Source organism: Sparus aurata, chromosome 1 (genome assembly GCF_900880675.1).
Source record: "Sparus aurata chromosome 1, fSpaAur1.1, whole genome shotgun sequence".
NCBI classification, from domain to species: Eukaryota; Metazoa; Chordata; class Actinopteri; order Spariformes; family Sparidae; genus Sparus; species Sparus aurata.
This window is the reverse complement of record NC_044187.1, coordinates 27,750,142-27,893,253: the sequence shown is the minus strand read 5'-3', so window position 1 is coordinate 27,893,253 and position 143,112 is coordinate 27,750,142. Positions and strand designations below refer to the sequence as shown.

The 143,112-nt window shown below is 40.5% G+C and overlaps 7 protein-coding genes and 1 long non-coding RNA gene across 12 annotated transcripts in view; 7 read left to right on the top strand and 1 right to left on the bottom strand.

The window, feature by feature from the left end:
- Positions 1-1,013: 1,013 nt before the first annotated feature.
- LOC115582863 (complement C3-like) lies at positions 1,014-32,141 on the top strand. The gene is made up of 42 exons (XM_030419093.1): positions 1,014-1,128; positions 5,195-5,390; positions 5,554-5,716; positions 5,921-6,015; positions 6,845-6,933; positions 8,770-8,852; positions 8,950-9,037; positions 9,205-9,307; positions 9,471-9,591; positions 9,841-9,956; positions 11,120-11,266; positions 11,978-12,077; positions 12,207-12,295; positions 12,410-12,601; positions 12,718-12,873; positions 15,487-15,613; positions 16,813-16,848; positions 17,253-17,376; positions 17,463-17,551; positions 17,792-17,931; positions 19,060-19,272; positions 19,585-19,648; positions 19,738-19,827; positions 20,391-20,597; positions 20,728-20,803; positions 20,937-21,096; positions 21,188-21,283; positions 21,622-21,772; positions 21,884-21,969; positions 23,126-23,203; positions 23,322-23,477; positions 23,720-23,782; positions 24,639-24,720; positions 24,886-24,934; positions 25,281-25,371; positions 25,723-25,812; positions 26,187-26,289; positions 26,480-26,569; positions 29,269-29,361; positions 29,475-29,558; positions 31,377-31,518; positions 31,903-32,141. The coding sequence occupies exons 1-42, from the start codon at positions 1,043-1,045 to the stop codon at positions 32,039-32,041; spliced, it is 4,743 nt and encodes a 1,580-aa protein (XP_030274953.1). The 5' UTR covers positions 1,014-1,042; the 3' UTR covers positions 32,042-32,141.
- A 2,658-nt stretch (positions 32,142-34,799) lies between these two features.
- On the top strand, positions 34,800-59,877 carry LOC115582832 (complement C3-like). 2 transcript variants are annotated; one of them, XM_030419055.1, is made up of 43 exons: positions 34,800-34,944; positions 36,384-36,582; positions 36,781-36,943; positions 37,083-37,171; positions 37,972-38,060; positions 38,405-38,487; positions 38,578-38,665; positions 38,863-38,965; positions 39,112-39,232; positions 39,340-39,455; positions 42,323-42,469; positions 42,858-42,957; positions 43,049-43,143; positions 43,276-43,467; positions 43,586-43,741; positions 44,312-44,441; positions 46,948-47,022; positions 47,454-47,651; positions 47,760-47,877; positions 47,947-48,035; positions 48,160-48,299; positions 48,515-48,727; positions 48,955-49,018; positions 49,118-49,207; positions 50,555-50,758; positions 51,028-51,103; positions 51,208-51,367; positions 51,534-51,629; positions 52,054-52,204; positions 52,376-52,461; positions 53,807-53,884; positions 54,252-54,407; positions 54,542-54,604; positions 56,546-56,627; positions 56,762-56,810; positions 57,430-57,520; positions 57,604-57,693; positions 57,796-57,913; positions 58,055-58,144; positions 58,787-58,879; positions 58,974-59,057; positions 59,441-59,579; positions 59,703-59,877. In XM_030419055.1, exons 1-43 carry the CDS (start codon positions 34,850-34,852, stop codon positions 59,842-59,844), a joined length of 5,001 nt encoding a protein of 1,666 aa, XP_030274915.1. In that variant the 5' UTR covers positions 34,800-34,849; the 3' UTR covers positions 59,845-59,877. The 2 variants fall into 2 exon arrangements, with proteins under 2 accessions (XP_030274915.1, XP_030274921.1); XM_030419061.1 differs by lacking the exons at positions 34,800-34,944; positions 36,384-36,582; positions 36,781-36,943; ... (2 more) ...; positions 38,405-38,487; positions 38,578-38,665 and adding an exon at positions 38,685-38,703.
- Positions 59,878-62,423: 2,546 nt separating this feature from the next.
- On the bottom strand, positions 62,424-92,255 carry LOC115591460 (complement C3-like). Its single transcript, XM_030433511.1, has 44 exons — positions 92,179-92,255; positions 90,470-90,662; positions 90,194-90,356; positions 87,218-87,312; positions 87,017-87,105; positions 86,195-86,277; positions 86,014-86,101; positions 85,285-85,387; positions 85,049-85,169; positions 84,624-84,739; positions 84,222-84,368; positions 83,404-83,494; positions 83,171-83,265; positions 82,842-83,027; positions 82,516-82,671; positions 81,149-81,278; positions 79,387-79,455; positions 78,903-79,097; positions 78,679-78,796; positions 75,543-75,628; positions 75,306-75,445; positions 73,952-74,164; positions 73,740-73,803; positions 73,548-73,637; positions 73,200-73,406; positions 72,981-73,056; positions 72,678-72,834; positions 72,433-72,528; positions 71,896-72,046; positions 71,524-71,609; positions 70,381-70,458; positions 70,039-70,194; positions 69,281-69,343; positions 68,245-68,326; positions 67,921-67,969; positions 66,732-66,822; positions 65,982-66,071; positions 64,699-64,816; positions 64,406-64,492; positions 63,657-63,749; positions 63,494-63,577; positions 63,356-63,394; positions 63,026-63,170; positions 62,424-62,888 (listed from the first exon to the last, which is right to left on the bottom strand). The coding sequence occupies exons 1-44, from the start codon at positions 92,253-92,255 to the stop codon at positions 62,744-62,746; spliced, it is 5,001 nt and encodes a 1,666-aa protein (XP_030289371.1). The 3' UTR covers positions 62,424-62,743.
- Positions 89,408-91,382, top strand: LOC115591468 (uncharacterized). The gene is made up of 3 exons (XR_003985967.1): positions 89,408-89,459; positions 90,140-90,305; positions 90,589-91,382. It is a non-coding gene; the product is annotated as an uncharacterized LOC115591468 (long non-coding RNA).
- A 7,500-nt stretch (positions 92,256-99,755) lies between the features above and the next one.
- Positions 99,756-104,606, top strand: LOC115584592 (histone chaperone asf1b-B-like). Its single transcript, XM_030422163.1, has 4 exons — positions 99,756-100,126; positions 101,670-101,785; positions 101,982-102,158; positions 103,538-104,606. The coding sequence occupies exons 1-4, from the start codon at positions 100,018-100,020 to the stop codon at positions 103,733-103,735; spliced, it is 600 nt and encodes a 199-aa protein (XP_030278023.1). The 5' UTR covers positions 99,756-100,017; the 3' UTR covers positions 103,736-104,606.
- Positions 104,607-106,426: 1,820 nt separating this feature from the next.
- prkacab (protein kinase, cAMP-dependent, catalytic, alpha, genome duplicate b) lies at positions 106,427-128,073 on the top strand. The gene is made up of 11 exons (XM_030412043.1): positions 106,427-107,114; positions 109,944-110,005; positions 112,004-112,132; positions 113,663-113,761; positions 117,565-117,647; positions 117,881-118,007; positions 119,865-119,960; positions 120,526-120,648; positions 122,279-122,338; positions 122,436-122,540; positions 123,149-128,073. The coding sequence occupies exons 1-11, from the start codon at positions 107,069-107,071 to the stop codon at positions 123,272-123,274; spliced, it is 1,056 nt and encodes a 351-aa protein (XP_030267903.1). The 5' UTR covers positions 106,427-107,068; the 3' UTR covers positions 123,275-128,073.
- A 57-nt stretch (positions 128,074-128,130) lies between these two features.
- samd1b (sterile alpha motif domain containing 1b) lies at positions 128,131-140,212 on the top strand. Its single transcript, XM_030412030.1, has 7 exons — positions 128,131-129,876; positions 130,914-131,172; positions 132,979-133,121; positions 134,057-134,099; positions 134,227-134,344; positions 136,775-136,889; positions 137,015-140,212. Exons 1-7 carry the CDS (start codon positions 128,692-128,694, stop codon positions 137,156-137,158), a joined length of 2,007 nt encoding a protein of 668 aa, XP_030267890.1. The 5' UTR covers positions 128,131-128,691; the 3' UTR covers positions 137,159-140,212.
- A 107-nt stretch (positions 140,213-140,319) lies between these two features.
- LOC115578804 (transitional endoplasmic reticulum ATPase) overlaps positions 140,320-143,112 on the top strand; it is a 10,018-nt gene continuing 7,225 nt past the window's right edge. Inside the window, exons 1-5 of one of the 4 annotated variants that reach the window (XM_030411997.1) lie at positions 140,320-140,565; positions 141,311-141,422; positions 141,512-141,684; positions 142,396-142,538; positions 142,749-142,879. In XM_030411997.1, the coding sequence (XP_030267857.1) occupies positions 141,632-141,684; positions 142,396-142,538; positions 142,749-142,879 (327 nt within the window). In that variant the 5' untranslated portion in view covers positions 140,320-140,565; positions 141,311-141,422; positions 141,512-141,631. Of the gene's footprint in view, positions 140,566-140,594; positions 140,988-141,310; positions 141,423-141,511; positions 141,685-142,395; positions 142,539-142,748; positions 142,880-143,112 lie in introns of those variants that run through there. The other 3 variants (XM_030411993.1, XM_030412005.1, XM_030412014.1) reach the window with 3 other exon arrangements.

Genomic DNA, 143,112 nt, shown 5'->3' with positions numbered 1-143,112 from the left:
GTCCCCTTCAATCTTAACCTTTGAGTGTGTAACATCCCACTAATTTGTGCATATGGCATTTCCTGTTTTATTTTGAAAGTCGTACATCCCCTGCTGTTTCAGTTCCTCCACTTATGTGCTTCCTGCCTCCATCATTTTCCAAACCTGCTTCCAACTTACCTGCCTCTGATCTGACATTCTTCCTAAAGTTTGTTAGAATGGTTTCTGGCTTCACTTTTGTTTTTGCCAACACCCTTCCTGGATTTGTTTGCCTTGTTGAATTAACCTCCTATGACCGCCTGTTTCTTCAGTAAAGACTTTGCCCTTTGAACATTTTGCCCAATACTTTAAAACATTCATTACTGTGAATAATAAAAGAGCTGCAAAAGACACAGTGTTAAACTGAAATTATTCAAATGTAACTGTTTCAATCTCATTGTATTATATGAAGTATTTTTCAATATTATTCAGATTATTGTATAAAGATCTTTGCTAATTCAATAAGAGGTTAAAGTTTATTAGAGCAACGTCATGTAGAAATTGGCATTTTGTGTATTTTGGTGCCCCCTGCAGTAACTGCAAACAAAACTTGTTACATCATTATATTGTGTGTTGAAAATCCAGGATATAAAGACCTAATTTACAACAATAGAATATGAACGTTTATACCACAATCATGTTCACATTTTAAACATTCCTCTGTAAACTGCCTATAAAAGCCAAAATATTTCTCAAATAGTTGTTACCTCGTAAATTACGCCAAATTTACCAGAACGTCATGCTCAAACAATTGTTGTCATGTTTCTGGCAGATGAGACTTTGGAACGTATTTCTGCCTGAAATAAAAACTGGATTCTACATTTAAAGCACATTAGGAAGAGGATCTGCGGATACTCAGAAATGAACAGGAATTAACAGCTTAAGCAAACACAGTTCCAATGCAGACAGGTGCACAAGATTATTGTTTACCTACCTTATCTATGAAGAACTAATGGTGCAGGAGGAGGGAGGTCGTTGCATAAAGGACAGTGCTGCTCAGCGAGAGTCTACATTGACAGCAGATATGGGATCAAGCCGTAGGACGTGTGTGACCAATCTGTGGCTGCTGGCCTTTCTGGCCTTTTTCTCTCTGACTGATGGATCTCCATTGTGAGTAGGCCTGCCTCACCTACAGAGACCCTGAATTTCTGTTCAAAATTTTGTGAGGTTAAAGGAGCTATGAGGTTGTTAGCCCTGATATGTAACATTGCAATTTGTTCTTGGTTGCTTTGACAAAATTATGTAAGTTTAGTACACTTATTTTCCCCAAAATGGTGCTTTTCTTGTCGTTTTCATACAGATATTATATGTTTAATCTTCCAGTGACCCAATCATTTATCACTGTATGTTAGTCTTGGTGACCAAAATAGGTTAGACTGTTTATCTAATTAATAATGTAAAAATAGTTTAGTTGTTTTTTTCTGTATACCATAAATAATGAATTTGCAGGCTTACTATGAAGGTAGATTTGTGTCTTTATTATTCAATCAAAAAAAAGTTTGCTTCAATCAAAATATATATTTTCAATAAAAAAAAACCCTCACTTCAATCAAAAAAAACCTTTTCAATCAAAGAAAAAAAGTGTTTGAATGCAAAAATATAGTTGAGACTCAAAAAAATGCATTTGAACACTGTTTTTCTTTGATTGAAAATGTTTTCTATGATAGAAGTAAAGGTTTTTTTGTTTGAAGCAACTTTTTTGATTGAAGTAATACTGTTTTGTGTTTGGGCCATATTATGGATAGGACATTTGTGTCTTTATAATTCAATCGAAAAAGAAGTTGCTTCAAACAAAAAAAAAATATTTTCCATAAAAAAATCAATTCAATAAAAAAAAACAATGTTTCAATCATAGAAAAAAAGTTTTTGAATGCAAAAAAATTTTTTGAGACTCAAAAAATTGCATTTGAACACCTTTTTTTTATTATTAAAAATGTTTTCTTTGTTTTAATCCGCCCCTAAAAAAAAAAAAAAAAAAAATATCACTTGAAGTGTTGTTGTTTTTTACTGAAAATATTTTTTTCGATCTGAAGTGAATTTTTTTTTTTTTTAAATTAAGTGAAAAAAGTTTTGAAGTCTTTTTTTTTTTTTTTTTGGATTGAATTACTTTGACACAAACATCCCACAGTGGGCGGGTGCTTCCCCATCGATCAGACATGTTTGAGTGACAAGTGTCTACACCAACGAAGTCTTTCTGACAAGCAAGTCATGGCCGCCAGCAAGCCAGGGAGCAGTGGTGGAGTTGTTGATAACTACAGCATTAAAATGATTGGTGTCATGTTATTAGCCTACTCTGTTTGATATTTCAATTAAACATAAAGCTTGCTAACTTAGTTCACGTTGACTAATTTGTGTGATGGTGTTAGATATCTAACGCTGTCATATTGTCAGGCAGGCTAGCTGATAACGTTAGCCGATGGCCCTGCACACTGAATGACCTAAGTACAGAGGCTTGCTATGTGCTAGTGCTATGTTATGTTATAATAAGTAACGTCATTAGTGGTCAAACAACAGTCCACAGGCCAACTGTTGCCCTCAGCGCTGCCTGTTTAGCAGCAATCTTCTTACACAGCCCAGTGGACGGCGTTAGATATCTAACACCATCACACAAATTAGTCAACAATTTGTTTATTTTTGCATTTGAACAGTTTTTTCTTTGATTGAAAATATTTTTTTCAATTGATTGAAGTGATTGAATAATTAAGACACAAATGTACTACCCATAATATGGCCCAAACACAAAAAAGATTACTTAAAACAAAGAAAACATTTTTAATAATAAAAAAAAGTGTTCAAATGCAATTTTTTGAGTCTCAAATATTTTTTTTGCATTCAAAAACTTTTTTTCTATGATTGAAAAATTGTTTTTTTTTTATTGAAGTGATTTTTTTATGGAAAATATTTTTTTTTTGTTTGAAGCAAATTCTTTTTTGATTGAATTATAAAGACACAAATGTCCTACCCATAATATGGCCCAAACACAAAACAGCATTACTTAAATCAAAAAAGTTGCTTCAAACAAAAAACCTTTACTTCTATCAAAGAAAACATTTTCAATCAAAGAAAAACAGTGTTCAAATGCATTTTTTTGAGTCTCAACTATATTTTTGCATTCAAACACTTTTTTTCTTTGATTGAAAAGGTTTTTTTTGATTGAAGTGAAGGTTTTTTTTATTGAAAATATATATTTGATTGAAGCAAACTTTTTTTTGATTGAATAATAAAGACACAAATCTACCTTCATAGCATACTTGCCAACCTTGAGACCTCAGAAATAGGGAGGAAATTGAAACCAAAGTGGGGTTGAAGGGGTCCAACCCCCAATAAAGTGTGAGATTCAAGGATTCAAGGCAGGTATATGCAGGATTTCCTGCGTGCTGGCAGAATTTCAAAAAATTAAAATAACAAAATGACCAGTGAAATGTAACAGTACTTTTATCAAATTCACTAGCAAGGACCACACCGTCAACGAGATGCGTTTAAGGATTTTATTAGTAACAAAGGAAAACGAAGTGTCGAAGATCTTGGTTCTTTTGAGTTCTTCGAGTGCGTTGTGGGGATTCTTGTAGAGAAAGAAGAAACAGGCAGAGAGAAATGGGTTGGGGGGAGGGGCGCAGAATACGAGAGCGAAGCAGAGGAGAGGGTCAGGTGGTTATTTATAGAAATGCGGAAGTTGGCGCTGTTGAGGTGTGGTCCTGCTCCTGAAACTTCGCCAATTAAGCTTCAATAATTGTATCTACTTTGAATTTTCAGAAAACATATTTGAAAACTTCAATGAGTCAGATTTTTTATAGCCTTTTTTATAGTTCCTGCCCTTATGTGTTTCCTTCTTCCCTTTATTTTCCACACCTGCTTCCAAATACTTGGAGGGATCGCTTCATAAGGCTGCGTTCATGCAGCAAGCAAATCAGAGTTGTCAGAATGTCAGCACTGTTATTTGCAAGTGATCAGATCGGAGTTTGGGGTCAAGACTTGACCATCATATCTGCATGGGCTGCTATGAGCACAGCCGGCCCAAGCCTTTTGGTGGCCCTAAGCAGAACTTGATTTGGGGCCCCCCTCCCACAACCGCAGAGTCACCTGTGCTTGATGATTATTGACACAAATGTCACACTATAATGTTACATTATAAATTGTATTAATACAGTGACAGATTATGAACTACTGGCAGACACAGCAGTTGTAGGCAGGTATATTGATCATGAAATCAGAATCAACTTGTCTTAAATTATTCATTAATTCATTTATGTCACTTCTTTAATGTATTTGATATGTAAAAAAAAGAAAAAAAAATATATATATTTTTTTTAATTATTCTTAGCCGCTTAGTTTGCTTATGCCTTGGGGCGGCTCTGGCTATGGGAACGATGTAGGCGCCAGTGACTCCATGTACTGGTGACGCAGTTTTTCAAAATGGGCACATGATCAATCATCTCACTCTCCAAACAGTCACTAGTCAAGTCTTGGAGTAGACAGTTTATGGATTTGACGTTGCTGCTGTATGCCACGCTGTGACACAAAAGACCCTTTGAAATCCGATACGAGCGGCCAGGACTGAGTCATATCTGTAGAAATCAGATGTGAATTGCATTTCAAACTATCTGCAAATGTGGTTAACCCTTACCCTTGCTTTGCAAAAATGCATTTCACATGGTATTTTGTTGTCCAGACTACCTGAAAAATCAATATGGATGATCTAGATGTGGCAGAAAACTGATTTGGGCTTGTAGTCTGAATACAGCAGATGTCTCATTCCTAACCAACAGTGAAAAGTCGAGGCAAGTTTAAAGTTTTAAGAGGGGCAAACCCAAGAAAGGATTGGAAACCACTTCTTTATCACGAAACGTCATTATTTTGTGCTTGATTCTTATGCCATTGATGCATCTAACAAGAAATAATGTGTTCTTTCATCAAATCCTATCATATTGCTATTTCTGACAGTTCAGCACTTTGGCCAACTGTTGTTGTTTTTTAACATGATTTATGAATACCTTTTCATTAGATTGGAAATTCTTAAAGGGATAGTTCAACGTTTTTGAGAATTGGCCCATTGCCATGATCCCTAGGGATCATGGCAATGGGCCAATTCTCAAAAATGTTGAACTATCCCTTTAACAGTATGTGGCGTCCTCTGCACAATGACTACACCTATTCTCCATCTTTCTCTGCTCTACAGGCAGGTGATGTCTGCCCCCAACTTGTTGAGGGTAGGAACAACAGAAAACATCTTTGTGGAGTGTCAAGATTACACAGGAGGAAACATTCTGGTCGAAATCATTGTGATGAACCATCCAACCAAAGCCAAAAGGCTGGCATCCACAACTGTGACCCTTGCTAGTGAAAACAGCTTCCAGCAGCTTGCACAAATAATGGTGAATGAAATGCTGTTACTGTATTTTTTGATATGTTATGTGCTTGTAATGTGTAAGCTGGCCTACTTTGCTACTGTATCATGACCATAAATTAAAGATTTAGAATACTGAATGCTGCATTCTGCTCCTCATGCTCTGCTTTTGCCTCTGCATGGTGTTTCAGATCCCAACTGGTGACTTCAGTAAAGATCCCAGCATCAAGCAGTACGTGTACCTGCAGGCTCGGTTCCCTGACCGACTGCTGGAGAAAGTCGTCATGGTGTCCTTCCAGTCCGGGTACATCTTCATCCAGACTGACAAGACCCTCTACACCCCCAAGAGCACAGGTGAGTTCAATGTATCTATATTAGTAAGCAAATATATTACAATAGAAAATATATATCACACTATTTATTTATCTTTTCAAATTAAACAATCAAACACAGTATAAGATACTTTAAAATGAACCATTATGTTGACACAAATAATGAAGTGAGGTCAGGAAGTAAACAGTCTCACCAGCAAAATGAAGCTTTTTCTCTCTATGTCAGTTCTTTACAGGATGTTTGCAGTTACACCCCTCATGGAGCCTGTAGAGAGGGACGAGGAAACCAAATCGGATGCTTCTATTGCCATTGAGATTGTGGTATTGTGTTTTATCTTTAATAAGAACAAGAACAGACAGGCAGAAAGCCTGTTAATGAGAGGACACAGTGCTTAATAGTGGGTCACTTGCTGACAAATAACCAGAAAAACAGAAACACATCTGGCACACCTTGTGTCACTGTTAGCTTTGGTGTGTATATTCAGTAACACATGTCCTCCCACTCACTATAATAATAAATGCATGCCTCCTTCTAGTGGTTGAGTTGCACATTTAACGCAGCTGATGTCCACACTGAAATTTCACTGTGACTCTGATGTGCATCCAGAGGTAGTATCAGAGGCGCAGCATTGGCGAACCGTACCTATGTAAACGGATAAGCCGGTGGCACGGAGTGGGGGCATGTCAGTCTGATGGTGTTGACAGTCTGACAGCTAGCCAGATCCTTCACTCAACCAAAAAAGGAGAAATGTCCCACAAAGCAACGTTACAGGACCAAACAACAGTAATGTACTAACTGTAACTGTCTTTGGCAACTTTTGTGAGGAAAAAAATATCGTTGTTATACGTGGAGAAGCGTCTGTCCTCCTGTCTCTCCTCCTGTCTGTCCAACCGACTCTTTGTCACATCTTCGCTTTTGGATCTGTAGCGCCGGCTTGCTGTGTGATTTACACAGTTTATGCCGGAGCTGCTCTGTTCTGGACGGTGGAGAATTGGCAACCTCCACTGTGGAGATAATGTGGCATCTCTGTGTGAAAAGGGCTACTGACTAGACTCATGGATTGCAGACAAAATAAAAGCATTGCTTTGCAAAATTAATTTCTAAACTGGCACACGTCACTGTTAGATACAATATTGTTTGTTTTTTTAGACCCCTGAAGGCATCATCTTACCACGTGATCCAGTCCATCTAAATTCGGGGATCTACTCAGGAGATTACAGACTTGGTGAAATTGTCAGGTGAGTAGCCTGCTGTGTTGAATTGGCATTTTAACATGAATAACAGCTGAATTGAATTCAAACTAGAGACCATCTTGTGGTGGGATCTCAACAGCCACGACCAATGTCAACATTTTCTGACCCATGAGTACTCATTATAATCTGGGTCAGCCCAGATGCATCTTCAGACTCAGCCTCAGAGTCCCCTACTTCAAAAATATCAACAACCTGCTCAGCCCACGCACATTTTTAACTTTAATTCATTTTGACTTGATTTGTCATTACACCTTTGAGGTAAACAGACACCATGTCATTGACAAAATTCTGCCCACAGAAAGACAGACATATGAACATCTGACAAAATACTAACAGCTTCTGTAATAGTCCTTGCGATGATGACACACAGCTGGCGCTAATAAATGTAGAGCAGGGGTCTCAAACTCAATTTACCTGGGGGCCACCGGAGGCAGAGTCTGGGTGAGGCTGGGCCGCATCAGGTATTCCACAAAAAATAGCTTTGTTCAAAATCTTCCAATCTTCTCAAACGTCATTATTAATGGTTCTTTAACTTGACTGTGTTCTTCTCAACATGAATGGTTCCTCTGAACATCAATGGAATTTTCATGTTCCATTCATGTCCTTTGAATCAATTTACTAAAAAGATTTGTTCAAAGGACGATAGAAAATACAAAACGATGTGCATTCTCTCATTGAAACAAATACACTGCCTTTTGCGTATATATATATATATATATATATATATATATATATATATAAATGCCATAAAGGAGCAAGCTTTGAGCAGTAAAATTTTCCTCTGGGGGGAGAGTTGCTCTTCCCGTGAATATGTATATCTAATAAACCTTTATCAAAAACACGTACACGTGTCTTCTCCCTGTTTGAGTAAACATGCATCACATAGAGGAACTATGGAACCCTTTTAAACAAAAAAGAATTATGGGACTTGAGCTCACATTCACTGAGGGAAAAAAAACAGCGTGGTAGTCAATCCACTTTACCAATCAGATCACACAGGTGAGTCACGGTATCACCTATTTCACTCCTCACAGCAGACACACAGCCACCTCTTGGTCGCGGAAGAAGGCCAGATAAACTTGTGACCGCAGTGTCTGTTCACCGCGTTCACCTGTTCACAGCAACTTTGATACAGCGACTGAGGGTTAGACACGTTTAATCAAACAGGAGCCCAAACATGTATCAGGTATGTTTTGCACAGAGAAAACCTGAACAAAGAGGCATATCAGAAGACAGCTATGTCTTCTCTTTCCATTTACGGCGACCACAGACGCATTTGGCTGACGGTCGCCAGTTAACATAGTCCCATGTTAATCCGAAACACCGGTCAATGGCCTGCCCCAGGAGCTATGTACCAAACTATGATTGGTAGGTTCGTTCAGCTCCAGCTCGCGCAACAAAGGGACTTTACACACACACACAATGCAGCAAAGTGCCATTCACATAAAACTTGCGGGTCGCACTAACATTAAACATTCATATCAAAGTGGGGCCACAAAATATCGTTGGCCCATGATCTAGAGCATCTCTTTTCAGATTAACTGAAATGATCAGGCTTACAATAAATGTACAACTATTCTATCTATTGTACAGTTTGCTGGCCAACCTGACGATATCAACCCCTTCTACTAGACTTTACTGTTGCTGTAGTTATTGCGTTCTGTGGGACAGTATAAACAACTGCTTTCAAGCTCATTCGCGTACGATTTCAATAACTTCATGAAATCTGATTCACGTTTCCTTCAGTCTCAAAATGTTATGAATATTTGAATGACTTACTTGACTATTGGAATGTGTGTTCCCATGTGTGTCTGCGTTTAGTCCCGGACTGTGGAAGGTGGTGGCCAAGTTCCAAGACAACCCACAGCAGAGCTACTCTGCAGAGTTTGAAGTCAAAGAATATGGTCAGTCTCTCATTACCTGTATGGTTTTTTCAAACCTTGTATATTCACATACGTTTTACTTTATTGGACATGCAATAAACTATTTTCACATTTTCAGTACTGCCCCGTTTTAAGGTGAACCTGACGCCTGTGAGACCCTTCTTCTACGTGGACAGTCCAGACTTCACCGTCAACATCAGAGCTATGTATGTGAGATCAGGTTTGACTGGTGGACTGACTGGAGGAGAAAACAGAGGATGTTATTCAGAGTTGTAGGGTTAGAGGTAGGGTTAGGGATGTGATGTAGTCTGTTGTGTTTTTTATTGTCCTGTTTTACTTCGTTGTCAGCTATCAAATGTCCTTGGGGTTTCAGGTATCTACCTGGGGAAGAAGTGGATGGGATGGCGTTCGTGGTATTTGGGGTTATGCAAGAGGGTCTAAAAAGGAGCTTTCCAGGTTCTCTTCAGAGAGTGCAGGTGTGTCCGTCAGTCTGCTCCTTGATCAAGTTTGACTTTTCTGTTTCTTGTTCTTTCCTGTGTAAACACAAACTAAAATGATGACGAGAACGAACCTCGAATTTGTCACTGGTGTGGCCTCATCAATGAAATACATTAATGATTGCTACATTCATTCTATTAGATTGCGAGAGGTGTTGGACTAGTCTCACTGAGGAGAGAGCACATCACACAGACCTTCCCAAACATCCTCGACCTGGTGGGGAGCTCCATATATGTAGCCGTCAGTGTGCTGACAGAGAGCGGTAAGAAGCATGCATGCATTATTTTACTGCTTCTTATTCAATGATTCAAGGCCTTGTTCCCCATCTTTGCTGACTTTTTCTGGGTGGACGGATATAAAAGTTACAGGTTTTATTTTTAGGGCATAGAGCAGAGGGGAATGTATTAAATAGTTTGTTTTGCTTGTGCTTTTTATCTTGACGTTGAACAAAAGGACTTGCTTTTTTTTTTTTTGATACATGGTTGATGTTTTGTTTTTTTTATCACAACAGGTGGTGAGATGGTGGAGGAGGAGTTAAGAGGTATCCAGATTGTCACATCACCGTACACCATCCACTTCAAGAAAACACCCAAGTACTTCAAACCAGGAATGGTCTTCGATGTAGCGGTAAAGTGCTTGACAGAATTTATATTGATGTACAATGACAACAAGGTTAGAAAACAAAGTTGTCCGTTTCCTCAGTCTCTAACAGAAAAAAAAACCCATCACTGATTATTATCTCAGTGATTGCTTCATTGCTGCCCAGCTACTGCAGTCTGCAGATGATAACAACATTTCCATGGTCGTATGAGATTGCATGAAGTCAAAATCGCTTTTATGTAGTTTTATCGCAGATGTCTTTCTCCGTATCTCACATATAGTATACTGCAGTAACAAGCCCAACAGTGGGGGGAAAAGCCATTTGTAGGTATTTAAATGCTAAATAGAAGTTTGTAACTTCCTGAAAGATTATTTATAATGTTGATGAGTCATCCTGCACTGGGGGGCTGGCAGTATTTTTTGTCTGACAGATTACTATACAAAAACACAACTTTATCACTTTATTAAGTGATTTGGGTGAAACAGGGTCTTTTCATGGAGAATTACTTTCCGGTTTTCCCCCTGCTGCCCCAAAGCTGCCCTGCCTTGAGCAACTCTGGACAGATAGCATCACTTGTTGCTAGAGAAACTGCTAACAAACTTACTAAGTACCAAGGTTATTTACGGAATTTCCTGGGAGAGGGACATCATGTTTTTGTTATTAAAGTAACTACTGCTAAATGTAGTTACCTACCATTGGCTCAGTAAGTGGTCCTTGCTGACTTATCCCCGGGTTGCCAGGATCCAAATCTGGCAAGAAAACCACCATGGTGCTATATTTACTATGGTCAAACTGGTGCCTATCTGGGAGGCTGAATCATTCCATCCCAGTTCGGTGATGTTTGCTGGTAGCTGTCGGCTGGGGCAGAGCCAGTGTCAGAGGCTCTTTGTTTAGTGGGTAGGCTGTGTTGTGACATACATTCCACGCTTTTAGCAGCTGCTTGTTCTTACAAAACTCATAACTATGCTGAAGGACTGAGTTGTAAGAAAGTTGATTTGTGAGTCTCAATCCTAACTTGTCAATACTGACGCTTTGGGAATATATACTAGGTCAGGTCGGCTTCCATCTCAAAGCGTCAGTTTTTGACAGGGAGGTCATGAGACTCAAAATCAAACTTTCAATCTGTTTTATAAGACAGATTTAATTTGATGCTTTCTGATTGTTCAGCTATTTGTGTCTCTGATGGCAGGTTGAAGTTGTGAATCCTGATGAAACTCCTGCACAAGGTGTTGCAGTGGTGGTTGATCCAGGCCAGGTGACGGGTGTCACTGAAGCCAATGGAATGGCAAGGATTACCATCAATACAGTGGAAACCAGTGGACAGCTACAGATTACAGTATGTCTTTACAATGGTTTGATTTTCATTTAAACTTTTGCATTACAGCAACTTTTTGGCAGATGAATGCTAAGTATGGGCATAGAATACTGCCATAAAACGCGTGCGCGCATTGAGACTCGCGCGCGCAAATAAAACACAGCCCTGAATGCCTGAATGACATGTATTGTGATTTGGTGTCTTGACTTGAATGTTTGCAAAATGTCACACAGAGCAATGAACTTCAGTATGTTTGTCTGAGTGCTGTCTTTTCTTTCCTCCATCGTTGACATTAATCTGATAAAATGCTGATCATTTTTTGTTTGTTGCACACAGACATTTTTTATTTTGGTAAAACTGTTTTGTTCATATTCTTGATCTAGGCTACTTCTTTCTGCCTAAAAATTATAAACGTAATATAAATTAAAAAAAAAAAAACCTTCAATAGCCCTACATGCTTGAGCATGCATACAGGAAAAATCTAAGCTACCACCCACTAAAGAAAATCATTCGCGCGAGCAGGGGGAAAGTTTTCCGAGTGAGGAGAGGAAAGTATTACGAGCGGACTCTGCGCACGCTCAAGCTGTTTTTCTCCTGGCAGGCCACAATATTGCTCCAGGGGGCAGAGATGCAGGATAAAAAATTGCTCCCCTTTTGTTGATTACATTGGGAAAGCCTTTATAACCTTTTATACCTCGTGTGTATATATTTACTGTGTACATTTATTTGCAGGCAAAGACCAGTGATCCTCATATTACACTTGAAAGGCAAGCATCGGCCACCATGACAGCTCTCCCACATGCTACTAAAAGCAACAAATACATGCACATAGGTGAGGAACAACCTGAAATCATAGCAGATGGTAATGTCAGTGGTGATGGTTTAGGCAGTGCTGCCTAACTACGATGCATAACAGCCCCCTAAATTTCCAGAAACTAATTGTGGTATGTTTTTATTACAGGTGTGAATACAGCTGAAGTCACATTAGGAGAAAACCTTAAAGTCATCTTCATGCTTACCAATCATGAACAAATGGACATCACATACCTAGTGAGAGTTGTTTTGCACCCATAAATTTGTGCACATGCTTAAGTGTTTGTGTTGCTTTCAGCACTTGTTGTACCGATGTGACATAAGTGCTGATCTATGAATCTGTGTCCACAGATCCTGAGCAGAGGTCAACTGGTAAAAAAAGGACGATATCACGCAAGAGGCCAAGTAATGATTTCCCTGGTAATTCCCATTACCAAAGAAATGCTGCCATCGTTCCGCATCATAGCCTTCTACCATACAGATGACAATGAAGTGGTATCAGACTCTGTTTGGGTGGATGTCAAGGACTCCTGCATGGGCTCGGTGAGACACATGACACTAGGTGGCCCAACAATAAACCCTCGCAGGAACTGATAAATACATTGTAGGGTATATTTGTTATGCATAAATAACATTAACGCTCGTTCTCCCTTATTTAGTTGAAGTTGGAATCATCCAGACCTGCTCCATCCTATGAACCTCGCAAGATGTTTCGTCTGAAGGTCACAGGAGACCCAGCGGCCACAGTGGGACTGGTGGCAGTTGATAAAGGCGCCTATGACCTCAACAATAAGCACGGCCTCACTCAGAAAAAGGCAATTTCCTTTCTTTTAAAATTTTTAATAGAATGTTCAGTGTTAGCCTTCAGTGTTATTGAGATTGAGGTGACAGTGTGGTTTGTTTAACAGCTCCATGGAGACTTTTTGTGTAGAACTAGCATGTTCTCCCTTTGTATTTTTCTCCAGGTTGTTTACCTGTAGCAAAAATAGTGAGTACCCAAATGCAAGACACTCAGAACAGGGCAATGAATTGAAAGCCCTTTTTTTGATTAAAATAAAGCTGCAAAGCAAAAGTCCAAATCAAGGTTTGGACTTTGACCGAAGACGAGAGAGAGAGAGGGAGAGAGAGAAAGAATTGATATGTTTAAAATGTGAAAATCACAGACTTTGAACAATATTATGGTAAGGGAATGACATCTGCGCGGAATAACATCAATGTAAAAGTAAAATGGGAGCTAGAAGTAAATTTGATAGTTGAATAGTAATTGATAATTGAAGGCAGGACCTGGGAGGTCATCTGTATGGATATTCACAAAAGCATCAACACTATTCTATGGAAAGAATTTGATTGGACGAAAAAATTTCATTTTTCAGGACTCCACTGGTACTTTAAACATTTTATAAAGATTTAGTATCTCCACTTTGTTGGAGGAATTGTGGGATGACTGGAGGTCATTCACATGTATTACAGAAATATTGTCAGGAAAAAAAAGTGAAGTAACGCAATTACAATTACTGAAATGTAAATGAGTTTGTTACTCGCGTTACTCTCTTTTGTGAAAAATGAACGCTTGCAGACAAGAAGAGAGTGTTACCATTCCTGTTCGGCTCCCGAACTGTGGTCGGGAAGCACATGGGAGATGATTTCCTCCTGGGACGAAGTTTGTGTTTACCTTTGGGGTGAACTCCCCTTCACGTGTTATGTTGGTCCGGAAATACTACCAGGGAGCTTTGCTGTATCTTGAGGAGCCGTAGCCTTTATTCCACAGTGACACTGCAGCCTATACTGTGCATTACGTCTACTACTGTTACCTCCTTCGCTTTCCTTCCTCTCCCATTCATTCACTGTCCGCACTTATGCGCAATACCTCTCGCTCGCTCGCCCACTCACACCTTACACACACACCTCACGCACGCCCTATTCCTGAAAGGGGCTACGCCACTCTAACAACAACAGATAGGCCTACTATGGCTGCTTGTGATCTAACGTTGCAGGACCTTATGGTGGCGCAATGATACATCAATCGAATCAATCAATCAGCATTAAAGCAAAACTCTCGCCAAAATGCAATTCCCGAGTCAAACCTTTGTGTGAACGCATAATTACGACGTGGCACTTTTAAGATTTACCGTATTTTCGTTTTCAGGTCCCATTTTCAATGGGAGTGCTACATTAACTTTTACAATAGCTATTTTTAAAACACTAAGAAGGCTCGACACAACATGAAACTTTGCTCGTAGTATCACCAGGGTCTCTACACATGAACATGAGCATTGAGAACATTGTTTCTGTACACAGAATTTACTAAAAAGGAAGTTTTTGAACAACTCACATTAGCAGTGGCTTGTTCCGCTAGCCACCGTCCTGCCAGTGGAGAAGTATTGATTTCAAAATGTGACGTAACATGGACAAGAATTAAGGTTGACCGCTCCTAAAGCTTATTTCCATATAAATGCACGGATAATTTGTTGTTTTGTCGTTAGCGAAAAACAATATTGACCTTGAAAAAGGAGCCTCATATAAGAAACGATATTCAAAAGCCTGAAAAGTCGCATGACATATCGCATTGATGCTATCGTAAAAGTGCCCGTTGCATTCCCACTGAAAATTAGTTGACTATCTCACGCGTGCAAGCATAGAATGAGCTTTCTCTCCTGGAAGTATGGATATTACTTTTTGCTCGTTGAAATTAAAGACAAAAATGTGGTGGTGAGTTGTCAATTATGTGCAAGTGTAAAGAACCTATCCACATCAAAGAGTAGCAGTTCAAATCTTATGAAGTACCTGCTGAAGCAACACGCTTTGACAAAACTAGTCTCTTCAAGTGAGTGGTTAGAGCACATGCCCTAAACGCAGCCGACCCCGGTTTGTTTCCGGCCGGAGGTCCTTTGCTGCATGTCACATCCCCCTCTCTGTCCCGTGTTTCCTCTCTGTCTACTGCTAATAAAGGTGTCTATGCCAGAAAAAAATCCTTAAAAAAAAAAAAAAAGGCATAGGTGTGATTGGCATTGGACAAAAAAGCAGGAAAATATACGGCGCACCTACCATGATACGGCGACTAGTAACTGTAACTAATTGCTAATTTTCAGTAACTTGCCCATCACTGCTTGTACTGGGAGGACCTCCAGAAAATGTCTCAGGAAAAGATCAGAAGTATATATTGAGTATAGTCTTTCATTGCTAAAAAAAAATTCTAACAGTAAACTGGATGTACGCACCTTCGCCAACAAGAATCCAGTGGACTCAGACTGAAGTCTATATAATGGAGTACATGACAGCAAAACTGCAAATGAAATTGGAAATTTTTCTACAAAGATGAGCTGGTTATATTGTATCTAAAGACCTAAGCTTTCAACAAGATTGTCTTGACAATGGTAAATAGATTGAAAAGCCCTTTGTCAAGGGATGTTCTACAATGTTCCTTTCAGGTGTGGGACATTGTAGAGAAATCCGACACAGGCTGCACACCAGGTGGAGGGAAGGACAGCATGAGTGTGTTCTACGATGCTGGGCTGTTGTTTGAGTCCACTGCCTCTGGGACTCCCTACAGACAAGGTGACACTACACTTTACACACTAGATGTGCTTTAATCAGCGGCCATATTTACGTATTTGAATTATTTTTCAGTTACATTTTCAGACTAAATAAACAAAAATACAGGTTAAAGACACCATACTGTACTGGCAAATAATGTTCATGTGTGCATTTGTCCTAAGGAACTGTACTTTAAAAATATAGTGCTTTGTTAGAAATATTTCACAATTCAGAATAAAGTTGTTCGACAGATAGAGTTAAAGTAAAGAATGTTGGATATACAGACATCACGTGGGTGCAAAACAACCAGGAAAACGGTCTAATAAAATGGTCAGGTCAGACCAACAGTTTGAATGTGCATGTCGGAAAATAAAAAGTCTGCTTGTAAAGAGATACACTTGCAGCATATCTCAGGTCATCAAGCAGCACAGTAGTGAAATGCACCTTCACCTGGTTTATTGTGCTTTTAGATCTAGTCACATGCAGGAGACATGCTTAATAATCTGAGGAATGTGATTGGGCTGTAGGCAGAAAGGCATGTCATATAGATATTTATTAAAATTAATTGCTGATCATGATGCTGGATGTTAATCATTATGTGAACCTATTTCCTCAGTTTACCTTACACCTTACTTCACTATGGTATAAACGGCATCAAGTCTTTCAGACAGGGCAGCAAATACCTTGAGTTGAGTGCATTTTTTTTCAATGTAGTCAGCTGTTTTCACATTTCATGCAGTCTGGGCGACCTTTCTCCAGCTTTTTGCTGGACTTTCCCAGAATAAGAAACAGTGGACTTGGCAATTTGCACCCGGTCTTGGATCTGTTTGACAACATTATGATGTATTCATAGTGTCTTATGAGAGTGGTACTGACTGTATGTTCATACATCTGCCTCCCCCGGCCATTCTTGGCACACAGTCACAGGGCACAGTTTTTTTCCAGTTAGTTCTTGTTTTTAAGACTAAGACTGCCCAACCTGCAAATCATAGCAAAACAGCCTATGGACACAGGGGCCTTATTGTGTCTACTATTGGTCGACTCTGGGGGAAGAAAAAACACACCAAAAGTGTGTGTTTTATGATGAATACAACATGATAAAGTGCCCTTCCAGTACTCTTTCTTTGTGCTAGTGCCCTTTTAATTTTTTTCACCCCTGCCCCTCTAATCGACAAATGACCCCTCCCCTGTTAAAGCCTTTATCTGTTTTACATTTCCAGAGTTGAGGTGTCAAGCCCCCAGCAGGAAGAAACGAGGTAAACATCATTGCTTAAATGACCAAATATATTCTTTAACATATTCCCTAAACTTCTGTGTGACATTTCTTGACCTCCAAAATGTTTCTTGGTTATCAGACTTGTATATATATGCCTGTGTTATTGTATGTGGAAGCTATCGTGTCATGTGATTTTTTTTTTCTGTACAAACAGAAAACATTAACACGTTTAAATGAAAACAGGTACATCAGCTCTCAGCTGTTGTGACTGAGTTCTGGTCAGACTGTTTAAACTTGATTCTTTTGCTCAAACCATTTATTGACAGCAAATAGTTGTTACTTGTGTTGGCAGTCTTGCCGTCATCTGCAAATGTCAGGAAAATATGTTGAACTTTTTTTAATCTTCTTAAAATCGTAATTGTAACCTTTTTAATGGAATTGTAGCTGAGGAGGATGATGACAACAGTTACATGGACAGCAGTGAAATTGTCTCTCGTACCAGTTTCCCTGAAAGTTGGCTGTGGTCAGATATCAAACTGCCTGCTTGCCCTCGACAAACACCAAATTGGTGAGTCAAGAGAAATATACAAAAACAAAATACACAGATAACCTTCTGTTTGCCTCTCAAAGTGTTGACATGTTTCCTTATTTCAGTGACACCACATCATATGTGAAAACTGTCCCTCTGAAAGACTCAATCACAACCTGGCAGTTTATTGGCATTAGCCTGTCCAGAACTCACAGTAAGGGATTCTGATTCTCTGCACGACTTGACCTGTTCTTTCTTTGTCTTTACATTGGTGAGGTTATAAGGGCGTATAAGGAACACAATACACAAATTTGTCAGGTTCTGTGGAGGATTCTCCTCTTTGTGCATTACAAACACTTGTTACATTGTTTTTCGACCTCACTTCTCCATTCAACCTTTCTCTTTCCTTCTTTCTTTTCATTTTGTTTAATTTCATGTTTATTTTGACTTGAAGGTATCTGTGTGGCTGAACCGTTAGAGGTCATTGTGAGAAAGGAGTTCTTCATTGATCTCAAACTGCCATACCCTGCTGTCCGCGGAGAGCAGCTGGAAATTAAGGCTATCCTCCATAACTACAGCCCAGATCCTATCACTGTGAGTCTGAGCTGTTCAACTCTTGTGTTTAAGGACAGATGGCAGGGTTTACGATTAAAATACCGCCTTGCAAATGTATACTCACAGTTTTCCCATTAGTGGAATAATTAAACTATTTAGAATATCAAAAAATAAGACAAGAACATCAATATTACTGTCATATTTTATATTAAGTGTGGAGCTTAAAGCTACATCATGAAGTAATATGTATTTTGTGCAATTTGGCGCCCTCCAGTGTTTGCGTGCAACACAGCTGTCATAAATAGAAATATCAGATTTTGGCATCAATTTGCCAGATATGATTTACTGCAAACTACAAACAAAACTTGGCACGTCACAATGATACATGTGTCTTGAACTTAACATTCATGCTGAGGCATTTTTGGAGTGCAGCAGTTAAGTCAGTCAACTCAGGCACAAGCACAAAACTCAGAACAGAAACAGCACATCAAGCTAACATAATGTGGCAAAGCAGCTAGGGTGTATTTTTTAAGTTGGTTAGGTTAAATTTAAATCTGACAACGCCAACTAGGGTAATTTCGCCCCCAGGAAATAATTAGGTCGATACAACCACTTTGGTATTACACAAAAAAAGGTCACAGGTTCAAAATTACTGAGCAGAGATGTGCTTCCCAAAAATAGACAAGTTTATTAATATTTCTCTTTCATTTTTAAATGTACATAATTTACTATAAAAATTCTACATACAGTCTGGTGGAAGATATTTTATAAACTATTGCACAGTTACCCTTTGGCCCTATAACCTTCAAAGTATAATCAAAACTAAAGGTACAGTGAGCAGGGTCGTGGGCCTACCAGTGAAGGTGACTCGCTGATGGAGAGGGGAAGGGGTCCAATTGGCACCCATGTAAACAGGTTTGAGTAGCCACACAGCCCACGTGAGCTGCGCCTTCTTTTTCTTTCCCTCCCTCCCACTCTCTCCCTCTTTTGACAAAGGTAAAGGGAAATCACATCAGTATATTTATCAGTATTAACAATCTGAACCATTCAGTGACCCGATGTAGGTTGAAAACATCTTATTTATCCCCTCATTTATTATGTTTTTTCTTTGAATTTGTAAACATCCAAATGTCAATCTCTTTCTTTTCCATCTTGACCTGTTTCAAGGTACGTGTGGATCTGATTGAGGAGGTAGATGTGTGCAGTTCAGCTTCTAAGCGTGGGAAGTATCGTCAGGAAGTCAAAGTCGGGCCCCAAACTACTCGATCTGTACCTTTCATCATTATTCCCATGAAGGAAGGACAATACCGCGTAGAGGTCAAAGCAGCTGTTAAAGACTCTTCACTCTATGATGGGATCATGAAGACACTGAGAGTGGTGGTAAGAGAAACACTCTCTGAAATGTTATCTTTTTGTGTTCAAGATTAACAATCAAATAGTACATGAGTTAAACTCTAAATTTCCATCTCAGACCTTTAACTTTCTGATTTGCATGCATGTGTGGCCATTTTAAGATAGCTGCAACATCAGACTGATGAGAATTCAAGGTTGAATGTGTGTGTATATCAAGTATTTCAGAAAGAAGAAAAAAATGAGTGAGAAGTATTTTAACATGCATGTCCCATGGTTTTTTGTCACACAAGTTTATCTATAAGTTATTCCTGATTTGTCTTTTAACTGCTGTTTTTTTAGCCTGAAGGTGTCCTGATAAAATCCCCAAAGATTCTAACACTCGACCCTGCTAATAGAGGTGTGGGTAAGTGTGCTATTGAAGTTGCTGTAACAAGCAAAAATTGTAATGTTTTATTTGCTTATCCCTGATTTGCCACCTGTGTCTCCTTTCAGGCGATGTACAGAAGGAAATTATCAACAGTGAAATTCCCCTGACAGATTTGAATCCAAACGCACCTGCTAGTACAATAATCTTTGTAACAGGTGAGAACAAGCGAAACTAATCTCATCATGTAGCTTACAGCAGAGCAGTTTAACGTAGCGGAATGATTAGCAAAATGCCCCATCATTTAGCATGTTTAGCTGTCTAGCTGTAAACATTAATCATCAGGTCCACACCAGGTAATCAAACTTTGAAGCAGATTTTGCTCCAAGACTCTGTTTATGGTCACTGATATGTTTGTAACTGATGGTGAAGTAGTATTTGTCACAGATCTCAGTAAAATGACAGTACTTCCTGTCATGTTCAAAGAGTTTAGCCATAGTCTCAATAGCTTTCATTGGTTTTACATAGTTTGCATGCAGTATATACTAAGCAGCAAAAGCACAACAATCCTTGAATTGGTTTTGAAGAGAGTGTACCTGCATTTGGGCTTCCACTGATGATGCGATTGCATGATAAAAGATCCTATTGTATTATAGATGGGAATATAATGTGATAGACTGCCTGTAAATACCCTTTTTGCATTATAGTTGTTGGCAAAGATATCTGTGTCAAAAGTTGCAAATGATCATTTTGAAGAGGGGCTCTATCCGTATCCCCTCAGGAAGAGAGCCGGTCAGTGCACTGGTGGAGAACGCCATCAGCGGGACATCAATGGGTAGTCTGATCCGCAGGCCTTCAGGTAGTGGAGAGTCAAACATGATTCTGATGACTCTGCCTGTCATTGCAACCATGTATTTGGACAAAACCAACCAGTGGGAAACTGTGGGCTTTGAGAAACGTAACGAAGCCCTTCAACACATCAAAGTTGGTAGGCTACATGTTTTCTTTCTTTTTTTTTACCGGGCAACCTAAACTAACTTTACATTTAGGACCTCTCAAACATGCATCCAGTAGACTAAACTCAGTCAGTAAAAAGGTTGTGTGTCATTTGTGTCCAGGCTACCAGAACCTGCTTGCCTTCCGAAAAAATGATGGTTCTTTCGCTGTATTCCTCAACCGGCAAAGTAGCACCTGGTGAGCCATCTATACATTCATGACACTGTACATGAATGTCTTTAAGTCCTTTACTGGTTTGAGACTTGGATTTTTATCATGTACAAATAAATGAAGCAAATGTGAGACTGTTACACCCTCTCTCCTCTCAAAGGCTGACAGCTTATGTCACCAAGGTGTTTGCCATGGCCAACAATCTGGTGCCAATGCAAAGGAACGTCATCTGTGACGCTGTCAAGTTTCTGATTCTCAACACACAGCAACCTGACGGCACGTTTAGAGAAGTTGGAAAGATCTACCATGGAGAGATGATAGTACGTGCACTGATTTCAATTACATCAGTTCTTCAACCTGGTGCAACACAACAACAACAAATAACACCATCTTATATGTGTACTTTTGTAGGGGGATGTGCGCGGAACAAATTCAGAAGCCTCCATGACGGCCTTCTGTCTCATTGCCCTGCAGGAGTCACGCACTTTATGTGCTGCCACTGTTAATGTGAGTACCTCACCTGCATGCTTCGTTTTCCTTTCTACCTCCTCCTCTTTATTTTATCCTTTACTGATTCCTGCCCTCTGTTTTTTGTAAAAAGGCCTACTAGTCAGTTCTCCTGTTTCATTAAATTACAATCAGTATAAACGTAAATACTTCACCATTTGTTCTGACTTTGAGAATAAGCCAATTTAGGTATTCATTTTAGATCAGTCACATAAATCAATAACAGCCAGGACTGCAGACGTGAGAGCTGAATCTGTACGCCACTTCTCTGTCCGTCACTCTCCGAGCCTCTGGATATGGTTACCTCTTGTCATTAGCTGCCTTTTCCTTCTGTCCAGAGTCTGCATGGCAGTATAGACAAAGCGGTGGCCTATCTGGAGTTGCATCTGTCCACCCTCACAAACCCATATGCTGTGGCAATGACATCATACGCCTTGGCCAATGAAAACAAACTGAACCGGGAGATCCTCTACAACTTTGTCTCCCCAGGTTTCCTCACACTATACTCCTTAACATGATCACCAGAAACAAGATGCACTGTGTATTTGTTTTGTCAATGAAGTTAGTGTGTGTGTGTGCGTGTGTGTCCTCTTTCCTCAGAGTTGTCTCACTGGCCTGTATCTAAGGGCCGTGTTTACACACTGGAGGCCACAGCTTACGCTCTTCTTGCTCTGGTCAAGGCCAAGGTGAGCATGTCTATCTTATGTGCTTATTTGTGGGTGACCATGCTAATAAAAATACACAACAGATTAGAGTTTAGATTCTCTGCCCGAGCCCAAGCCCGACCCTGACCCCGGCCGGGCCCTTGATCAAGCATTTGTGTGTGTGTGTATGTTTTTTTTTTAATAACACAAAATAATGACTGTATTTCCAGCTAGAAAACGCATCTCTCTCCTCCCTCCATGTTGCTTGTGTCGTTGCGTGGTGTTACATGTGAGTTGTCCTCGTGCTGAAAATGTGACTTCTCGCGCACGTGACGTCACTCCTCGAGACGCATGAAGAAAGCAAAATATATATTTTTACTAGGAAAATGACGAAAATAATAGTAACGCATGGTGACTTGAATAAGTAACTTTAATCTGATTTCTGGTTTGGAAATATTACCGCGTTAGATTACTCATTACTGAAAAAAGTGGACAGATTAGAGGAACACAGTTAATGTGTCGGGCCGGGCTCGGACACAACGTGCACAGGCTCGTGTCGCGTCGGGCTTGATATTTTGGGCCCGATCTAAGCTCTACAACAGATCCACAATCCATGTTACCTTCTACATTAACAGAGTAGACTGTTGATGAAGGCATGTACCTGAATAGAAGATAGTGAGTTTAGGAAGTATTGACTCTCTTTTTTTTCTTTTACCCTGGAAAGGCTTGATGTTGCTCTGTGTAGCTGTTGTTAATGCTAACCCTTGGAAACGTTGCTACTCCATGGAGCTTAGGTTTAATTGTGTTTTTGGAAGTACCTACTTACCTGTCTTGGTTGGCACTGAGTAGTGCTACTCCGACCACTAGCTCAACAGCTAGAATTGCTCCTATCTGACTGTTGTGCTCGAGCTGCTGCTTGGTCACAGTGCCGTTCCATCGTAGGTGTGGCCACTGTGAAACTAGAAGAGGTTTTCAAATGGAGAATAATGGCATGTCAGCAGTTTACATAGAAGGACAGCAGGGTGGCCAATGATATATGCGTCATCAGGGTCGGTCCATGGGCTGCTGTGAAGGAGCACACCCATAGTGGGACACACAATTAAAGGGATTCCTTATAGTCCTTAGAATATTCAGGTTTCTAATTTTGGTCATTGGTATTGAATCTTGACTTTTATATTCCTGCCTTCTGTTGGTAAAGGCCTTTGAAGATGCCCGACCTGTTGTCAGGTGGTTCAACCAACAGCAGAGGGTGGGCGGAGGTTATGGATCAACTCAGGTAACATGGGCCTCACTTCTCTGTCTGTCTGGAAGCATATATGTGTATATATTAATCCCTTCTATTGCTGTTGTCCTTTAATATGGGCTCAAGCGACTGATATTGTCCCTCTCTCTAGGCTACTATAATGGTGTACCAGGCTGTGGCTGAGTACTGGGCCACTGCTGAAGAGCAAGAGTATAATCTGGATGTAGACATCCTGTTGCCAGAGACGTCAAAGGCTGACAAGTATAACTTCAACCGGAAAAACTTCCACGCCACAAGAACATCTAAAGTGAGAACTTACACACACACACACCTACACACACACACACACACACACACACACACACACACACACACACACACACACACACACACACACACACACACACACACACACTTTGAGCTACACAGTCACTCTGTGCATTGGTAATAATCTAGTTATCACACACATGATTCCTACTGATTGTTTACTCTTGCATGCGTTTGTAGGTGTTTGTTTACACATGTGACACATATTTTAAATCTCAACAGTTCACTGCTATAAATAAGGATGTAAAGGTGACAGCTATGGGAAATGGAGAAGCAACGGTGACAGTAAGTAACACATTTTTTAGTTTTACATTTTATTATCTGGTTTGTTGTACTAACGAATAACAATGTTTGTTGTTTAGGTTCATTATAATAAAGTAAGGTGTTTTTCTGAAATGTAAGTGAAACACGAGGTCGCTGGATATGGTTAGCAATGACAATGACCCCCTGTGCTACAAATGATGAGATAGATTGAACAAACTTGCTAACTAGCCACTCACCAATATCTCCCAGCTGGCAGTGAGGCAGTCGGTGTTGGTGTAGTTCTGGAGGTGGGGCTCTGGCACGAGGCCTAAATGGGAACAGTTGGGATCTTTCGAAGTTGGATACTTTTAAAATGTAGCTTGCTCTGGCGTGTTTGCAAGGCCTTCTTAAAATGAAGGCCTTGCAAACACGCCAGAGCTCCCTGAAATTGTTTTACTCTGATTCAAAATGGACAAGTCCATAAGACAAACATCTGTAGCTATCCTAGAATAGTCTACAATATCTATGTATGAATGATTGAGAGGGAGTGGTTACTAATTGGGGGATGTTTGAAGGGTCTATTTTGATGTGTATTTGACTTGAAACATTTAGATTTTAATAAGGCATTATTGCGATGGATCACATCAGCTCTGATGATGTCAACATGTAGATGTTCGGAAGAATGACTGTTCATCGTTACTACATTATTAGATGAGCAATCAGAGGTAAGGTGAGGTCACAACGCTGTTGTGGTTGGTAATGATTTTGAGAATATAAATACACATTGAATGAGAAGTAATATCTGTTCTATTATTATAAAATTTGATTATGAATTTTCCTCCAACCCTTGTTGTGGCCCTGATGGCTACTTTAAGATGCACTTTTATCTCTTTTACAGATGGTGTCGCTGTACTACGCTCTGCCTACACAAATAGAGAGTTACTGTCAGAAGTTTAACTTGTCAGTGCAGCTCCTCCCAGGTAATTTGGTGTCCTCTGGCTCTTCCTGTCTTTTTGTTTGCAGTTTGTTTTCATTTAAGCAAGTTCTGTTCTTGTCTGTTTGGTGTGTTTGTTTTTTCTTCTAACAATGATTTATCTTATGAGAAATACAAAAGTAAATGCTGATCAAATGTTTTGCTTCTGCAGATAAAATCACTGCGGATGAGACGATATACAGACTGAGAATAGAGGTCTTGTAAGTACAATGAAGGCTTAACACTGTTACAGTAACATTATTTTAGAGAGCCATCCAGTGACTGACTCAAAAAGTTTGAGGGGCAGGGGCAAAAAAGGTGTATTTTGAGAGGAAAGGTACCTCAGAGGGCACTTGGAATGTTTATAGCTACCACAGGGGCAACAAAGGGGGGACTTTCACAGCATTTTATTGTACGCTGGAGCACCTCTGTGAATTGTTGCAATTACTGCTGTTTCCACTTTCAGCAGCTCAATCTCATCCTGCATAGTTCAAGATTATATTTGAAAACATTAACGGTTCTATTTATATGATATTATTTAAAATTTCCTGTTCTTTTTCTGTACAGGTATAAGGACAACGAGCGCGATGCAACCCTGTCAGTCTTGGATATTGGCTTGTTAACTGGCTTCACCATTGACACAAATGACCTGGACTTAGTAAGAGCTTACACGAACATGAAAAATACCCAGGATCAGACAACAAATCTACATTTTAAAACATATTTTATTTGCATTAAGGAACCTTTATGTGATTATTTTTTATATACAGTATAATGCACAATTTTAGCTTTTCTTTCCCAGGGCAATACAACGTTAACATTGTATTGTAAGGTTTTTTATCAAAAGACATACAATGCTGGATGCAATACAATAATACACCATGTTGGTCAGCCGAGCATTGTTAAAGCTGATAAATAATTACATTCCTTAAGTTTAAAAACAAGACCACCAGTGAAACTGATTTTTAACCCTGTTCGTTTATTTGTGTGTATGCGTATGTGTCTGTAGCTTTCCAAAGGACGTGCTCGCATCATTGCAAGATATGAGATGAACACTGTCCTGTCAGAACGAGGCTCGCTCATCATCTACATGGACAAAGTAACACTTTTATTCCCTCTGTCCCCCTTTCTCTCTTGTTACTCTTTTCAAATTCGAAGTTCATTAAGTTTTATTGTAAAGTTCACCCAAACTACCAAATAACAAGTTAATAGCACATTTTCTTGTTGCATGGTTCTCACAACTTTAACAAAGACATTTAGAAACATTTCGAGTAATGTGGCTCTTAGAACCAACATCCTGAGTTCACTGTTAACAATTTACAATAGAACTACATTCAATACATGTCTCCTGTCAGCAGCAAAGTCTTCTATTCTGTATGTGTATTTAACAGCCAAAAACAGATTAAATTAAATCTTGCTTCTCTCTCTCACACACACACACACATACTGTACCCCTGTTGGACATCTTTTCAGGTTTCTCACACACAACCAGCAGAAATCACATTTAGGATCCATCAGCGGTTTAACGTGGGCGTCTTACAACCAGCTGCTGTGTCTGTCTACGAATACTATGAGCGTGAGTCTCCTACAGATATACTGTATTTTAACTAACGCCCCTGTCAGAACCTCAACATATTTTATTTGTCTGTGCCTTTTAAAAGAAGGTCTCATCATTAAGACGTTGTTTGGTTGTGTAATCTTTGTAATGTCTGTGTAATTACATATTTTCAAAATTATTTTTAAAATGCTTTTCTTCCCTGTTGCAGAGACACCGTGTGTGAAATTCTACCACCCAGAGAGGAGAAATGGACAGATACTGCGGCTCTGTAGAAATGATGAATGCATATGTGCTGAAGGTAAACATGATGACTAAACAGTTTAAATATACATTTGTTTTGAAGCAAAACAACAGACGGCGTCTTATTCTCCAGATTTTGAGTTACACGACTGATTGAGTGAATCATGAGATCCAGTCATTCAAGAATAATAAACAAGGCTGCAGTATCAGTTACCACTTCCACTTCCTCCTTCCTTTCTCCAAATCAATCCTGTGGCATGATAGCCTGAACCATGGACCAGCGCGACCACGGAAATCATCACGAGGGTTTAACGGACCTTTTCCAGATGTTTCAGTGATCATAGCAACCCCAGGAAAAGATGGCATAGCACACACAACTTATATAGAGGCTTAACACTTAAGTGACTTGAGATTTGACTCGAGACTTGCCCTGAAAAGACTTGAGTCTTGACTTGTACTTTGAGATTTGCGACTGTTAAACAATCTTAATAATTAATTTGTTATGGTACATCAACATTAAGAATATGTCTGACAAGCTAAACGTCATTCCATTGCGCGGCCAAAGATACAGCAACACCATGCCAGCGATCACTACCACTGCTGCTGCTCTCCTGTGTGTTCTGAGCTATGCCTATAGGAACTACATACAAGGCACAAACAACAAAAATCGCCAAATGCAGTGTTTGAGGTATAAATAATGGATGCTGGATCGACCATATCAAACTTCATCAAGTACCTGAAAACACACTTGATAGTTCAGTCCCTTGCTAATGTAAAAAGTTGAAGTCAGCACCTTTGGATGTTTAGGAAACATGTTTAGCTCAGCATCGGCTATCTAATGTTAGCATTAGCTTGCTACTAGCTTTGTAGCTGGGGGAGATTCTCTTGATTAGATTGGCGTCTGATGAATTTTTTTATAAGATTGGCTTCTTTTTGCTGTCACACTTGCTTATAGAGTGCTGCTTTGCTGTCTCTCTATAAAAGCAAGGAATCTCTGTCTGTCTGTCGGTCTGTGTGTGTGTGCCTCAAATATCTCTGCAGATCAGGATCAGACTGACCTGAGATTTTCAGCATGGCTGCTGCGTGGTTTAAGGGTGTGCAACGTCGGATTTCTTTGGACTACAATGATACCGTTAATAAAGTACTTCATAAATGATTTGCGAATTCTGCTAGCATTGTCAACCATAGCCACATGCGCACCAGAGCACGTCACTGCAGAGCCCACCCTCACGCCCAACTTCCTGATTCAACGGATGCGCCGGTGCACCCAAAATCGGATTTACAATAGATAATGTCCGCCACGTTTTTTCGAGAACATTGCTGTTACGCTTGCTGTGCGTTTGGTGCAGGAAAAAACAGCAAATATGGGCTTTTCTCACGAAAGTGTCCGCAAGCAGGAAGTGTTTGCAAGAAAAAAAACACGTTCCTATTGTTGGGAAAAGGCACCACACCAACCAATCACAAAATTATATGGCAAACCACCTGATTTGGTTGCTGAGGAACAGGTGGAAGTTGTGGGAGGGGCAGCGACAAAAGAGTGATAGCAGCAGTGACCTTAATAGAGACAGCGAGTTTTGAGAGTTGAGAGATTTGTGACATTTAGCGTGTTTGGAGTGTATAGTTAGTGTGTTATGTAGTGTTTTTAGTGTGTAGTGGAGTCATTTTATTGTTTTGTAAGTCAAAACAATGAGGAGACTACTGAATGTGGAGCAGGCAGGAGAGCTGAGGGAGGCCTGAGCCTGAGGCATTGCCTGCATTTAAATGTAAATAGTTACATATAACTTTGTAAATGTCAAAAACGTATGCACAACTTTAGCAAACAACAATTTATATTTGCATTATAAGTAATAAAAATGGTTTGTTAAACGTATTTGTGGTTTTCACAGTAAAAAATCTTTTTCCTAATCGGATTTTATGTTTGTTTGTGTGTGTGATTTTAGGTCCATTGTGTTCATACAGTATGTCAAAATTAAATAATAACTGTACAGTCACACATGTGAGGTTGTGCTGAAAATAATGACACCAAACAAGGCAAGGTAAATAGATTTAAAGGTGAAATATAAAATAGTCAAAAAACAATCATAGCCAAAGCCAATTATATCCCTGACGTCTCACCTTCAAACACAGCCTCATTTGGCCATCCACGAAAGAACTACTTTTCTATAGGAATACATACTTCCTACAGGTAATGCACTTGTGACTATAAAAACACACTTTTTAAAGTCTTGCATTTAGCTGCTGTAGCTGTGTGTTTATGTTGCAAAGCAAAACACGGTTATTCATTTTGAAGCAAAGCTTCATTGTGTGTGTTTTTTCATATTGTATTGCAGTAGTCTGTCTAAACTGATCATATACCAAACAACTTATCAGTGTGGAATGCTAGCTGCACGGCTAACTGAGCTAACTAGTTACAGCAGTTAGCCGTTGCTCTGGCAATATGAGAATATGAGATCAACTGGTGGCCAATTCTTACATATTGAACCTTTAAACATGTTAGGCCAGTCAGTTCATACAAGTGTGGTTCTTCTAACTAATGAGGAACATCACACAGAAGCATAATTGCTTGTCAGTGAGGTTTTTCTTTCTTACGTTCCTTGGCATTATTACTGTAAGTTTTTACTGTTCTTAGAACTGACGCAACAACACTAACATGTTATTACAACAGATACACACACACAAACCCACAGACACGCTCACGTGCTTGTTCGCTTGAGTCATCAGATGTTTATATATTTTGTGACCACTGTGTTTTTCCAGAGGACTGTGGTATGCAGAGAAAGGGCCCAATCAGCAGCGTTGAGCGTAGAGCCAAGGCTAGTGAGATCACACCGGCCAGCCGAATAGATTCTGGTAAGATTGTGTGTTTGTAAGCTAACAACACGAGTAAGCATATGTGTGTGCCAGAGAGAAAGAGGGAGAGAATGAGCTAGTGAGCTAACAATCTGCAACTTGTGTCCTCTCAGTGTTCAAAGTCAGAGTGGAGAATTTCACGGACGGTATGTCCACTGACATTTACACAGCAAGGATAGTTCAAGTCATCAAGGAAGGTCAGTATTAATCCCCTCTTTCCTTCAAGAACATTTTCCAACCTTTTCTCACAATGGTTTCAAGACAGACAGAGAATTTTCATACATGAGATGTCAAGGTGCATCTCCAAAACGATTCAATGCTGCACATGTAGTTTTGTTTTAATCACAGAATACAGATACAATACAAAGAAATACTAACAACTTTTATCACTGAAGTTTGACTGATTCATACACTTTTTGGTCACACTTTATTTGAGAATACACTTATAAAATCTATTTTTTGTCAAGTTTGACAAAAACAACAAATATTGTGGTCTAGACAGTTAAAAGCGAAGTGCACTAATAAAAGTTATTAAGACATCATTTCTATTGAATTAGAACCAAAATAGAAACAATATCTTTTTTTTATTAGACAGTAAATATACACAGCTTAATAAAGACATTATAAGCCATCACGTGTACCAAATAAGGCAACAACTGGAAATAATGTGGTCTTTATTTAAACTAAGTACACTAATAACACATAAAAATCCATCATTTGTTTTAAATTCTAGAGGTGGATTAGAGAGACATCACGTGGTCACCTGTTCGGCCGGTCCAGTGCAGTTCTATACTTCTGGGAAACGTTTCAGGCAACATGTAGTTTTAAAAAGTGCCAACAGGATAAATCATCAACTGTCTCCTCCTCAGTGGGTGAGTGCTTTTCTCCAGCCTGGTGGGCCGTCAGCTCAGCTGCTTGCAGTGTGCTCGAGCTCACTTTGGCTAGCAGTGTGCAGTGACTGTGGGCCCAGACTAATATCTGCAATGACATGAAATGTTTCTGTAGCTACGATCCACGAGGAAAGCAGAAAATAATTATGTCTACCACGCTAGTCGCTCTCTCATACCCACAAAAAACTTTGTCATCCTTTGCTGTTATCTTAAGGATTAATTGTGTGACAGAGTCTGTTTTATTCCTCCATGACACTTACTGGGTCATTGGCTTAGCGTTGGCGTGTAGCAGGAGCAGCCCAGAGCAAAGGGAGAATTACATGACGCTAAATTGTTAAATCCCAGCAAAGCTCACACAGTCCACAAACCCTCTGGCACCAGCGCAACACTGGTTAATATGTTAGTTAGTTAGTTAGTTAGCATATCACACATATTTATTTCTACTAAAGAACATTTTTCTAGTTTTTGCCTAATTTAATACAAATTATAGCTCATTATGTCTTTACTAGATTTCTTGTGTACTAGTGTATAACGGTGTATGTTTACTTTCCAATAAAGATTATTATTTCTATCTTTTTTCTAGTTTGTCAATCACATCTTCTTAGCGTACTCTAAAGTTACTCAGTACTCAGTTTTTGTGCTCCTAACAAGCAATTAACGAAAGACATAGTAAAGTTTATGTTCAAAACCACTACTATACATTTCAAAAGGCAAAAAAAGAATATGTATTTACACATAACTCTATCAAAATGCAATTGACTCAATATCAAATTATCCTTTCAAAACGCAAGCATGATTTCTACCCAAGAGGACCATATCATCACTCGCAGTACAACACCTTTAAATACTTCTGTTACAGTTGGCATTGCAATATCTGCATGACAGTAATTTACATGTTTCTGCTGAATACTCAAAACAGTGCATTAGCACTTGAAAAATGTATACAATTTATACAGTGTTTTGAATGTAAACAATGGAAAATAAAACTGCAAGCATTGATGCAGGACTTGGAGAATGCGTTTGTGGGGGATGCAGTACATGAACATTCACATTCAATTGATCCCTGTTATGTGGTTAATTGTGTCCTCCTGTATTTTTTTCTCTTACTATGTATTCAAACGACAGGAAGTGGTTCGCGTTTTCTGGGTAAACCTGTTACATTCATCAGTCATCCACACTGCAGAGCAGCTTTAGATCTGAGACCAGGCAAAACCTACCTTATCATGGGCGGATCCAAAGACATTCACAGAGACGAACAGAGTCGATCGTGAGTTTGGTGTGTGTGTGTGTGGGTGTGTGGGTGTGTGCGTGTGTGCGTGTGTGTGTTGCATCCCCAATGATATTGTCACTATTTAAACAATTTTACTGTTTCCATTTTCTCTGATCTTTATTACTACATATGCAGCGCTTGTGCAAATCTAGTATGCCTACATTGTATGTTTTGTAACATTTTTGTAACCTACATTGTAAGGTTGTGTTCCTGAATGTTATATGATTACTTAATCATCTTAACAACACATCACAATGAAAAGTACAAAGCAGAGGGGCTTTTTGTTGAGGCAGGAGATACATTTGTGTCACCTAACCGTGGCCTATGAACAAAACCTGGCCACATGAAGACCCAATGTGTTTTTCCCTTTGCTCTCCTCAGGTATCAGTATGTACCTAGTAAGAGAACCTGGATAGAGTACTGGCCAACAGACGCTGAGTGTCAGACTGCAGCATACAGACCAACCTGTCTGGGCATCGACGACCTTGTCAACTTGTATGCACTCTTTAGATGTTTATAATGGCTTTTGTTTGGCATTACTCTAAATATTTCAAACTCTGATTGCAATGAAGTCACAGTATTGTTGTTAATTCTGTTGATTAAAAGAAGTCTATACGGTGTCGTGAGATTTTCTTCTGCTTTTTCTGATGTGGTTTGCTCTTGCCAGAGTCTGCATGACTATAATAAATCATTCAGTGTCATTTGCACTGTTGTGAGGTTGGGTCACATAATGGATACGCCGCAACTGTTAAGGCCAAATGTCCGAATGATGATCCCCAAAGATGGGTGTCTGCCAGGGACGTGTTGCGACCCCCTCCAAGTGAGGTCTAACACAAGACAAAACAAGTTGCAGTTTAAAGGAAAATCATTTTTATTACTTGAACAGCAAACCAAACAAAGGGAATAAACCCTAAACAATCAAACAAACAAATAAACTGATGAGCCAGCCAAAATATACTAAAGAAGGGAAGCCATCCAGACCAAACCACAGGGGATGTCAGAGCTGGGGGTTAACCCTCAGCCCTAACACAAATGAACAACTAAACCCAACTTAAACAAAGCCACAAAAATTGGACTACTGCACCCATCAGATAAACATAAAACGAAACATAATATCACCACCAGCCTCCAGCTGACTGACTCCATATCTGGTCAGCGTCAGTGTAATGGAGTGGGAGTGAGTGAGTGAGATGCTAGTACCCTACCCCCACTTATTGGATATTGTCAATCAGCCAGACTGCTATCACCTGGAAAAGGCAGGAAGCCAATCACCAGCCACAGTGATACTTCCTGGCTAGCAGAGGGGGAGCATGTACCACAGATTTAAAAGAGGTATAGGCTGTAGTGAACAGGTGCTGTTGGAGGAGTTGTTTCAACATGTCCAGAGATGAAGTGTTGTCAGTTTTAGATGCTGATATGTTACTCAATGCTTCTATCCATAATAAGAGCAGAAAAAAGCTGGCTGAGCAATTGAGATATTCTTCATATCGATATTACACTTTTACACTCATCCCATGTTCCCGACAAACAGTGTCTCTTCACCAGTTCTTCATGGAAGCTTGTCGACATTGATAGCTGTGTTAACCAGCCAGGCCAGATTACCTCAGAACCAGAGACCTCCCACATTACAAAAGCCACTCATAACTGACAAATAATAAGTGTTAAGCTACAGTTATTGAAAAGTAGGCTAAGTCAATGAATATCCCGCTCAGAACCTGGTCCCAAAAGTCATAAAACATGACATTTGTAAAGTAATTTAAAACTTGGAATAATCATGGTTTTGTAGTGCTTGCCTTTTCTGTTTTTTGTCACTTATTTCTCAATATTATTGCACACACAATAATTCTTCTTCTCATTTCAACTTTTTAGTGGTGCAATGAGCCTGAACCTGGAGGTTCAGATGAAGTCAATACTTTCAAGATACAAGTTATAGGGTCTTGACACATGACACAGTGACTTGCATGTTGTTTTATTTTGTATCAGAAAAATAAAGAAAATAAAAGACAAAACATTTTTGTGTGGAGTTATTCTGTGTCTGGACTTCAGGTTATTGGTATTTTCTGGTCCACTATTTCCCACATGGGAACCAAACAGCAGTTTTGAGTATAGGAGATAATAAACAAAATCTAACAACCGAATGTCAAACTTACAGTGAATGGGCTCAGACAGACATTTTGTTTTTTAATTTGAGGCAGTGGGGGATTTCTTTTTCTAAATCGAGGCTCTAAGGATAGAGCAAAGGCTTTTGTAGGCTACAGGCTGTAAAGTCCATTGAGGCAAATTTGTGATTTTGTGATATTAGGTTATGTAAATTAAACTGAATTGTGGATGGGGTCTCATAGTAAGAATCACAGTGCTTTATGGAGTAACATATTCTTGGAAATCTGATTTTGTCATGTGTCAGGAACTGCTACATGTCTGTTAGCCATGTTTTAGGAGTTGGAGGGACCACAACAATAACAGCTAACAGGGATATATGGTGCTATACAGTATACTGAAAGAATTCTTTTAAATAATTTATTGTGACAGTGTCAAGAAGGAAAATGGGCAGGCTCCAGACATTCTTTGGAGATTAAAGGTGCGCTATGTAGTTTTGAGTAAGACATTTTTTTTCTATGTCTAAACAAACTAAATAAAACAAATTGTCTTGCTTTTCATGACTGAACAAATTAAATAAACAAACTGATCTTTAAGGGCAACACAATTTCATACTGTTTTACTTATACTTATATTTGGCGGACCCCATCGCCTTTCTGGCTGCAATAAGTGTTTTTTGACCTAATTTTCCTCTGAGAACAGCTTGTTTGTTCACTTCAGAGAAAATATAGATATTCCTAAATTTGAATAATTACCTCATTGATATTGTAAACATTCAAATTTTGACTTTGTATTCCCCAGTGGCGGTTCTAGACCAGTTTTGATAGGGGGGCCAGGTTGGGGCCTGCTGTTTTGTTAGGGGGCACATACAACCCTGAAAAAAGGATGAATCCCTCATTCAGACAAAGCAGTGTTTCAACAATTTTGATTAGGTAGTAAACTGCTGAGACACTTTATTTCAGCCTTTCCCTTCAGAACAAAATCATTGCAAGAAATCTGTCATTGTATTATTAATGCAGACTCCCTGTCAGGGGGGCCACAGGGGGGTCTAGACTCAGAGTAACAGGGGCACTGGCCCCTGTTGCCCCCCCCCCCCAGAACCGCCCCTGGTATTCCCTCTCTGCGTAGTGCCTCTTTAAAAGGCTAACCAAACATTCTGTGCCAGTACAGGAGGACTTTTAGTGTGTAAAAGGAGAGCGCTGCAGAGCAGGAGTCTACATCAACAGCAGATATGGGATCAGGCAGCAGGATGTGCAGGTCTCAGCTCTGGCTGTTGGCCTTCCTGGTCCTTTCCTCTCTTACTTTTCTGGCTGATGGTTCCCCATTGTAAGTAGACCTGCAGTAACTTTTCACACTGTTCCTCAAATGTGTCCTCAAAGAGTCAGAGGAGATTAAAGGGGAAAGACAAAAATAGACAGAAAGAGGTAAATGTGTACATACTGCCTACAGGGAGGAGGTCAGCTGCACCATGACGAAATACTTCTGTGTATGTTATAGAAGGCCCAAATATTAGATCTGAGGTTGATGAATAACTTTGTTGAACTTGAACTACTCACTCAACCTGTGCCATACAAACTTTAAAAACACTGTATACACATATGCAACAAACAATTAGAAAACCAGTCGTCTTTCTCTAATGCTCAACATTTAATCATACACAACACAAAAGCGTTACCGTGTTTATCCATGATTTATTTAATCTATGCTGAACATTTGATAGCTTTGACTTGCACATAACTACGCTGGAGAAAGAAGACGTTTCTTCTTCTCATATGTAGCCTATGTTCAATATTCGGACATGATGTTACAGCCGTGTTACAGGTTCAATCTTTTCAATTAAATATGTTATTACTTTATGAACTAATACTCTAGATTTTGTTGTAACATCATTTATATATATATATATATATGTATATACAAACCACCAGTGGACTATTGCCCTGTCAGTGTCCGTCATACGTCGTCACTCGTGGCAGAATTCCAGTGACATACTATATGGAAGTTTGAGGTTCATTCTCACTCACATATCCAGTTAATGTCTGCAGATTTTTATTTGGAGTGTCCCAGTAAAGTGAAAAGTTAGTGAGAATCTTGAAATCCTGCTGAATACGCACCAGTCAGCCACAACATCAAAAAAACGGACAAGTGAGGTTGATAACATCGATCGTTCTGTTATAATGCAATGTTCTGCAGGGAAGCCTTGGGTCCTGGCAACCATAGTAGATGTTACTTTGAAACATAACATGCACCAAAGTGCTGCTGCAGGCCAAGTACACCCCCTCAGGGCAGCAACGTTCTCGATAGTCCAGCTTGGTTTGTGAAGTTAAAACATCTGGTTGGCCTATTTAAACCTTTCAGCGGGCCAACTTTGGCCTATGAGCCCCACTCTGTCAAGCTCTGCTATTATTTACATAATGATCATCTACTAACAAAGTTAAACAGTTGAACTACTGGATCTCAACTAATAAGTTGTTAAATGTTATAGACTCTAAACTCTCGGTGGGCAGGCCACCCAAATAAACTGTTACCGTAAATCGTCCTGAATGTTGCTTTGACTTTGCACTGTGTGGCATTAGGTCAGACACATCAAACAGAGACGGGAATAATGATGAAATGGTCCATGCTGCAGCAAACAACTGTTGTTAAATCAGTAAATATTTGCGTCAGTGTTCCTCAGACTGCCAGTAAGTCAGCACATCCTAAACAGCACGAGGTCTTTGCAGTGCAGTGACTGTATTCACGATTCTCTTCTCGCTTCTCTACAGGAAGCTGATGTCTGCTCCCAGTGTGCTGCGGGTAGGAACACCAGCAAACATCTTTGTGGAGTGTCAAGACTGCACTGATGATACCGACATCAGAGTTGATATCATTGTAATGAGCTATCCAACCAAATCGAAGAGGCTGGCATCCGAGTCTGTGATTCTCACCAGTGCAAAACATTTTCAGGGCTTTGGACAAATTAGGGTAATGTGGAAATACTGAAATATGTTATTGGTAATTGGTTTAATTATATTAAAAGTAATATTAGTATTTCTTTAAGCATTAATTTATCTAGTTTTTTTATAATGACGACAAACAAAGAAACAAAGATCTTAAATTTATCATATGATATAACCCATCCTGCTCCTTACACACTGCTTTCGTCTCTGCATGTGGTTTCAGATCCCTGCTGGTGACTTCAGTAACGATCCCAACATGAAGCAGTTTGTGTACCTGCAAGCTCGGTTTCCAGACGCAGAGCTGGAGCAACTTGTCTTAGTGTCCTTCCAGTCAGCGTACATCTACATCCAGACCGACAAGACCCTCTACACCCCCAGCAGCACAGGTGAGAACGGAATTAATCAGTTTGGGTATTTCTATTTCCCAAGTGAATGGCAGTGCTGTCAAAATGCATAAAGGTCAGTTACATGAGTAGACACCCCCTCCTTTGGCTCTTAACAGGAAAGTTCATGTCTTTCTTTCAGTTCATTACAGGATGTTTGCAGTGACGCCCGGCATGGAGCCTGTGGAGAGGGCAAATGAAACTGATACTGCTATTGCCATTGAGATCATGGTATTGTGTTTCATCGTCACACACATATTTTAAAGTTAAATAATAGGGCCTATTTACACACATTTCACGTGTAAGTCTCCTCCATGCCTCAAAATTACTTGTTTTTGAAGCATGTTCAAAAAGAAGTGCCCCCGTGGTAGATGAAACATGATAAAGTGCCCATTTAGGTGCCCTTCCTGCGTGCTGGTGCCCCACTGTATAATGCTGATGCCTTTTTTTATTTTTTTCCACCCCGCCCCGCAAATATCCTGAGTCAGTGTTGCCAGATTGTGCAGTTTTTCACCTAATTGGAGTGCTTCGTTTGTGCAACACTAAAAGCACTTCATGTACCATCTGACTTCCACCAGTGAAAAGTTACACTTAATTCCACTCTGCGCTCTAAGGAGTATGATTTAGAGTGACAGGGCACTGTGACCAGCTGGCTCAGCTTAACACAGAGTCATAACAGATGACCATCAGGACCATATTTCATTTCATGTGAATACAGCTAGGTTAAAACTCTTCCCTCGCCACGCAGTCCTAGCTATGTGAGTGAAAGTTAGCGTCCCACACATATCTTAAAGGTTTCGTGTCGATCTCTAGTAACGGCTGACCCACCACTCATCCATGTCACTCACTGTGTCAGTTGGTCATCTGAATGCAGCCTCTCCCTCAGCAGGAAGAGCAATAAATTTAAAGATGTAGTTGTGTGTCAATCAAGGAGCTGATTAGACTCACAGATGGTAATTAAGATAATTATTGGAGGATTTGCTCAAAAAAGTAGTAGCATTTACTGTTTTAAAGTTGTACCTTATTTTCAGACCCCTGAAGGCATCATTTTACCACGTGATCAAGTCATTCTAAAATCAGGGATGCACTCTGGAGATTACAGACTCACTGAAATTGTCAGGTAAGTTTTTTTTGTGAAAGTTGTACATTTTAACCACTGTTTAGTAGAGAATTTCTTTTGCTATGGAATGACAAAAATTTTCAGATTCAGATTCAGATTACTTTATTAATCCCGGGGGGTAAATTGTTTTTTTTGTTCTTTAACCCAAGACCTAAAATGTAAAGTACACTATAAACTAACATGAGGCTAACAGCATACAACATGTGAAGGAAAATGTAATGTTCAATAAGGTATGAAGGTATTCATAATAATTATATACTATATTAATAAAAATACAATACAAACCAAGTACAAGTAATATCTACAGCGTGTGTGTGTGTGTGTGTGTGTGTGTGTGTGTGTAGTATCGGACTGTGGAAGGTAGTGGCAAAGTTTCACAGCAAACCACAGCAGAGCTTTTCTGCAGAGTTCGAGGTCAAAGAATACGGTGAGTCAGAGCCGAGAACCTCACAAACTGTGTCACTTGTACTGATTTTTTGCAGATTGAACACGTAATAAAATGCATTCAATTTTTCAGTGCTGCCCAGCTTTGAGGTTAAACTGACAAATGACGACCCCTTCTTCTACGTTGACGATAAAAAGCTTGACATCAGCATCAGAGCCATGTATGTGAAGCTTTTTGTTCCTCAGATTAAGAGATCAGGTCAGGGTTTATTTTAAGTTTTGGTGGCTTTCTTCCATTTCATCTATGTGTTTTCTCTTTCTTTTCTTTTTTTTTTTTGCTGTTACATTTTCACCACACTCATTTTCTAACTTTTTTTTTTAGCCTATTGCAAAATTGTCAATGTCCTTGTGGTTTCAGGTATCTATTTGGTGAAGAGGTGGAGGGGACGGCCTATGGGGTATTTGGAGTTATGCATGGAGGTCAAAAAAAGAGTCTTCCCAGCTCTCTTCAGAGAGTGCAAGTGAGTACATACTCGCACATTTACTTGTTTGTGTTTTTCTCTCTGGCTCATTCTCTTTAGTTAGCAAAGACAAACACAAACCTCCGCTTGTTTTACAGTTTACTAAATTAGATTAAGTAAAGCATTTTTAAATGATGTCACATTAGATCAACAGAGGTGAAGGAGTGGTCACGCTGACGAAGGAGCACATCATGCACAGCTTCCCGAACATCCACGACCTGCTGGGGAGCTCCATATTTGTAGCTGTTGGCGTGCTGACGGAGAGCGGTAAGAAAGAGACATTGTGCCCGAGAGTTGTTGCCTGATGTGAGACCCCACAAAGGGCAGCAAGAGTAATTATTAGTTTGGGTGTGTATGTACATATATCTGCACAGGTAGTGAAATGGTGGAGGCAGAGTTGAGAGGTATAAAGATTGTCCAATCACCATACACCATCCACTTCAAGAGAACGTCCAAATATTTCAAACCAGGAATGTCCTTCGATGTTGCGGTAAGTGTGCACCTGCATGTAATCAGGACTATATCCTGAAAAATAAAAAAACAATATATTTAGTTTCAGTAACAATACAGTAAAAGACATTTATTCAATGTTACATGTCATTTTTATGACACTTTTATCCCAAAAACATTTTATTGGCACTGAAATAAATATTTATGCTACAAAAAGTTTAATGAAACAAAAGCACACATGCATTAAGAATTATTTGATTCTAGTCTTTTTTTCAGTACCAATTATTCAACTCCGACAGTTTTATTCAGTTTTTTTTTTTTATATGCAGTTTTTTTCATTGACAGAAGTTTTCAGTTTCAACGCTCTGCAGTGTTGGGTATAGTTACTTTGGAGAGTAGTTAATCATGAGATAGCTAAGTCAAAATTATGAGATAGCTAAGTCAAAATTATGAGATACTAAGTCAAAATTATGAGACACTAAGTCAAAATTATGAGATAGCCTACTAATCAGGGAACGAAATTTCGTTTTTTGTAATTTGTTGACACAAAATACATGGCAATTGCATATCACTCACAGCTACACAGGATACACAGCTAAGTAGTTAGCTTTCTGTAAGTGCTTTGTTTACTAATTTTAGATTAATTAATCTACATATTGTGTTACTAAGGCCCGAAAAAAAATTTGGCGCGCGCACATACTGCCCTTTTCTGACTTTGAACCCCTGCCCCTCTATAATCATGTGCACGTCCCTGCACACACACACACACACACACACACACACACACAGGTAACATAGCGCACAGACGCATCACAGCGCTGTGCCTCCGCTGACACATCTGCAGGTGGCACAGTACTGTCTGACAAAAAGCAGGCTGCAGTCGGGATTTTCCTTTCCTTATCCGGAGAAATTCTTAAAATAATGGATTACTTTTTTAAAAAAATAACGAAGTTACTGATTGCCTGACGCACAAAACTAATTAGAGTACTAGTAATTAGAGTAGGCGTTTGAGTGGAGGTGGCAAAGAGAGGCTGCGTGGGCACCTACTACACGCCTATAATTGTGTTTTGAATGACATATTTTGTATATGCAGTGCTAAAATTTTAAGTCACTGTCCTGAGTCCTAATTGTGTATGGACCTTAATTATAATGCAAATCTCTTCAAACAGAAAATTAGAACTTTGTAACTAAAGATTCAGAAATCAGTATTTACAGTTTTTTTCAATTGCTAAGACACATTGGTCGAAACTGAAGCGACATGTTCAATACTCTTAGCACAGTCTGCAAAACAGAAATGCATGTGGGCTAAACTGTGTCTCACTTTTCATTGCTTTCAGACGAAGTGCATTCAGTGACCACAGTCACCGAAATGGATGAAGTCTTTTCTCATTCACTAGTTCACACCTGCAAAACACTATGCTTTAACAGCACATTTTTCAAATGCTAACACACTTTTTTTCAAAACAGTTAAAAACACACTCAAAACAGAATGATAGGGGAAAAAATACTGGGAATTTCTGCTGCAGCCACATTAAAATCTATTGAAAATTATATCAAAATATTGACAATAAAAATAAATAAAACGAAGATGCAATTCCAAACAGCTGATAGTAGTTTTCAGCTGAAAACTGATTCAGGTGATCTGCGTTTGGCCTCATTAGAAAGCATATACAAAAGGAGTGGCTTCTGATTCTTTTTCCTGTGCAAGTATGGAACAAAGAGCAGCGGGTGAAGTTGGTAGAGAGAGAAGAGCAGCCAGGAGAGGAAGGCTCTCCACACAACCAGCTCTCCTTGCTGGATGCAAGGAATGCTGGTTGTGGAGATATTTCTCCCGAAGCCTGCCAGGGATGGATCAGACATTCAAGAAGATTCTACCCTAGGTTCCTTGCCAGAGGAGATATAAGATGTGACGTCGAGGAAAATGAAAGGGTCTGAATACTACAGTATACATGTGTTGTTTTTTAGTTTTATCTCTTACTGTAATTTGTATTCTACCCCTGGAACTCTGAGATTCTGCATAATTCTGTTTATGTAATCTTTATTTTTTGTATGGTCCTGAAGTACTTATGCAAAAGCACAAATGTTCTTGAATAAATCTCTGCATTCCTGATTCAGTGTTGTTGCAATATATTACAGCAGATACAATAATTTATAACCATTAAAGTGCAAAAGATCCTATATAAAATACTGATTTACCTGACAAAAATCATTCTTACTTGAAATATAAGATGCATTTGATGTAATGTTCTTTGTTGTTAGTATTTTGCCGTTCCGTTTGTTAAGAGTGATTGTGTGTGTTTCCAAAGTGAGACAATGTGCTAGTGTTTTGTTGAATGAGCTTCTTTTGAGACAAGTATGAAGTGTTTTGTTGGTGAGACACACTTTTGGGCATGAGATTAACTGTTGAGCTGAGCTGCATGATGGAAATGCAGACTGTGTTAAGAGTTTCAAACATGTCGCTTCAGTTTCGACCAATGCGTCTTAGCAATCGAAAAAAACTGTAATGAGTCTAGTGGGTAACAACTCAGTATGATGTCTTACTTTACCTGAAGGCTCACAAAGAGGGGTGGTTAATCAGTAATCAAGAACAACCTTTACACGAAATTGGACGGAATGTCAATTCACAGATATTAATTAACTACTCATTACTTAATGAGTCATCATCTATTTTCCAGTCCGTTCAAATCCTGCCCAAGTGTTACCCTGACATTTACAGATAGAATTTCTTATATTTCCGTGAAAGCAGATGAAAGATTGTCCTAAAATGTCTTTTATGGGATAGTTGGGTGTTGTGGACTGTTTATTGGCATGTTTTTATTAGACTAGCCATGTACTAATAAAGGCTTTTTAAATCATTACCCTATTGAGTGCCTCAGATCTTCTCTTATTAGTGCTGTTTATTGGCAGATTGAAGTTGTGAATCCTGATGGCAGTCCAGCACAAGGTGTAGCAGTGTTGGTGGATCCAGGTGACGTGCAGGGCGTCACTGCTGAAAATGGCATGGCACGGCTTTCCATCAATACAGAGAACAATCCTACGCCAATGACAGTCACAGTAAGTGTTTAAATTTGCTCGGATTATATTTGTTGATTTACATCACGTGTTTTAGCACATTAAAAAAATGTAGGCAACAGGTAAATACTGGATTGTCAACAGGCCAGAGTGCACAAGCTGGCTTGGGCGCAGGGTCTCACAAAAAATCGGACCTCCCAGGTTATTGGGATAACTGCCTTTAAATGACTTTATTCAACCCCTTTTAAAGTGATCTGGTTTGGATTCTCCTTGACGTAAACATCACAACTGTCTGCCAAAAACGTCCCTTTCAGTGTATGACATCAAGCTGATGGGACAGCGTGTGGTGTAGCTACCTGATGCTAGGAATAGTAACTTCTCATGCACATTATTTCATGCAACATATGCTAACCTGTGTGTTACATTGCAGGCAAAGACCAATGATCCCCGAATTTCACCTGAAAGGCAAGCATCGGCCAACATGACAGCCATCCCATACAGCACGAAGAGCAACAGTTACATCCATATAGGTACTGAAATAACTCAGGGACCTCAAAATACCATGCACAACCTTTTCAATGTCCATTACTCGTGTTGATAATTCAAATGTTGTTATTGCAGCTGTGGATTCAGCTGAAGTGATATTAGGAGAAAATTTGAAAATCAACCTCAACCTTAACAAGCAGGAAAATACAGAAAATGACATCACGTACCTGGTGAGACGCTTTGCACTCCTGAATCGTGCATTTGTGCAAATGCTTGAGTGTTCATGTTGCTTTCAGCAACCTATGCAGCACATGTAAGCATTTTAGATAGATATGCACTAATGTGTAAATCTGTGTCCCCAGATCCTGAGCAGAGGTCAGCTGGTGAAGTATGGCCGTTACAAGGCAAAAGGTCAAGTGCTGATATCAGTGATGGACACCGTTACCAAAAACATGCTGCCATCATTTCGCATCATAGCCTACTACCATACAAATGACTATGAAGTGGTTTCAGACTCTGTTTGGGTGGATGCAAAGGACTCCTGCATGGGCTCGGTGAGATACACAACAGTGATGCGGCTGAGTTTAAATGAGCAAACAATACACCCATGCACAATGGGAGTCATTTTATCTGCAACTGTTTTATCTTTCACAAGTATGCCTCCTCCTTTAGTTGAAGCTGGAATCAGCAAGATCTAGTTCATCCTATGAGCCTCGCAAGATGTTTGGTCTGAAGGTCACTGGAGATCCAGGAGCCACAGTGGGACTTGTCGCAGTTGACAAAGGCGTCTACGTCCTCAACAACAAGCACCATCTCAACCAGAAAAAGGTAATTGCTTTATCTTCAAAAATATTTGACAGGGGCCTTAGCTCCTTATTTGGAGATCTGAGTAAGTCAATATTATTTGGTTCTTACTGCTTGCCAGTGTCTGATGCAAGTGTCTGATGCAAACACAGCATTGTATCCAATGTCCTCACTAAATCTGTGAAATCTGTGATTTTTTTTTTACAATATAGCTAGCAGCAAGATGGTGTGTGTGTGCAAGCCTCTTAGGTGCGCTCCAGTACTTAAACAAATAGCACTACACCCCTGGTTATATCAGATATGTAATTTAACTGAACAGTCATTTGTATGTTTACTGGATTTGTATAATATTTTCATCCATCCACGTTCAAATGTTGCCTCTTACTCACCCATGCATACACACACCAATAGCAGTAACCCAATAATTCAAGGTGTAGCCATCTGGAGACGTTTGGGGTTTAGTGTCTTTCTCAGGAACGCTTCATTACATAGATGCTCTGAGGATTGAACCACTGTTTTACCCTCCACATGTGTTTTAGCCTTGTTCCTTGTCTGTTTGTATCTTCATGTGTGAATTACCTCCACTTTTCTCAGGTATGGGACATGGTCGAGACATACGACACCGGCTGCACACCAGGTGGAGGGAAGGACGGTATAAGTGTGTTCTCCGATGCTGGGCTGTTGTTCCAGTCCAACATGGCTTCTGGGACTACGTACCGACAAGGTGATAATACATCAGTCTCCAGTCTCATTCTTTTGCCTCCACCTGCTAAGTCAGTTCCTCCCAAATGTCAGGTTGTCATCTAGGAGCCAGGTTTAAGCTGAGGCAGGGAAAGCACATGATAACAAATACAGCTGCAAATGACTGCTTTAGTCAAATATGCATTAGTCCATGTATACACCCTTCTCTGGCTTCAATACTGTACCAGTGAAATATCACTAATTATTTATGAATAGTAGGGCTGGGTATTGTTAAGAACCTCACGTTTCGATTAGATTTAGATTCTTTAGTTTGCAATTCAATTCAATATTGATTGAAATGCTTCGATATCGATTCAGTAATAAGTAGTAATAAACAAATAGTTAATTAGAGTACCTGTTGATAATTTTTAAATTAAAAAAAGTAATCTTAAATTATGAATCTTTCCTCTAGGACATTCTAATAATAATTATAATAATAATACATTTTATTTACAAAGCGCCTTTCAGGACACTCAAGGACACTTTACAGAGGGACATCAGAAAAAAACAATGGATGAAAAATAAAAATAACAAATATCAATTTAAAACATTCAATAAGACAACATTCAAACATCCAAATACAAAGAAAGAAAAACATACAATTAACAACATTTCAAAAACATCAGTGAAAATACAGTGTGCAACAATTAAATAGAACAACAATAGAGGTAGGGCGGTGTAACAGTTAGGGGTGGAGTGAATAGGCAATTTTAAACAGGTGGGTTTTGAGTCTGGTTTTGAAAACAGGGAGAGAGTTGGTATTACAGATGTCAAGTGGTAAGGAGTTCCAGAGCTGGGGAGCAGAGTGACTGAAAGCTCAGCTCCCCATGGTGCGGAGGTGTACAGGGGGGATAGTGAGGCGGAGGGAAGAGGAGGATCTGAGGGAGCATGCTGGATTGGAGATGCGAAGGAGATCAGACAAATAAGGAGGGGCGAGGTTGTGAATAGCTTTGAAAGTGTACAGAGGGATTTTGAATTGAATTCTTTGTTTAATCGGGAGCCAGTGAAGCTGCTGTAGGATAGGGGTAATGTGGTGGGAAGAAGGGTTTTGGTGATGATTCGTGCAGCAGAGTTTTGAACCAGTTGGAGCTTATGGAGGGACTTGTAAGGGAGACCGAGAGGAAGAGAGTTGCAGTAATCTAAACGGGAGGTGACAAGACTGTGGACAAGGATGGAGGCAGTGCTGGGGGTGAGGGAGGGACGGAGTCGGTTGATATTTCGTAGGTGATAGTAGGCAGAACGAGTGGTGTTATTGATGCGGGATTTGAAGGATAGAGTGCTGTCGAGGATGACACCCAGACTCTTAACCTGAGGGGAGGGGAAAACTGAGGAGCTGTCGATGAGAATGGGGAAACGGTCAACCTTGGCTGGTGTAGATTGGGTGCCAATTAAAAGAATTTCAGTTTTATCGCTGTTTAATTTCAGGAAGTTTGAAGTGAACCAGGATTTGATTTCTGATAAGCAGGCGGTAAGGGAAGAGGGTGGGAGTGTGGAGTTTGGTTTACTAGAGAGGTAGAGCTGGGTGTCATCAGCATAGCAGTGGTATTGAATGTTGAATTTACGGAAAATGGTGCCAAGGGGGAGGAGATAAGTGATGAAGAATTCTAGTTCGAATTGAAATGTAAACAAAGGCACACGATGTGTTTAATTATAAAATAGTGCAACCATAGTTAAGCTGAGGTAAATTTTTGTCTGAAAACATATACATAACCATGGTCCCTCCGCCCTCCGGCTAGACGCGAGGGGTGAAAACGTTGACACTGAACCTCCCTCTCTCCCCAGAGGAGAGTGTACCCATGGGCGCACGGTGCAGCGGCCAGGGTGAAACCGGCTGCTCTTGGAGTTTACAGTCTCCGAAAGAGCGGTGCGTCAGACATTGGCTACCCGCCTCCGCAGCCCCGACGGTGTTTCTGCAACGCATCACCCTCCGACCCTCAAGTGAGGTCGCGGGTGAGGCGTTTCCAGCTGCTGGAGGCGGGGACCGAGAGGCATCCAGCGAAGGACAGCGGGTGGACGGGGGCCGCTGCTTGCCTGAATCGATTCAGAGGATTTTCCAAATCGATGTTGAATTGGGAAAAAATATATGCAATGCATTGATGAATTGATATTTTTCCCCACCTCTAATGAATAGGCAGTTCGTTCTTTCCCGAGAAACTCTGCTTGAATTAACAGTAGCCTATATAGTTTTGTATTTCTGTCAATATAATGCATGTCTATTGAGTTGTCTCAGCCACCATGCATTTCCATGTTGGCCTCAACAGTCGACTATGGGATCACTACATCAGCTTTTCTTGCTCCCAACTGTCTTGTTAATGGTGTCAAAAATCACTCCATCAATACATTTTTTGTGAAATAAAAACCCCTACAACCTGCATACTACCAGCTAAATAACTTTGAGTTTAAGAATCTTCTATCAACTATACCAGAAATCAAGTCTAGGTCTAAACTTGTTGTGTTCTGTTGAAGATCTAGTCTTGTTGCGTTTCCAGAATTGAATTGCCCGGCCCCCAGCAGGAGCAGGAAGAAACGATCCACTCCATTACGGGATGTCACCGGCAGCTTAGGTAAGAGGCACAGCTCTGAACTAGCCAATAACATGTCAACTGTCCAGCCATCTTCTGCTATACAGTCCAGGCTCTCAAAAAAGTTTATAGTTGGACATCTCGTGTTGAAGACTGTCACAATACTGTTGTTTTTTTACCATACTATGTAATTGTGGAAAGATAAAGCAAGTTAAAACTCTTTTCACAATCTGTTTCTCTTATTTTCCCATATTTGATCTTATGACTTGAGTTTGGACTGATAAAACAGAAGACTTTTCATTTGTGTATATAAATCCCTATCATAAATGAACATTAAAATGATGCTACTTTTTAACTATTTAGGTGACTTAAGCCTTTGATTGAGCAGCTTTTATTTCATGATAATCTGCAACACTGCTCATACTCCATCCTATTTCACCTTTGTGTGTCCCCACCACCCCCATTCTTTCCAGCGAGTCAATATGAAGACCAAATGCAGCGTGACTGTTGTTTGGATGGCATTAGGGACGTCCCTGTTTCATACACATGTGAGATGCGCAGCGAGTACATTGGGGACGGTGAAGCATGTGTCGAGGCCTTCCTGCACTGCTGCAAGGAGATGGAAAGCCAGCGAGCTGAAAGGAAGGAGGATAGCCTCCAACTGGCTCGAAGTAAGAGACGGACACAAGGGATGGAAGGAAGTCCTGGGTGGTTACTATCCGTGGTCATACTGCTAATTAGGATACAATAAAATGGTAACAATTTTGATGATGGTTTAGGTGAAGAGGATGACAGTTACATGGACACCAGTGAAATAGTTTCTCGTACCAAGTTCCCTGAAAGTTGGCTGTGGACAGAAATCAAACTGCCTCCTTGCCCTAAAGACAGACACGACTGGTGAGTCAACAGAAATATTCAAATCAAAATTGAGGGCACACAAAATGTACTATTTTTCTTTCATTTCAGTGACACCACATCAATGCAGAAAGATTTTCCCCTGCAAGACTCAATCACAACCTGGCAGTTCATTGGCATTAGTCTGTCAAGAACTCACGGTGAGGATTCAGTGATGAAAACCCATCTTGTGTTTTAGCTGTTGAGGTGATTTCCTTTAGTCTGTCCCTCACCAAGCTACACCACTCTCTTGGCTACGTTGTTTCTTTCCTGTTCTCTTTCAAGGTATCTGTGTGGCCGAACCATTAGAGGTAATTGTGAAAAAGGACTTCTTCATTGATCTCAGGATGCCCTACTCAGCTGTCCGAGGAGAGCAGATAGAAGTTAAAACAGTCCTCCACAACATCAGCCCTGATCCCGCCATGGTAAGTCTGGACAAGACCGTACTTTTCATGAACTAATCTAAGGAAATACTTACAAACCTTTCTCACATAATGATGTGACCCTTCATAGAAGATTTGTTTAGGCTCTGTTCTTCGTAAGTACTGGAGCTGGTTACTTATTTAAGACACTTATTATAGTGCTTCACTGTGTAATGACATAGAGGTCATGAAATTGTTATCTCCATCTTGTCTTCAAGGTGCTTGTGGAGCTGACTGAGACGGCACATGTATGCAGTGCAGCTTCTAAGCGTGGGAAATATGTCCAGCAAGTTAAGGTTGGAAGGCAAAGTACACGAACTGTACCCTTTGTAATTATTCCCACGAAGGAAGGGGAATACCACATTGAGGTCAAAGCAGCTGTGCAAGACTCATTTCTCAGTGATGGAGTCATGAAGACGCTGCGGGTGGTGGTAAGAGCAACACACTCCATGTTGTGGATTCAGAGCTTTTCTTCTATTGTCCACATCTATATGATAAGGTTTAAAAACCTTTTTTTTGAATACATATTAATTACACAATATGTACACATATACATAATACATAATACACTGCTACAATTCAATGGACTAAAAACATAACACACCTTCTCAGAAATAGCTGTGATTCCTGATGTTTGTCCTAACTGTTGTTTTTCCAGCCTGAAGGTGTACTGATTAAACATCCTCAGACTATAACTCTTAACCCGACAAAAAAGGGTTTCGGTGAGTTAACTTGTTAAGCAGCTGTTAATTGTTAATTCAAATGTTGCAACGTTTGTTTATTATTTGCAAATTAAATCTAAATCTCTTTCTAACTTTTAGATGGCAAACATGTAGAAATTATCAACAGTAGAATCCCCGTGCAAGATTTTGTTCCAAACACACCTACGAGCACACAGATCTCCGTGACGGGTAAGATATGTGGATGGCGTGGTGTGTGGTAAAGTACCTGTAGTATCAGCTATAACATTATAACCACTGAAAGGGGAATTGCATTGATAACCTCGTTACAAGGACACCTGTCAGTGCTAGGGATATATTAAGCTGCAAGTGAACATTTTGTCTTCGCAGTTGAAATGTTGGAAGCAGGAAAAATGGATGCGTGTAAGGATCTGAGCGACTTTGACTAGGGCCAAACTGCATGTCTTTTTGGGTGTTTCCTGTCTGCAGTGATTACTACTGACCAGAAGTGGTCTGAGGAAGGACAACTGACAACTGAAGGCAACAGGGTCATGGGCACCCAAGACTCATTGATGTGCGTGGGGAACGAATGCTATGCTATATCACAGCTTGCTCGTTCCTTTAGTGCCCATGCTGAACAGTGGAAGAAGGTTGTTTCTTCTGTTGAATTACATTTTCTTTTACATCATGTGGATGGCTGGTTGTGTGTGCATCATTTACCTGCAGGAAGAGATGGCACCAGAATGCACTACCGGAAGAAGGCAAGCCGGTGGAGGCAGTTGCACAAAGCTGCCCAAAGCATCACTTTGGGCAATGTTCTGCTGGGAAACCTCAGGTCCTGCCATTTATGTTGATGTTACTTTGACTTGTTCCACCTCCGTAAACAATGTTGCTGACCAAGTACACCCCTTCATGAAAACAATATTCCCTAATGGCCTTTTTCAGCAGGATAATGCGCCTTGCCACACTGCAAAAATGTTTTAGGAATTGTTTGAGGAACACAACAATGAGTTCAAGGTGTTGACCTGGCTCCTAAGTTCCCCAGGTCTCAATCCAATCGAGCATCTGGGAAATGTGCTGGAAAAAACAAGTCCAATCCATCGAAGCCCCACCTCACAACTTACAGGCCAGGTACAGGAGGGCTCGGCTGGGGAAAAGCCTGATCCCTGCAGCCATAGCTGCCTTTAACAGCAGGCCCCGCTGATCTGTCTGTCCGCTATTGTGCTGTCATATAAGTTGTCTTTGTTGTTATTGTTGCTATGTATGTCTCTTTCTTTTTTGTTTGTTGATATGTATGTAGTGTCCGTTGTCGTCAAAGATGTGTAATGTACTGTCAGTGAAGACAAATCTCCCTACGGGACAAATAAAATCAAAATCAAAAATCAAATCAGATACCACAGCACACCTTCAAAGTCCATGTCTTGACAGGTCAAAGCTGTTTCGGTGGCAAAAGGGGGAGCTGCAAATATTAGCCTGGTGGTTACAATGTTATGGCTGATCTGTGTTTGGTGAATTTTTTTTTGTTATACCTCCTTGTTCTTAGTGGCAATGTATGACTTTTTGTGTAAATGTTTGCAGGAAAAGAGCATGAAAATATTGTGAGGAATGGCATAAATGGAAAATCAATGGATCAGCTGATCACACAGCCCTCGGGCTGCGGAGAGGAGAACATGATCCGCATGACTCTGCCTCTCATTGCAATTACGTATTTGGACCAAACCAACCAGTGGGAACCTGAAGTCATTGAGAAACGTGCTGAAGGCCTCGAACACATCAAGACCGGTAAGTTCATACAAATGTATCTACTAACACAGATAGCATGATGGTCCTACCGTCTCACTGAAGTTACATAGTGCAGAAACAAGTGATGGGGGGCAGCGTGGCAGAGACAGAAACACCATTCACCCTATTACAAAACACTGTACCATAAACATGATTTTGAAGCTTTGATTTAAGTTTAAAATGCCTACATAATGTTGCTTTAAAAGTGCTGCTCAAACTGGCTTCTTATGGATAAGATTCGGTAAAGGTTGTATGTTTGTTTTATGTAGGTTACAAGAATGAGCTGAACTACCAAAAAAATGACGGGTCTTTTGCTGGGTATACTGATCAACAAAGCAGCACCTGGTGAGGCCTGCGAGCATGCATAAACTCATGTCAATCCTGACTATGGGTGTATTTCATGTGCAATGAAGAAAATTATTATAACAGCCTCTCTCCTCCTCTCAAAGGCTGACAGCTTATGTTGCCAAGGTTTTTGCCATGGCCAACAATCTGGTGGCAGTGGAAAGGAACGTTGTCTGTGACGCTGTCAAGTTTCTGATTCTCAGAGCACTGCACCCTAATGGCATGTTTAATGAAGCTGGAAAGGTCTACCACAGAGAGATGATGGTGCGTGGACTGATTTTATTAACACAAGTCTTCAACTTGAGGCAAAACAGAGAATAAAATCCAAATTACATGTGATTGACTCATCTTGTATGAATAAAATCATGTGTGATATTTATCGTATTAACACTTAAGATTGTATTGACATTTTGTCCATGTGCACGTGTAGGGTGATGTGAATGGCACAGATTCAGACGCCTCCATGACAGCCTTCTGCCTCATTGCCATGCAGGAGTCACGCACACTATGTGCTGCCACCGTCAGTGTGAGTACCTCACCTCCAAATAATGTTGTCTTCATTTTCCCTCACCTCTTCATTTACTGACCCTACACTGCAGTTAGAACTGTAACTAGTGATGTTGTCCCACGGTTAAATAATATGACATTAATATACAATATTCAATTAAGCGATCTGTTTAAAGGTGCAATATTTAAGAATTGGCCACTTGTCGAATTCATTCTCAAACCAAATAAGGGGCATCATTTACTGCTGTTAACTGTAGCTGTCGTTCGCTAGTGTTCGCTGTGTGTTAGTCCTTTGATATCCTGGTCGACCTGTATACCCCGTATCTCTACCAGTAGCTACAGCTGATAACATTACTATACTCGCAGTTATTTCACTGCCTGTTACTATTGATCTGTTCTAACCTGATTCTCCTTCTCCTTCCTTTTCATCCCCTTCTGTCCAGAGTCTCTCAGGCAGTATAGACAAAGCGGCGGCCTACCTGGAGAAGCGTCTTCCCAGCCTCATCAACCCATATGCTGTGGCCATGACATCATACGCCCTGGCCAATGAAAACAAACTGAACCAGGAGATCCTCTTTAAGTTTGCTTCCCGAGGTTTCTTCCTACAGCAATATTCACATACATTTTCAACTGAAAAGTGATGATGAAATAAGACTAAAATATAGAAACTGGCCATGTACATAGTTGGTCCTCTGCAGTACATATAGGCTCTTGGCTTGCCACGAGTGCAGAATAGTAATACAAAAATGTGCCTGTTTTGGTCAGACTTGTCCCACTGGCAGGTTCCTAAGGGCCGTGTTTACACACTGGAGGCCACAGCTTACGCTCTTCTTGCTCTGGTGAAGGCCCAGGTGAGCATGTCCCAGTCACCTGTATCTGACTGTCAGCAGCCTCAAAAACATTCAGTAGAGACATCTTTCATGGTACCAGACTAAAGGGTAGACGGTTGATGAAGAAGCATTTTACTGACCGCAAGGATTTTTTCCATTACAGCTGACCATCTTCGAAAGAACATCTTAGTTATATTGATCATTAAAACAATTTTTTCCCATTTTGCCAGTATCACTTTATACAGACTGAAATCCACCCTCTACAGTAAAGTACTCCATCACAGAGAAAACTACTGTGTTGGCTGGTTTCCATAGTAGTGGGCCTCACGCCCATGTTGGGTTGGAATAACTGTCAGAGTCTCCGTGATAATGGCTCTCTGTCACAGCGGGTTAAAGGGGAGAAAATAAAAGGTGGACCAAAATGCAGATTTAGACAGGAGGCAGGATCGGGGAGAACATAAGGCAAGCTTTTAAAGCAGAAGCTGAATGCAACAAAAAACCAAGGAGCATCAAACAAAAAAAAAATTAGTGCAGGGATCAGAAAACAAAGTAGCAACTAAAACAGCTAAACAAAGTGCAACAGAAAAGTTTCAACAAAGTACAAATCAAAATGCAAAAATCTAAATCCAAAAACACATACCAAAAGGCGACACAGACGGAATACAAGGAACTTCAGGGAGCAAGGAAACACGAGGAACATTCAGGAACATCAAAGAGCTTGGAAACACAAGGGACATCAGGCAGACAGAAACAATGAATGGACAAAGACAAGAGGGAAAGCAGATGCTAACTTAAGGACTAGTTTTGTGTTTGTTAGACCAGAATGTTATTAGAAATGTTATCAGAGAGGCTGCTTCTAGTATCTAAAACTTTTTCAATTTAACACTGTTTTAAAGTTGACAGGACAGAGGAAACTCTTCAGGGGAATCAGGATGAACCTTTCAGAAACACAGACAGACATTTAGAAAAACCTGGCAAATTACTTAAAACTGCTTATACTGGTAGTTCCCTACCTTTTGAGGCACAGTTCTCTCTGTTACAAAATGTGTCTCCAGGACCACATTTTGCCATGATGACACATACACACAATCATTTTGTGTGTATGTGTCTAAAGCAGACATGATGCTTTTGTTGTGTATTACTTGTACAAGTCAAATTTCATCTTGCCAAGACAGAAAAAAGACATTTAGTCTGGAAATATAAGGAAGGCTTTTTAAACTGTCATGTAGCACATTATAACCATAAATGATAGTTCTGCTATATAACAGCTATAACACATTTTTCTCTTTTGTCACTATGATAATAAAAAACATTCCCATGCACAGTCAAACACACTGATTCAACTATTGCCTTTTCGTGAATAAAGGCGTTTGACGATGCCAGACCAGTTGTCAGATGGTTCAACAAACAGCTGAGAGAGAACGGGGGCTACGGATCAACTCAGGTAACGCAGACCTCTCATTTCTATATCTTTTCACCACTGTTTACATGTTTTTTAAGTAGTCTGACCTCAAACCATTGATTCCTTTTCTCAGCCACCCTTCTCTTCTTTATTCTCTAACACACACGTCATTTTTGCGCTTTATTATTATTATTTATGTAAATAAACCTGCACTTTATCCTCTTGCACCATATGTTCCACTTACCTTCACTCCACGATACCGCAAGCATTTAATTTTATTTCATAGCTACTTAAACATTTTATCATATATAGTACTTTATTGTTTCCTATTGTTACTAAATTTGCCCTTATATTTTGATTGTATTTGTACTTGAATGTTCTGCTACTATGATGATCTCTCTATCTCTAGGCGACTATAATGGTGTACCAGGCTGTAGCTGAGTTCTGGACCAGCCCGAAAGGGCCAGAGTACGATCTGAATGTGGACATCTTGTTGCCAGGCAGGTCAAAGCCAACCAAGTACAACTTCAACAGGGATAACCTCTACGCCACAAGAACATCTAAAGTGAGAACACACACACACACACACACACACACACACACAATGGCTCATTAATGCTTTCCTGATGTTTCTTCTGTTGACCTGTGTTTATCTGTGTATTTGTGTGTGCGTGCGTGGGCATGTTTAAATTCACACAGATCAATAATATAAACCAGAGAGTGAAAGTGTCTGCCATGGGCAAAGGTGAAGCAACAGTGACAGTAAGTAAAAAAAAAAAAAAAATGTTTTAACATCTGTTGTTTATTGATGTGTCCTTTTCTGAATCTCAGACATAGACCGTATGGGAGTGTATGGGAGTTTGGCATTTTTTTGCTGAATCAATCTTGGCTTTTTGGAGCTAAAGGTGACCATATTAGGAGGAAAGGTGGAGCTGGGGAGATCACAGTGCAAGCAACACCGGCTAGCAGCCCAGCAGGGCCAGCTACCATTAGCTCTAGCTAGCAGTGTTGGGAGTAACGCGTCACAAAAATAATGCATGACAGTAATATATTCTTTTAAGCACTAACAGAGTGATATAATGCATTTTAAATAGGCTTTGCAGCAATATTATTACAGTTACTAAATCCATAATGCCTTACCACCCAAAATTAAGTGTTTATAGATGTTTTTCAACCTGTTCCAACTTGTCAGGTCACTGGCAACCCGTTTAAGCTAGTTCAAAGTGGCTAATCCTGACAATATAATGTCTTTTGTCAGTTTAACCATGATACACATGGTTAGATCGGTTAGATTTTCCACAATTCAGTGGTTCGGTTCATCAGACAGAAACCATAAGAACCGACAAATTCTTCATACAGATTTGCCAGCATGGTAAGCAAACGAGATGGAAATAAGTGGTGACTCCCTCTCTATAAAAGCTACAAAGATAGATATTATAAAGTCCTAATTTATGTCCACTCAATAATTTATATTCCTTTAGTCTGCATGGGTCCTGAAATCAAAAGAATCAAACATGAAATATATAATAAGAATCAAATATATAAAATATACTTTCATAGATTTAATCTATGTTGAGAATATTGTCCTGTGAGTGCATCGCTCACTTGGTCCATCGACATAACTTCTTTCAACAGATACTTCCTGCCTGGTGGGTTTTTTTTGTGTTGTTGTGCGTACGGGTGGGTAGCTGGGCTGGGTGGATGCAATGTCCCATCTCACAGACTCATGGCAGAACAGAAGATAAATGGCGAACAATATGTTTTGAATGGCGGCAAAAAGGTTTTATAGGCAATACAATCCAGGTTAGTAGCAAGCAATATTACACGCTTTCATTTATAGTGCCTACTTATAGTTCGGCGAACTATGTGTTTACTATTGTAAAGTAACTCATTACTTTCAATTATACTGACTAGTAATAGGTAATGCAATACATTTAGGAAGTAACTTGCCCAACACTGATAGCTAGATGGCTTGGTGAGCAATGTGCATTGCTCATTCATGTTGATGGTGATATGAATTGGAAAGCTATTTTGGCAGGTGCTAAAGACGCTTACAACAAAATATAGTTCCAGAAAAAAAGAACAGTTGACTCGCCAGGAAGGCTGAATGACATGTTTGTATCTTTCATGAACTTTCATGAACTGAAAACACATTGTGAAAGGGTTCTAAATGAAAACAGGGACAACACCAGAACTTTAAGGTCATGTCTATTTAAATGCACAAAGTGCCATGGATGCACATTGCTATGCCTTTGTCCTGATTTACAGATCGGCTTCAGCAGACCCTGCTTTATCATTTACTTTGCTCTAATTGGGACCATAATTGAATAAATCAACATCATGCCGTATTGAAGAACACTTGAAACCAGCAATCTGCTGCAGATCATAAACTCATTAGGGAAACTGTTGACTGTGGTAATAAATCAAGTAAGAAGAAGGGTTCTCGTGAGCTTACATTAAATCAGATCTCTTTTTTTAAACAACCAGTTGAGTCGCCCCCTGTTAGCCATTAGAAAGGAGGAAGGCTATAGGCAGTTTGCATCGTCTTTACTTTTCATACCCGAATACTATGTCCACTTCTTTTTTTAAAGTCTTTTATCTCAGAGGAGGCTTGAGACTTCTTTTTACCGTGTGTGGTGACTATGTCATTGAGATGCCTATTGGCTTTTCAAATAACGAGATGCACTTTTATCCACCTGACAGATGGTGTCGCTGTATTACGCTCTGCCTAAAGAAAAGGACAGCGACTGTCAGAAGTTTAACTTGTCAGTTGAGCTTATCCCAGGTAAATTGTTTGGTCATTTTATCCGTTGGTTTTGGTCAGCTCTGTAAAGGTTTTTTGCTGTCCGTCCAATCTTTTCATCAGGTTTTCTTTAATGGGAAGAGATTTTGCACTCATGTAATATTTTGTTCCTGCAGAGAAAATGGATGAGGATGAGAAGATATACAGGCTGAAAATATTGGTTTTGTAAGTACAGCGAAGAAGTCACAGGGACAAAAATGGCATTAAAATATCTTCATACGGAATTTTTTTAACCGGCATCATTCTACCTCTTCCCCTTTCTGTGACTGATTCTCAATTTAATTTCTATTGTTTACTTTACAGTGATACCATTGTTTATAATAACCACGTGTCCCTGATTTCCTCATTATTTATGACCATTTTCACAACTTTTGTTACATTTACTTGAAACTAAATCTGTTTTCAAATTAACTTCCTCAGCTCATAGAGTTCGCCTAATCATCACATTAAAAGTTATATTTTTCTCAGCATTTTTCTCAGAGTTTTTGTCTATTTTGACTTAAAGGATAAGATAAAGAATAACATTATGTAGAAGTTGCTTTTTTTATCAGTTGTGCACAATGTTAAAAAATAATGATGATTTAAAGTTCACGTTTGACCCTGGAAACAGCAGCTCACAAAGCAGTCTCACCACAAAATAATTGGTTTGTCAACTAATTTAAAATTTGAAACATTTGTTTTAGAGCAGTGGATAGTTATATAGCCTCATCGTGGTTGTGTCTCCTAATATTTGATGATGGGCGTTTCTTCCGTATCTCAATTAATCTGTCAATTTTCTATACAGGTTTAAGGACAAGAAACGCGATGCAGCCATGTCACTCTTGGATGTTGGTTTGTTAACTGGCTTCACCGCTAACACAAACGACCTGAGCTTAGTACGACACACACACACACACACACACACACGTTTGTGTCCAAACATTAAAACTCATTTTTGAGCCTGTGTGTTTCTATTTAGCTATCCAAGGGACGTGCCCGCACTATTTCAAAATACACCATGGTCACCGCTGACTCAGAGAGAGGATCTGTCATCATCTACCTGGACAAGGTGAGACATCAGTGTCTGCTTCCTGTATATTGTAACTGTATATGTTCTCTCTGCAGTGTTCCTCCCTTCTTTATCTTACCTTTTATTTACACCTCTCTGCAGGTCTCTCACACACGACCAGAAGAGATCACATTTAGGATCCATCAGAAGCTGAATGTGGGCGTCTTACAACCAGCTGCTGTGTCGGTCTACGAACACAATGACGGTCGACACAGTAACCGTGAGACACTCAGAAACAAAACACATGCTGGTTCTGTCTGTGACACACAAACACATGCGTGTGAAATCTGGCAGGGTTGATAAAATGACATTACATTTTCAAAAGTGCTACAATCATCCAGATATGTCTTTCTAATTGCAGAGACACATTGTATGAAATTCTACCATCCAGAGAGGAGAGCTGGACAGCTCCTGCGGCTCTGCAGAGGGGATGTATGCATATGTGCTGAAGGTGAACAGGATGATGTCTAACTGATGACATAATCTAACCTTCTTCACATAAATATGTTACAGCAGATCGCCAAATGGAACCTACTGTTAGCAGCATTTAGCGTATCCTGGTGAAATGCTGCCCCCTTTTTTTTTAATGTAATGAATTCAACAGGTGGCAAATTCTTCATTTTGCACCTTAAAGATCTGGTGTTAACGGAGACAGTCATGTAGCATAATTAATTCCTAATTAAATTAATACAATAACCGGCAGGATCCTGTTGGAACAAAGCAGCAGTCAGACTTTGAGAATAAGCCACTGACATATTTAAAGCTGCTGTAACTGTTGTTTTCCTGACACGTGTTAAAAAGCTGTTTATTCCAACAGTACTGTTGTAGAGTGTTTGGTCAGAAACTCATGATCCTTCTCCTTCTGCTCATGTAGTAAATGAGAAAATACATTATCAGTTATTCCCGCACAATTTATCCAATCAAAAAGGAAGGAGTCATGGAAGTGTGGTGACATAGAGAGGAGGAAGGGCATTGCTGATTGCAAAACAGGCAGGAATTTAGATAAAATTGGGGCACAATGCTTACAAGTGCTTATTTAATCAGATTATTTAATCTGTTTTGCATTTGCCTTGTGCCTATTGTGTACTCCCAGAGAACTGCAGTATGCAGAAGAAGGGCAACATAAGCAATGCTGACCGCACAGCTAAGGTCTGTGAGACTGAACTGAACAGCAGAATAGATTTCGGTAAGTGTTTGTGTCAGAATGTGAGTGACAAAATGAGAGAATCAGTAAGAGAGGGAGCAAATGAGCAAACAGTGTGCAACTTGTCCGTCCCCAGCATACAAAGTGAGACTGGAAGAGTTTACAGACGGCTTGTCCACTGACATTTACACAGTGCGGGTCCTGGAAGTCATCAAGGAAGGTGGGTAGTTATTTCTCTTGAACTGTTTGAACTGCCAAATGTTTACTTTCCCTCTGAGAGGTGAAACACCACATATCTTTCCCTTTCTGAATTGTTTGGCCACCATGAAACCCACTTTCACCACTTTACCACTTTCCTTCGTGTTCTCCTCTGAGTAAGTTTGGCTAGCCTTGTCTTCCCCATCTTGCCATACATTTGTCTTTCTGCCAGCCAATGGCTCGACTGCTGTCCCTCTGCTCCTAAAACTCTGCAGTTAGAAAACACAATGTTATCATAACTGCTGAAAGAGATGGCAGCTACAAAAGAGTTACATGAAATGGAAAAACCAGTGCGTAAAAAAACATTGTTTTCCTTTAAGCACATTCTCTTCTTAAAATATACAGGAAATGATGTGGGTCCTCTGGGTAAGCTGCGCACATTCCTCAGTAATCCACACTGCAGAGAGGCTTTAGATCTGAGAAAGGGAAAAACCTACCTCATCATGGGTGATTCCGAGAGACGAACAGATGAACAGAGTCAGGCGTGAGTTTGCTGTGTTTGTGTGTCTGTCTGGTTTGCTCGTCACAGTTTAACATGTCGTGGTGAAGAAGATTTTTTTGGTCATCCTCGGAGACCTAATGTGTTTTCCCCCTTGTCCCTCCTCAGGTACGAGTACGTACTCGGAGAGAGAACCTGGGTCGAATACTGGCCCACAGAAGCTGAGTGTAAAAGTCAGAAACACAAGCTTACCTGTTCAGGCATGTTGGAGATGGTTCAGAAGTACACGCAACACGGATGTGAGCAATAGAGAAACTGACGGAAATAAAATGTTCTTTTCAAATTGTTTTTGTTTTGAATTATTCTTCAATGCTTGCATTACAGTCCACAATTCAAAGACTTACTGCATTGTGCAAAAGAGGCATCAGGCGCTTACGGCTGCTGGGAATTTGTGCATGGGGCGTACACTCAGCCACTTAAACTTTCATGAGAAAAGACAAGAATATAAATGAACAATTCGTCTCTCATTTTCAATTGATGTGTGTGAAGGGATTTGAATACATTTAAATTGATAGACATAGGAGTGCTTGTGTGGCTCTATCTCAGTGAGCACATAACACAATTTAACAATTTTGTCAGAAATCTGGCATCCGGTCAATCCAACCCGTTTCAGACTTGTGACATGTACAGGTGTCACCATGAGATAACACTCAAACTAGTTACAGTTGTGACGCAGCGAAACCAGCTGCTGACAAAGCCACAGTCACAAGCTTACCCAATAAGTGTCCAACCAGATGGTGCCAGACACAAGCAGAGGAGTGTGGAGTCGGCAGAGAGAAAGAGAATGATGAAGAAGATGAAGAGAAGCTGTCCTGTGGGTATACAAAGGAATTCAGACAGAGAGGCTACCACTTAAGAATTATGTAGAAGTTATGTGGAGCTAAATGTACTGTGGGCCAACATACTTCATTTCAGAAAGACTTTATGTAGGGCAGAAGACGTGAAGAATTGTCCGGTGAGTGTTTTTTTTTTTTTCATTTTGTCCATGGTGTGCTGTCTTCAAGTAGCAATTTGTAAAATATGACCAAATAATTTTTTTTTTCATATAAGCCAAAAATGAACCAGCATTGTCCGCAGGATATGAACATACAACTGTTGTGTCGAAAAGGAATCTGTTCTGTGTTGCAGAAATGTCTACTGGAGTTAGCACGCTAACGAGCTAGCCCCCACCTGTCCTGTCTGTAAAACCACTTGGTACCGCAAGAGTTATTTTAGCGGGGAGGAATATGACAGCTGCAGGCTAAACGGCTTCCCATATCTGTCAGTTACTCTGGTGATATACTAGCACCTATATTTTCTGAGCTTCCTTCAAATTCTAGCCATATGTCAAAACTTTCACAATTAATCACAGTGCAAAGCAGTGTGTCATGCAGACAATAGTTCTGACATGTGAAGCAATAGAGACAGAAAAAATAATACTTTCAAAGAGTTTATCAGCTCAAATTATTGACTTCTGAAATTAACTGCAGATTCCAAATGTCATGAGCAGGGCTTGCAGTGTAGAGTCATTAATGAGGGAACTTTGCTGCAACAGTAGCAGGCTGAGGTGGGCAAAACACAGAATTTCAGGACATCTTTGTATCTAATATGCCCCTATTTTGTTTTAATGGCAGTGTGCGTTTGAGCTGGTATGGACTCCACAAGTTTATATAAAGCCTGATGACTCAATAAATGTATCAATGTATCAATGGTACATTGAGGTTCCCTGAAAGCTCCTCCCAGTGCCATCTACAATCCAATATAAATCATTTTATAGATCATTTTTCAAATCAAGAAAGTCGCAGTTTGTCATAATTCAAGTAAAATATCGTCCAGTTTTGTGTTAAAGGCTCCATACATCACTAACACCGACATCGCCGCCCACTTGGCACAGAAAAGGTACTAAAAAAAAAAGAAAATATGAAAATCACAATAAATCTGGCCATATTGACAATTGCAGTTATGTGAAAGGGTAATTCGTCAGTTTTGTGAGCTGCTAATAAATAGGACCAGGTTTATAAGTTAGGGGTTTTTGTGAGCATTCAACAAGACAATGTCACTAATGCAACTGTTGGCTGTGTAGTCTTTATAGTTACCTGTAGTCATAATAATTACGTGCTTTTCACAGCCTTATATTTCATTATTTTCATGACAAACTAAAAGAAAAACGTTATTGATTTTTAAAATTAGCCTGTAAATTGACAAACAACATATGACAATTTAAATGGGATCGAAAAATTATTTGTCTCTCAACGTTTTTCTGAAATAAGGTCCCGTGAGGGGAACTGGAAGGGGTGTGACTTTGGCACTATATAGTGTTTTCTTTAGCTGACAGATGTATCTGCTGCAGTACCCCCGGACCACAGAGCGGCTTTACTCAGGCTGTGAGACTCAGACCTCAGTTCATCATTAACACTCCATTTTTATAAAAATACATATTTTTTTTCTTTTCTGTGAATGTAGAACAAAGAACTCAAACCTATTTTTTTTTAAACCCTAGTGCTGTAAACTGAAATGAACCTTTTATCAACCCACCTACTCACCATTATTAAACTTCCATTTCCACTCAAGCTTAGTTTTTTATCATACTGGACAGTGAATGCTACGCTTCATCATGACACATTTTGAATCTACTCATACACAAAACAAAAAAACCCTTCAGCTCTTAATATTAAAACCTGCTGAGACCACCATCAAAAACACCTTGTACACATTTTTTTTTTTTAAACTGCTATACACATTTTTATTTAAGAAAAAGTCCAGCATCCTTACGAGGATAAGAACCCACAAAGCGTTTAGTTTTTAAGTCAGAGTTTAGGAGAAATTAACACATTTGTTTGGTGGTCAAAATGTGGTGGTGTTGATACAATTTAATCAAACACAAACATTTTTATAAATGATATAGAGAGGCTAGCAATATCTGTATCAAATTAAATTAAAGTTCATCCAAGAGTTGTTGATATATTTCACTCAAAGCCATAAATGTCAGCATCATGGGACTAGAGAAAACGTAAAGGTGTGACTAAAATCCTTGAAATACATTCTCAGGGAATCATTAATATTTGGACAAAATTTTCAGCCAGTCCATCCATAGATGTGGAGATATTTGCTGAAATGACAATGTTGAAATGCTAGTCAATTCTGCATGACAAATGTATTTCTTTTATTTTTCACTTGGCAAGACATTGAAAGATTGTGTAAGCTTCGACCATGTCTTCCAAGCCCAAACAGATGGGTCTGTATTCTGCAGTCTGACACTCTGCAGCTGTGGGCCAGTACTCGATCCAGGTTCTCTCACCAAGTACATACTGAAACCTGAGGAGAGCAAAGGAAGAAAGTAAAACAGACTTTTTTTTAAGTCAACCACTTAACAATCTATTTTTATTTTATTTTTTTCAGAATTTTAGAAATCATAGCAGGTACAAACTAAAAAATGTTCCTTTTTCACTCACGATTGATTCTCTTCATCCTTGCGAATATCTTGGGCCACGCCCATGATAAGGTAGGTCTTGCCTATTTTCAGATTTAGACCGTCCCTGCAGTGCTGAAAACTGAGGAATTCTCGCAGTTTATCCAGAGGACCCACGTCACAGATTGCTGTTATTAACATCCAAGAAAATTTGGAGAAGGTTATTATATATATAATAAAATACATCCATGTCATTTGTAGGTGTCGTATTAAATCATCACAGTAGCATTCTTATATCAACATAGATATATTAGGGTAAAATAAAGATCAAGCAGTTTAAGTAATTTAATTTTGAAAGGACATAAATGCTCACTTCTACTCCCGTTTTTCCCTGGCTGACACTCATCACTCCCTGTAATTAAAATATCAGAAAAGAGATAGAAGATACTTACATACACATTTATATGAACAACTACATGTGCATCTGCTCACTTGAACTTTGAATACCCACCTTCTTTGATGATGTCCACAATCCGCATTTTGTAAATGTCAGTAGACAACTTCTCTGTAAAATCTTCCAGTTTCACTTTATATGCTGAGGACAGGCAAGTTGCAGCTTGTTAGTTGCTCACTTAGTCAGTCAGTCACTCGCTCGCTCGCTCACTTACACTTACCAAAATCTATTTTGCTGTTCTGTTGAGTCTCACAGATCTTCGGTGTGCGCTCATCATTACTGATTTTTTCCTTCTTCTGCATACTGCAATTCTCTGGAAATAAATGAAATACTAAGTATACAGTACAACTTATTAAATGAGCACATATGCAGGACTTAATGTATGTATGAGTGAAACGCATGTATTTCTCCTTCAAGCTATTAAGGCTTTTATTTAGGCCTGGGTGAAAGATATTTTATATCTCCAGCTGATGGTTCACAAAATAACGCAGCTCCAAAACATGCTGTGACCAAAAGAGCTTGTGCCATTAATACTATTTTCAATCTCTGTAACTGTCTATGTATGGACAACATTTGATTTTCTCATCTTTTCTCTGAGACAGCTGTTCTCTGTGGGTTACTCTTATGAGCAAAGAACACGAAAGAATGTTTCAGGATTACAGACAATCTCTGGTTCTATTTACACAAAGGCAACAAAATAATTATTAGTCAGGTAACTTTTGATCGAGGTCCTGATTTTTATTACAGTCATTCACGAAGATTTTTTAAATGAGTATGGCTTCCTTATTTGTATTCTGTGCCGGACTCTGTATGTAGAGTACACTAGATGACACAACAAACAACAGTAACAAGAGGTTGTCTAGTTACTTCCACCGCTGCTTCTATTGACACTGCTCAAACCAATAATCAAGGCATGATCTGCATCTTCAAAACAAAAAGTTGTTTTTCAGCTCACGTCATCTTGTTTACCTTCAGCACATGTGCATTCATTTGTGCAGAGCTTCAGTAGTTTTCCTTCTCTCCTTTCTGGGTGGTAGAACTTCACACAAGGTGTCTCTGTTACGAGGAAAAAAGACATTTCTAAGATATTTTTGTGATTATAGTACATCAGAAAATAACCTTTCATTCACATCTTAAAACTGCACCTTAAATGTATTCTTATCCACCACCACACACAGAATGCTAAACAGCAGTGAATTAATCTTCGGTGAATTCAGCTATCAAAGAGACAGACGATGTGTCTTGGTGTCTTTGAGACTCACGATTATTGTGTTGATGATCGTAGTATTCATAGATGGACACAGCAGCTGGTTGCAAGACTCCCACTGCCATCTTCTGATGGATCTTAAAAGCGATCTCCTCTGGTTCAGTGTGAGAAACCTGTGGAGGGAAGCAAAGCAAAAGGTACGTGAGTGAGACCCAAAACCAGAATGAAAAAACACACATCACAGTATTTCCTCAAAGAAATCTAATCGTCAACTAAAAGCCAGGTCTCAAATAATAACCGTGGGCGTGGTCAAAATAATTAAAATAAAGACCGCCCCCAAACACAAGAGAAAAAACACGGGTGGATAAACCCCCGGTGCCTTTCATATTAAATGTCAGCTAAGCATGACGTACATTTCAAATACAAAATTGTTACAGACCTGGGATTTGTATTTTGTTGCACTCACTCTCCGTAGTAATGAAACGGAGCAGAGGAGATAAATTAATTGATAGATCAACACACCGAGCACATCACATAGTTTGGTGTCTAGCCTGCATATTTTTTGTGATTTTAAACAAAGCTTATGGCCATAATGTTCTTTGTCAATTAACAAATGCTAACTGGCAAAGGACACAGGGAGTAACATTCACAGATGTCAAGGTTGTGAATCCCTGAGCCAAAACCAGCAAATCCAAGGTCCAGCTTTTACAGAATAGTAGACTTAAAGATTAACACATTTCTATTTCTAATTTTAATGTCTATTTGCCATTTTCTCCTATTTTGTTGGTAACAGCATATTCATACATCTGAATGTCATAATCTTAGACATCATCTGTCAGCTGGTCTGCACTGCTAAATTAACATTTTCCTCTTGCTTATGCAAAGGGATTGGCTGTGGTTTGACCAAGCACAACAATTGTCAGGTAAATGAAAAGCTGATTTGCACACATTGCACATCATCGTTTTTGAGACTTTTGGGCATGAGAATGCTGTCAAATCATTTCAAGTCGAAGAGCTTAAGTCCATGTAAAGTCATAAGCCTACTGTATCTAAATTAAATTTGAGTTACAAGGTAAAACAACACTTTTACAGGTCATGTCGGAGCAAAGTGTTACTCTGCAGCAAGAGAATCACTGCTTAATTGAAATGATCCTCCCCAACAGAGGAGGTAAAATATTAATAGCCCATCTTTTTTTTTAAACCCTGTGACAGATGTCTGTCTGAGTCGGATTCCAAGAATGGAAATAATGTAATTCAGGGTTTATTTCATTAAAACTTATTTTACTTAAGGGGAGGGACAGAGAGCAAACGGGATAGAGGGAAAAAAAAATTGATTACCTTATTCAGGTAGATGATGAGCGAGCCTCTTGCTGACAGGACTGTGTTCTGCTCAAACTTTGAAATGGTACGGGCATGGCCATCGGACAACTACACACACACACACACACACACACACGCACACACACACATACACACACACACACACACACACACACCATTATAAGGACATAAATATTGGAGGTGCAGTAGAGAGCATTCACAAGATAATGATCCAGTGGCAAAACATAAACTGACCAGCCACAACATTAAAACCACCCTTTGGGTCCCTTTGTGTCTCCAAAAACAGGTCTGACCTATCAAGGCATGGTCACAACACCTCAAACACAAGGGATGTTTGTAGTGGATCCTATGGGTCCTGTATGTTTGGAGATGGGGCCTCTGTGGATCAGACTTGCTCTAGCACGAACACCAGATAATCAATTGGATTTGTATCTGGATGCATAGTGGACCAAATTTGAAAAAATTCCCTGATGGCGCTCTTGAAACATCGTGTTGACAAGAATGGCACAAATGGACAGACAGACAGATGGACATGGTATCGCAGCTGGTCTCATATCCAGCCAGCAGTTGAAGCTGGTGTTAACATTTCAGGATATGGTTGTGCCACTGGGACATTTTTCAAGACTCTTGCCACGTATTTTAGAAGTTGTAATTTGAAGTTTTACCGCTGTAGCTCTCCGCTGTAAAAACATCTTGCGTTGTGTGTGTGTGTGTGTGTGTGTGTCTGTCTGTCTGTGTTAGTCTTACGGCTTTCAGGTCGGTTTGGTCAGCGATGAAGCCAGTTAACATGCCAATATCCACGATTGTCATGGTTGCATCACGCTCCTCATCCTTATACCTGTACAAAAAAGTTGAAAGAAGTAAAGCAGAAAAACAGACAAAAAAAAAAAAAAAATTCTATGAAGATTTCCCGATGTATATATAACCATGAGCTACAGAGAAAAATAACTATGACTTTGAGAAAAGATTTTAATTTCAATAAGAGACAGTGTGACAGACTTAAGTGTAGTGAATCATTATTTGAATTATTGTACATTAGTATAAAATAGTTCACAAATGATTCATGATGTTTGTGTCTAAGTGACTAATTAGGAAACAATTTTGAAAAAGGTTCTATATTGAGTGAGAACACTGCAGCTGGCAGCCATGAAATGGGCTGCAATCTCCCTCAAGCAAATTTGCACCATCAAAGTACATCCACTACAAGTACTTGTTTCTACCACTGATAGATATGGACAACATTATAAAAAGGATCCCTAGAGAGACCTTTTTGTTAAATAATAAGACCCTGTTTGATTGACCAAACACAGCGGCAAAAATTTCTTCAAAGCCACCAGTCATTTTATTTTCATTTTATAATAAGTTTTATAAATCCTTAATTCACCATGTTAGAGATGAAAATATCGGGAGAGGAGCGAGAGGGAGGGTGGACATCAGAGAGGCTGTGAAGGAAAACAGTGTACAGTGCTAGAATATTTTCACGTGTAATGCAGCAACTAATGCAGGTTTATTACACCCAAACAGGAGTTGGTTGTGAAGTCTGTAAGGGTAAAATTACTGACCCTGTAAATGGAGTCTGGTGGCTTTGGTAAGAGTGAGTTAGCTGCTGTTGCCAGTTAAACAAAAGGATATCATTCCACAATGTAGCAGACGTACTTTGATAGTGGGCAACTTCCCCCAGGAATGATATCGCAGTCTTATTTCCCGGATGCTGGCTATAGTGGTCTCGCTATATAGTGTACCAACTTCCAAAGTACAAATAAACATCAGAGAATGGGCTCTTGACATAACCCGGTCTGAACCAGCTGTGAGAAAATAAGACAGTTCGAGATGTAAAGGGCAGGATAATTAAAAGATAATGGCAAGGCAATGGAAATGCAAGAGTGAAAGTGAAGGAAAGTGACACTTGTCAGTATGACTTCCTGATTGTACTTACAAAATCGTTATTATCAACTTGTATGTCTTCTCATCTGTATTCATGTTCTCTAGAGGAGCAAAACATTTGGTTGATCAGAAGCTAAACAGGTAGCGGCAGTAAAGTAAGGAGTAAAGGGGTACTTCAAAAAAGGACTGGGGGGCTTTGATGTCTTAGTTCAACTTGAACGAAATCCCCAGGAGCATATTTTCCTGGGAACAGTAGATGGATCCATATATTAATATAATTGTTTGTCTTAGTATGACTGTACTTTCTTGCAGAAATTCCACTCTTGTTTTAAATATCAGTGGATATTCTGGTGTTAGGGAGAAGGCACAAAATCACCTGGTTTGAGCTGCACAGACAGGTTAAACTTCTGACAATCACTTTCCGTTTCTTCAGGCAGAGCGTAATACAGCGACACCATCTGTCAAACAGACACAAAGTGTATTAAGGGATCAGTGCAGTTAATAACAGCTTGAATCCTACTTTCACAGGCCTGGCTACCACTATTGGTTATTACATTACTGTACTCATCAAGTTAATGTCTAACGTCTTGGAATGTGGCATTATTGCTAGAAAGGGACTTGTGTAGTGTCTGTAGTTAAAGGCGTAATTTGTAAAGTATGGCCAGAATTCAGAGGTAACTCCAAAAACAAGGGGGGAAGCATATTAAAAGGGTTACCGACAACTGCTGCTCTGTGCTAGCTTTCCTTGGCTGTAGACAGCTACTGTTAGCTAATTAGCTCAATGCTCAATTAGCGGTGGAGCCAGTGGCACGAGAGTTTGTCTGGACTGGGACCTCCGATCACAGGGAGAGTCAGCATGGGTGACAGAGCCTAGCTCAACTGTCTTTAGCAGCCTGGGAGGCAGAATATTCTTAGTCTGTGACAGTGGAGGGACAAACCAAGTCAGAAGGTGTCCAGTTTTATTTTTATGTTTAATAAGAAAAATAGATGTAAAAGTATTACATTTCATGAAATTTTATTAAATTATTCTGTTCATTTCTTACACTAACAGCCGGCATATATCTGCCAACTGAAACTACGGGGGGCTTTTGAATGATCACCTCTTCCTGGTACCTCTACGACACAGTACATTGACATCTCTGACATAACGTATTAGTGATGTTTCTTCACACTATGTTGATAATATTCATTGAGTTTTTGAGTGGTTTAAACCAAAAACTCTGGCCATATCTTACAAGTTGCTCTTTTTAAAATAAAAAATGTTATTGAGGGAGAAATTAGCGCTTTAAGCTTTCCACATAACTCTACCAAGCAACTATTCTAAAACGTATTTTTATTTTGAATGCGTGAGAGGCATGATAACACACCAAAGAAAATACAATTTGGAACAAAAACAAAAATGTGTTACTCACTTTCACTGTTGCCTCTCCTGATCCCGTGGCAGACACTGTCAAATCCTGGTTTATTTTGTTGAGCTGTTAAAATGTGAACGTGAACACACACACACACACACACACACACACACACACACACACACACACCACACACACCAAGAGCTGCTTAATTAGAAAATTGCTTTCAGTAGATACAGAAATTAAAAATAATATTGGTGTATTATTACATATAATGTGAATGAAGAGAATTACAGCTCAACTCTGCAATCTTACTGAGCTCTCCACCCTAGCTAGCACCTAGTTTTGGATTGTGGAGTCTCATGGTTACCCAATGTTTTGGATTGAGACGGAGAGATAGTGTTAAAACTGAAAAAAAATATTATTATTAAATTATTAAATTATTAATGACTTTTCATGGAATTGTGTTGGAGAAAAATGCACTAAAAAATTTATATATCTGTGTATTTGCAGAAGAAGCTGAGTCGAATGATTAATGCACCAAATTTCATGTGCTGTGTGGGTATTGTGCATTTGAAGTCTATAAGACTTGGACATTTTGGCAGCAGCAAGTGATAAACGTACTGTCCCTCAGCAACATGTTCTGCCACTTAGTGGCCTGCATGAAAATAGAGCTCTATGTTTTGTGGTTTCCCTCCATAATTTGATCTCCTCATTTGAGAGCCATGTGTCCAATAACTAATTTTTATGTTCTTCTGCTCCCTAGTTGCCATTAATGCAGCTGTAATTGGTCACATTGTGACTGTGTGTGATTTCACCTTAGCTGTTCTGGTGGTATAGTGGTTTTCTCTGTTGAAGTTGAACTTTTCAGGCTTTGACCTTCCTGGAATCTTAATGTCCACATTCACTTCATACTCCTCCTCATTAGCACCAATCCAGTATTCAGCTATTGCCTGGTACACCATTATGGTAGCCTGGCAAGAGAAATAAAGGCAATGAGAGAGAGAGAGACAGCAAGACTCACAAAATTGACTGGTAACTAAAGCTCCAGAAGAATAAAGAAAATAAGTCTTCACTAAAAAAAAAACTGACTATAGATACATAATTGCATACATATACTGTACATACAAGTTCTGCAACAGAGTGAGAGAGAGTCTTACCTGAGTTGATCCATAGCCTCCGCCATCTATCTGCTGTTGGTTGAACCATCGGACAACAGGTCTGGCATTCTCAAAATCCTTTAATAATGAAAAATCAAGAAAAGGATTGAAATCGATTGATTACAGTTAACTCAGCTGTATCATTTACTATTGATTACTTTTAAATGAAAGTCCTATTCATTTCTCCCTTGACAGTTGACAGTTGAGGAGCTGCTCAGATGTGTTTCCTGGCCACTGTCAATCAAATCTGTGCAAACCATATCCACGCAGTGCTGATGAAGCCGATCAGCTGAGTTTGATCTCGCTCCTTCTCTAACAAAAGAGAAAGAGTACCTCGTTTGGTATAGGGTCACCAGGGCCCCCTTCTGGAGCCAGACTTAGGAGGGGAGCTCAACTGCAAGTGTCTGGTGGCCGGGCCTTAGCCCATGGGGCTCAACTAGGTGCAGCCCAAAGAAAAAACATCTGAGCCGTCACTGGAGTGGTTTACAGCCGTGTGTAAAGCGGTTGGGATGATGGGCAGCACCTCCATGTTTGTGGCCATGGTTCTCTGTGGAAAAACGGTGGATTGATCCCTCTGGTTGGGGAGTGAGCTCCTACCCCAAGTAAATGAGTTTAAGTATCTTGTGGTCTTGTAAACAAGTGACGGGAAGATGAAGCTTGCAAAGGACGGGTGGTTTGGTGCGGCATTATCAGTGCTGCAGGCCTTGTGCCAGATCATCATGTTGTCGAGGGATGTCGATTTACCAGTCCATCTATCTTTCAAGCTTCATCTATGATTATAAACTGTGGGTCCGGATTTAGGTAATCGCGGATACAAGCAACAGCAATGGGTTTCCTCTGTAGGGTGGCAAGAGGAGCCGGGGCAAAGGACGTCTGGAATACCTTCATAGGCTCGCATCTTTAATAAGCGAGGCACCTCGACGTTCTCTTCAGTAATCACAGCCTAGACAAACATTTTCTCCGACCAATGAATGGTTATGGTCTGTTCCTCCACACTAGATATTTTTTGTGTTTTTGTTTTTGTCATCAATCATCAATACCCTCACTGATGTAGCATGAAGGACAACACAACTCCACTGTATGTTTTTCACAGCATGACATGCTGATCAAATTCAAATTGTGCACAAATGGGATATGTCTCACCTTGGCCCTGACCAAAGCTAGGAGAGCATAAGCTGTGGCCTCCAGTGTGAAAAGCTGCGTGTCACGTACAGGCCAGTGAGTTGAACCTGAAAAAGATAAACATTAAAATACTTCTTCAAAATCTTCATCAACATTGACAAATCACAAAACCATCAAATTCAGAAATACAAGTGTATAAAAAATTACTAAGCAAATCACTTCAATCACTTTTGCTCATCTGCCCCCCCCCCCCCAACCCCACACACACACACTAATCAGTTGGTGTGGGTATGGTAAGCATTAGGCTGCATCTGTGGAAAAAGTTCATATCCTTATAGAATCTAGACTTGATTGTTTCTCAGTATGTTAAACAATATTGTCTCGTGGCAAAACCTGTTGGGCGAAACTTGAAGAGGATCTGTTTGTTTAGTTTGTTTTCATTTGCAAGGGCGTAGGATGTCATCGCAGCAGCATATGAGTTGGTGAGGCTGTGCAGACGTCCTTCCAGGTAGGATACTGCTTTGTCTGTACTTTCTTTCAAATTCTGGGCAGATGGAAAAAACATACAAATAAAATAAAATAATTTAAATGTGCGGCTCTTCTAGACTCTTCCAGATTTAATTGGAATGAATTTTGATAGTCAAATTAATCATCTCATTGGGTTGTGATGCTCAAGAAAAGTATCGACTGTTTTACAGACACTTCTTTTAAAATGTAAGCTTAAAACTTAAAAACAGGCTTCAAAACATGGTGCTCTTCCTGGGTGCTTGTGTGGGGATTGCTGACTGCAAAAAGGACAGAAAAGATGATGCTGCTGGTGGTGCTTGGGGAAAAGGAAGAAGGGAGTCTCATTTTCATGTTACGCCCAGGTTTCCCCTAGGCCCTGGTTGTAACGGAGCACAATACACTGTATGGAGGTGAGGTACTCACATGAGCACTGTCATTACATATAGTGCGTGACTCCTGCATGGCAATGAGGCAGAAGGCCGTCATGGAGGTGTCTGAATCTTTACCTTGCAAATCACCCTAAACATGCACACACAAAAAACAGGTCAGTACAATCATATCATTACAGTCAACATAATTAAACATCTGTTTATTCATACACAGGGAAAGTCAATTATATAGTGCCTATGGCCCTAAGATGAAGAACTGATGTCACTCTGTGCACGCACAATCATCTCTCCATGGATAATCGTTCCATCTTCTCTGAATGAGCCGTCAGATTTCTGTTTGGAAATCAGAAACTCGACAGCATCACAAATGGTGTTGTTCTTCACTGCCACCAGATTGGTGGCCATGGCAAACACTTTGGTGACATAAGCTGTCAGCCTTTGAGAGGAGAGGAGAGGAGAGGAGACAATAGCGTTTAATATGCTTGAACTATATCTGTTATCATAGCAGCTACTCAGAACCTAATTTTAGTGAGGATGTGCTTGATATTTGAATACAAGTTCAATCTTGTTTTGATGCCTCACCAGGTGCTGCTTTCATGGTCCGGGAACACAGCAAAAGACCCATCACCTTTACGGAAAGCAAGCTCGTTCTCGTAGCCTGGACATGAACAAAACACACAACCATTTCACTGCCTGTCCTTCAACTCTTAACTGAATCATGTCCACCAGATGCCAGTTTGAGTTAGTGGTTTAGCTATATTTCTGGTATTTGTGCAAATAATTACATCCGTGTGTGCTTACCGGTCATGATGTGTTGAAGGGCTTCTTGGCGTTTTTTAAAGCCCACAGCTTCCCACTGATGGGTTTTGTCTAAATACATGGCTGCAATGACAGGTAGAGTCATGCCGATCATGTTCTGCTCTCCACAGCCTGAGGGCGCTTTGATCAGAGTACCCATTGATTTCCCACTGATGGCGTTCTCCACCAGTGCACCTATCTGCTCTCTTCCTGTGTGGATACATAGGAACAATACAGAGGTTCAGGCAACGAGGTTAGCTGGTCAATTAAGGGCAGCAAGTCTGCTTCTTGCAACAATTACAGTTAACGATTGTATCACATAATATGTCTAAATACAACATTATATCTCACCTGTCGAATATATGTCTGTCCAAGTAGCTGCGCCTGGAACCAAGTCTTTCATAGAAATGTCACTGTTCATAATCTCCTCATGTTTGCCATCTAGATTAAGAAACAGTTGAGAAGTTGAGGTGTTACCAAATTGAGACAACAGATATTAAACCTTTTCTGTGTTCACTGCAGTTACTTTGATAATAAACTCACCTACACCTTTCTTAGCGGGGTCAAGGGTTATACTCTTTACAGATTTTTTCAGCATGCCTTCAGGCTAGAAAAACAACAATTACACCCTTATGTTTTAAGCAAACAATTCACAATATTGCATTCTTGTGTCTCTAATATTAACACTGCAACAGGAGAACAGCAAAATGTGGTATGTCACGCTCCAAACCCGCCACATGACTCCTTTCTCTTACCACCACCCGCAGCATCTTCCTGATTCCATCAGTGAGCCCCGAGTCTTTTACAGCTGCTTTGACCTCAATGGGGATTTCTCGGTCTTTCATGGGAATGATGACGAAGGGTACAGATCGTGTAGTCCTGGGTCCAACTTGGACCTCCTGACGATACCTCCCACGCTTAGAAGCTGCACTGCACACATGCTCCGCCTCAAGTAGATCCACTCGCACCTTGAAAAATGAGACAATGGTGGAGAAAACCTTTACGTATGTGAGTCTGAATGCAGATAAGATCTTAATGAAATAAGATGAGATTTATGAGGCTCCAGATATAATCCATTAGCACTTCAGTGTCAGGTGCTTTGTATGATTGTAATGCTATGATAAAACATCTTTTATAAATGCCTTTCATAAACATTCATTACAGTTTACATGGATTTATAGGCGATTACCAGTAACATTTTGGGTGTGCTCATTTTATCTGGCCCAACAACCCAACAGCCTGTTTCACTGTCGTGTCTGATCGATGACGTTTGTGATCTGCGATTTAGCACGTCATCCCAGCGCGGCAGGGATTTGCGTCTCCATTAGAACAGGGATTGACGCCACGCTTGTCTTGAGTGGTGGTCAAAGGAACGGCTGTAAATACTCTTCCTGCCTGCAGTATTATCAAAGAATAGCCACTAACAAAGATCAACTAATTTGGTGCACAAGATGTTTAATTTCTTGTAGTGAATTCTTAAAAATAAAAGTCCACCATTATTTAATGTTTTAACAGCTTTTATGGTTTCTCTGTTTCCCAGTAGGAACTAAAACGACTCCTGAAACAGCTGAGAACGAACGTTAAGAAACAATACAACAAAGTACGAACAGGGACGCAGGAGAGAAACTGAACTTTAAAACCACAGATATTCAGTCAGAAGCTACAACAGCTACTGAGGGTTTTTAAAAACACTTTTCTCTCCAGTTTCCTGCTAAGCAAGGAATGAAGAGACAGGGGTTTTTACAGGTTGGAGGCGGGGGCAGGCCCTACTCTGAAGAGAAACCATCCTAGGCTCAGCTTGGCCCAATTTGGTGCAGAAAAAACTGGTGGTGTAAATTGGCTCAGTCTGAATCAGTGGGGCCAAATGTGCCAGTGGAAATACACCGTAAGTGGGATGAGATTGGCAGTACTAACAACTGTTTGAAATTACTGAGAGTCATTTTGTACTGTTTTAGCTTAAAATGTAGCATAATTAATTATAAATAAAAGCACTGAAAGCATGGCTGTTGACCTCTCTTTGTATTAAACTCAATAGCTAAACTACATAAACTATGCTAAATTATCAACGTTCTGTCCTGAAACACAGAGAGAAGAATAGTGCACACTTACAGTGATCTCGTGATCGTTGTAGTTGTGGAGGATTGCCTTAACTTCTAGCTGCTCTCCTCGGACAGCAGAATAAGGCAGCCTGAGATCAATGAAGAAGTCTTTCTGCACAATTACCTCCAACGGATCAGCCACACAGATACCTTGAAGACGAGGCGAGAATCAAACGAGAGAAAACTGAGAGAAACAAAAAGGAGGGGTGGTGATTTTAGGGCAACAGTGGCTACAAGAAATCCTCACCATGACTTTTTGAAAGGCTGATGCCAATGAACTGCCAGGTTGTGATGGAGTCCTTCAAAGCGATTGTTAACTCATTTGATTTGCGACTGAAACACACAAGAAAGGCAGTGATAACATTTTTTTTTAAGTTTTAGGTGAGGTCAAATTAGGTGAGGTGTCCGATGTGCAGCGGGACAGAAAATGGCTCTTGATAATGTGAAGTCTGAAGAACTCAGACTTTTAGTGGTACCGCTACAGCTAGCTTAGTTACAGCTGAATGTGACAGAAGCTACATGACAAAATGAACTAGCGTTTTGATTGCAAAGGCATGGACGATTTCTGCCGGTGAAATAAAAAAACATTTTGTAGTAGACAAAATGCTCTCGTAACCACATTTAAGTTGTATTCCATTAAATGGTAAAATAATGTTTAAGATTCAGAAATGTGTGCAATATTGCAACTCATTCTATCATGCTTTTTATCTTAGATTAGATTCGATTTATCAAATAGTTGATAAATAAGTAATAAAGGGGAGAGCCCCTTGGCTGCATCCTTTCAATTTTAAATGTTTATAATTTTTTCGGTATAAGATTCTTTGTTTGAATATTTTGTCTCTTTCTATACTGATCCTTTTTCCTCGTATTTTGAAATTGATGCAGGGTCAATGATGAGATACGCGCAAGGAGGAGCACGTGGCCAAGAGAAAGATACAGATGATGAGCAACCATCTACAAGTAGTTCAGGCATCATAAAGGAATTATGCTTTGGGCACCAAATTGGCTAGCAGCGGTACTGCGAACACCATAATATTTCTTTCCACTGCTATACAGACGACATACAAATATACCTTCTCAACCTCCCGACCTGGAAGAAGTACTTCATGCATTCATCTTTTCCAGACTAGATTACTGGTACTCCCTTCTGTCCGGTATCAATCAGAAATCCCTCTCTTGCCTCCAACTGGCACAGAATTCAGCAGCTAGGCTTCTAACTGGTTTACCAGATGACATCACATTACCCCAATCTTAGCTTCCCTTCATTGGCTCCCCGTCAGTTTTAGAATTGACTTTAAGATTTTACTGATCACTTTTAAAGCAGTTCTGGGTCTGCCTCCGACCTATATAGCAAACATTTTTATTCCTTACGAGACAGCTCACAGCCTTAGATTCTCAGGCGGGGCCCTTCTAACCGTTCTAAAGTCGAGGCTAAAAACTAAAGGTGATCGTGCCTTCGTCATCAGGGCCCCTCGGCTTTTGAACACCCTGTCTGAGGAGACAACGCTTGCAGGATCGGTAAATCATCATCATCAACCCATTTTTATAGACTTGCCTTTATGTGATGTCGTCCTTTTACTTTTACTCCTACCGTTTTTGTGTATTATATTAATTTGTTTATTCATTTCATTTTTTACTTACTTTACTCATTTTATCATTAATTCTGTTCAGTGGCGGTTCTAGACCGGTTTTAATAGGGGGGCCAGGTTGGGGCCAGCTTTTTTGTTAGGGGGCACATACAACCCGGGAAAAGACAAATCCCTCATTCAGATAAGGGATAAATGGGACTTCAAACAATGTTTATAATTTCAACAACTTTGATTGGGTAGTAAACTGCTGAGACACTTTATTTCCACCTTTCCCTTCAGTAAAGAATCAGTGCAAGAAATCTGTCATTGTATTATTGATGCAGACTCCCTGTCGGGGGGGCCACAGGGGGGTCCAGACTCAGAGTTACGTGGGCACTGGCCCCTGTTGCCCCCCCCCAGAACCGCCCCTGCTTCTGTTATTCAAATTATTTGTTTCTAATTATTTAGTTATAAATGCCATTTATTTAATTTGTCCTTTGCAATTAAAAATAATGTTTTAGTCTACTTTCTTCCGCCTTGTTTTGTCAAAGCCTTCTGTAAACTGTGTTGTAATGACTGTCCAATTCAGTCACTTGTTGGGTGAGAGGCGGATTCCTGACACGTTTACATCAAACAGAAATGTGAGTTTGTCTTAGGTTTCTTTGTTGTCGTTTATTGAAAGTTGCACATGAATACTGGTACTTACATTTTAAGACTTCAAGGTATATGTTGATATTTCTTGTCTTATTGCTAGTGGTGGGTAAATGGTGGTTTAAACGGTAACTTAACGATGGCTTAACGGTAGAAATCGTGTGCTCCCTTCACCTACTACCCAAAACTTACCTAAAATTATCTATATATACACACCTGGTGCCTATCTGCAATCAGTGACACAAACCAAACTCCCCCCAGTGGTCAAAACAAACACACATACAAATGGCTCCTACATGTGTTTTTGAAAAGTGCTATATAAATAAAGTTTATTATTATATGTTTATTACTTCAGGAAAGTTTGGAAAGTCAGTAAACTCAACATGAATAATGATCTCGAGTGATTTGTGACTGAATCGTGTCACCACCAGATTTCACCGGAGACTGCATTTCTACCTCAGCTCCAGTCAACGTAATTTAATTTGAATTTAATGTGACATAAACACCAACAACAAAGGTCTCCTCAGCAGATCACTGCTGCTGTCCGGCCGGCTGATAAACAGGGATGAAGATATATCCATATCTTTTTAATCCCAACTGTTTAAAGAAAACTCAGTAAAATCAGTAAAGGGCTCTGGATCAGAGCAGAATCTGATATGACCGTTAATTCCTCAGGTCTGACTTAGTTCTTGACACAATAGCCGAGTCTGGGAGGCTGGGCAGCAGCTCCTCCCTACATAATACTCTGCATATGTTTTGATTTGATAAACAGCAGTAAATATATTTATTCATTTGAGTACACTTAAAGGTCCCATATTATGGTAATTTCTGCCTCTTAACATGGTTCCTTGAAGTCTAAATGGAATGTTAGTAACATGCTTTGGTCGAAATAAGCTGACTTGACAGTGACTTTCACTTTTACCAAACATGAAATCTTTACTTTTACTCAAGTACAACTTTTGGGTACTTTTTACACCAACACTTGGAGTGTGGTAGTAGAAAAAGCAGAACACTGCCTTGAAGGGTATGATAATATATGTTTTGGTGACAGGAGTATGTCATGTGAGTTTAGCGACTGAAGCGATTGAAGTCGGCTGCCTAAACTCGCTCACAGGCATCACTACAGCCACAATGTTTTTACTGTGTGTATATCAGTCGACTCACCAGTTTGGTGTTTGTCTCGAGCAAGCACCCAGTGTGATATCTGTCCACTGCCAACTTTCAGGAAACTGGCTGCGACTAACAATGTTATCGCTATCCATGTAACTTTCATCCTCCTCACCTAAAATGGAATATAAAGAGTCAAAATATTTCAACTGAATGGTGATTTCCTGACCCTTGAAAGACCAATGCTGCCTTCCCCTCTATGCTTTGTCCACATGTCTTACTGCGTGCCAGTAGGAGGTTGTCTTCCTTTGTCTCAGCTCTCTCTTCCAGCTTCTTGCAGCAGTGCAGGAAGGCCTCGACACAGGCTGGATCATCCATGATGTACTTGCTACGCCTCTCACAGGTGTATGAGAGGGGGGTGCCCCTCATGCCATCTAAACAACACTCGCGTAGTTTTTTTTCTTGATAATTACTCACTTGAAAATGACAGAGGGTTGTGAGAGAGGTGAAGGGAGAGGTTAATATGATGTCAATGATGAAATGTGATTTTTTTTGTAGCTAAAATCTGATGCATGTTCACACTGCGTTTTTTAACAGAACAAAAGAAAATAGTGATGAAACAGTCTCTAGGAAGTGGTTGAATGCTAATGATAGCCAATGGATTATCAAGAAGTTGTTTTACCTTCGTGCACATTTGCTCAGCCAGATTGGTTACTATGATATGCCTTTTCAGAGTACATCTAAATATAACCATGTTATTCTTACATAAGCTGGTCCTGATGTCCAGTACGGTGTTGGCTCGTTTCCTCCTTCTGGAAACTGGACAGTTCAATTCTGGGAATGTAAAACAGACTGGCTCATAACAGAACCCAACATTGTTAGACCTAGGGTCGAGTTATGTGTGGCACCACTGATGTGATACTGTTAAGGGTCATATAAATAATATTTTTACGCAGACAAATCTTTTTTCTTTTTAATTTACATCTACAGAGGTTGTAGAAAGGTGCAGAAAACATGTATCTAATTTCCTTTAAAAGCTTATGATTGTGAATCAATAGTTTGTTGTGTCCAAAATGATTGTTTTGTTTATCTCTGTGTAACAATTCTGATTGTTGATTCCAGCTTCTACTAAGGTTTGTGAGCCAACAGTGTAATGCTGTTGATATCGCGTGGTATCTGTGTTTCATCGGCAATCAACTTGGTAGTTGCCAGGTTGTGGAGGGAAAAAACGCAAGAATGGCTGAGTTCTACAGTATGTACCCAGCATACCGTTCTGCCCTAATGTTAGCTAGCTAGCATTAGCAATGTGGTATCTGGTTTGATAAGTACCTTGTTGGAGTGGGTCTAAGCCAAGTGAGGCAGTGTGGAGAAAAGACAAAACAAACAAATCTGCTTGTTGCCAACCAGAAAAGTGAATTAACTACTACCTCATACATAACTGTAATATAAGACAGGACACGTCTGTGGTTTCTGGTGCTAAAGCACAAGAGCCTACATCATGTGGCTATGGATTGCAGGCCAACAGAGAAATGTTGTCATCATAGACCGTGGGCCTGATTAACAGTTGTTACTTTATTCTGCTTAGCAATCTGCTGTTGTAACAGAGCTGTAAGGTTTGTGGCTATAGAAAAAGAAACCCAGCTTTTAGGGCGGCTGTAGCTCAGGAGGTAGAGCAGGTGATCAGAAGGTTGCTGGGTCAAATCCCTGGCTCCCCCAGCTGCATTCTCCTGACCAGCAGTTGGCACACTGCATGGCTGCCTCTGCCATGTAAATGTGTCAAGTGTCATAAAAGCGCTTTGAGCAGTATTTAGACTGGAAAAGGCACTATAGAAATGCAAGTGAATTTACCCAGATGAAAATATCACAGAACAAAAGAGAATTTTTCAAAAATATACATCTTTTTAATGTCTTGCTTTAAGTTGGTAGTTACTGCTCACAATGCACTCAAAACCTAATGCTGTGAGGCAGACTGTCATATTTGTCTTGAGCTTTGTAATTAAGTTATATTTTCTTGAAGTGGAGCTAATAATTTCAACACATGCCTAAAATGAGCCCTGTACATTGTATAATGAAGAAACAAATGGTCACAAATAAATTAAAACAAATAGCGAATCATAACATTTGCTCAGGACAGCTTAAGGTCACCTCCACCCAAGTATAACAATGAAAGAGAGCATCTGGGATCTGCCACTTTTGTACAGATTAACAGAAACCTGATTACATTGCACGTGCCAGAAGTTGAATAAGGTTAAACTGTAAATCATAAAACATTAAAATGCCATGTATTATAATGAAAGATCAATCCCCAAGGGGCGCCATTTGAATCCTTTCCTAGGGCACCAGAATATGCAGAGAAAACTAGTTAATGAGAAAAATGGTTAAATAGCGGTTACTTGCTAGAGAAGAAATAAATAAAACTGCAGACCAAGTGATCTCTTCAAAAAGTGACAAGACAGCATTTAACAGTAACTATAATACATATCTGGAATCATACCTGTTGGGAGAGGGAAAGGAATGAGAGCTTTACCTAGTCTGTAGGGAGTCTCAGAAGCCTTGTTGGACACAAACAACAGCCCAGCATCGTGAAACACACTCATGCTTTCTTTCCCTCCACCAGGAGTGCAGCCTGTGTCATACTTCTCCACTAGATCCCATACCTGAGTAGAGTGTAAGTCATACACAAACAGTAAAAGACCCATTCTAATATTTTGTGAAGAAGATATACTTATGCAATTGTGATGGGACACACTTCCTCATTGCTATCCATTATATATTGAGATGTATGTGCCAGTAAAACATCCACATTACCAAAGTTAGAGCTGAATGAAAAGACTGTCCTGAAACATATGTTATGAATAAAATTCAGACCCTGATGACAAATTTGTAGGGAACTGGACTTGCCAGACTTCAGTTTGTTGAGGAAGTTGCACCTATCATCTGGAGGGGAGTTGCAGGTTTTTAAACTCTGTCTGAGTGTCCTTACAGAGTTGTTAGAGACACATGAGGGTTGTTGACCCAACTGGCTTTCATGTGGGTTGCTAGGGCTAGGTGAGCCCAGGTGTGAATGGTTTTTAAGCTGTCTGTGGAGAGAACTCTGTACTGCATTGTAGATGGGTGATTTTTTTTTTTTTTTTTTTTATAGAATAAATGTAGAAACATTAAACCAAGAAAGTCATTTTATACTTTAATCGGTTATCTGTCTTCACATCCATATGAAACTCCAGTGTCGTTCTAATGTATCAGATAAGACCGATCAGTCTTCAGTAACTGATATCCAATAAAGGGGCATGTTGTCCAGTAAAAATACATTTGTGAAGGCTGCTCACATTTGTCCTCAATCGTTGCAGCTTAGAGGTCCGTCCTCCCTCCTGATCCTCTGAGCACTAATAAGAGCTCTTGGACGTGTAAGACGGTGAGCAAGTGAAGATCCAGGATCGAGGTAATGTCAAATAAGGGTACTGGGATGTACCCATAGAGACAGACAACCAATCACACTCAGATGAGTAGATTTAGATTTCATCGTCAGTGGTGGCATGTTGCCATGCTATTTCATGACGTCACTGATTAAGAGACCCCTACCAGCATAAATTATACACAGGTCTTTTCAGGATATTGATATTACTCTATTTTAGAATTAATAACTTTCTAGGTGAAATTCCCAGATGGTATACTTGATACTTGTATTCACCCAATCTCCCTCTGGCTCTCCAAAACACTGAACTTTAAACAAAAAAAACTTTATTCCATTATTTGCACATACTTAAACATATTGTAGATCAGGTAAAGTATATTCTAGAGAGTGTAGTACTCTGTATGTCAAAATATTGAAAAGTGAATAATTTTGAGCAATTAATGTAGGTTTTAAATGACAGAATAACGGAATAAAGAAATTGCCTTCTTCTGAGTGAGGCGGTGCTTGTTGTTTAGGACGTAGACGCCTTTGTCAACCACCACGAGTCCCACTGTGGCCTCTGGGTCTCCTGTGACCTTCAGACGAAAGATCCTGCGAGGTTCATACGATGGAGCTGGTCTTGATGATTCCAACTTCAACTAAAGGAGGTTTAGCAGACCAATATGCATTTGTAATTGTTAAAACAACTGGATAAAAAAAACATATGCATATTTGCATTTGTGCATTGTAATACAATTAACTATCAGTTTGTGTGTGGGTGTTTTGTTTACCCAATTAAAATTTGTTACATCAGTGTCGTGTGTCTCACCGAGCCCATGCAGGAGTCCTCCACATCTACCCAAACAGAGTCTGATACCACTTCATTGTCATTCGTAAAGTAGTAGGCTATGATGCGGAACGATGGCAGCATTTCTTTCGTAATGACAACTACCATGGATGTCATCGCTCTTATCTCGTATTGGCCAGATTCCAAAAGTTGACCCCTGCTCAGGATCTAAGGACACAGGTTTACACATTAGCATTTATCCAACATACATGTACTGTATATGCTACACATGTCGTGTGAAGCAGCACAAATACTCAAATCTCCACAAACAAACACACACATAAACAGACAGTTTAAAAAAAATCTCTCACCAAGTACGTAATATGGCCTTGTGCTTTTTGGTGCTGGTTGAGGACGATGCTGATTTTCAGATTGTCTCCTACTTTTGCTTCAGCTGCATCCACCCCTGCAACAATATAATTGCAAATTTAGTTTTAGCTAAACAAGGGATCCTATGTATGGTAGTTAGGTAGAACTTCCACTGTCACCACTGTCAAAACAATCACCATGTTTCCATCTGATATGATTTCAGGTTCTTCCTCACCTATGTGGATGTAACTGCTGCTTTTGCTGGTATATGGGTGAGCTATCATGGTGGCGGATGCTTGACTGATACCGGGAACAGCGGTCTTAGCCTACAATCAAACCCACAGGTTAACATACGCATTTTGTATTTAAATGATGATGTATATAAAGTGATGGACTGTACATGCAGAATCTCTATTCTTTCTTTTCACAATAAAAGAGAGTTCAATGCAGTGCAATTTATCAATAGCACACTCAAGAAACCACAAAATAATTTGAAAACATATATGCAACATTTAAAAAAAAAGCTGCGTATAGATAAAACACAATTATTTGCACATAGAAATGAGCTGTGAATACAAAGGAGTAAGAAACCAGACAAATAAAAGTAATACAAAACAAAATCAAAATGTATTTAAAATAACGCTGAAAAATATGTCAACCACATGTCAGTGATGTTGGAATATGATTGTTTTAAAATTCTATTCAGATCATTACACTATTAAAAGGTCCCATATCACACTTTTATTTTGGTTATCTACTAGAAAATCTGTGCATGCTTAAATGCTCAAAAAACACATTATTTTCCTCATATTGTCCATTTCTGTAGCACCTTCTTTTGGAACACTCTGTTTTGGTGCCGGTCTCCTAAAGGCTCACTCGCCTCAGAAGCCTGGTCTTCTCTGATTGGTCAGCTCTCACAGGCCTGAGCTGGCACCATCCACAGTGGCAAACCTATCTAATTGCCATTAGACGATCTGTGCCAGCCATTGTGAGGATTTCCTTTGCTTAACCAAAACTAAAAAAAAAAAATGGAAAAAAAATTCAGACACTCACAGTAATTTTCATTGGTTCAGCTGTTCCGTTTGTATTGATGGGAAGCCGAGCAATGCCATTGGCTGCAGTGAGGCCCCGCGCTTTTCCCGGATCCAACACCACATAAACACCTTGGGCTGGAGAGCCGTCAGGATTCACAACTTCCATCTTACATCCAGGAAACAGAAACAGTTAAAAAAAAGTAGACACCCAATTACACCAGAAAACGGATAATATAATCCTATTCTGTCTGTAAACTGTAGTAGCTTGGCAGCAAAAACACATATGAACACTGTACAAGTATTAACATTTAATAAAATGATTATTGACACAGATGCAAGATGTGTCTGTTTACTCTAAAAAAAGGGAAAAAAATGTGATTATGCATATGTTTTTTAAATTGCAAGTAATTGTGTACTTTACCACAACATTGAACGGCATATTTGGTTTGAAATATTTGGGCGTTTTCTTGAAGTTGATGGTATAAGGTGATGTGACAATCTGGATCCCTCTCAACTCTGACTCTACCATTTCACCACCTACACACACGTGTGCACACACACACACACACACACACACACACACACATGCTCTGTTTTAAAGACAGCACTGGTTCCTCACAAACATCCTCTCCCTGGTCTCACTGATTTCCAACATCTAATAAAACAGTAATGACCATGCACAATGTACATATCCAGATACAATGTCTTTGTTTTCTTTCTTTCTTATTTAGAAAATTTGACACACTCATATATTACTTGAGCTGGCTAAATCAGAAATTCACAAATTCAGAAATGGCATGACATTTGACCACACACATACACAAACACTCATTGTCTCTTTCTTACCGCTCTCCGTCAGCACACTGACAGCTACATATATGGAGCTCCCCACCAGGTCAGTTATGTTTTGGAAAGTTTGTGTGATGTGCTCTCTCTGCAGTTTGACTTTCCCGTCACCTCTGGCGATCTAATGTGACACAAAGTAAATATGCATCTTGAAGGCAGTTGCTTTCTACTTAACTAAACGTCAGAAATATGTCTCTAGTTACTGAGATGCAGCCAGCGTGTCAGTATGGGCTCACCGACACTCTCTGAAGAGAATTTGGAAAGCTGTGCTTTTTATCCTGACGGATAACTCCAAATACAACATACGCAGTCCCATCCACTTCTTTACCGAACAGATACCTTGAACCACAAGAAAAGTGTTTATAGTAGTGTTCTATGATATAATGCAGGACAATCAAAAAGCACATTATCTCAATCAGCTGTTTATAACTTTTTGGGCCAACGTCCTCGCTTCTGTTCACTGCTTGCACAATGAACTGCACCTCTGTTTACTTCTCGTGTTAACTCTATAGTAACATAACGTACACCTCCAACCTTAGCGATCATTGTGTCTTTTCATCCTTTGGTTATTGACCTCACCTGTCATATTTAGCCTTGTAGATACTGTAAACTGTATTTAATGCTTGTTCTTTTATTAACATTTTAAAATGCTTAAGGATAAGAAGCTTTATAAATGCATCCTCCAATCAATTATTAACTTCCTCACCTATCTTAAATGGAACGACTTAGTAACAGACTTAATTGCTTTGTCTTTCACTGAATATTTGTAAATAAAATATTTAAGCCCTGTAACAACTCAGGGAAAACTTTGTAAACTTGTAACTTGTAACTTGTAAATGGAGGTCAACTCTTAGGTCAAGTGGCGCAGTAAAACCTATGAGCAACACATTCACAACACCTTCTCCTACAGTCACTCTACTGATCAATTCGGTCTCTAAATCCATAAAACAAAGACCATCACGTACATAGCATTGATGTTGATGGTGAGGTCTATATCGTCCACATGAAAAAACTGTTGCCCAGGCGACAGTTTCACCTCAAAACTGGGTAGCACTGAAAAATTAAATGAATTTATTGAGCGTACAATTAAAAGTAAGTGAATGATGTATAGGTTTTAAGTAACCGTTGATGAGAAGAGGGACTCACCATATTCTTTGACCTCGAACTCTGCAGAGTAGCTCTGCTGGGGGTTACTTTGGAACCTCGCTACCACCTTCCACACCCCAAAGCTAAAACACACAGACAATAAAACACATACTCACACACACCAAGAGAACACATTTAAACTGGCAAACAAATTATTGAAATGTTGACAAAACCTTTGCATGTGTTTTGTGGCCATCACTTGCTTGTTAGACTCTGTTTTAGATATCAATGTTTTAACCACAAGGCTATGGTGGCAGCGATTACAGTAATATTGCAGTTGCGCATATGGCTGTACAATGTTGCAGTCTAGCTACGTAGCTTGTTGTTAAATCTAGCTTGTTAGCTTGCATGCTAACTCCGGTGTTCAGCTTTGTCTTTATGGCTACTGGTTAGCAACAGTGTCTTTCAAGTGACCAGGCAGTCATAATGTTAGTTTGTGTTCAGGACACTCTGAAGTGGTTGAATTGGTTTAGAGAAATAACGTTTGTCATGCTTCAGAAAGGCAGCATGGCATTGAACCCGGTAATGAATAGCTGATGACTCTGTCTACCGCGCTGGAGAATATTGTTTGTTACTCGGGATATCTACAGTGATCGGCATGAATTTAGTTGTATAGATCAGAAATAGAACAATCAGGACTTATGTTGTTGTCAAACTTGCTCAAGTCCTTACACTTGCCCAACAACAACAGATGTCCTGATTGTTCTATTTCTGATCAGTACAACTAAAAAAAGACAAATGGTCCACTAAACAACATTGAGTGTTTAGCACCGTAGGTAATGATTTATCTATAAACAAAGAAGCTACAAACAAAATACTAACCTGACAATTTCACCGAGCTGGTGTTTCCCAGAGTAGATCCCTGATTTCAGAGCGACTTGCTCCTGTGATAAGGCGATGCCATCAGGGGTCTAGAAATAGGAAAAACTTAAGAGTCAATAGATAGCCATAGCTATTAAAAAAAATCATCCGGTAAACTTTCCAAAAATTATGATTTAACTTTATATGCTGACTTTTTCTTACCACAATCTCAGTGACAACATAAGCATCATCATTGGTTGTAATATTCTTCTCCACGGGCTTCATGCTCGGCGTCATTGCAAAAACCCGGTAAAACACTGCCAAAGAGAAAATGAGAGATACAGAGAAAGACCACAAACTTATACTACATTATGATCACTGTCGTATTTAGAATTAAATATATGAGTGGTTTATTAACTTGAGTAGATACATTTTTTATCCATTAGCCGTGTAAATACCATAAATTATGAAGGACTGAATGAATAAAAGAAGAGATGAGGTCATACGTCCCCTGCAGTGAAAAGCACCTGAGTAAACTGAACTTTGGTTGGGTTTCCCTTGGAAAAAGGGAAAGTAATGTAATATTTTTTAAATATATACATATATACTTTTTGGGAGAGCATTGTAGGGTCTTTTAATGTTTCTTTTTGTATATTTAAGTTTAGCCTTCCCTCACAAAATGTATGTGTACAAGATATAAAAACCAAGGAACAAAAACTCAAGACCATCTTGGTATCACACCTGCCACAACCCCTGTACCATGTGGATTATCTGACCCTTGAGTACTCAGTAGTCATTACAACATTATCACAGGAGCAATCAGCTACACACCTGAACAGTTCTGTGACTGTGTCTTGCACAGTTGTGACATGTCGAAGGCATCAATCGCTAGATGTAAAAAGCTATAAACAGACTGCATTGTGATAACATGTCTACACCACCAAGCTACTTAATACACAATTACTGTACACATTATCTATAAATTGATCTACAAGTTGTTCGCAACTGAAGTCTGCTTCTCAGGTTAGTAGATGAGTCTCTGCTGAATGTCCCCCAACAACGTCTCAATGAGCCACTTGTTAGCAACCACCTATTTAAGTTAGTGCTTTAAATGTATGTATTTTATAGGACAGAATATCTCATGCCTGTGGTAGAGTGCACTTTTTGCACGCTGGTGCCCCACTGCATACGGCTGGTGTCTTTTAAATGTTTGTTTGCCCCTCAAATAACATACAGAGTTGTTAGGCTACTCCATTGTTACCCTTTTACTTCTTCTGCAGTACCTAGAGAAAAGTATCAGAAACTGATTAGTACTTTAACTGAAGTGTGTTGCTGACACTTTTTCACTGGCTCCAGTTCTGTGTGGTATTTACACATTTAGTGCAAACATAGTGACAACTTTACATTAGGGCTGTCAATGAATCATTTAAATTCGAATACTCGAATATTCAAAAAAACGTGAGATTTGATTTTGAAAATTAATATTCGACCGTGAAAAAAAAAATAAACATCAGCGGCTGCGTTGCGAGTGGGCGCATGGCATGACGGGTAAGGGACAGGTCACAGGAGTCGCACCTGCACAGCGTCACTCACTGCTGAAAGTGAGACGCGTCAAAAACCGTGGCAGATGCTGATGACAGAGAGAAAAACGAAATGGCAGAAAGTTCAGAGCGCAACTTGGCAGCAGAGAGAGCGGTTTGGACCGCAACCTAAAAAGCCCCATTTGTAAATACTTCGGATTTTGGTCAGTAGACGACAAAAATGTGGAGCCTCGAGATAAAGTTGTATGCAAGCTGTGAAACCTACAGTTAGCTTACCATTCCACCACCAGCAACATGAGGGCACATCTTGAAAATATGCACCCAAATGAGCATGCCATGTCTGGAACTCAAACTAAACAGCCATCTCTCGACTCGTATTTTTTACCACCCGCCACAAGCTCTTTGTCTGCAGCACAAAGAAACTTGCTTCGTTCATATGCAAGGACATGAAGTTGTCAGTATCGTTGATGGCATGGGCTTCAGAGAGTTTTGTCACCCTTATATGGGACAAGGTTTTTTTCGATTAAAATTATGTATAAAGTGCGGTCGTCTTATAATCGGGGTCTAACCGTTGACACATGCTGATAGTTGTCTGGGTCGCTACACGACCGCAACGGCAGAGGGCGCCAGCTTATTGTAGAGACGTCACTGACACTGTGGCTGCGGTTATCTGTCAATCACAGCGGAGAAGAAGTGACAGGAGAAGAAAAATGGAGAGACGCGGTGATTTTACGGAGCAAAGTGGATCAAAAGTGGGGCAAGTTAACAGACATCTGAGGTGGAGCTATGATGCTAATTTTAAGATAATGGTGATCAATGCAGCGTAGGTGCCAAACAACTGTCAGCCAGCCAAGAAATATGGAGTTATGGAGTGTAACGTCCGAAGATGGCGGGTCCAAAAAGACCGTCTGAAAACGCTAACAGTAAGAGAAAAGCTTATCGTGGTCCTCTAAGTGGCCGCTTCCAAGAGATTGACAGGAGGGTATGTGACTTTGTTATTAAGAGATGAATTTTGGTTATCAGTCTTTTTCTGAGGATTAGTCTTGAAAAGAGGGGTCGTCTTATAATCAGGGTCGTCCTATATTCGGGTCAAAACGGTAGTTATGTCTCGTTGTATTAGTTTGTCCTCCTGTTATTGACATAATGCGCAAATATAGATATTCGAATGGTTCGAACCTATGTGTTTTTTAGAGCGAATATTCGAACGTCATTTTGTAGTGATTTTGACAGCCCTACTTTACATATGCCGTATACAAATCAATTGGAGACCTATTCAACAAACCCTCCAAAGTTAAATGTTTTACAGTTTCAGGAAGGGCAACAGAGTACATTGCAATAATTTCAAAGGGTTTATCAGATGAGATATAGACTTTATGTGGTAAAATGATGAGCAATATTTCAGATTTTCCAATGTTTCCAATCAGCCATATAATCTGACTTTCATGTTGTTGTCACTGTTGTTTGTATGTTTCAAAGAAAGAAAGTGACCAAAAAAGAGATGGAGAGGAAGAGAAACAGACATTTGCCTGAGCAGAAAAGCTGATGTCGATAGTAGTCGATAGTATTAACGAGTGTTTTGTTTCAACTGTGTTTGCCTTTTAAGAAAATTAGGGAATGTTGTTGAGTTTCATCAGCAGTGAAGGAGGACTGGACACACCTTTACTGTTGGGTGTGTAGAGGGTCTTGTCGGTCTGGATGAAGATGTAGCCAGCCTGGAAGGTCACTAAGACGACTTTCTCCAGCTCTGCACCAGGGAACTGAGCTTGCAGGTACACATACTGCTTGATGTTGGGATCTTTATTGAAGTTAACAGCAGGGATCTGAAACCGGCATGAACAGACACAAGCAGAGTGTGAGGAGCAGAGAGATGATTCATAGATGTTTTAAAAAAAAAAAGTTATTTTGAGACAATTTGTGTCTCAATCTACTTAACTGTAATTTGTAAGAGGTCCTGGAATTTCTTCGTGTTAGTAAGGGTCACAGAAGTGGACGCCAGCCTTTTGGTTTTGGTTGGATGGTTCATTACAATGACTTCGACCCTGTCTCCTTCAGAACAGTCTTGACACTCCACAAAGATGTTCTCTACCGCTCCAACTCGCAACACATTGGGGGCTGACATGACCTTCCTGCAGAGCAGCAGCGAGATGAGCAGAGAACTCAGTCACTGAAGAGACACAAGATTTATTCAGTTGGCAGAAACTTTTGTTCAAAGTACATGCAAACACTGTTGGACTCAGTGAGAGTGACTGACCCCATGTTAGAAAAGCACGCTGTAAAAGTGCCCTTGTGGTGGATAAAACAGTATAAAGTGTCCTCTAGAGTGTCCTATAAGTTGTAAAAAATAGATAAAAGTGTCCTCTGGACCAAATGTAGTGAGGTGCCCACTGTTTAACATCGATGTGTCACAGCTTTCGGCACACCATTACCTGTGTGTGCCCTGTATATGTTTTTGCCCCTGCCTCGCAAACATCCTGAGCCCACCACTGCAGGTGAATGACGTTACTATCCATGCCACATTAGATCATGAGAATAAGTGTTGTGTCAAATGTTGTGTCATTCAATTTTCTTTTTTCACCTGAGAGAAGTCTCCCAGGATCACAAGTTCAGGAGATACCAATAACAAATCTATGGATCTAAGTTTCCTTTTTCTTTGAACATACATTTTCCCAAAATGTAAGCACTATAAACCACCCCACATATTAATAATTGTGAGAGGCTTTTGAGATAAATTATCATTTAGTATTGGATTTGTTACATTTGAGATCTTAGATACAATAAGTGATGTATTGTTTGTCTTGACTAAGATCCCACACAAAATCAATAAAACATGTCATCACTTAGTGTTATACTCTGTTTAAACTGTCTCAACTTTACACAACATTTAGGCCAATTTACTGGCATCATTTGAAAGTAAACTGTACTTTGACTATTGTGACAAATACTGCAAACTAGAATGCAGCTTCTCATTTTGTAAGGTACAGGGGAAATGGGACTGAGTTAATCTCATTGTAAAACAAAATACTTACCATGTATCAATAGTGCTTGACTCATTTGCAAATGCAGACAATCTCTGGATTTAATGCTGCTCCCATAACAGTTTTTTCTTAGTTGCTTAGACATCAGTTAAACACAAATTATGTGTTTGTCATAAAAGGAAGTACTAGCTGCATTACGGCCATAAAAATAATTTTTTTGTCATTACATAAACAAATAAAGACTCAAGTTTACACTTGTGAAACTGTGTGAATATGATTGCATCCTGTTAAACTATTTCTATACTGAGACGTAGAGTTACTCAGGTCCCATCAAAACTCATTTCAGCATGAAATACTTTCACTCAATAAATCTGTTTCATATTCCTGAATTGGCATCTTCAGCATTGACAGTTCTAAATGCTGTGATTTGTGGTGTTTTGCTCGACACATTCGAGACAGCTCAAGATCTATTCCCATTGTGGTCATCAAGACTATCTTGATGGATGTAGGTTATTTAAAAATTACGTTTTTTCGAGAATTATTACCATTGTAGTACCAAAGAAACTGTTTTTTCAAAATGACCATTGGAAAACCAGCTTGAAAATATTTTAGTTCTATGTGATTATGAAAAAGAGGAAGTGTGTGAAGGTTAGGTAGCTCTACTTACGATGAAGATACACCAGCCAGAATAGAAAAGCCCAGAAGGGCCAGGAGCCACAGCTGGGTTCTCCAACCTGATCCCATATCTGCTGTCATTGTATTCTCCTGCTCTGTCACACTCTCCTTTATCCACCCGACTCCCCCTTTCTGCACCTCCTTGTTTGCAATACCATCAGCAACAGCATGGGGGACTGACTGATCTCTGACATAAGCGCAAATGATCATAGACAAAGTGATTACACATACTTAAAAAGGGTAGATCAAGTAGCAATGAGGGCCAGAAAGTTTATATTCCTTTTAAAAAACGAGCCAACATTTTCCAAGCACTTTTTCGGAAGTTTAGCTAACTTCTCTTAATTATTATTTTTTTTTGGCCTTTTTTGGCTTAATTGACAGAACAGCTGAAGATATGACAGGAAACAGGTTGAGAGAGAGGGGGAGTGACACACAGCAAAGGGACCAAGACCGGGAGTCGAACCTGGGTCCGCTGCAGCGAGGACAAAGCCTCTGTACATGAGACGCCTGCTCTACCCACTGAGCTAAACGGCGCCCCAACTTCTCTTAAATTTAAGTTGGGAAAATTCACCAATATGCATTTTACTGATAGCTGAAAAATTAAGTATAGTATACGTGAAAAACCCCCAAAATTTAGGTTAACCACTGTAGAAAAGGTCAGCATTTTAACCACATTGAACTTAATTAAATGACGTAAAATTTAGAATAAAAATTAATAGTTTGATTTAAATGATATTAAGTCTTATTAATTGTTTTCTTTCTGTGCAATATGATTCTCCACAGTACAGTTCCTTTTTATGTCTATATAATGTTAAAGGGACATTTTTCCAATTTTTGAACATTGTCATTTGTCAGTCAACTAACTGGCTCCGGACGTGGGCCCCTGGCTTCCTCGTGGAAGGGTCTTTCGCCTCGCACCTCTATATTTCATGGGGTATTTGTGAACCATACTTAGTCTGGCCCCTCACCTGAGACCAATTTGCCCTTGGAGACCCTACCAGGAGCACATGGCTCCTGACAACCTGCCTCCAGGTTCATTTTTGTTCACCACACGGTTGTGACAAAAAGGGAGCTGAGCCGGAAGGCAGAGCTCTCGATTTACCGGTCAATCTTCGTCCCTACCCTCACCTATAGTCATGAGCGATGGGTCATGACCGAAAGAACACGATCGCAGGTACAAGTGGCCGAAATGGGTTTTCCCCGCAGGGTGGCTGGGGTCTCCCTTAGAGATAGGGTGAGAAGCTCAGCCATCTGGGAGTGACTCAGAGTAGAGCCGCTGCTCCTCTGTGTGGAAAGGAGCCAGTTGAGGTGGTTCAAAGAAGGTTTTTGAACTACTCACCATTGGATCTCGAAGGATGGCAGAGAGAAAGAGGAGCGCCGTTTGGCTGTATTTTCAGGCCGAAAATGTCACAACGGCGACCTGTGTCATTTGCAAGAAGCTGGTAAAATACAGTGGTAACACTACCAATTTGTTTAAACAAATGAGAAATCATGCTAATCAATTCGAAGAACTTAAGAAACGCAGCGAGGAGGAGAGAAATCCCCCAGCCCCTGACCCCAACAGACCCAGACCCCCGACTCAGAGGCAGAGGTCATTGGCAGAGGCCTTTCAGTCTGGCAAAGAATATCCAGGTAGATGATAGTGGTGAAAATGATATTTTAGTCATCTTCAGCATTAGTTAGCATTCACACTATTGTTCTTCTGGAATGTATTATTATTCCTGATTCTATAATTTTTTCGACTCGCTTCTCCTACTAATTTTGAGCTAGAAACCATTCAGCTATCAAAATGTTCAGCCTTTTAAGGACATTATGGCTTGTATTTTTGGCTTTTCTATCTTTTATGCTTTTGGAAATATTTTTTCTGCATCATTTTTCCCATTCATCAGACAGTATCTGTTGTGTCTCTCGCTCTGGTGCCCTCATTTTTCACTCTATAGAAATAAAAAAAACACATCACAGAGTTCAGTCATGTCTCCTGTTACTCACTACACAAGTAGTTATAATAATAACAAGGTAAATAACCTTGATACATTTATCCCATTGAAATGTGTTATTTAATTAAATTACTCTTTTGTGTTAACTGTGAAAGGGATACTTTATGATGACTATATTTAAACTACGAGTAGATGTGCTACAGACTTGATTATTTTATTATATCCCTTAGCTGATTCTACAAGAGCAGTGGAGATAACAAAGAGCCTGGCTGAAATGGTTGTGAAGGACCTGCAGCCTCTTTCCGTGGTGGAGGATGATGGCTTTAGGAATTTTGTGAGGACACTCGATCCTCGGTACAAAATTCCAAATAGAAAAACTTTAATGGAGGTCAAACTACCAGCTCTGTATGAAGACTGCTGCTCTCAGGTCAGAAAGGCATTAAGTGGTGTGGATACAGTTGTCCTTACAACCGACATGTGGACATCAAGAGCCACAGAGGCATATTTAACAGTGTCATGCCAAATCATTGATGAGAACTGGCAAATGCTGGCATACGTGCTCGAAACGTGCCCTGTTCGTGGACAGCACACTGCAGACAATATTTGTTTGCAGTTAACCAGAATCGCAGAAGAATGGGGCATAACAGACAAGATTCAGGCTGTTATAACCGACAATGGCGCCAACATGGTTGCTGCCGTGCTCAAAGCAGGTTGGGCCCACTACCCATGCTTTGCACATACTTTAAATTTAGTGGTGAAAGACTCTTTCAAGGCTCACCCTGACTTGCTTGAGATTCAGCAGAAAAGCAGTGCTATTGTTGCTTTCTTTCACCACAGCACTAAAGCTGCAGACAAGCTCAAAGAAATTCAGGTGCAGCAGAAGTTCCCTGAAAAAACACTCATCCAAGCAGTTGAGACAAGGTGGAACTCTGTCTTCCACATGTGGGAGAGATTGTCTGAGCAAAAGGAAGTGGTTACCACAGTCCTCTGTCTCCTTGGAAAGAGCTCACTTTGCTTAAGTGAGGAAGAATGGGCTGTCATCAGTCTGTCCATAAATGCACTGAGACCATTTGAGGAAGCAACCAGGGAGATATCAACTGAAAAACACGTTTTAGTCTCAAAGGTGATTCCCCTAGTGTCACTGCTTCTCAGAACCACTGCAACTTCTGAGCGCCAAGGTAGCAAGCTAGCTGCTGAGCTGTCAGTGCAATGTCTGCGTCGTTTCAGGGCTATTGAAACATGTTATGGTCTTGCTGTCAGCACCTACCTGGACACCAGATTTAAAAACCTGGCATTCCGTGACTCTACAAATGTTGAGCCTGTAAAAGCTCGACTTGTCACCGAGATGCAGTCAGTGAGTCAGACCTCAGCACCTTCATCATCTGCATCAAGCTCAAGCTCTTCCACCAGCTCTGCCCCAGCTCCTGCAACTACCTCCAGCTCGTCTGCAGGGGCTGCTGCATCCCCACCTGCAGCAAAAGGCGGGATATGGACAGAATTTGACACTCAAGTCCTTGCATCTCAGCAGCATCAAACAACTGGCACTGATGTTCTGATTGAAATCCGCAGGTACTCAGAAGAGAGGCCAACTCCTCGGGATCAGGATCCACTACTTTGGTGGAAAAACAATGCATCAACATTCCCTTCTCTGAGCAAACTTGTGAAGAAACACCTGGGAGTGGTTGCAACATCTGTGCCAGCCGAGAGGATTTTTTCAAAGGCAGGACAGTTAGTTCGTCACAGGCGATGTGCAATAAAAGCAAAAAATGTGAACATGATACTGTTCCTGAACAAAAAAAAAAAAAAGGTTTCTAAGGTTTTGGGCATTGTTACACTTTATTTATTATTTTTTCAAAATGCACTGAATGGGAAAAAAAATTATTTTATTTTTGTATTGTATTTCCACATTCTATATTCATAACACATTCACAACACACATTGTTTTAAATGTTTTATAACATTGTTGTGTGTTGATTTATTGTGTACACTTTGTTCATTTGAGAGTTTATATAAATTGTATTTAAGTTTTCTAACTGTTCTGTTCTGACAAAAGCGTTTAATAAAAGAAATATTTTCTATTTATGTATAAACTTTGCCCAAATTCTGTCCTGGGTTTTAACTAATTAATAATACATAGGAAAAATCACAAAAACACTTGAAGGTCATGAAAATTCATTCAGATTTAGCAATTTGATGATGCATCCACCTTAATTATGAAAAAGTATCGGTATCGGTATCGGCGATACTGGCCCTGTATTTACTTGGTATCGGATCGATACCAAATCTTGCAGTATCGCACACCACTACTGACTGCTGTGATCAGCTGTTTCTTGGTTTTAAAACTCCCCGGCTGTGGGTCACACAATAGTGCAGGTCATCGACAACTCCGCCCATCTTACGCAGGGGCCGGCACATTGACGCCTTGGATTTAGATAGCAGGCAAGGCGGAAATAAGTGTACCCTCCGAGGTGGCATATCGGCGGACCAAAACAGACCCCCAATATGCTGGCCTCTGTCTAAAACCGCGACAAAAAAACGCCACAAAAAGTTAAAGTAGGCCCCTATCGTGTTAAAATCCTTTTCCCTCATTAAAAATTCCAGAATCAAGAAATAAGCAAATACATGGCATCCCAAAAGCTTGAAACTCAAAAATTCAAGTGTATGAACAATATGAAAAACCCATTTTTGAGTGGAGGGGGAAAATCAATAGACTTGGCAGGTATATGATGCGTCAGGGCTTCTTTTGTTCAGCACCGCGGACAGCGGTGAGAGAGAGAGAGATGAACAAGAAGCATTTTGCATTTAAACTAGATATTTATATGCCACAAAACAATTAAAAAGGGGGGGGGGGAGGGTTGTTGTGTGATAGCAGAGTGGAGAGTCAGCAGCTTATTATTATTATTACTTTTTAATATACAAAAGTTATTTCTAATACGTTAAATAAGTGTAATGCATATAAAGATGCACTATTTTGAAATACATTCAGGAAACCAGTACAGATGCAATGCAGGTTGAGGAAGCAGCAGCTGGACTATCAGGGCTTCAGGTGAGGTCTTAAAATGGTTCTGTGATGAGATATCAGCAATGAAAGTGAAGGATGTTTGGGTTTTATTTTACCTTATATGAGCATTTTTTTTTTTATCATGAGTTGTTTTTTTCCTCTTTTTTTGAATGACAAAGTTGGTTCCATAAAGCCTAAACCTTGGCTATTCCCTTAATATACAAAAGTTATTTCTAATAAGTTAAATAAGTGTAATGCATATAAAGATGACATTTTATTCATTGATGCATTATTTTGAAATACATTCAGGAAACCAGTACAGATGCAATGCAGGTTGAGGAAGCAGCAGCTGGACTGTCAGGGCGTCAGGTGAGGTCTTAAAATGGTTCTGTGATGAGACACTACCATGGCTTACTATCAATGTAAACATGTCTACCTGTCTCGTAAATTGTTATGAACAGATGCAGGTGCAGACTGGTTTAAGTTTTCTTCGCTCTTTAGAACACCGTTTTGTGTCTTGTATTCTCCTGCATTTGATTTCCATGCCTTTTGTCTTGTGTGTCATGTTTTGTTGTTCCATGCCCTCATGTGTCCTTTAAGTTCCCCTGTGTATTTCCCTTGTTGAATTTCCATGCCCTATTGTATCTCTTGTCCTTTAAGTGTCTCCTATGTTCTTCCCTCTGTCTGTCAGTGTTCTCATCCATGCCTTCCCCTGGTTATCTCACCTGTTGGTCCACCTCACCTGTTCCTCATCTTGACGTTAGTGTCTGTGTATTTAGTCTGTATCTTCCCTGCGCTCCTTGTCCGGTCATTGCATCTGTTTGTGTTTGCCTCTGTTCATGCTCCTCAGGGACGTGCACATGATTATAGAGGGGCAGGGGCTCAAGGTCAGAAAAGGGCAGTACATGCGCGCGCATAGCATAGCCAAAAAAAATTTCAGGCCTTAATAACACAATATGTAGATTATAGCTAAATTATTTCAATATGACCTGAGCTACATCTGTGCCAAATTTGGCGCTTTTCGATTAATTTGCGCGAAATTACCTATTTATGTGCTTAAGGCCCCCAACTATTAATTAATAAACAAAGTACATATAGAAAGCTAACTACTTAGCTGTGTATCCTGTGTAGCTGTGAGTGATATGCATTTGCCATTTCTTTTGTGTCAACAAGTTGTCAACATGAGTTTATTCACATTATCATAATACTGAGGTTTAGAAGACATGCAATTCAGCTGCAATTCTTAAAAAGCAATAAAACACTGGTTTATTATTAGGCTATTTATTGCAGAGCAAGCGCAAACTAGAAATACAGGCTACACATCTAAAATGAGACAAAACCAAGAAGTGACTACTGTGACTGTAAGTAGGAACAGCAATGTTTACAACAGCAAAATCACAATAAGCTCAATATCTGGAAGAAGCTGAAGATGTGTGGCAAGATAAACAGCCGACACAGACAGCTGTCAGATTATTCTTAACTCTCATTAACAAGCACAAATGGACACTCTTCTGAAATATGACTCATATTTAAGCACGTTGAATAAGTGGAAGGCGACTTGTTAGCCCCCACAAGGAAGTTATGTTAATGGATTTATAACTCACAAAGTTCAAGTCGCTCCACTGTCACGTCTCATCTACGTGCGTGGTGGAGTTCTGATGAGGCATCGGCTTCTCTCTCTCTCTCTTTGTCTACAAAATAAGAGCTTTACATTGCACCCCATTGGAGTGTAGAACTGGGTTCTTAGCGGCCGAGAGAGAGAGAGAGAGAGAGAGCGGAGCCGCAGCAGACAGAGGAGTGGCTTTAGGCTCAACACACTCACACAACACCATATTACGTACGAAATGTACGGTAGATAACTGTGGCATTTTTATACCGCCTTTTTTTGACATCCTCACAACAGGATTTTTTTCATTCATTTAAAAAAACACACAAAAAGGGCACTTTTTAACAGGAGATAAAAAGGGCGGGGGCTCAAGCACCCCTTGGGCCTTATGTGTGCACGTGCCTGATATAGGGCAACGTGTAGGCTGATAATATCAACCTATATATCAGAGGGGCTCTAATTCTAATGGGTCTGTACTGACTTAAATAAAAACTGATTGGGATCTCCGATTTGGTTTCAAATTAGAGTATAATTAAAAAGTATTTGTCCAAGTAGACCTATGCTCTTTGGTGGATCTAATACGGCTTTAGCGGTTGATAATTAAGGGTTTGTTCACAGTCTCATAAGGAACACGTTACGTTTAGGTTTTGCCTATTTAGATACAAATGTCTTATATTTACGTCTTATAAGTTTAGTTAGGATATAACTGTCTACTTTTGATAGCAGACGAACTACTTCTAGTTTTGACCTCCTTTGTCATGAAGTATAGGCTTACTGAGCGCTGTTAGTGTAACCAAAACACAAGGTGCGATAGTATTGCAATAGACACAGTAAAACAAGTCTTTTGACTGACTGATGGGGAAAATGAAATGTGACATACAATGCAGGCGTTAACGGACTCCGGAAGATGGCAGTAATGCAACACGGAGGATGCGAGCTGCCGTGAACCCTCGTAGAAGAAAAAGAAGTAGAAGGAGAGAAAAAAAAAGCAGACGAAGAAGAAGCCACAGCTGCAGCAGAAGCAATAGAAGAAGAAGAAGAAGAAGAAGACGGTGACGGTGACGTACTTCCTGCAGCCCAGCCGCCGCCGGGTCATGTTAGTGTTCTTGGAGAATAAAAGAATCACACTGTAACTTTCTGGGCTGAAGACAGACGGCGCCGAGGCGTTTGAGCCGACCAGAAACACAGCGACAGCGAAGTGAAGAGAGACTCGTTGGACTTGGTGGTCGTAAGAAGAAAGGAAAGCTAATTGTTTCTCCAGGTCGCGGTGCTGTAGAAGACAACGCTATGGCCAAGGTGCAAGTGTTGAATGTGGCTGTGCTGGACAACCCGAGCCCGTTTGGAAACCCGTTCCAGTTTGAAATAACGTTTGAATGCATGGAGGATTTACCGGAAGGTGGGTATTGTTTCGAACGTATGTGTGTATGTATAGTGTTAGCTGTTGAATACCAGCTACCTTTCTGTGCGCATTCCTCGTGATTGGTTACTTATACATCGCAGGTTGATGAGCTGCGTCGTGACTAATCGATCAGCCCGCTGTTTTCTTCGACGATATACCACTTGTAGTTGTCATCAGGGCTGCTTAGCGATATTTCATTTGACAAGTAGTTGAAAATTGGCGCTGGCGCGTTCGTGCGCGAAACCCCGCCTCCAGTCTGCAGTGATTGGATCTGGTTCGTTCCATGGAGCTTTTTCCGAGAAGCCGATTGGTTAATCGCCGTGCGTTGCTGTAGTAACAGACAAGCTCGAGAGTTGCCGCGAACTGCAGGCAAAGACAACGGGGAAGCAGTTGCTTGAAAGCTGGGAAGGCATGGAGTGGAGACAGCAACCCAGGGAAACTATTAAGTGGCATCAGCCTATTGATTGTAGAGCTTGTTTAGTTCATGATGGTTTAGGACGTCGCATTAAACAATACTGTCTATACTTCCAGTCATCGTCAACCCATGAAGCAATAGTAATCAGTCTTTTATTATATTTGATGTAGATATTAGGTCACTTCAATTTTCATGATCTGTTTTTTGATGTCACTTAATACAATAGCCAAACTGCTACAACATAACTAATTATTCAAGTGTTATGTGTTTATTATCTTTCAGGTATTGATGGGTGTTGATATTATATGGTTAACATGATATGACACTATGTATTGTCAATTTTGAGTGTCGTTATATTGGAATATAGCACAAGTGTTGTCAATTCCTGGTTTCAAAGGCTGTATGAGAGTAAAGTGATGTCCTGTTCTGCTTGTTCGAATACTTGTCTGTACCCACATAGTCAATACACCCACATTACTGATGATTAGTTGGCAAAATTCTCATTTTGATAATATTTTTTCTCAAGGCACCAGTTGTCATACCTGCATTGTTGATGTTAAGGTATTTGGTCAGAAATATTGTGACATCTGATCTTGTCCCTAAATCCAAGCATACCTCAAGTCCCTTTGAGGAGATTTTAGATTGTCAAGATGTAGATCATGCATCACAATGTATCACAATATTACTTTAAGGCCATATCCCCCCCAGCCCTAAATTCAGCCACTTCTTAGGAGCCGTTTCTGACTTGCATTTTAACAGAGACTCTCAAAATTGTGTTTTTACGGAGTAAGCAGCCAATACGGGTGCGGAAATTATAGGACATTAACATCAATCACCTGTGAATGAATCTGTGCTATTACTGCAAACGGGGGCACCACAATGCACTTGACATGAAATTCTGTTCCTCTTAATTGATTTGACTTTTACCTGTTGTACTACCTGTACTCGGGGTATCTGCCAATACCAATTCCATCATGCAACACCAGTTTATGCACAGAGTATCTCCCAGCTCAGTGTCAATAGATGGAGCTACTACTCATTCGTCAATATCATCACCTGTGTATAATGCATATTATTTTCAAACAGAATTATATCTGTAACTCTCATGATTGTTTTTTATGTCAGATCTGGAGTGGAAGATCATCTATGTAGGTTCAGCTGAGAGCGAGGAATATGACCAGGTTCTGGACTCTGTCCTAGTTGGCCCGGTACCGGCTGGCAGACACATGTTTGTGTTTCAGGTAAGTACCACTCCTGCTGTTTCAAAATGCTCACAGACCCAGACCCCATTAACTACTATAAAATACAAATCAAAGAAGTGTGGGTCAATGTAGTTAATCTTAATCCAGCTCTTTATTTTACTCAGTGCTGCATCACTGGAAAGATTACTGTGCTTTACCTCGATGTGATTTCTTCCTCATTGTGTTCCTGTCACAGGCTGATGCTCCTAACACGGGGCTGATTCCAGAGAGTGACGCTGTAGGAGTGACTGTAGTCCTTATAACCTGCACCTACCGTGGACAGGAGTTCATCCGCATCGGCTACTATGTCAACAATGAATACACAGACCCTGAACTAAGAGAAAATCCACCTCTCAAACCAGACTACACTCAGGTAACACACACAGATGACATTATATTATTTTATTTATTTATATGCACAATGATAAGACAAGAATTCTGTTTAATAATACAAAGACAAATAATTGTGCAGGAGAGGAAAAGAAACCCAAAGGGCTTATATAAGATCCTCCCCCTCAATACAAAATCACTAAAACAAATCAATCAATAGAAAAAGAAAAGAAAAGAAAAGAAAAAGAAAAAAGAATGCATATTTCTGTCATGGACTAAAGTGTAGGGGTTTTAGCTGAGACACCCGGTACAGTACATGGGCCATGCTTGTGAGAAGGATTTATTTAAATACATAAACGGTTTTCTACTGCCCTCTGCTGCCGTGAAATTGAAGCTACAGGCAGTGGTAACGTCAAGAAAGCCATAACATGAAATGTTTTCCCTCACTTAAAGTAGGCATCTGTTCAGTGGCTATGTACGTGCATTTTATCATTCCTCTATTAATTAGTAATGAGGAGGCTTGATCTTTTCCCTGTTACTCTAATTATATAGTCTTAAAAATCAACAGACATTTTTTAACCAAATGTTGGAAAACTGTTAAGCTAGGCTTTGTTTCAATATAAATATATGAACATGCCTCTGAGGTGTTCTGCTTATTTTCTAAGCTACCCTTGAGCAGTATGCCAACTTAACAAAGAGGAAAAATGGCTTCAACAGAAGTGCTGGTCAGAGCAGTGTTCGAGCTAAAGTTTTTAAATGCTTGCCGAACTTTGATTAAACCAGATTAAAACACAACTTTTTGAAAAGCCTGATAAATAAGTTTAAACCAGTGGAACAGAAGCCATCTCCTAAGTGCAAATGACTTTTAGAATAGGCTCTCTGTGTTTATGTACATGGAAAAGAAGCCTTGGGTATTCACCTGACACAGATTTGGTTTTTTTAATCACTATGTTTTTTCAGGGCTGTAACAATAAGTCAATAATTTGAGTAATCGACTGAAAGAAAAAATTGCTTCTTAAACGTAATACTGCTGCTTTTCTTTTCAATTTATGAGAGTAGATGAGAGTCTTTGAGTTTTAATTGTTGGTTAGACAAAATCAGCAATATGAAGACGTCCCCACAATTAAAGGGAATTGCACTAGTTTAACACACTGATATTGTGATACACAATATATATCTCTGATAAAAAAAAGTCTCATATAAAACTTTAGAGAAGCTTTATAAATCTGAGAAGGTAATCCATGTGATGCCATCAAGGTCATCGCCTCATTTTGGGCTTAGGGCCCATATAGAATCCATTATGGAAATTGATCCATATTTGGGACTAAAAGTCAGAATACCTCAACCCACTGCTTTCATTTGGACAGTTCTTCACAAACCATAATGCTGACTCTTTACCAATGTTTGCCCTCTTTCCCTCAGCTCCAGAGGAATATTTTGGCCTCCAACCCTCGTGTCACCCGCTTCCATATCAACTGGGAGGGCTTGGCAGACAAGATGGAGGACTGTGAGAACGTTGACCCATCACCCAATGTCAGCGGCATGCTCCCCCCGTCCTGTATACCCGGGAAGATGCCACCTCTTGGACTGATGCCGGACAACTCCATGGACTTCATGTAATAATCCTCAGATTAATCTGATGGACAGGAAGCTCTTCTTATCTGTACACTCGCCGTCATCACAAACACCAGTTGGACGAGGAGGCAATGGACGCACCTACGTAACTTGGACATCAACAGGAAGCAGGGACATTATTTTTCTATATTTTTTTTCTATATTTTTCTTTCAAAACACACACACACACACACACACACACACACACACAGCTCTGCACAGCCAACATTGCCTTATTTTTCTGTATCACTGTCTCGGATGATGTCAAAGGTGAGCTGGAGAAACTTTCAGTCATCAGGTGGGAAGAGCTTAACATGAGACCGCCATATCCTCACAGCCCTGAGACGTGCAAGTTTTACTTGTTGGGTTCCCATTACCTGCTGGTTATTTTGTCACCATGAGCGCAGATCAAAGCTATGGGCAGTACTTAATAAATACTCTGTATGTCAGTATAGATTTAGCACTAGCCACTTATGTAAAGAATGTCATTGTTCTGAAAGGTTCTCATTTCATGTAGATCTGCAGCATCGGGAGAACCAGAGGAAAACAGTTGGATAAAAATGTGGCCCATGTTCAGGGGTCATTTCACTTCTTCAAGCAGGCCTCCATTCAGATTATGTTCATAAAAATGTTACATCGGATGTTTCTTTAATTATGCTCAAAACAAGTGGGTTAAGGAGACAAAGGAGACACAGGTGCCATACTGCAGTCAAGTTGTTTGGATGATGTAAGCATACTGTAAATAATGTTTTCCCAGCGCTTATTTCATCTTCAGGATGAGAAGACGTGTTTTCTTTTTTGTACTATATATATATACTCTGCCTCGGTGTTTGTAACAGCAGCGATGGGGTTAATAAAGTTTGTTTTGTGGACCTTGTGCCGCTTTCTGGTGATCACCACATCTTCACTGCTCCCCTCCTCGACTACTGAGAGAGGCAGCGCAGCAAGAGCAGAGAGACTCGGCACGTGTGTGTTTGTGCGTGCCCGTGCATCGGCCCACTCTTCCCCCTCCCCTCCCCGCTCTGGCTCCTTTCTTTTTTCCAATTTCATTCATAAAATGCAGCAGTATCACTCCGCCATTTTCACTCTAGCCTCACGTTGCTAGGTAACTGGAGCACCAAGAGGGAGGGGGGGGCTGTCTGCGATCTCTTCGTAGTTGAGGGGGACTGACTGCTCTGTCCGTCCATCTGGTACCAATGGCTGCTTCTCACATGTCTGTGCCGTTTAGAAAGACTGAAATTTGAAGGTAGAACAGGCCATTATAAAGAAAGGCATGTTTTTAACAGGGTGTTTCCATATTTTGCGTGAAAATACATATATGGCATCCCCTGCCCTGCCCTCTAATAACTGCCTGTAACATTCAATGGACAGCACAGTATTCAAAATGATTTTGACAGCTAAGTAAGACAACATGAGAAGCTTCAAGCTTCTCAATTGTGAAGATTTTCTACCTTTCTCCGTTAATTCACTGCAAACAAATAGTCTTTGGTTTTAGTCTCTCTGAGGATGATTAAACTCCATTGAGTTGACTGAATATGGAAGCGATTGTAAGACAAGATGTCAGCCGTGGTACATTGTCACATCTCACGCACTGTATGTTCAATTCTGAAATTAACTTACAACGAAAAAAAAAAAAAATCGGTTGTGTCCAAATATTGTAGTTTTGAAATCCACATGGACCGGAGAAACGGCATGAGGAAATCCTCCATGACTGAGCCGTGCCCACTTTACACCATCAGGCAAATGCTGATGATAAATGCTCAAAGCTTGTATAATAATACACCTTGGGATTTCACGTGAATATAGGGCAAAAATATCAAATAAAGACAGCTGTAGAAACTTTGTAGCTGTGGCCCCTTCAGAGGCGTTATTAGAAGGTGTCAGATCTTCTAGTAGCTGCTGTGCTCTCAAATTTTAGGCTCCTTTTCTGAATTCTAGATTTTTCACCAACACAAGCTCAAAAATATTCAAATCATCATTGAAATTAGATAGTCAGATGCAAATCCCTGAGAAATTGTGCCCTATCAGGATCCTAATAAACGAGGGGGCCCTTCAGGTGACACCAGATGTGGGGCCAGGGTGACGGAGATGCTCGAGCCGTGCACGAGTCAGAATGTGACGCTGCTTGTTTTCATCCAGAACCCGATTGTAAAGAAGATTGTCTTTTCTTTTACTCTGATTCATTTCCCACCAGATAAACTCTTCCCTCGACGCTCGGCCGTCTGCGATCTGTTTAGAAGTCCTGCCAGCCAGACCGCGCCGCGCGTGCGTTAAATTCTGACCAACATTTCTAAAAATAGCTCGCGGTTGACGTCACTCAGCCAAACGTGTATCAGTCGCTTGGCGGCGGGTGTGGGGGGTGGTGGTGGTGAGGGAGGTTTTTTTTTTTTTTTTCTTCCCTTTTTTTTAGACGATTTTGGAGGGGGGGCATTCTTGTCAACCGCTGCTGACAGCCAATAGATGCCCTTGCATTTGTCGAGATTCCCACGGTTCGGCCGCGCCAAGCCAATGGAGGAGAGAAACCGGGGAAGGTGGGCGCGTACGTCGTCGGGAGGAAAATAATCGGTGACGTTCCCATCGCTTGCTTTTTGTAGGGCGGCGGGACTCTGCCGCGTTTGATGGATGGCAAACGGCGAATCAGAGCGCTCCGTGCGACAGCGCCGTCAAGAGGTAGCCAATCCGTAGCTCGGACCCGGCTGTCAATCAACCCGGTACTGGTGAGTGGGCGGGACGTTCGCTCGGCTGTAGTTCCGTCATCTCGCTCGTCTCCGAGGCTACAGGGGGCCAATGTTGATTTGGGCGAATTCCTGTCGTTGCCGGACCTCGCTGAGGTTTAATTTTTAAAGCTGGGTTCGGTAACGAGGAGCGACAGGCTTTTAGTTGGGGTTATTGCATCCCCGCCGTCGGTATCAGCGTTTCTTGGGCTGGGGGAGAGGTGGGGAGCCGGGGGGCCTCGCTCGGAGGGGGCTGCAAGGAGGGACAGGAGAAGACTGGATCCTCCGTGTTCAGGCCAACGGCGCCGAGGTCGGCCTGATAGTCCAGTGAAGCCCCAAGGACCGAGACACCACAACGACAGCTCCCCGTGGATTTAAGCTCGATATCGGTGGCTGGTTGTTGATGACCGTGGACTGAGTGAGCCCGCTGCACTACCCCGTCTCGCCGTGGCACCGCATCAGCAGCTGTCAGGCTATCAAGGATCAAGACCTCGCTCGGTAACGCTTGGTAACCGTTACAGCTGGATTTAGGAAATACCCTTCAGACCTAATCGAGCTTAGACCGGCTTCAGAGGGCTGAAGGGCGGCCAAAAAGCCACGGATTGCCCGTTGACAAGTTGTCATCATGGGCAACGCGCCCACGGCCAGGAAGGGCAGCGAGATGGAAAGCGGTGGGTACCGTCGCCAGCACACATCAGTCCTGAGCAGCACCTGCTCGGTCACAGCGTCATGAAATGATCGGAGGCGATGTGATCGGGCAGCCTATGTTAGCTTTACATAACAAGCCATATAGTGTAAATTACAGGCCTGCTCCTGCTTTAGACTTCACCAAGATCCATCCGTACGTCCACGGCAAGTCCTTGCTGCAAGCGAATAATAACCTAAATGTGACGAATTTGGCATCACACGTGGATTGAAGAAAAGGGAACCTCTGTTCATGTGATTCTTAGAAGAGCTGTTCAGATTTTGTTAAATTGATTTCCATGGATTCAGTGGAAGGATGAAGCAGGATGCAGGGCTGCTTCCACAGCCAGGTCTCTGGATCAGCTGCAGAACAGCCAGAAGCAATTGTAAACTGCAAGCATTCTGGCATATTCAATGAACTGAGATACTGGCAGCATCACAACAATGTATGTGTCAGATATTTCCCAAAACACTCTAGGCTCGTTGCTCTACTCCTTCTGGAAAGAGATGCTAGTGAAAGTGTGTGTGGGTGCGCTGCATGTCATCTAGGTGGCCACTGTTTTGTTTAGTAAGCCCAGAAAAGTCTTCTGGTTTGGCTGAGCTGGTGTGAGAGTGTCTGCTACACTGGAGGGCTCCTGTCGTGTAGAGGGATGAGAGTATGCTGGTATCCAAGGCCTCGTGGAGGAGTTATTTACCATGACATATACAGATCGGACTAATAGTTTGATGGCAGCAAGGAGCAATACAAATGTGCATGTGTGTGTATCTCATGCTAAAGTCAGTCTGGGTATTGGCTGGCAGTGTTGGATGACATCCTACAAGCTATGCGTGTAAGCTGCAACCATGCATTGCTACTCTTCAGTAGCTTGTGAAAGATGGTTTAGGAAGCTGAGGGAGTCCTAGCTTTGGTGCAAGTAGTTGCTGAAGGGATACTAGTTTAATGAACTCAACTAGGGCTACAAGATGAATCTGTGAATTATTTCCATGATTAATGGATAAGCTGTTGGGTCTATGAAATGTCACAATATGGCGGAAAAGGTCAATTTGTGTCTCCCAAAACTCATGATGATGTCCTTTTATTATCTTAGAATACCTGAAGCAGATAATACATCATCAAAGTAGTTTAATTGTTGACAACTACTTGATGAATAGATTAATCTTGCAGTTCTAAACTGAATCGAAACCACATTTTCCTCGCAGGATATAACCCATGACCATTTGGAGGGAATTAGGAAATTATTAAAATCAAGCCTAGTATTCCTCCTGTGCTTTACACCTGTACTGACAGTGAACTATGTCGTAATGATTATCTTTTTTGTGGTTATTTTCAAATTTGCATCAGCTATTCTGGTTTTTTTTCTCTGTGATGGGCTTCTCCAGAAATTTATATTTGCATTTCTATAAAGTCGGTGGACTCATACGAGACCCACAAGAGATTTGAATAAAAAAAAGAATGACCAGAATCAAATTAGCAGATACAGACAAATATATCTTGTCCTCAACTGAAGCTTTGAAAACACTGCTTCCTACATTTCCCATAAAGCAACTCAGTAGCATTTTCCATTTGACCCTCACTGTCTGTTAAATGCCCTCGTCTTCCGAACTTCAGATTGCCAGTTTTGAACGCAGCTTTTCTGTCAAAATTTCCAAGTCTCGACCCCAACCTGTCATTGCCGAGGACATCATCAGGGTTATTTTCACAGATTTTAAAAAAGCTCCCTCGAGAGTAAAGTAAATATCACTCAACTCTGCCTAGCAATTTTCTACATGACAAGTAAGCAAATTTTAAAGTGGCACTATGTAGTTTTTGGGAAGTATTCAAAGTCAGAATTCACAATTAATGAGGTTTTGATACAAACTCAGAAATATGTTGTTGTTGTTTTTTTTACATAACTAAATAAACAAGCTGTTATGAAAAAAGTCCCCACAACATTGTTAGAAGCTAGAAAGGTGGCATGGTCTGCCAAATATAAACAAAGTTGTGTTGTCCTTTAAGGTCAGCGGGTTTATTCACTACATTCAGTCGTAAACAGGAAACTGGAAACAGAGAGCTTGTTTATTTAGTTTGTTAAGCCATAAAAAAAAAAGTCAGTGAAGATCTTTCTCTTCTAATTAGAATTTCGAGTCATGCCTTCTTATGTGTGGCATCTGTGTTGAGAATTGTTGACTTCAAGATTAGATTTGACACAACAAAGTTTAATCCCAAACAATATGACTTTGTGCATACCAGGGTTGAACAATTATCCAAATCACAATATCGCCTATATCCCAATCACAGAGGCTGTCATTTTTTGATTAAGGTGAAATGTGTGACACTACAGTACTGTACTGTACTGATGCAGCGGAGAACCGGCTAACAAATCTTGTTCTTCAGATGTGAGAAAACATGTTTTTTTTTGGTAGAGACCCCAACAGATGTCACATCATGATTTCATGAATTATGTCATAGTCGTAATATGTGTCAAAACAATCACAATCTGATTTATTTTTTTTTTTTTTTACCATATCTTGCTGCTGTGGTTCTCAGTTTTTCCTCTGTCTATGTGCTTTGTATCTGTCAGCATCCAAAAATGATCAAGTGAGGAAACTCATGCATTTAAAAGTGCGTTAAGTATTCTTGAATGTTTGTGAGATGTAAACAGCATTCGCTGGGCTTTGTTTCTCAAAAAACAACCAGCTCCCTACAATCAATTTCAGAAAATGTAGGAGGTTTCCCACTATTTTATTTCCAGGTTTCTTTCACTTACACACATGCACACACACACACACACACACACACACTACTAAAGCTCTTCTTCTGGTTTTGTCTTCCACAGTCAAGGAGTTCCTTGCTAAAGCCAAAGAGGACTTTCTCAAGAAGTGGGAGAACCCTGCACAGGTTAGTGTTTGTGCATTGATCCCCCCAAAATATGATAAGTGTGTTCTCTAATGTAAAATGCTTTGTTGCATCTATGCATAGAAACATACATTAATCTGTTTGACAAAAGACATCAAATTTATGTGTGGCATGCTGGCTACAATTCCTACTACAATTTGAAAATGCCAGGTGTCATTATTGAAATTTCACTTGTTTTCCATATCCAATGTGCAGCCCATTATGGATGGGTTCTACCAGCAACCACTATCTGTAAAAGTACAGTACAATACATGTGGGTGGATAAATAAAGCCAGGGGCAAGTAAAATATTTAGGACAATTTTGTTCTTAAAAGACTGAATTTAAATCACTTGCGAATAGATCACTTTGTCTTATTGTTTAATCCAAATTCAATTACTGATTTCTAGCAAATTAGAATGTTTTTTTTTTTACACAAGTTATTATTCAAATATAATGAATAGCATCGCACTGAACATTTAATTGTTTGTTTTACATGTATTTTTCTTTTTGCTTTTGGGAAACAACAGTTTCAAAAGAGTTGGGACGCTGTAAAAAACTTTAGTAAAGACAGAGTTCAGCCAGGGGCAACAAAAGAATGGGAAAGTGGGTGAATGTCCAAATGTCCACCTGTTTGGAACATTTCACAGGTAAACAGGTTCATTGGTAACAGGTGATAGTATAACGGTTGTTTATGAAAGGAGCATCTTCAAAAGGCGCAGTTGTTCACAAGCAAGTACGAACCGAGCTTCACTGCTTTGTTAAATATTGTGTTGGCAAATATTCCAGCGCTTCATCAAAAGATTCAGAAATCTCTTCACACAAGGGGCGTGGCCAAAAATCAACACCGAATGGGCAGTATAGGCAGCACTGCATTTAAAACCAACATGAATGCTCAGGAACACTTCGGAATACCACGGCAAGTAAAAACAGTGTGCTGCTTCTACAAATGGAAGTTCAGACTCAATCACGCAAAGCAAAAGCCATATATCACCAACATCCAGAAATGCTGCAGACTAATGTGAGCCTGATCTCATCTAAGGTGGACTGATGGAAAGTGATAAAGTGAACTGTGGTACGAGGGGTCCACATTCAAATTGTTTATAAAAATTAATGGACAACGTGCCCTAAAGCGGGAAAGGACAAAATTGTTACCCGTTCAACTTTTAGAAGCCAGCATCTGTGATGGTATGGGGGTGTGTTAGTGCTTATAGCACTTGCACATCTGTAAAGGCACAATTAATTCTAGAAGGTTTAAAGCAGTCTGCAGATGCAAATGTAATGCACATTATGACAGGAGAAAATATCAAAAAGAAGACCCAGGACTGTTGAGCAACTGAAGTCGTTTGTCAAGCAAGAACGTGAAAGACATTTACTTCCAAAATTAAACAATCACTGTCTGCAGTTCTTGAACGCTAACCGAGGCAATAGACTGGCTGGTAAATGTGCCTCTGTCCCAGCAGAGGTTTCGCAGGCATCAAATTCAGTGTACATTTGCAAAAGTCAAGTTAATCAGTTTAAACATTGAATATATCTATATCTTGGAAATGCTGTAGGTCTGAATGGTCTGTTTTTATTCATATTTCACACAGCGTCCCAACATTTTTTGTAATCAGATTAATGCATAGAAATGTTGGAAATAATATTCTTCTTGAAATGTTTAAGGCATTGATTTAAACTCTATCATCCAGCCCCACATATATCCAACATTCACTCTGCCCAAATAGTACACTTGACATGTATAAGTCTGACAGAGTTTTTATATAAACTTTGTGAAGGTGATCTCAATCAAGATATAAACACATTACCATTAAACATGCTTTATACATTATAGACTCTGTGATTACTATATCTGGTGTGCACATATACCATACACATACACCCTGTTCAAAAACATGTACATATACCTAAGGACATATGATACAATCACTTCCCCGCAGCACAACCCTCAACCTTCCTATTTTCACCAAAATCCACTAACTCTTTTTGTTTGTTGTGTTCAGAACACTGCTTGCCTGGAGCAGTTTGAGAGGTTGAAAACCCTGGGCACAGGCTCATTTGGCCGTGTGATGCTGGTGCGGCACAGAGAAACGGGACAGCATTATGCCATGAAGATCCTCAACAAGCAGAAGGTCAGTGCGGGTCAGGGTTCAGGAGAGTGTTTAAATGTGCCTGTCATTTAAGGACAGTGTACTACAGGACGGTCATAGACAATACGGAAATGTCATTAATGAGGAAACCGTGCTCACAAGCCTTGAATACTGTTTGTTTTTTTCCCTTTGACCTCTTTGAACCTGACTGAAGTGGTAGAACTGAGGTCGTCTTTTTGCAGATCACATCCAGTTATGTCATCAAGTCATTATGGTACCCAATCTAGAATTAAATTGTGCTTGCGTTTTCACTCCAATCCTCTCTCATATAATGATATTTATAGATAAACATTTATTTAGATGATATACACCGGTGTCTGTATTTTGGCTAATTGGCTAATCCAATGAATTTAAGATGTGATACGTAATGATTCTGCATTAAAATGTCTAAAAATGTCTTGATGGTTGTTATCTACTTTGTTGTGTACTGACATTATCCCAAATGCTTCCAACAATGTTCAAACCCAGAAACAATTCACGACTTACTAAAGGTAGCAGTGCGTTTCATTTGGTTGCCTGTCTGAAGAGTGAGGAATACAATTAAAACCATTACCTTGTTAGTGAACATTTATGCCTGAGTGAAGTCGGGATTTTAGTCTGCAGTGGTGGTTGTGTAAAAGTGTGTTCACCACCAGTGAGCATGTTTGACCAGTGGATCATTTGTCATTATCCACAGCCAGATTACTGTGCGAGAGAGCAACGGCAGGCATCGAGGATGTTTGTGTTCGTGTGATTGGATTCAGGTCGACTCTCACAAAACTCAGCACTCACTAGAGACCCTGGTTCTCTCTTCCTTTTTCCTCTCTCCTCCTGCATGAATTGAATCACATTTCACCACCGGCTCCAGTCAGCAGTCAGAATTGCAGTACATAAACACCCAACAACGGAGGTCACCTCTTGATTACTGCTGCAGTCAGGTTGATATACAGGAGTGAAGAGAAAACTAGCCATTTAATTCTAAAAGTTAAAAGGTAATGTCCGAGCTCTCCTCCTGTAGATAAATGACTTCTGATCAGAGCAGAATTCAATTTGATTGCAGGTGTGAATTCCTTCAGAAGGTCTGGCTCTACACCTGGCTGTGTCCACAGAACACTCAGCAAATGTCTTCTTTTTTTTAAAGCAAGACCGCTGGTGGCAGAAATTACGTATTGTGCATTTGATACCTAGAAAATTTTAAACCTTTCTTTCTGCGTATTTTGGCCTCTTAGCATTCTTGGATGGCTTTTTTCTCTGAGCCAAAACTACTCGATGAGCTTATTTCTGAGTCTAAAGATACATAGCACAAGTACAGTGTCCCACAGTGTTCATATTGGATGGGAACAGAAAACAAAGATTTATTTCTTTATCCAGAAGTGTTGAGCCAGGAGCTGTTGACTGTAAATGTACAAGTTAACATTGAAGCTGCTCTAATAAGACAGTGGTTTATTATTGTTGAAACATGATTCCTACGTCAGTTCATTATTTAGATGATACAACATTAGCTCTCCCTTTCTCTCTTTCTTTGCCTCTCAGGTGGTGAAGCTCAAGCAGATAGAGCACACTCTGAATGAGAAGAGGATTCTTCAGGCTGTCAGCTTTCCTTTTCTGGTGCGGTTAGAGTACTCATTCAAGGTACGGAGACTTTTAGATGTTGTGTGCCTGTGTGTGCTTGTGTGTTAATAGTGAGTGACTGGATAGGCTTCCTCCATCCGCTCTTGCTGTCCCTCCCTCATACCAGCTTTTAAGTTGCTATTTTTCTTTCTCTATATATCTCTACACTTGTATGAACTAGATATATTCAAGCATAACCTGTTTACATCATTGAATTGTATCACATTCTCTATCATAATCTTTAATTGGAGCAATATATTTGGAATATGTTCTGCTGAAGGCTCTTTTTTACAGAAGAGTTTCAATTTCTGTTTATTTTAGGTAATGTGACAACTGTATTTCAAAGTTTAAACCTTTGTAACTTTGGTTCGACATAAAGTTTTTAAAAGATAAAGGAAATTAAGGTAATTCATTCTCTTTAATTTACGGTAAATTAAGACAGACAGGAAAATTGTCAGAGGCCTACAAATCAAATAGCATGTATTTGTTTGATCAATGTAATGATAAACAATGAAAGACTCATTATTAGAAGTACATAAACATCACTTAACGTTATGTTAGGTAGCAACAGACGCTGGCACAGACGCTGGCATCTGGCTGTGTGTCATCTTTTCTGCCATCGTCAGTTGTGGTTGCTAGCTAGCTGACAACCTAGGGAGAAGCCAAGATGGGGAAATGCAAGTGAAGTGTTTTGGAATTGGATGGTACCAACAGGAAACAAAGCAAAATGTAATTTATGCTGAAAGAGTTTCATATATGAAATTCGAAAAGCATCTGCATTTGTTTTTTTCAATTGAAGAACTTCACATGTCCGATATTGAAACAGGTTGTTAACATTGTCAGATCATTCAAGGACACTGTAGTTCTATATGTTGCATGTAAACAGACATAAAATGTCCAAAATGAGATGTTGCCACTTCCAGGTATTTATAGTAATCCTCAACAATACCCCTTATCATCACAATACTGGCCTATTGTTTGTTTATATAAGAATTGGCTGCCTTCTCTTTTACTCTAACTAAAGTTACTAAGGTAATTACTGATTGAATAATCTGACAATTTACCTCTCTCATTCTTATTTTCACTTCAGTCCTTGGAGATAATCAACCCTTTTTAAAGGGGTGTCATCTGTATATATAGAGAGTGATCTACCAGATTCCCCCACCCAGCTTTGTTAGTGGCTGTTTGTACTTGTACAGACTAACCCAACCCATGGCCACGCTCCAATTAAAGCCTTATTCAGGTTAAGCTGTTTAGACGCTCCTAGGAAGCTCAGGGACTGAATATCCTTGATGCCTCAAATAAACCTATTAACAGAATATTACTGTCCACGTGTCTTGTCCTGCACACAGTTAGCAGAGTCAACAACCAGCACATATCAACTCAGCTTAGTTGGATGTGTTCGACAATAAGTCGTATTTGCAGGTGGCAGCAGAGGAGCAGGTTAAGAATGAAATCCTCTTTTATGATAAAAAGCCAGCAGTATTCTACCAGTTATTCCATTTATTGATCGAGTATATGATTAAGAGAGACTTTTGCTTTATTAAAGAATGATAAAAGTGAAAATAAGATAGGTCTCTTAAAATCAACAACTAATTGTTTATTGATTGCAGTGAGCAGGGTCAGCAGGCACAGGCAAACCCTTCAACATAGTAAATGAATGTATATTAGACAGATTTTGGACATTTGGCAGATGTACATCTATAGACCATGATGAAGGGTTGCCCTGCACCTGCTGACATTGCAATCAAATTTAAGTGGATATCCCCTAGTATTGGCTTAGTGCATTTTAGGCTCCAGCTGCTACCTACACTCCTGATATTTTGCTCTCTGGTATGTGCGTGTGTGTGTGCTTGTGTGTGTGTGCGTGCGTGTGTGTATCCGTCCCAAAAAACAGTTATAACTGTCCTTAAGTGTATGTAAATTGTCCAAAGATCAAAGTGTTGTTCATTTTGTCATTGTCATCCATAAGAAAATATTAGCATTAACATACGATTAACTGGTTATACTGCATGTTACGCTGAACAAAAAACTCATGCTGCTTTTAGCTTCATTAGCTGTTAGCTCCCTCAGCCAAACACGATTTCAACACGGATTTGTTGTTCATAAAGTAGCATTCAGCATTCAGTTCAGTTTCAGTTATATATACTCATGCATACAAAAATGTCTTTTGTCCCGGAGGCATCCTGGGAAGGATCTTGTTCGTCCCATCATCCCTGGTACCATGAGAATTTCACACGTCTGTTAGTCAAGATCAAATGATGTGCGCCAGGTGTGTTTGTGCGACAATCATAATTTGGCTTTCACAAATTGACTGCAGCTTTTTATTTGCTGTGGTTATATTCTTTGGAAGAATTTAGCAAACCTATATCACTTGTACACCTAAATTAGCATGCATATCAAGCTTTTTTAAACACAGGTAACCCACCAATGATCAGCAACTAACTCCTTTCACATTTGCAGTAGTTGAATTTGCCTTTCAGTTTTCTAAACATCCCAGAATAACAACATCAACAACAGTATAAAGCAGCAGATCATATACCTCATGAGACTGCATCCAGAAGATGTTAAACTTGTTTGAATTGAATACATAGTTTTTTCCAGAACTGATAATGGAAGTTGCTAAAGTTGCTAAAAAAGAAATCTCGCTTCTTTCTGATCTCCGATGTGTTGCACATGGCTGTGCGGGCTTAAACCAGGGGAAGCCACTGACAACGGTCAATTTTAATATGATGAATTTCAGTCTTTCAAGATCTGCATCGAGAGAACAGTGTTCAAGCGCTGCTTTACAGAGATGGATGGAAAGATATTAACTAGCCAGCAGCCTTGCACCACAGCACACGTTGTAGAATTGCACCTGAGATGGAGAGTAAATAAGCTTGTTGACCAGGGTGAGCCAGAGGCCTATGACTACTGCAGGCTGCAGTTGACCAGGGAGTGAATCCCGCTAATTTAGATTACATACAAAAGCCTGAATTTAGTGGGTGATTGTTGATTTGCATTCTTATTGCATTCTACTTAAGCCTTTACTTCTAGCTTTAGTTAATGTATGTACATTCTTTGCTAGCCTTCATGTCAACCAACAATCATATTGATTTACTGGTGCGTTGACTACTAACATGAGTGTTATCGTCTGCTGCTGTAGATGTCATGTCATTGTAGTACGCTCGTTCGGTTTTTCATTAGCTGCTACGTCCACAGTATTCGTTCTGTGTCAGCTTCATATGATTTACAATTTACGTCATTCAGTCTTTCTGTCACTGTTCCTGATGTTTTCTCTGGCCTGTTTCTTCTCTTTACCCTTTGCTTTTTTCTCTCTCTGCCTCCATTTTGCAGTCCACTCCATCGTGTTTTCTTTACGCCATGTGTCCACAGCATACGCACGTTGTCAGTAATTTGAAACACAGTGTGCGGCAAATAGTTTGATGAGTTATACAGAGCTTTGTTGCAAAAAATGTGGGCATCCAAGATTTAAGTAATTAGGTACCTCAGGAATAGTTATTGAAGGAGAAATGTTAGTTACCTTTGTTAAAGTGTGTGAAGGTGATATGATTTGCAAACCAGGCTTTGGACATAAAACAAAAAACATTTGTATAATAGAGCTACAAGAATGCTTTCTTAAGAGCTTTTATATGATGTGGTAATAACTGAAATGAAAGTCACAGAAAATACTCTCTCCATTTGTCAAGTTGCCCATCCTATGTGTGTGCTGTATGTGCGTACCTGTAGTGTGTGAGTGTGTGTGTGTGTGTGTGCGTGCGTGCGTGCGTGCGTGTGCGTGCGTGTGCGTGTCACTAACAGCTCCTCTGTCTTCCCTTCCCCAGGACAACACTAACCTCTACATGGTGATGGAATATGTACCAGGTGGAGAGATGTTCTCCCATCTACGGAGAATTGGCAGATTTAGGTTAGTGTCCACGTATGCAATGGAGTTTACATACAGCCAGATGCATTTTATAGGCACATAGAGGGCAAATGTGGAGCTGTCTTAGCCTCTATTCTATTCTGCTCTGTTCTAATTCTTTCTCATCTCTTGGCTCTCCGTAGTTTTATTTAGCTTTGTTCCTCTCCTTTCTGTTCAGTACCGTACACTCCAATAAACTGCTCTCTTTCTGTCCATCTTCCTGTGTTTGTGTGCAGTGAGCCTCATGCTCGGTTCTACGCTGCTCAGATTGTCCTGACCTTTGAGTACCTGCACGCTTTGGACCTGATCTACAGAGACCTGAAACCTGAAAACCTGCTCATAGACCAACAGGGCTACATACAGGTAATTATCATATGATGCTCCTCAAATCTATGATTTTTATCGTCAATTCATGAGCTGAGTTTTTGTCTCGATTAATTTTCTGGTTTTTAAATGAGCAACACGATTACCACCAGCCTGTCTGAACCACCACATCTTTGGCATTCTTGCTTGAAAAATTACATAGATTATGAATAGATTATCAAAATAGTTTCAAACTGATTTTCTGTCAGTGGACTTATGATTAAATGACTAACTTTTGCAGCCCTCTGATATCCAGTAGCTGCCATTAGCCACATAGGTTAGCTAGCTAATGCTTGTTGTTGATACAGGAAAAATAAGCAGCGTATTCACCAACATTTTACAAACTTGTAATGTTACTCTTTGTGCACTGCCTTTAAAGCTGTTTATTTCATTCACATTTACAGTGATGCACGTAAAACTTTATACTTGAGACATCCTAACTTGAGCATTTGCTGCTAGCTCGGTAGAGGTGGCACAACCCCACCTGAGTCAGCTCGTTCTTTGGAGTTTACTTGCCAATTGTACCATACAGCAACAAATGTTATATAAGCGTTAGCATCTGAACAGAAACAAAGGAACACCTCAAAGACAACACTGCTAGCTAGTTACCTGCAGTAATGACTGTTTCAGAGATCCTTTGTTGATTTGTTTGGGCAGAGTTTTTACTCTGGACAGAAACTGAACGTAACGTAGCAAATTCAATTTCTATCTTTGGTTGTTTATTGATTGAATTCTGGACTCTTTATTTTTGGGTGAATATTATTTGAACTTTCTTAACCCTAACCTTCAAAAACCACAATGAAGTCAAGCTGTTGTTGTAAGAGATTTGAAAATGGAAATGGCAGTTGATCTACTGTTCTTTACAAATTCAGATGCGAGTCTGAGTGTGAGTGCTGGAAAATATGTCATAGTTTAGTCTTTTAGCCTTTTTGAAATGATTTTTTGTGTCTTTTCTAATTGTTAAACACACAAACAATCACAGGATTACAAAAATGACATAACAACAAAGTGCTTCACATCACCACCAACAGTAAAGAATAATGAATATACAAGAATGAAAGTGACACCCCCATTATACCACAAAGATGTGTTTAGCAAAGCTATACTGGAGGTATAAAATTCCCCCTCCTGATGGTAATAACTCATATTCACAGGCAGAGGCAGTGGCATTCTGCGTTGTTAACTAGTTATTTTTTATTAACAACAGACATTAAAAAATACCAGGCAATAAGGCTAAATGCAGCAGAATCAAAGTAAGTTTTATCTGGTCACTCCAAACTGACAAAGCTTAAGCATAGAAAACAGTTGTTGTATTCCTTTCCTATAGATCATGCCAGTGTTAAAGTCCCATGACAATTTTTCCTCAATGACTGTTCGATGATTTTAAATTGAATCAAATGTAAATGTGAAGTTTGAGTCAAACCTAATATTAGATTTGGATAAGTATTTAGATAGATGGGTGTCAAAGACATTCAAAACAATATAAAGGCGTTTTCCTCCGCTCCTTAATCTGTGATGTTACAGAGACATGGCAGTGTCGAGAAACTAGAAACTACATACAAAGTGCACAAGTGCAACTATAATGGCACCGTGCATCTGAAGTTATCTGTAGTCACCGGGCAGTTTGTTGGCAGATTGAGGGCCATCTTGTAGCAAAGATCCTGCTGCCCTCTAGTGGTGATGAGAGAAACAACAACAAGTGAATTTTCCCTCGCTGCTCCAGGGACCCTCCACTGTCTTTTGTCTGTCTCCTTGCCTCCAGCCAGTCATTCTGAGCACTGCTGCTCATTTCTCTTTTGTTCGTCCTCTTAACCTCTCTCTCATTATTTGTGGTCTCTCTTTCTTGTCTTCTCTCAGGTGACAGATTTTGGCTTTGCAAAACGTGTAAAGGGCCGGACCTGGACACTGTGTGGCACCCCTGAATATCTGGCCCCAGAGATTATTCTCAGCAAGGTGAATTGTCAACTGCGTTTCCTTTTAAAACGAGATATTCTGCACGTGGACAAACAAGATTAAAACACTTCCTGCAGGATAATCGTTCATTTGAGCCAGCAGAGTTGTAACACACCATATTGGTTCAAAATTGAAGTTATGGTCCAAGCAGCCACAGGAACTGCTCTGTGTCTGTGGGTGGATGTGAACAAGTATTGTCAAATACCTTGTCAAATATTTCACGAGGTTCGACTAGCCAGCCTGTGTATACTGTAGTAATCAAAGCTAAATCCCGTGCTTCATGTGACGATCATCATGACATCAGTACTGACAGGCAGCTATTTGCTCAGCGTAAGATGTCCTGGAATGGTCTTGAGTATAATGTCACAAAAACTATTGGCTTATTCATTACTGCCTGTGACATGCTGTGTGCAACAATCATGCATGTTCACTCTGAACCCCTAGATGGGATGCCCTGAACAATAAGATGCGTATGAGTATAGGATGAATGGAGTTTAATAAAACTAAAGCGATGCATCCTGTCTTTCCCTCTGCCCCTCTCCTCCTTCCTTCTTTCATCCACCAGGGATATAACAAGGCAGTAGACTGGTGGGCGCTGGGCGTACTCGTCTACGAGATGGCAGCAGGGTACCCGCCTTTCTTTGCTGACCAGCCCATACAGATCTATGAAAAGATCGTGTCAGGGAAGGTGAGTCTGACCCAGTGTCCCTGATTTATTTCAGCTGGTTTATTGTAGAAAAGTATTTTAGTTTAGTTTGTATGAGGGCTACCTTATCCTGCTAGGTGTTTTATACAGGAAAAATGTTTTATTAGTTTCAGAAAAATTAAGACTATAAATTGGGTTATACTGTTTAATTTTCTTGTCACTAAAGAAAAGGCTCTTTAAATATGTAGGATCCCTAATTATTAATTTTTTTGTATATAATCTAAACATGGCGTGTGTCAGGGAACTAAAGATCCCAGTAGCATGTTTCATGTTAACAATACAATATGATAGGTGTTTGAGTTTAGCCCATAGCCCACCATTAATTGAAATGGTGGCCCTGGTTTATATTAACAGCATCACTCCATTTTATTTTCACCTTTGCTCACAAGCAGCGTTTTTTTGGGTTTTTTTTTTTTTACTTTTTGTTGATGTTTTCACAATCAGTGTCGGTGCTGTGGGGTCAACTTCACCCAAATTGTTTGCGGTAAAGTTTGCGTTTCTGTTGGGTGTTGTTGGATTTCCCTAATAAGAGTTCTTGTTGCACTGAGAAACAGTTTTGCTGATTTTTTAAAGAAGTGTTAACCACTGGAAAGATGCTCCTTGGATAAAACTGGCCTGTCTGAATTAGGGGTTGACATATATTGCTTTTTCAGGGTGATACTGATACACATTATTAGAAATCAAGAAGGTGGATGATCAATATTTGGAACCATGTTCATTTGCAGTAAAAATGAAAATCTTGAAGTCAAAATTTAGAACAATCAGTGATGGAGATGAAGAAAGATTTTAAGGTACTTTACTTGAGTATTTCTCCTTTTGCAACTTTGTACTTCCTCTCAATTACATTTATTCGATAAATGTAGTTACTTTACAGATTCATATTACCGGTATTTAGTATTTGTAGGCTTTTCATTGTGAGGTGTCACCAAACAGACAGTGTGGGCAGAACAATGTGTGAGAGGATGTTGCATCAGAGATAAAGGAGAACATTTTTAAAATTAGTTTATTTTATCTGCAATCTGACAGAAAAAAAAATCAGGACTGAGAAAGTGAAGTAGCACAAATATAACCACCCAAAAAATATAAATATCACTGTTTCATGCATCATGCATGCATTTTTACTTCTACGGTACTTTACTATACTATATTGTGTGTGTGTGTGTGTGTGTGTGTGTGTGTGTGTGTGTGTGTGTGTGGAGGTAGACCTAGACCTGCTATATAATCAAATGACTGAAAACAGATTTTTAATTCTTTTGGTTGAACAAACACTTATCATACTTTCACAAATATTACTACTATACTTACTGTAGGTACTTGCTTCTAACCCTTTTTTTAAATAACACTAATACCATAGAATTCAATATCATAGATAAGCAAATGTACATGGTATGATAACTGTCAATTTTCATACCACTGTATAAAATGAAACTCTAGTAAATTGTCACTCCGCACAATCACACCTGAGATCTGGCTAGTTGACAGAGGTGAAGCATTAGTTACCTCACACTTTTTATTAGGATAGAGAGGGACTCAGAATGACAAACATCTGGCCACACTGCCGCATCTCTAAACTTTACTGCTGCTTCATTCTTCTTCTGGTTTTCTCTCTTAGGTGCGTTTCCCATCACACTTCAGTTCAGACCTGAAGGACCTCCTGAGGAACCTGTTACAGGTATAAAGCAAATATCTCAGTCATGGTTACACTTTGTGGTTTCATCGGAATTTGTTATGATCTAAGAGTGACTCAAATTTATTTGCATCGTCTTCAGGTGGATCTCACAAAACGTTACGGGAACCTTAAGAATGGGGTCAACGACATCAAGGGGCACAAGTGGTTTGCAACCACTGACTGGATTGCCATCTACCAGAAAAAGGTAAATGTGTCTGCATGTGTGTGTTTGTGTCCACTATGCAGATGTGCAGTGTTTCCCACAGCACGGCTGTATATTTGTAGCAAAGTTATCAGTTTTTTTCGTCAGCATCAAGACTTATAAAGTTGCATAAAAATCACACCTCGCGTTGAGGATTTTTTCACCCGTGATTCCATTCTCATAACAGCAGGTGAGCCGACGCTTGTTGGAAATTATGTAGACAATCAAAACCATCGTGCACTGTATGACATTGCAACAACTGGGTGTACTTGCAAGTTTGCTAAAACGTACATGAAATAGATAAAGTCGCATCACATAAAGTGTATTTACAGGAATGATGTAATACCAGGGAGCTACTCTCTGCAGAGCAGGTGTGATCGATAGTAGACAGGAGGAGAAGAGTGAAGGTAGACTGTTCACTGGTTAATCAATCACGGATGGCATCTTTATTTTTTTATAAAACAATAAGATACTAAAATGGGTCACCAATTACCTGGGCGGCCGTTAATACACCTTGCCACACTGCCCCAAGTAAACTATATGTGTGGGAAACACTGGTGTGCAACCCTCATAAAGTTCGCTTTTCAACTGGTGCTTTTACTTGTCTTTAGGTGGAAGCTCCCTTTGTCCCCAAGTTCAAAGGACCAGGCGACACCAGCAACTTTGACGACTACGAGGAGGAGGAGATCCGCGTCTCCTTCACTGAGAAATGTGCCAAGGAGTTTGCAGAGTTCTAGAGTTAGAGAGCGAGAGAGGAAGCGAGAAGGGAGTAGGGAGAGTCAAAGGTAGGCTGGTCAAGTGGGAGACGTAAGGAGAGAGTACTGTCTCCTGTCCAATCACAAGCACCAGCTACAAAAAGAGGAAAACTGGGATAGAGAAGGGAAAAAGAGCAAGGAGACTGATAACCAGCAGTGTTGCCTTTTCTGTTGAGTTTCTGTTGTATTTTATTTATTATTCTGTCTTATTTATGGATCCCTTTATGATGAAGGTGTGCTTCAGATTCATGGGTGTTGGGAACCCCCACTTGTTTAGAGTTGCCTCGACGCATTTTCCACCCAAGATCTTCCCTGCTCTTTCTGTTGTTTCAGACATCATCATAGAGAAATCAGTCTGTCTGTTCAGGTCCACTGCAGTCTGGTGGTCATTACATGAAGCTGTACAAGTTGAGGTCTCAGTCTGCTCAATAAGTTTCTCAAATTTAAACTGATAAAACGGACAAAGTTGCTCTTTCCCTGGTGAGCAAGAGGGGCATTAAAGTGAACATTAATGAATCACCCACATACGCACTTCAACAACTTTTATGGTTTGCAGTCATGATATTTGTTAAATATTTAAACCGTATCTCTTTCATTCTTCGAGTCAGTGACACGATTGACCAAAAAAAAAGAATAAATAAAAGGTGCATTGTGACCTCAAACAGACAGGGACAGATGACATTTAACAGGTTTAAGTTTTCCGTGTAACTACATCTTATCGTCATAAGCATAGCCAGGTTTTGTGCATATCTCCAGTACTCCATTTTTAAAGGAGCAACGTGTAAGATATGGCCAGAATTTTAGTTTAAAACATTCACACAATGAAATGAAAAACAACAGAGTTCAAGTAATTTCAAAGATGCCTGTGGAATGTGTTGCAAAGATCTCTACAGAAGTTAGTACGCTAACCAGCTAGCTCCAGCCTGTTCTGTCTCATAATACCACTGTTGGACCACAGGGGGCAATACTCTGAAAGCCCCCATAGTTTCAGCTTTAAAAAAATGCAGTTTGCACTCAATGCTGATGCCTGACTCTTTCGGGATTCTGCCGTTGCGCATCTCTCCTCTCCAGGATCATAGTCCTGATCAGAGCCGCTGTAAATCACCTCTGTACTGTATCCCTTACTGTCAAAGTGGCATCTGTTGGTGTCAGAGACCGTGTTCAGTCCCAGTTTGGAGTCCAGCCATGTTCACTGCGAGGTGGCTGAGCTCGGTCAAGCTGAGCCCCGTTGCTGAGCCACTTAGCTACACAGCTAACTGAGCTTCTTGCTGACGCCAGCTAGCCGCTACAGCCAAAGACAGCTACAACAAAGAGTTTTGTTTTGAGCTACCTTTGAATTCTGGCCATTTCTTACTAATTACACCTTTAAATGTTACTAGATACTAAGTGTTTCCAATGATATCATGTGACACTAACAAATAAGGGAATGGAAATATCTCAGTTCTTATGGTGTTGTGAAGGAGCACCATAACATAATGGTATCTCAGGTTTGAACATATCACTTAATAGACATTTTATCAACATTTGGATTAGCAGGTAAAGAAGGATGTAAGACATTTGCTTATAGATTTGAGAATTTATAGATCTGGTTAGCACTAAGAGGAACACAAGGGAATATTAAGACTTTTTATTAAGACTTTCCCCCTTCAGAAGTTTTGGATTTGCAAACTCGACAACTCTTGTCTCTGCTCAGAGCTCAGTCAAGATGGTTGGACACTTCAATTCAATCATTTGGCCCACCATTTTGCAACTCCAACTAAGAGAGACCATCTGAGGCTGACTACCTCAGACCGCCCCTGGCTGTGATCACCATGTTGGCCAGTCATTGAGGGCAGTCTGGATAGTGTGCATTATGGTCTTTTATAGAAACCTGTGTTTACATTCATCTTAGCCCGTTCTTCTTAGCACCTGTGAAGTTGGGCCATGCTCCATGTTGACAGTCTTAAATGTGACAGCAACTCTATTCCCATATCTGTGTTTACATGCACAGTTTTTTGGGGGGGATTTTCTTTTTAATGTGGTGATGATGTAAAGATAACATGCACTTCATTGAACAAGTTAGGACAAGGTAGAGCAGCTTGTGTTGAATAGAGTGAGTATAGTGCTCAGAAAAGGCAGAATTGATCTTAGTGCTGGGTATACAGCCTGCCTCTATAACGTACATGACACTTAGCACTTCAGGTGTTCAGTGCCTCCTTAGCTCCTGAGATATGATGGAGTGTGAAGTACTTAAAGGGTAACTCCACTAATTTACACATTAAAGTGTGCTTACGGGGTCTTAGGGAGTTCTACTGCATATGTGAAAAAAGCAGTATAAAACCTTTTGTGTCTCCGGAGGAAGCTGTGTGTAATCTGATAAATTCCCTCAAGTGATGTCACTAATAGGCTAAGCTGCATTATGGGTAACGTAGGCACCAAGTAAAAAGTAATCGTGGACTAAAAAAGGCCATGTCACTGGTTCTGCTGTATCGATTTGGATTATTTGTATTTAAACTCTGCATACTGAGTCCAACAGCGCAATAGGATTGCATTTCAAAACCTAGTGCCTACATTACCCACATTGCAACTTTGCCACTGAGTGACATCTGTGGAAGCAGTTTATCGGATTACACACAACTTCCTCTGGAGCCACAAAGACCTGTAAACACACTGCAATGTGTAAAATTGGTGGTTACCCTTAAAGCAAAGCCCAAAATGGTGGTCGTTGCAAGATTTGATCGTTCAAAATTTATCAAATCAGACAAAAGTGACACTCGTGTCTGTTTCGAACCTGCAAATGCCTTCTTCACAGCTGTATTTTGATGGGATATTCTAAATTTTCTGTTTTTTTCGTATTGTTTTACAATCTGGATGTTTTTGATTCACATGAGTCTGTCCTGTCCACGACAGTTTAGATGTGGGAACATGTAACAAGGATTTTCTCAGAATTACACACTTGTTATGTGTAATTGTGTGTCAATGATACACACACACACACACACACACACACACACACACAAACATTTTTAAACATTACAATAATACCAGTCACATGGGATGAAACATAAAATGACCTACCATCAAGGAGTTTTCAAGGTGGGCTATAGGATCTGTTTCATATCATTTTAGGTCTATGTAGCCCAGTGTCAATGGCCGGATCAACCAGCTAGAGGGCCCCGGGCCCCTATTACCCCACCATTCCACCCACTCTCTGTACATCATGAACAGTATCACTAAGCTGTAATATTCCATGGCCCCAGGTTTACTGTGTGGTAATTTGATTCAAACACAAATTAGCATTCTGAATTAAAGGTCTTAAAGGGCCACTGCAGTGATTTACTTCCATAAAACTTTCTAGCGGCTAGGACTAAATACCCTGACTGTTAAAGGGGCACTATGTCATTTTAGAGGAGAAATTCAAACTGGAATTGTAATACTTACAATATTAATGAGGTAATAATACAATATATAGAGATATTTATTTTTCCCAGAACACTGTCTAAAGCTAGAAAACTGTCAGGGTCCGCAAAAAACAAAAGACAATATGAAACTGTGTTGTTCTGTAAGGTCAGTTTGTTTATTCAGTTCATTCAGCCCTGAAAACAACGAGAGTTTGTTTATATAGTTTGTGTTGGCATAAAAAAATCAGTCGATGAAGATTCTTTTCTGATCAAAATGTCTTTTCTTTGCACCTTTAAGCTGTGTTGACATTATTAGTACAATTTCATACTGTTTTACTTTGTTTATATGTGGCGGACCCTGCCACCTTTCTAGTTTCTAGTTTCTAGTTTCAAGCAGTGTTTTTTTCCCTCTAGGAACAGCTTGTTTTATTCAGTTATGGAAAAAAAGTATTTCTGAGTTTTATTACCTCATTAATAATGTAAATATTAAAATTCTGAGTCTAAACTACACAGTTCCCCTTTAAACTCAATGCCCACAGTTATTAACACTGTGCCGGTTGACCACAGACCAAACACCGCAGTAAACCTGGAGCTTTTGGGGGACCTTTGGGTGCCCGGGCTGTCCTTGCCTAGCTGGTACTCCCTCTCACCAGTGACCAAGCGGCTTGTGAGCGACTATTCACACGACTATTTGACTATATATCTATGGAAGAAGTGAGTCATATACAAGGCAAATGATTTGTGACCAATACAATTCAATCCCTTTCTTATATTACTAAACTTTTCACTACTTTTCATTCTCACTGAGAGGTGAAACAGCTGAAACCATTTCATTGATCAATCTGACGTGAAAATCACATCAGCAGATAGGTGGAGGCAAGAGCTGCAAGGTAGACACACCCTACTTGTAGTTATCAACTGACATTTGGTTATTAAGGACTAATTTAAAAAAATGTGTTATTATTATTATTATTATTATTATTATTATTATTATTATTATTATTATTATGACATTGTTGTAAACCACTTGTTGAGACTTCACATTCGCTGTATTTCCTCCATGTCAAGTTTAATGTTGACTATATCATCATGGACAAAATGTTTGAAGTTATAATACAATATTATTCTGTGTCTCCTCGATGTTTTTTGCAGTGATACAACTTCCTCTCGATGCAGGCACAATGCTGGTACATACTGTCGCACTTTTTAGGGAAATGAGATCCCAATGTAAACCATGTTAACCCCCGCCACACACATACACACACGCACGCACACACACACACACACACACACTGCAAAGGGAAGCGTCTAAAGTCACGGGAGCAGTGACATAAAAAACACGAAGTGTAATATTTTGCAACATGAATATCATTCCAATAAAGTTTTACTTGTAAAATTCTACTGAACTTGTGTGTGTGCTTCCTGTGTGTGTGTGTGTGTGTGTGTGTGTGTGTGTGTGTGTTTGCTCGTTCAGCTGAGAGTGGATCGCAGATGATGAGATATCTGAGATGTTCTCGGTGGTGGATTGTTGTCGCCCAGAGGTCAGACATCCATCACTGCCGCCTGATGCGGAGTGGAGCCGTCACCCACCCATCTGTTGACCGCCCGGGATCAGCCCGATTCGCCATAACGCTCAAAAAAACACGACATCCAGCGACTCGTCCGTGTCCTCGGCTCGCTGTCGGTCTGTCTTTGTGTTAAAATCCGACATCGCAAACTGCGAGGTTGGTCGGGACGAGACTGCTAACAAAGAGAGTCGCTCGGATGCGCCTGGAGTCAGCCGATTCCACCTTAAATGCCATTCGCGTCTGTGCTGGAGACCAAGGCGCCATCTTCGGTCCACCTTAAGCGCACAATGTGGCCAACGAACGCAAGCGTACCAGCCGGGCTTCCGTCCTCGTTCTCCAGCCGGGGATCGCACTCGGGCTTCCCAGCTTTGACACAGCGTCACTTGTGAAACAACGGAGGGGGAAGAAAGACGCACTCGGGCCAAACCCCATCCGCACCCGCAGAAAAAGGATGTCCGAGCCCAATAAGTACCGAGAGTGGATCCTGGAAACCATCGACTCTCTCCGCTCGAGGAAAGCCCGTCCGGATCTGGAGAGGATTTGTCGAATGGTCCGGAGACGACACGGGTCGGACCCGGACCGAACCAGGACAGAACTGGAGAAACTGATTCAAGAGCAGACGGTGCTCAAAGTTAGCTACAAAGGGTCCATTTCGTACCGAAACGCGGCGAAGGTTCAGAGGAAAAGCAGAAAGAAGAGTGAGTTGACGACCGCCAGCAGCAGCAGCAGCGGCAGCGGCGGCGGCGGCGCGGAGGCAGCGAGGGAGCGGACCAAACACGACCATCTGAACAACAACGGCGACAGTGCGCACAGCTTCACCGACCAGGAGGAGGGAGAGGAGGACTCGGAGCCCAGCCCAGAGCCCCACACTCAGACAGCCGCCAAGAAGCTCAAGCCTGCCTCCAGCCCCAGTAGCGGAAACGGGTGCCTCAGCTGTGGCGCAACAACGGGCTGCGATGTCGGGAGCGGCTGTAAAGAGGAGAAAGCAAGTGCAACGAGAGACAAGGGATTAGGACGGCAGGGAGCGGGGGGCTGCCCGTCGCCAGGTCTCGGCCACAGAACCGGCGCACACGACGGCGGGGATGGCAGCGGGGTGACACCGAGCAAAGTCGATGCAGTTGGCGGGGGGAAAGAGCCGGGCTCGTCCGGGGCTGACACCCAGAACAAAACTTGCCCAGGGAGCGTCGGCAGCCTCCCTCCTCACCAGAAACAGAAGCAGCCTGCGCCTCCTCTCAAGCCCAAACTTCGTGTCGGAGGAGGGGGCACCAAAACAGCGGGGAACCACGCCAACTCCGACCTGGGCGACAGACTGGTGGCCTCTGTTCGCAGCCTGTCCGAGAGGAGCCTCCGGGGGGGCTCCACCGCCGCGACCCGAGGCCACATGAAGCCGCTCGGGCTGAAGGAGATCCTGGGCTATCTGAGCAGCCAGGAGCGGCTGTCGGAGGAGAAGCTGACCCGAGGCAAAGTCAAAGTGGTCATGGAGAGAGAGGTGGCGAGGGGCAGGCTGCGCAGGACCCGCTGCGGGAACATCACTCTTCCTCTGAGGGGCATGGTGGTGGAGGAGCCGCCGCCGAAGAATGCGTCCGCTGACAGACTTGTGAAGAGCGCACTGCAGGACAAGCACACCGGGAGAAAGGTGGGCACCGCGAACTTAACATTTCCAACACGTCCCGATCGCAGAGGGAGCGCTGAGCTGATGGCTGGCAGTTAAATTAATGATCAGTGCTCAGGACCCCTCGCCCCCAAATATTTGCGTTCCGTGTTCAACCTCGATGTTGTGAATGCAGAAGTGCTTGGGGAGATTTGCTACATTTATTCTTGTTTCAGTATTTGACAGCGGGATGCCACCGTGTCGGTGCTGCGTTTGTCCTCCGTGTGTGTGTGTGTGTGTGTGTGTGTGTGTGTGTGTGTGTGTGTGTGTGTGTGTCGCTCGGCTTCCTGCACAAAAGGTGCGGGTTACACGCAGGGAGCAGACATCTCCGGAGCGCACTATAAAGAGCGTCTCTGCACGGCTCGATCACTTTCTGCTCCCGGCTCCCTCCTCGCTGTTTGCTCGCTGTTTGCGGGTCAGCAGCACACATTCGCTTTGTGGCTCTCAGGAAGTTTAGCAGCGCGAAGCGGAGCGCACAGTGTCCGGGCCTGCCGCCGCGCAGTAGGCGGTGTCTGTCTAAACTTGAGACGTGCCGCGGAGCCGCTGAGCCTCTGAGCGCTGCTCCGTCGCGCCGGACTCGGCACCAAACAGCTGAGCATCACGTTTTCTCATGCAGGCTAAATTTTGTATATATTATTATTATTATTATTATTATTATTGTTTTTTTGAGGCCGCCGGTTTTAGTTTTTCTCCCCTTCTCCTTGCTATCCCCGCATCTCCCCCTTTGCGTGCCTCATTAAATCCTTTGTATCATTCCTGACAGCGCTCCCTCCTCCCCCCCTCCTCCCTGTGGGTGCAGACTTCAGTAGGCTACAGTAGGCTGCTGTCGTTATTTCTGATATGTGTTTCTCCAAGTGGGAGGTGTGGGAGAAGCGCAGCAGATCCTCTATCATGTATCAAGCTCCAGTCAGGTACAATGAACCAGCAGCCCGACTGAAAACTTCCATTAGACACCCATCTCCACTTTACTCCCCCTTTTTTTCTTTTTCTTTTTTTTTTAAATGAACTTCATGTCATTGCAGCCGCCGTCCCCCACTCTCCAAGAGAACGAGCCAATGCAGACAGCCAGCGAGGAAGAGGAACGGGAAGAGAACGAGGAAGAGGAGGAAGAAGAGGAGGAGGAGGAGGAGGAGGAGGAGGACAAGGATCCCCGGAGTTCTGATGAGGAGGGAGGACTTTCCCTTGTAGCCATGACAACCGAACCGGAGCTCATTAAGAAAACCACAGAAGAAGATGCTGAGATCCAGACAGCATCAGAGCAGGAGAGCCACGGCGGCAAAGGTGTGTGTGCGTTTGAAGCGCATGCGTGCGTGTATGTACCAGACCCTCCTTCTAATCAGTCTTTCCAATCAGTAACTGCCACTGCCGCTACTGCTTCACCTATAGGTGGGCCAACTTGATATTAATAGTTAAATATTAATGAGCCAATAATACAAAGTCAGAAGTATTTATCTTTTTCATAACTGAAAAAACAAGCTGTTCTCAGAGGTATATAAGGTCCCAGAACACTGTTTGAAGCTAGAAAGGTGGCAGGGTCCGCCATATATAAACAAAGTAATACAGTATGAAGCTGTGTTGTCCTTTATGGTCAGTTTGTTTATTCAGTTTAGTCAATCATGAAAACAAAGAAAGTTTGTTTATTTAGTTTGTTTAGGCAAAAGAAAAAAAAAATCTGTCCATGAAGAGCCCTCTCTTCCAGGGACTTGCACATGATTATAGAGGGGCAGGGGCTCAAAGTCAGAAAAGGGCAGTACGTGCACAAGGGCGCGCGCCCCCCAAAATTGAGGCCCTAATAACACAATATGTAGATTAATTAATGTAAAATTAATAAACAAAGCACTTATAGAAAGCTAACTACTTAGCTGTGTGTCCTGTGTAGCTGTGAGTGATATGCAATTGCCATTTCTTTTGTGTCAACAAGTTATTGTCAACATGAGTTTATTCACATTATCATAATACTGAGGTTTGGAAGACATGCAATTCAGCTGCAATATTTAAAATGCAATGAAACACTGGTTTATTATTAGGCTATTTATTGGAGGACAAGTGCACGCTAGAAATACAGGTTACACATCTAAAAATGTGACAAAACCAAGAAATGACAACTGTGACTGTTAGTAGGAACAGCATGTTTACAAAAGCAAAGTCACAGTGAACTCAATATCTGGAAGAAGCTGAAGATTTGTGGCAGATAAACAGCCGACACAGACAGCTGTCAGATTATTCTTAACTCTCATTAACAAGCAGTTAGCCTAACAAGCACAAATGGACACTCTTCTGAAATATGACTCATATTTAAGCACGTTGAATAAGTGGAAGGTGACTTGTTAGCCCCCACAAGGAAGTTATGTTAATGGATTTATAACTCACAAAGGTTCAAGTCGCTCCACTGTCACATCTCATCTACGTGCGTGGTGGAGTTCTGATGAGGCATCGGCCTCTCTCTCTCTCTCTCTCTCTCTCTCTCTCTCTCTCTCTCTCTTTGTCTTCAAAATAATAGCTTTACATTGCACCCCATTGGAGTTTAGAACTGGGTTCTTAGCGGGGGGCTTTTAATTTGAAAGTAGCGACCGTTCGTAGAGAGAGAGCAGAGCGGAGCCTCAGCGGACAGAGAAGCGGCCTTAGGCTCAACACACACACAACACCATATTACGTACGAAATGCGTACGGTAGATAACAGTGGCGTTTTTATACCGCCTTTTTTTCGACATCCCTTTGCACAACAGGATTTAAATCATTCATTTAAAAAACACACTAAAAGGGCACTTTTTAATAGGAGATAAAAAGGGCAGGGGCTCAAGCACCCCTTGGGCCTTATGTGTGCACGTGCCTGCTCTCTTCTGATTCAAATGTCTTCCCCTAAACTACGTACTGCACCTTTAAATGGAACTGTAAACTCGCCTCTAACTTTATTCAGGAGGAGGAGCTTAAATACTGTTAGTCTTGCTTTGTTTTAGCTGCGAAACACCTTTTCTCTATTTGTTAACTTCTGTATAGATGAAATCATAAATGTTTTTTTGTTGTTAATATAGTTTTTAATCTTTTCTCCTCCCTCTTTTCACCTGGCTTCATTTGTCGGTCTCTCAGGGCTACCCGGGCTTGAACCCCTCACCGGAACACCGCGCCCACCCGTACAGGGAGCTCCCTCGTCACAGAGTAACAGTGCACACCTGGAGGAGGAGGAGGAGGACAGAGCCGTCGTCCCAGATCGGCTGCATGTCGAGGCGCAAGTGAGTGCAAAATGACTCAAACAGCATGAACTTAAAAGTCCTATGGAAAGTTTTGACTGCCTAATATCGGTGTCGGCATCGATATTAGCCAGTCAAAAATTTCCATATTTATATTTCCGCCGATATACAGAATTAGTTTTTTTTACATTATGTGGTGAACAAACACAAAACGTGACATGGAGAAAGGATCTTTCACAGTTTAACAATAAACTTTATTGTCTAAAATGACATCAGCGATCTGTCATTTACAGGCCAACCTATACATCGGTTTGAATGATGCATTCACAATCGTAATCATGTTTTCGAGGAAAAGAGACACTTTTAATCTGTACCTTCCAATAGCCTCTGTAGATGTATTAGTACCATTTTATTTGTAGTAGCTGTGGTTTTAAAGATCTGTCCACACAAACATGTCATCAGTGTGAAGTTCAATCGGGGCTGAGTTACATTGAGCAGCTTCAGGTACTGTTTAATGCTACTCACTGTCTCACTGCAGCAGTCATGGCATTGTGTTGCTGTCATGTATGTGTGTGTATCATACAAAGGGCAAAATTAGTTGTTATTAGTCTCATGACCAAAATAACGGGAGAACAGTTAACAGGATAGTTTCTGACTTTTTTCACTGTGAGTTTGATCCTTGTTCCTCTTTTTGAATCAATCACGTTTTGTATATAAATTCTGTCGCTCAGTCATGGACCGTACCCACCTCCCACCTCGCACATCACCATTCACACTCCCACAGCAGATGGTCAAGTTACAGTTTTGTCATGACACACTCTGTAATCCTTGAGTTGGAGGTCACATCACTCTGATGCTTTCAACACGATTTTCCCTCCCGCGCGTTGCAACTCTGACCTATGCCTTGAGAGTAGACATTGTTTTTTTTTTTTCGTCATGCTTTTCTTTTTAAAAAAAAAAAGTGAAATCTTTTTCAGATGCAGCACGACAGAATCAACCACAGCTCCTCGGGCTTTAACAGTGAGTTCTGCTTCAATGGACGATCTCAAAATGTGTGTGTGTGTGTGTGTGTGTGTGTGTTTGTTTGTGTCTGGTGGTTGGCGATGATGACAGGTAAACAGACTATGGTTTATTTTTCCCCTTGTAGGCTCGGACTCTAAGACAGAGGTCGGCGTGTCGTCCTGCCTGCTCACACCAACAGCCTCCCCGAGAGACTCCGGCATGTCTGAGGAACGAGGGATGAACGGAGGAGTTAGCAGTGGAGGGTGAGTACGGCCGAGCTACTGGAGACGCTAAAATACCAAACAGATTCATTGGTTTTGGCTTTGTCTGCTCCTCTGTTGCTTGCTTTTTTGGATCTGTAGCAAAGTCGATTTTCGTTTTTTAATGTGAAGATGATGCACCTGTACACACAGGCGTTTGAAGGATAAGTTCACCGAATAAATGAAATTCAGTCATTATCTTCTCACCTCTGTGTCGATGGGAAGTCAGGTGAGGTTTCTTGTAGTCCACAAAACATTCCTGGAGCTTTACAGCACAACAGTGTTGCAGCGTTCTCCTAAACAACTGAAGCAGATGTGGACGTTTTTTAAACATAAAAAAACAAAAACAACCAAAAATAAACCCCTGAAAATGGCTCCACACAGCTCGTCTGTTGCAATCCAAGTCTCCGGAAGCGTTGAGTCCCCATGCTGATTTAAACGCTACTATTATCTGCGTGTATATATCTGTGGATCTGAACACTTTGAAATTCAATCTGAAACTTAATATGCTGGAGCACAGAGCCAAAACAAAAAGGTGCTTTCTCACTTAACTATAGTGTGTCTCCTTTAATGTCCATTTAATAAAGCACCCTCAGGCACTGCGTGTTTTTTTTCCTCCACATTGTGCGGTCCAAGATAACTCCTTCCCAGACTACATTAGCATAAACCTGCAAAATCTGATCTGTTGGGGGCCACTTGGAGCTGTCTCTGTGTCCACTTGATGTATGTAAGTCCACTACTCTCTATATGTGTCTCTTTAGCTGTTAAAGGCTCTGCTCTGTTCACCAGCTTGACGCTAACTGTATCCACCTGCTGTTTGGTGTTTAGAAGGTTGTGTTTGTTGGGTTTTTAGAGCTTTTTTGGTGTCATGAGAGCGGTGACAGTGAATAATCTAATGTAATAACCCTTTCACACTGGACAAAAAAACAGACACACATTAACATGTTGTTTGTTTCTTATGCAGAATGGGTGCAATGCATATTTAGACCCAGAAAAAAGGGCTCTGCAGTAAGACGGATATTTGTCGGCTCCGGCTCCCATTGGCTGTGATTGAAACATTACCTCTGGGTGGACACGCTAATTTCCGCCCCTTTTTCCGACACAACTGCTATGACGAGCGTTAAAATTAGTATGATGGGGCGTGAATACTGATATATCCGTCTCAGTCCATGCAGCATTTGAACACGGTTCAGTCGGTGCTGAGACCGAAAGAGAGAAGTGAGGTTAAAGATATGAAAAAGTCCCTGTAACTTTGTCAGTTGCCTCCATGACAGTAGGCCTACCTGAGCCTTGCCAGCTGCCCGACCGGTACTGCGCAGGTGTAGCTACCAACAAAGATGAGAAGAAAATGAAGATGTCCCACCCCTCAGCTATTTCTAATATCAGCTGCAGAAAAAACAGCAATATGAAAAGATGGAAAGGATCAATTGCCTGAAGTTTATCCACGTTTAAAAACCCGCATATACTATACATTTATTTTGGTGTAAACATGTTATGACAATGACACAGTGCAATCTGGATGTTTAAGATCTAATTTGCTTATGGATATCTCAGTGCTCCCTTCTAATACATCTACACTGCTTACCAAAACAATGGAAATAAATACCATGGACAAAAACAATAGAGTGCATACCTCCGCCAAGGCCCAACAAATCCACATGAAATTTTCATTCACTCATAGTTACCAGCCACTTAAAATGTCTGATTTCTTCACCAATAGCCATGGATTGTTCCCCGATGAATGAACAAAAAATGTTGAAAAACAAACTCTTTAATGTTAAAGGGGCAGTTCAGTCAAACAGAATTTGAATGTTTATAATATTAATGAGGTAATAGTACACACTCAGAAATGTTTATTTTTTCCATAAGTGATTAAAGAAGCTGTTCTCAGAGGAAATAAAGTCCCAGAACACTGTTTTGACGCTAAAATGGTGGCAGGGTACGCCACAAATAAACAAAGTAAAACAGTATGAAACTGTGTTATCCTTTAAGGTCAGTTTGTTTATTCAGTCCTGATAACGAAGAATGTTTGTTTGTCTATTTTGTTTGTTGAGGCATAAAGATTCAGTCATTTAGTTTCTGCTGATTGAAATGTCTCCCCCAAAACTAAATATTGCACCTTTAAAGTAAGGGAGAAAGAACTCATGCATCCTGCCCTTTATGCTGATCAGCACCAAAAGTTAATGGGATCTATTTGGGGCCAAGACCCGTCCTCCATCCAAGTTTCGTGGAAATACATTAAGTTGTTTTAGGTTAATCCTGCTCACAAACCAACTGGCAAATGGCCAGAGATGAGAATATAACCTCCTTGGGGGAAGGAAACAACACACAGCTATATCCCTGTATTTTCTGCTCAGGCATTTCTGACATAACTTTTTTACAAGGTCACTGCAGGTTTTCTAACAGGCCAATGGGCCCTCCTCATCTCTCCAGGTTTATAAAGTCTGAGGGGGCGAGCGGGAGCCCGGTGGACTGGACAGTGTCTGACGTGGTCAGTTATTTCACAGCAGCAGGTTTCCCTGAGCAGGCCGCTGCTTTCAGGACCCAGGTGAGCCAGCAATCTCCTTAAAGAACCACTAGAGGCCACCAGAGACAGGATCAATGGCTGTTCTTGTACATCTTACATTTGTAACCTACATCTCCCTGCCCACATTGCTTTGATCTCTTCCTCAGGAAATCGATGGCAAGTCCCTTCTCCTCATGCAGCGCAACGACGTTCTGACCGGCCTGTCAATCAGGCTTGGCCCCGCCCTTAAGATCTATGAGCGCCACGTGAAGGTTCTCCAGAAAACACACTTTGAGGAAGACGACTGCTAACAACAGACACATGAAATACACAGAGAGAGACTGGTATGTCTGTATCTACATATAGCTCAAGTAACCATATAGAAATGCATGCATGATATACAATATGCGCTTCACTTTTCATCTCACATCGAACAGTGGTGCGCACAGACACAAATACACACACACACACACACAGACAAACACACACACACACACACACACACCTCTCTTTCTATCCCTCCTGGCCCTCTGCTCTGGTCCAGGAACAAAACACAGAAATGAGACTGTACTTCCTGGACAACAAGGATTCAAGCAGAGCTCAAATGTTTGGGGGGGAAAAGTTGGTCCATGACATTTGGGGACGCAGAAAACCATGCAATTCCTCTTTTTTTATTTACAGTGTTTAAGCACTTTGCAATTTCTCGATTAAACTGTGCAAGATGGTTTGTTTTTCAAGGGGCTGCTTTGTGCCGACCTCTATGCACATTTTGAAGGAGGTCGTGGAAGGTACTCTGTGTGGTTCGGTTTTTGAGGCTGCGATGCAAAAGTATGTTGGTCGTGGGTGCGTGTTTGCCATTGTGCACATGCGTTATGTGTGTGTGGAGGCTTGACAGAGGATGTTGGATTAAACAGAAAAAAAAAATCAGAAGTTGACCAGATTATATACTGTACATTCCCAGAAACTGGAGAGGCGAGCGCACACGACCTTGTGTAATCGGTCGTTGGTCAAAGCAATAAGCTGATAATTCCCCCCATGTCAGCTTGTAGATCGGCAGGTGGTTGGTTTTGAATGTTTCACATGAACATCTATTAAATACATGCTTTTGTAATGTCTTAAACAGAGCCAGCAACAGTCTGTTCTAACCAACGTATCACCACACCAGATGCTAGTTGCACAAAGACAGACTTCGACTGGCTTCAACCAAACTTGTCACAAAGCTGTCTAGTTCTTGACCAAATAAACTGAGATTCGTCTGCAGAGTAAAGACAACACAGTCCGGACCTGGCGCAGAGCTGTGGCTGTGGCTTCTTAAAGGGACAGTTCAGCCCAAAATCAAATACACATAATTAACCCTCTGACCTGTCGTGCTATTTATCCATCTGGATTAGGGATGTTAGTGATTAAGATGAATCGATTAATCTATTGATTTAACTGATTAAAAATGTATTATCCAACAATCAGAGACGGGCACAAATACATCAAACGTATCTTGTTACAAATTACAAATACTTGCTTTTCAAATATATCAAAATACAATCCGACATACTGGTATGAGTAGTGGTATTTTATTAACACACCAGTAGTTTGTAATTTTAGAAATCCAAAATCTTCGATACAAGCTGATTTTATTACATTTTAGCTGGTGAGTAGCTGGTAGTTTGTTGCCCCACTATCAAATGAAGTCAATATTTTGTTTATCATTCAAGTAACTTGGTGTTTAGTTTCTCTTCTGCTAATTCCTGATGCAGCCTGCAAAGAGTTTTCTCAAGGAAAAACTTCCAGCATATTTCACATACTATTTATGATTAACCGATGAGTGATTGTTAAGGCAGCCATGTTACTATTGATCAAAGAAATTGCTGAAAATGTGCATCCCTCATCTGGATTGTTTTGTTGCAAGTTGTCGAGTTACGGAGATATCGTATGTAGAGCATCCAATGCATTTTAAAAGCTCAATGGCGATGTCTCTTTCAAAACATTATGACTCGGTCACTCAAGATAATCCACAGACACTGATGTGAGCGGTGTCATGTAGGAGCAGTTTTCTTTCTGCTGAGCTACGCCTGCCAACTGCACCACTGCACAGAGGGAAGCGTGCATCTACTCATGGAAGGCAGGCTAGCTAACTAAGCTAGCTAACTAAGCTAGCTAATGTTACAGCTCAGTTGATAAAGAAGCCATTGCTGTGTACCAGGGGTGTGAAGGTTCTTCACTGCATTTGGTTTCGATTGTCGAAGTTGAGGGATAATTTCAATCAACTTGATTTAAAATCGAAATCATGACACCCCTACTTCTTGCTTACATCCCTCGCTACCACGAGCCCAAGCTTCTCGCTTCCTCCTGTGTGGTTTGGTTGCAAATCACACCAAAACACTTAAATAGATAAATAACACTACAGACAAGAGGGAAAATCTAAATTTTTTTTATTTGAGGGTGAGGTGCCGCTTGAACGTGTCTACTAATTCGTCAGTCAGTTGTTTTCATGTATTCGAACAATGATGATGATCTCACTGCTGCTTCTAATTAACTGTTCCACAGCATTGTAAGACACCCCAAATTATATGCCAAGTTTTTTTTTTCTTCTTTTCTTTTGAAATTTGGTGCCACTGGTCAGCCGGTCTAAATATTCTTTGTGCAAGTGGCCTCAGAGTCGACTCCAACTGAAGCTAACTGAACTGAGATCAGCCCAACTATCAGCTCTCAACTAGATGTAACAGAGTGAATATGTAAATATACTGAGAATAAGTCCATTTGATACGTCAGCCTCCATTTGTAAATTATTATTAATACAGTGATCTAACTGAACGATATTATCGCAGGGTAAAGCTGAGTCAATCAATCAACTAATCTCATACCACCAGCATTTTTTTTAACAGTCTGTACCGGTCAAACCTTAGAAACCAAATGCTGTCAAATGATCACACACCTCATTCCCACCTTTTCCACCATTCCTGGTTTGGCATGTTGTCTGTGCTTGCTTTGTAAAAAATGTTCCCATATTTGCATGTTTGTATTTTTCTGTTTTCCACATATTGTTTTTTTTTTTTATCGTTTCCAGTGCACTCTCCACGCACTGATGTTCAAATCATCATTTTCATTGTGCAGTCTGACCTCCTCTCCCCTCATTACTCCCCTCACTTCCACTTTATGTGCAAACTTCCATGAACACATGTTCAGGTTTACGGTGTTTGTTGCCACTGTTTGCGTTCAGATAATTTCATTTTTCCCGGTTCAATCTGTAGAGGAGGACAGCTGTGTTTGAGTGCAGGGGTATGCACAGTGCGTCCATGCCCTTGCTGGTTGTCTCAAGTTATTTGTTAAAGGACGATTTTAGTAATAAAAGTTTCATTAAAACACCACAATGTGTCCATTCTGAGTGTGTGTGAACATGTGTTTCGACATTGTGTGTGTGTGTAAGGGAGGGAATCCAACCAGGGGTTTGGAGCAGCTGGGTCACACCAGCAGCTCCCCTCAGTCACCACGACAGGGAGTCGAAGGAGGAGAGACCACACTGCGTTTTACAAAAGATAAGACTAATCCAGATGATCCTTTGGAAAATAGGTGTGATGCAGAATTCATTTTGACCTATAAATGTTTCACAGTAAGCGGGGAAGTGTTCTCCATGACAAGCAAGGCACTTGTGCCAGCATCTGCTGCTTAGAAGCGGGGGGAGGAGGAAATATCACGCTATATCTGTCCTGGGATTCTCTCCAAGGTAAGTGCTTGGGATCTGTGTGTGTGTGTGTGTGTGTGCGCTCGCACGACCGGGTTACAAATAAGACAGGGCAGCAGACGGCCATATTTATACCTCCACTGATAAACAGGCAGGGCGCAGCTCCCACAAACATGGTGGTTCAAGGCAACAGAGGAAAAACAAAAGACTGAGACTCTCTGCTGGGAGCTTCTGGGCTCCAGGAAGACCAAAACCCCACCAGGGCAGATCAGATCAGGCACAAGCTGAAACTTTTGGCACTGATCGCAGCAGAAATACAAGACCATACAAGATCAGCTCTCGAGTATACCACAGTAAACAACTGCAGGGAGGGACGACAGGGAGGGACCAGACCTGAAAATTGAGGATATCTGAAATCTGACGAGACAAAGGACAGCAGTCATGCCAGGTTCAGGAGGAGCAGAGTGAGTGAAACAGCTGCATGTGTACAGTATGGGTGTTAGGGTGTGTGTATGCTTAATCATGCGTATTTGAACCTGCTGTACAATGTTTTATTGGCATATTTTGCACTTTCGTCTCATAAAGAAATGTGCTTCTTATAAAATCACTCTTGCGTTAAACTCCAAACTATTGATTAGATATTTTTTCATATGTTTGCAGACTGATATAGTTGCTACGCACTGAACCAAAGAGAGTCTAAATACAGCTCAGTGTCACATGAGGAAATCAGAGCTACTAGTGCAGGGCCTGCATGTGAGAGAGTCATAATGTGTCCCTTGTCTGGAAGCCCAAAGGGAGAAGATTTCTCCACTGCCATCCTGAAGCAGAAACAGAGACCCAACAGACTGATTGTGGACGAAGCTCTCAATGAAGACAGCAGCATCGTCAGCCTGTCACAGGTCTGGATGTTTGTGTGTAAAAATATATCCGTGTCATGTGTGTATTTCTTCTGAGATCTCTGTGTGCGTGGGTGTGTGTGTTTCACCAGAATAAGACAGAGGAGCTGCAGCTCTTCCGGGGGGACACAGTGGTGTTGAGAGGGAGGAAGCGTCGGCAGACGGTGTGTATCGTCCTGACTGATGACACCTGTGGGGAGGAACGCATACGCATGAATCGCGTGACGCGCAACAACCTGCGTGTCCGGCTTGGTGATGTCATCAGGTACATCTCACACCTGTGATAGTGGTGTTCAAATGTTACTTTGGTAAAAGGGAAAGTCACCCATACAAACAGTACTTGAATAAACGTCTTAAAGCATCTGATATTAAATGTACATACATTTCATTATCATCATTATGTTTTGTTTTTTTATATATCTTATTGTCAATGAAAATGTGATCTAATCTAATCTAATCTAATGCAGCATGCAAAAGAGGAATAACTAGTAACAAGTTATCAAATAAATGTAGTGAGTCAAATGTACAATATTTGCCTCCAGAATGGAGTGAAGGGGAAGTATAAAGCTGCAGTAATGGAAATACTCAAGTAAGATGAGATGAGATGAGATCATTGTTTATTAACTAACTAACCTAAAACAGGGAAATGTGCATTGTCACAGCAGCAAAAGGGATAGTAGAAATAGAGGACATCAATAAAAACAGGAATAATAAATAAGCAAAAAAAGTAAGAAAAAAAAAAGTAAAAAAAATTTCGAACAATATAAACAACATAAATAAGAAACAACGCTCAGCAAAAATATTTGCACCATAGCACACTAAAGAGTTAATACCGCAACTATGAACTGAAGTAAATGTACCTGGTTACATTCCACCAACTCCTGTTTCTTTGTGTTACATATGAGGTTTGGAAATATTAATAATGGAATTATCAGGAATAATCCGTACATTTTTGCTGGTGTGTGTCTCATCACAGTATTCATGCGTGCCCTGACATCAAATATGGGAAAAAGATCCACGTCCTCCCTATAGATGACACTATTGAAGGCCTGACGGGAAACCTCTTTGAGGTTTTCCTCAAACCGTACTTTCTGGAGGCTTACCGGCCCATACATACAGGTACTGCAACTCGTCTGCAGCTGATGTTAATACAGGGGAGCAGCTCCATTCAAAGCACAACCCCTCCATAGATATTACTACGTGGTGTGACAGCCGATATTTGCTCATATCAGCATGTTTGTACTTGTATCATCACCTCAACACCATCCACAACACATCCAGATGCTTCTCTATGTGGTAACTTTTCTTTTCTCTTCTCTGTGTTGCCAGATGACATCTTCTTGGTGAGGGGCAGCATGAGGGCGGTGGAGTTCAAGGTGATGGACACCGACCCCAGCCCTCACTGCATCGTTGCCCCAGACACTGTCATCTACTGCGAGGGAGAGCCAATCAAAAGAGAGGTCGGTGAGAGAGCCATGAGCGTCTGGACTGGTTCATTCAGAGGCATATTATCAAGAAGAACTGCTGATGCGACAACATGGTGGAAATGTTCACAATCACTCGCTTTTGTCTTTCTGTAGACTTAGATGTACAATAATTGTGTTTAAATCATAATAATTTTGTTTGATTATTACTGGTGCAAGAAAAACACTACATGCACTTCAGGCCTGGGCTGGGTGGATCCATTGATTCT

Excerpts from the sequence above, each read along its gene's own strand:
- LOC115582863 (XM_030419093.1), top strand. The coding sequence starts at position 1,043 with ATGGGATCAAGCCGTAGGACGTGTGTGACCAATCTGTGGCTGCTGGCC. Across the intron at positions 21,773-21,883 it reads CTACAACTTTGTCTCCCCAG|AGTTGTCTCACTGGCCTGTA; the intron begins GTTTCCTCACAC and ends CTCTTTCCTCAG. Across the intron at positions 23,478-23,719 it reads ACGCCACAAGAACATCTAAA|TTCACTGCTATAAATAAGGA; the intron begins GTGAGAACTTAC and ends AAATCTCAACAG.
- LOC115582832 (XM_030419055.1), top strand. The coding sequence starts at position 34,850 with ATGGGATCAGGCAGCAGGATGTGCAGGTCTCAGCTCTGGCTGTTGGCC. Across the intron at positions 48,728-48,954 it reads TGAAGACGCTGCGGGTGGTG|CCTGAAGGTGTACTGATTAA; the intron begins GTAAGAGCAACA and ends TTGTTTTTCCAG. Across the intron at positions 57,694-57,795 it reads TCATCATCTACCTGGACAAG|GTCTCTCACACACGACCAGA; the intron begins GTGAGACATCAG and ends ACCTCTCTGCAG.
- LOC115591460 (XM_030433511.1), bottom strand. The coding sequence starts at position 92,255 with ATGGGATCAGGTTGGAGAACCCAGCTGTGGCTCCTGGCCCTTCTGGGC. Across the intron at positions 72,047-72,432 it reads TATGTAATGACAGTGCTCAT|AATTTGAAAGAAAGTACAGA; the intron begins GTGAGTACCTCA and ends CCATCTGCCCAG. Across the intron at positions 63,395-63,493 it reads TGTGGACATCATCAAAGAAG|GGAGTGATGAGTGTCAGCCA; the intron begins GTGGGTATTCAA and ends TTTTAATTACAG.
- LOC115584592 (XM_030422163.1), top strand. The coding sequence starts at position 100,018 with ATGGCCAAGGTGCAAGTGTTGAATGTGGCTGTGCTGGACAACCCGAGC. Across the intron at positions 101,786-101,981 it reads GACACATGTTTGTGTTTCAG|GCTGATGCTCCTAACACGGG; the intron begins GTAAGTACCACT and ends TTCCTGTCACAG. Across the intron at positions 102,159-103,537 it reads TCAAACCAGACTACACTCAG|CTCCAGAGGAATATTTTGGC; the intron begins GTAACACACACA and ends TCTTTCCCTCAG.
- prkacab (XM_030412043.1), top strand. The coding sequence starts at position 107,069 with ATGGGCAACGCGCCCACGGCCAGGAAGGGCAGCGAGATGGAAAGCG. Across the intron at positions 107,115-109,943 it reads GGGCAGCGAGATGGAAAGCG|TCAAGGAGTTCCTTGCTAAA; the intron begins GTGGGTACCGTC and ends TGTCTTCCACAG. Across the intron at positions 110,006-112,003 it reads AGTGGGAGAACCCTGCACAG|AACACTGCTTGCCTGGAGCA; the intron begins GTTAGTGTTTGT and ends TGTTGTGTTCAG.
- samd1b (XM_030412030.1), top strand. The coding sequence starts at position 128,692 with ATGTCCGAGCCCAATAAGTACCGAGAGTGGATCCTGGAAACCATCGAC. Across the intron at positions 129,877-130,913 it reads ACAAGCACACCGGGAGAAAG|CCGCCGTCCCCCACTCTCCA; the intron begins GTGGGCACCGCG and ends ATGTCATTGCAG. Across the intron at positions 131,173-132,978 it reads GGAGAGCCACGGCGGCAAAG|GGCTACCCGGGCTTGAACCC; the intron begins GTGTGTGTGCGT and ends TCGGTCTCTCAG.